Here is a 144,179-nt window from a genome sequence, read left to right on the forward strand (position 1 = left end):
CACCTGCATCATTGCTGATATTGTGGCAAGTATCAAGATCAGAATTCATTTTTTCCCCTGGGGTGGCTTTTCGCATTGTATTGTCCACAGGGGAGGGGGCCTCCTCCATGTCACCGGAGGTGCTCACAGTTTCTTCAGCCATTCCAAACCGGAGACGTGGGCATGTCGGGCATGTCCCCATTATCTCGGAGGGCACTGGATAGTTGTAGGGTGTGGCCTGGTTGATCATGGTGGTGTATTTGGTGAAGGGGCTGAGGGTGGGCAGAATTGTAGTGTGGCCTCCAATGGTGAAGGACAAGATCAGCACTGGCTCCTTAGCCCAAGCATTCTTGAGGAAGGCTGAGTCTCCTGGCCGTCTTGGTTGCAGTGGCAGCGGCACCAGCTCATTCTTTTAAAAGATTTTATTTTTAAGTAATCTCTAAACCCAATGTGGGGCTCAAACAACCCCAATATCAGGAGTTGCACACTCCACCAACTGAGCCAGCCAGGCACCCCAAGAACAGAATACATTTATGAAAGGAAGATATAGGAAGAGCCTGAAAGATCAACTCAGGAAGCCAAGTGAGATATGGAATGCCCAAAACCCTGAATATAAACGGTGACTTTGTGAGCTAAGCCTAGGGAACAAACATTCCCTGAATAAGGTCAGTTAACTGTAAAAGAGAGAGCAGTTTCAAAAACTTCAGTGTTGGAAATGGAACCTAGAAATTGGAGGATGCCACTTCTCTAGGGACTTAGCGAGATGAGATCTTTATATGAACTGAAAGTACAAACAGGAAAATTTTGAATGAGTTAAAAAGAATGATGAACAGTGGGGTCTGGAAGAGACTCCACAAACTTTAAACCTTTAAAATTTCTTAAAATGAGGTGCCTGGGTGGCTCAGTTGGTTGGGCATGTGACTCTTGATTTTGGTTCAGGTTGTGATCTTGGTGTCATGGGATTGAGCCCCACATCGGGCTCTGCACTGCTCACTTGGGCGTGGAAGCTGCTTGAGATTCTCTCTCTCCCTCTCCCTCTACTCCTCCAACCCCCCAACCCGCTCTCTCTCAAAATTAAAATCTTTTGAAATATTTACCACAATGTGTTTCTAAAATTTCCCTGAACTTTATTTGCATGCTTCCTGACAGTATACTAAGTTGAATGGCCTCTGAGTGGCTTTAGGACATTTCTTCCTAAAGGCTTTTATTTTTTTTTTCCCAAGTCTTTTTTTTTTATCCCTAATGATTAATAGGCATTGCCTTTTATGTCTCACTTATCACACACAACTTATAAACTTTATTGCCAAGAATATTGATGAAAGTATATTTTATGCTAGACCGTAATTACTAGTGGAAAAAGAATGAAAAAAGAGGCAAAATTCCAGTGTAGTAGAGTGGAAAAGACTTAAGCTTTAACTCAGATTTGAATCCTGAGTCTTCTGACAGTGAGACCTTGGGCAAGCTCTTCAAGCTTCCTTTTCTTTCATTATAGAATAGATCCATACTCTCCACGGTATGGCTTTAAGTATTAAATAACATGCAAATTGTTTACACTGTGTGGCACATTCATATTAGGCATTCATGTGTTCTCTTCCTCCTCCCAGGGTCCAAGTTTAAAACACATATCTCACCAACTATACTTCCACAATAAAAATTTTAGAAAGGACATCTTTCTCATAATGATCCATGATGGAGTAGCACGGGCTGATTCCAATGCATATATAATTTTAGGAATTGAAAAAGAATTCCTACTGTGATGAAAAGCTGTCTTCCCATCTAGACTGACACTGTATTCCTAGGTCTTGTAGACCGTATGGAGTGTCAAATACCGAAATTTCAACAGTGACCACCTCTGTAAAGTGATAGCTCAAAGGATGAACAGAGAAAGGGACTTTCATATTGACTTTACATCATTAAATAGTGTGAAAAAATCTGATAATGGACATGTATTGCATGAATCTTTTAAGTTTGAAAAAGAATCACTGCTTCATTCACAAAACTAATTAGCGAAGGGTGGGAATCCTTAGAATGAGGACTTGAAAGAGAAATGTTTTCCTTTCCTTCATTCTGGGAATGACAAAGACCTGGTGGGGGAAAATGGCAGGGGGGAATCTTTTTTTTTTTTAAGATTTTTATTTGAGAGAGAGCAGGAGTGTGGGGGTGGGGTGGGCAAGTAGGAGAGGAAGAGGGAGAAGCAGGCTCCCCGCTGAGCAGGGTGCCTGACATGGGGCTTGATCCCAGGACCCTGGGATCGCGACCTGTGAAGGCAGATGCTTAACCGACTGAGCCACCCAGGGGCCCCAAAAAGGAGTCTTCTTTTGGATGCCTTCTATTCAGTCCCATTTCATCACTTACTCTCATCTGATAAGAAAATTTCCAAAGACTTTCTGCAAGTTGTTTGTGACCTGGAGTTTTTTAATTTTTTCTTAAAGATTTATCTATCTTGTGGGGCACCTGGATGGCTCAGTCGGTTAAGCGTCTACCTTCAGCTCGGGTAATGATACCGCAGTATCCCTCTCCCTCTATCCCTCCCCTCCTGCACACACACACACACACACACACACACACACACACACTTTCTCTCTCAAATAAAATCTTACAAAAAAAATTAAATACCCAGAAACATGGAAAGCCATGTACTAGAAATAATTCTAGAAAGGTTACAGTGAGGTATCCACATAAAAAGATACCTGCATACAACATACATCACTAATTTTTGGATTACTGGAGAGGTCAAAGAAACAACATTTAATTTTAAAAAAGGCATTTTGAGGGGCGCCTGGTTGGCTCATTTGTTAAGCATCTGCCTTCGGCTCGGGTCATGATCCCAGGGTCCTGGGTTCGAGCCCTGTATCGGGCTCCCTGCTCAGTGGGAAGCCTGCTTCTCCCTCTCCCACTCCCCCTGCTTGTTTCTCTCTCTCTCTCGCTGTGTCTCTCTCTGTCAAATAAATAAATAAAATCTTAAAAAAAAAAAAAAAGATACACATATTGGGATACTTATTCCAAGGATCAGATGACAGAATTTAAGCAGGCATATTATCAATACTCTCACCCCATTTTCTCAATCACACAGACCCCAGAAAGTTTAGAGAATTCCTGGAGTCAGTCCTATCAGATACTATTAGAGCTAGGACTACAATCGCAATGTTCTGGGTCCTAATGGAATTAGGACTGAAAATTCCATGGCCTGAAAATTAAGAATAAATCTTCATAAATTTGTTCCATTGACAACTTTTTTTTTTTAAGCTTTATGGAATATGAAGAGCCTTTTCTCTCTTAGCTGGTATTTTAAAGATTTGAGAGAGAGCAAACACATGTGTACAAGTGGGGGGAGGAGCAGAGGGAGAGAATCCTCAAGCTGAGCACGGAGCCTGATGAGGGGCTCAATTTCACCACCCATGAGATCCTGACCTGAGCCACATGAAATCATGAACTGAGCCAAAACCAAGAGTCAGATGCTTAACCAACTGAACCACCCAGGTGCCCCATTCATATTTTAAAAGAAATTTATAAGAGTCTTCTTGTTGGCCACCCCACAACCACATACTCATCACTCATCTGATTTCCCTTGAATAGTCATCCATTAGTTGGGTTCCAAAATAAAGACTTTCCAGTCTCCCAAATTCCAGAGCACTCACCTGGTCCTTGACTCCCAGGTCTCCTGGTGTGGCCTACTTGAGTGGTACGTATTCTCTAACCTGCACCTGCAAATTTGTACCAGCATGCCCAGTATCTGTGCCTTATTATCTGATCTGCTGTTGTCCACTGTCCCCGCACAAACATCTAAAACCACTCTTCTAAGGGGGATGGATGGAGGGCTTTTGATGCATTCAGTCAAGTTCCCTTCCTTAAGGGCTTTCCTACCTGGCAAATGCCTTCCTTCCATTGTGATCCTGAGCAAGAAAGTGATAAATTTTTGGGCACCTGGGTGGCTCAGCTGGTTAAGTGTCTGCCTTTGGCTCAGGTCATGATCTCTGGGTCCTGGGACCGAGCATTGGGCTCTTTGCTCAGCAGGGAGTCTGCCTCTCTCTCTCCCTCTCACCCTCCTCCCTGCTTGTTCTCTCCCTCCCAAATAAATAAATAAATAATCTTAAAAAAAAATGATAAATTTCTTTGGGGAAGAGGCTCAAGACATCTTCCCTCTCTTCTTGTCTGCTGTAAAGCTAGAATGGAAACTGTCTGATGGCTACCAGAAATCAATCACATGAATGTCTCATCTAAAAATAAAAGCCAAATACACATTTCTTTGTTTTTTTGCATATATTTACAATATAAATACTAATTTGTTTTCAAAGTACATATTCTTTTTAACAATTTGCAAAAGTTATGTAGCTTGGGACAGCAATTTAATGTAAAGCCTCTGTAGTAGTAATTAAGGAAAAATAGAACTGTTTTGGGGATAAGGAGTTCTAAAAGGAGTATGAATGGGCATAATGATATGAACTTGCAAAGGGAATGTGAAGCAGCTTAGTCCACATTGCACTGCCAAAACAGCATGTTAAAGGACTAGTATGTGAAACAGCAACCTGGATGGGGTAAAAACTAGAGCTGGGAGATATAAAAAGTACACATGCTTGCATAGTGCGTTAATCTTAAAGAAGCTCCACATTTCATTCTCATTTTCAATAAATTAAATGAATAGTACTTAAAACACATCACACAAAATTAAAGACTTGTGCATATATTTTGGATTTCAACATTAATGTCAAAAATACATAGTATGATTTTACATAGGATTTGTGCTACATTAGAACACTAGAGACAAACATCACTTGAGTATTAAGGAAAACATTAAATATTAAATAACTGAGAAATAAAATGTGTAAACACTAATCTAACTGGGGGGGGAGGGAGGGAGGGGATTTGCTATTGCAACACGTCCAATGAAGTGGTTTCAACAGTACAAAAAGGATTATTAGGACATGAGTGTTTCCAGTCTACTTGGAATATGTGGATCTCATTTCAGGAATCCTTTAATAAAAACTGGTCCAGGATAACAGGAGAGGATCCACTCTCCTGGTTTTTAATTGGTACACTCCATTCTACGCTAATTTTTACTTTCAAACTTGGGTACTGAGCAAATACTTTAAATAGTCACTCCTTATCAACATCTTGGTGAAAACTGAGGGTTTGTTGGCGATTCAGTGTAAGATTTGAGTTCATATGCAGCACCGCTATCAACTTCCATTGACTTTCTTGAGAACAGGAGCCGTACATCTCTATGGAGGTAGATCTTTCCAGATTTAGAGCTCTGGAACCTATACAAACAAGCAAACAGAAAGATGCAACATTTCAGGGACTGAGTCTTTAAAACAAACAAACTTGAATAATTTAATTTTGAAAGCAGGAAGAATTAGTCTTTTTTCTTTTCTTTTTTTTAAAGATTTTAATTATTTATGTGACACAGAGAGACACAGCGAGAGAGGGAACACAAGCAGGGGGAGTGGGAGAGGGAGAAGCAGGCTTCCTGCCGAGCAGGGAGCCCGATGCGGGGCTTGATCCCAGGACCCTGAGATCATGACCTGAGCCGAAGGCAGTCGCTTAACCAACTGAGCCACCCAGGCACCCCAGGAAGAATTAGTCTTGCTACAATATTAAGAGTGACTCATCAACAAGATATTTATTTAGTTTTCTATTGCCAAAGTATGTGCTGCTAGTTAAGTGCTTCTCCCTTACTATTCCCTAAACAATCCATACTCCCTTTCCTTCTTCTAATTATCAGAGGTGTTTCTTTCTATAAAGCTTGTTTCACATACCATCCTACTTTTCATCCCTGACACCATAACACATGCACCTTCCTCACCTACAGTGTCAAGTTTCAGTTCACATCAGTCAATCATACTGCATTTGGGCTTTGCAGTCCTAGCATCTTCTAGTTCACATACCTTGCCCTCTCCCAACTTTTTTTTTTTTAAAGATTTTATTTATTTATTTGATAGAGAGAGACACAGCGAGAGAGGGAACACAAGCCGGGGGAGCGGGAGAGGGAGAAGCAGGCTTCCCGCTGAGCAGGGAGCCTGATGTGGGACTTGATTCCAGGACACTGGGATCATGACCTGAGCTGAAGGCAGATGCCTAATGACTGAGCCACCCAGGCCCCTTGCCCTCTCCCAATTTTGAGTACATTAAAATGGATTCCAAACTTGAAAAGTAACCCCAGAAAATAATACAGTACTGAGGAATTACTGCTATCATCAGCAATGGCTAGCTAAGTAAAGCCTAACCATCATTAAAAGACCAAAGTTTGCAGTGAAATGAAAATGGTTATCAAAACTGTGTGTGGAGGGCGCCTGGGTGGCTCAGTTGTTAAGTGTCTGTCTTCAGCTCAGGTCACGATCCCAGCGTCCTGGGATCGAGCCCAGCCATCAGGCTCCCTGCTCCGCGGGAAGCCTGCTTCTCCCTCTCCCACTCCCCCTGCTTGTGATCCCTCTCTCGCTGTGTTTCTCTCTGTCAAATAAATAAATAAAATCTTTAAAAAAAACAAACAAACAACTGTGTGTGGAACTGTGTTTATCTGGAGTCTTTTGTCATACAAATTATCTGGAAGATAATCAAACATACAAACATACTCTTTAGTGCTCTCTCTCTGGTTTTCCCTATGCATAGCAGAAATACTCTTTGGGTTTATGAATTTTACTCCTAAATAAGCTGAAAAATCTGGTGGTTGGATGTATGTGAGCTGACTGTCAGCTCACTGTTTCATTCTGTCTGAAGTTTTTTCACTTCTTAATCTGAAGGAGAAAACTGAGACCTTTAACAAGTATAATATACTCATACATATATGGTATACTTCCCAAAGAAGTTTCTTTACAGCATTTAAAGTATCTAATCACTATGTGGGGATTATAAAGGCTGGGGTAGTTGATGTTTACTTTAGTGAATGTTGGTTATGTATGGCTATGGTGGTGAAACTTCAAGAGGAATGGTATCAAATGGAAGTTTAGAGAGAGTTGAATCTTATCCCAAATTGGGCTGGGAGCTATCTTATAGTCGCTATTTCATTCCATTTCTCTTTTTAAAAGTCTTCCAAGTCTGTTTTCAGATTTTCATTCCACAATCTGCATAACATTTCCCATTAGGCTCATGACAGGTAGTGTAGAGTTGGGTTTAAAAACATTGAGCCAGTTCAACATGTCCTTAGGATTCAGAACACTAGGCAGAAAACCCCAAGGTAAGAATACCAATTAAGCAGTACTAGACTTTTTCTTTTTTTTTAAAGAAGAGGGTTGGATTTTTTTTTTTAAGATTTTATTTATTTATTTGATAGAGAGAGAGCACAAGTAGGCAGAGTGGCAGGCAGAGGGAGAGGGAGAAGCAGGCTCCTTGCTGAGCAGAGAGTCTGACATGGGGCTGGATCCCAGGACCCTGGGATCAGGACCTGAGCCAAAGGCAGACGTTAACCAACTGAGCCACCCAGGCGCTCCTGTACTAGACTTTTTCAAGTATGGGACTTGAGTGGCCAGCTCACTCTTTATTCACTCCAGACCACCACAAGCAGATCTATTGAAAGATAGCTGGTGGTCACCATCAGTAGCAGATTAGAGGTCTTCTGCCTGAGCCCTGGATGAGAGGTGCCTCCTTCTCATGAATAGCTACTTTTGGAGCAAGGAGTTAGGCTAAAATGAATAACTCTCACTGATGCGACTGAGAATTTACTATGAACAGCATCAGAAAATTACTAAGAACAAAGTTATAAGCAAAAGGTTATTCAGGGGTGCCTGGGTGGCTCAGTTGGTTAAGTGTCTGCCTTTGGCTCAGGTCATGAGGCCAGGGTCCTGGGATCGAGCCCCATGTCGGGCTCTCTGCAAAGCAGAGAGCCTGTTTCTTCCTCTCCCTCTGCTTGCTGCTCCCCCTGCTTGTGCTCTCCCTCTCTCTGTCAAATAAATAAATAAAATCTTTATTAAAAAAAAAAAAAAGGCTATTCAGCTCTCTCTTAACCAACTGATTTGCTCATTGCCTGAGAGCTACTGTAGGATTTCAGGGCAGAAAACATAGCCCTAGAATACTGGCAACTTGGACCTCAAGGGCAAACACTTTCTCACAACCTAGTGCTGTGATCTGGGTAGCAAAAGTTATAGGAAAAGGTATTTCTGATGGAATTACTAGATTTAAATTCTTTGAGAACAGAGATTTTCACACTGCTGTTTCCAGAAGCATGCCCGACACATAAATATTTGTTAAATGAATGAATGAAAGTTAAAAACTTCCCTGCCCAATACAGTAGCTACTAGCCACATGTGGCTATTGAGCACTTGAAATGTGGCTAGTTCAGATTGAGTTGTGCTGTTCCTGTAAATCTACACTTAATTTCAAATATTTAATACAGTAAAAGAATGTAAAATACCTCATTCATAATTTTTGTTGGATATATATTCAAACATTTGGGTATGTTGGGTTAAATAAAATACATTAATCTTTCCTGTTTCTTATTACTTTTTTTAATGTGGCTACTAGAAAATACAAAACCACATATGTGGTTGATTTTATAATTCTGTTGGTTTCAAATATGTGTTTCACTGCCCCAGATATGTCAGCATGTGATATAAACTATTTTACATTACATCACTATAAATGAAAACTCTAATTCGGGGCGCCTGGGTGGGTCAGTCGGTTAAGCGTCTGCCTTCGGCTCAGGTCATGATCCCAGGGTCCTGGGATGGAGCCCCGCATCGGGCTCCCTGCTCAGTGGGGAGCCTGCTTCTCCCTCTCCCTCTGCTGCACCCCTGCTTGGGTTCTCTCTCTCTCTGTCAAATAAATAAATAAAATCTTAAAAAGAAAGAAAGAAAGAAAGCTCTAATTCAACAAGTAACAATGACCGCAGTAAGATATGTCATGTGTTTTCTGCATCTTGGCATATGAAAAGTTTCCAAATTAAGCAAATTCCAAAGGACACTGGTCTAGTTAGAGTGACAGGTGTTAAACTAAGATTTTGAAGTTGTTCTTCCAAAGTAACATTTTCATATTTATTTGAAACATTACCTCAGATGTATGAGGTAGCGTAATAACCGTTCTTCTGTATGTCGGATGTTCTCTTTATTAACACTTCTCTTCATTTCTTGTTTAACAGGTACAGAAAAAGTTCTTTGTCGTAGGAATGTCTGATGATTGGCTGGCATATCTCGTAAGTCATATATCACAACAAACATCTTCACCACAGTCTTATTAGGATTAAATAAGGTCTGAAGAAACAACATAAAAATTATTCTTTAAAAAGTGATTTGTTGATTTGATGCAAAATGATTGTGCCAAAAATAAAATAGGTTTTTTTTTTTTTTTAAATAATAAGTTAATCCCAGTGGATATAATTCGGTTTTGGGAACTAAAGTTAATAACATTTTAAAAGTTTATGAAGTGATATTCAATATTTTTTTTTAAAAGTGGTTCAATTTTTTATTTCCCAATAATATAAAATCCTGTAACAAATCAAAATTTTTAGTCACAAATTTCATATTAGACAATACATAGCTTTTACTCTTTGTTCAGATTTTAAGAAATGCTTCCACTAAAGTAAGCGAAATACACGCTTATTGGATTAAAACATTCCAGTTAACTTATTTCAAACATTAGCTTTATTAAAGTGTGTCAACTGCAAAATACTGAGAATATTAATTTTCCTTACATTTTAATAGTGAATAAATAGAAAATTTTAAAAATAAAATAGCTAGGTAAAACTAGACTTTTTGGTATATATAGTTACATAAAATTAAAAATATGTTCTCAAAAAAGAGAAATTTCCTTATTTGGAAATTTTTCCAAGTTTAGAAAATAAAGTTCATTATTATTAGTTACAAAGTAGGCTGAATAATACTTCATGTTCCCCCAGTTGGATTCATTGCAAAAACTGTAGTGACACGAAACTTTTAAAAAATCATCAATATCATAATAGACCAAAATACGTATCCTTAGTGAAGACTAAATTAAATTCAATTGATACTTGGCTATTAATAATTGGAGGAATATGATTTTTTAAAATACTAATTTTTAAACAAGATCCCAAGTTGCTGATCTGACTTTAACCAAATTACCAACACATCAATAGGTAACTTGGTGCCCATGCTTTCAGAAGCTCATCCGTGGCACTGGACATCACTCACTGAATCAAAATGAGAAATATATCAATATTATGATCCAACTTTTTAAATCTAGTGAGTCTTAAGATTAAGGCTAATATATTCAACAACCACAACAACTAGCAAGCCGGGAGTTCAAACCATGTTTATCCATAATTAAACTATATAAGGAATGAAAGACATACCTAAATTTCAGATTCAAAATTAATCATTTTTAAAGTTGGCAGTCCTCAAACAAGAGGTATGAATATGCTGCCCCTTGGTTTATGCCTCATTATTATGACAACTGATAGCTAGCTTTCCAGTGACCCACTCTGTCACCTGAACTACGTAGCCAGAGGCAAGAGAACGAGAAGATTATCACTCGTTTTAGTTCAAGAAATCCATTTAACATAAAAGTCTTACTTTAATATGCAGTAATTATTCCTTGGTAAAATTTATATACACGTATATACTGCACTATATGCACACATATGTATTGCATAGTACTATGTTTCATCCCTGTGTGATAGGAAGTAAATGTACAGACTCCTTGCTGTATTCGAACACTGGTAATGAGTAAAAGTGGTCTGGTGAAACACTGATCACTTTAAGGCCAAAAGTCATAAGAAGACTTATTGAATTAGACCAGATCCTGAGTGTAAGGAACTTAGCTAGACTTCTTTCTTTTTTTAAATTTCAGCTTTATTGAGATATAACCAACAAATTTCAATTAGATACTTTTTAGTCTGCAAGAGCCAGCTTTATAATAGACTTCTGGGCCTGCAGGATTATGCTGGGTCTGACTTGGAGATGAACTCAATCGCAAACTGGTCTTGATATCAAATTACTCTTCTGAGAACACAAGACCAATGATGAATGATTGCTCTGGGCTAGAATTCTCCTGAGCCAAAACTAGATCAATACCTAGACCAAAAGAAAAGGATGCCTTCTCTGCCCTCATATCTGTCAGACTACACTTCTACTTTGTGTAACCATCTTAGATTAACTTAGAAATTATTATACTAGGGATAATATAATTCTGTTTTATAAGTTTTCCTGCCAAAGCAATACTAATATTTGAGGTCTCCTTTTAAATAGGTCAATCTCAGTCTGGCTATTATATTAAATAGAAGGAACTAGTGGGCGCCTGGGTGGCTCAGTTGATTAAGCGACTGCCTTCGGCTCAGGTCATGATCCCGGAGTCCCAGGATCGAGTCCCGCATCGGGCTCCCTGCTCAGCGAGGAGCCTGCTTCTCCCTCTGACCCTCCTCCCTCTCATGCTCTCTGTCTCTCATTCTGTCTCAAATAAATAAATAAAATCTTTAAAAAAAAAAAAAAGAAGGAACTAGTAATGTTAAGTTCTAATTACACTGAAAATAGCTCTATTTAAGTTATGTAAACTGTCATATACTATTTTTCTAAAGCATTCACCTTCATTAGATTATTTATGCTTTCCTTTTATGAAGGTCCCCACATGGCCATTCCTGGGGCAGAGCAGGGAAACTCCAAAAAAGCTGCAGCCCCACTGTTACTTACCAAAGTTGTTGCAGCAGCAGTAGCAGGAGAAAGGGCTAAGTTCTATATGTATGTGAGAGAATGATTATTGCAATTGTAGGCTATAAAACACATACCACTTGTATTGTTCCTGAAGGAGGTACTCGATAACCCCTTTTACCAAGGGACTCTAAAGTAATCACACCCTTGAAATAAAAGAAGACAAATTGAGTACAAACTGATGCACATGTATATAAAAGACTAAAAATAATAAACCATGTAATTACTAACATTTTAGAATTTTACATGTATGCCAAAATATTCCCATCAACAGATACATTCTGAGTATGGAACAGTGATGGTCCCACCCAAAAGGAAACAATTTACTGTTCTTCCTAGAGATGTTGCAATAAATAATATGTAACATTACACTGCTTGAAATTTCTGTTAAGATATACAATATAGAAGTAAGAGGCTCCTTAACTGAAAAGGAAATAAAGGGAGAAGATAGGACTATTCCCTTGTATCACACGGGAGGAGAGAAATGAGGAAGCAACCAATTTATTGTTCTTTGGACATACAAAAAGTCAGGCATGCAGAAAGATCTAAGTCTTAGCCAACAGTGAAGTTAATTCTTCAGCCAGTGAGTTAAATTAATATACGGATTTCTGACTAGAGACAGACCAGCATCATCAGAATCACCTGTAAACAACTTAGAAATGCACAATTTATGGTTCTCCCTAGACCTACCAAATCAAAGCTGTATTTTAAGATCCCCCAGATGATATCATATGTACATTTAAGTTTGAAAGTACCACTCTACTATATAAAGTAATTTTCTGAGAAGGGTGTTCTAATCACTACAGAAGCCCAAACAACGGCAAATAAGCATAAATTAAAACAAGGAAAGCTAGAATTGAATATGTGAAAGTTTCTAGATAAGCAAGATGACCAAATGACTACAGGTGGTAATTGTGATATTTAATTCTTAGATAGCTTTAAGAAAGGAAGGCTGAGGGCGCCTGGGTGGCTCAGATGGTTAAGCGTCTGCCTTCGGCTCAGGTCATGATCTCAGGGTCCTGGGATCGAGTCCCGCATCGGGCTCCCTGCTCCTTGGGAGCCTGCTTCTCCCTCTGCCTCTGTCTCTCATGAATAAATAAATAAAATTAAAAAAAAAAAAAAAGAAAGGAAGGCTGATTCATTTTACTGGGGTAACAGTTTTAAGTAGTTAAGTAGAATACTTGCATGCTCTACATTTCATATCCCATCATTTTATATTGTACATGCCAAAACATGTCAACCTTCAGTAAAAGTAAATATAAAACAGGACTGTCCCATCAAACATCTCTGTTATTTTTAAGACAGATCAGGATTGGAGGGTAAAAAAAAAAAAAGTGCACAAACGTAAAAGGGAGGGCCAGACTCTGCTATGTGAGTCAAGTGCCATCCTCAGACTATTAAATTAACACATTAATATTAGGAAATATTCATGGAAATGGTCACTGAAAGGGCATAGGTTGTTCTTGTCTAATCTGATTTACCACACGGTCATTTAAAGCATGAAAAAAAGCATATCAATAAACTGCATTCCTAACCAATGCAGTAATGAAGCTTTAACAATTTCTCTCTTACAATCTGCTTTACGTGAAAAAAAGCTATGGTATATAATACCCCTCTTCTTCCTAGTTCCAGAAAGAGAAAGTAAAATATACCCAAATAATAGCTACCTTTATAATCACATTGCTATAGGCAATACATTACTATTTTCCTTGTTACCTTCTCCTAAATACATATAAGAAAACTGGTGGGGCAAAAACTAGTATGAAGCCTATACTTATTTCCTTTAATACATAGAATTTTAATAGTTTTCAGAACATGGTAACAGTAACTAAATCAATTTATAAAGACAGTGTGTATATTTTTAAAACCTTATAGTTTATGCCAACACTTTACAACCATTTCTAAGCAATGTAAGATCAGTAGGGGCATTAGCAAATTAGGAATTTTAGATACAAATTGGGAAGTTATGTGGAATTTCATTAATATTATTAAATTTATTATTTGTTATATTTTAATAATATCATTATTTTAGTTGGTCAGCATATTAATGTATCTACCTATAAAAAATTATTGTATTTAAAATAAAGAAGAAAAATACATTTTCTTCTGGCATTTGAGGATGGAATAGAAAGGTTAAGATACACTAAGTTGGGTCAAAATCTCACAAAAACTCTTCAAATCATTCTGCTATAGAGAATATGCAATAAATAAAATTAAAAGAAGTTTATCTTAATTTGGTGAATTACAAATACAAAAAATAATATATGGTCCTGTTAATATGATGATAATTGAAGTCATACCTTGAATTTACCACTGGCATACATTCTTTAGGCCATTTTACCTGGTTCCACCATTCAATAGTTTCTAAACAGTGAAATATTGTTATGTAGCAGTTGGAGAACATTTTTACCACTGATACCCAAATTGGAGAGAGAGATTATGTGGTTTTGGGTTAATCTTTAAGGAATTATTTAGTGAAAAGTCTTGTACCATTTCTACACCACAAAGACAGAATTTTCTGTGCAAAATTTTACCTTTAGGAGTCATTTGTGTTATTTGTGATGAGAGATCCCAAGGTAAAAAGTAGGAATTTGGTGTCTCAGTTCTGCTGGTCTATGATATATACTATCTTAACAAAATGTGATCAATCCTTTGAAAATACACTAAACTACCAAAATGTAAATAAGATTCCCTGAAGAAACAAGATTAATTTTATTATAGTAGGAAAGATTTGTGGTCTAAGATTTGAATTAGGTCATTTACAAAAGGAACCCATTTCTAACAAATAAACTAAACTAGAAAAAATTTAATTACATAATGGAAAGTTTACTGAAGAGGATTCTGAGAGAAAAGTTAAGTCAGGGATTCTTAAAGGACAGCCTGCGAACTCAACCTGATTCATACCCTTTCCAATATCAAAAGCTATAATCATTTGTGTGTACTTTCTGGAGACAAAGTGACAAAACCCTTTATCTCTTAATCCTATGTGTTTTAGATGTCAACCAAAGTCAAAGATTAATGCTGGTCTGCTTTTTAAAAGCGAAGTTCAAATTCTCTCTTGCTTGTAAGTTTCAATCAAATATATTTGCTTGACCTGATTTCCAGCCATTTGCTCTTTTATCTTGTTTCTAAGTCATCCTAACAGTCATTGGGGACTTTGTACATTATGAAAGATTACAATATTGCAGACCTTACATTTCCATTCTGTAATTACTAAGCGCCAATAGAGTATGTGAAACAGATGAGACTTGTTATGTCCTAGTAAAGCAAAATAGATACCTTTTATAGTTCTATCTTAATATTGTAAGCACTCCAGAATGGTACATTTATTCTGATATTGAACTTACATCAGTTGTACTTCCCATGTTACTAGTTAGCCAATACTAGCAGTTATTTTTTCAAAATTATACTGGAAAAGTAGATAAATCTTTCCATGGTAAATGAATAACAGGTGGCTTTGTGATAACTGGACAGGTTTGTGAAGGAGTGGGTCTTTGTTTTAGATAATAATGTTGTGTATCTTTATGACTATGATCCACAAGTGTAAATATTTTTGGGGAAAGAACACTTGAGTAAGTGAGCAGACTCCACTATGTGGTTTGTTTGTTTGTTTGTTTTTTTAATCAAAGTATGAAGCACTGATCAGGCTCTTAAATAAAATTTTCAGGGACACCTGGGTGGCTCAGTCAGTTGAGCATCTGCCTTCGGCTCAGGTCATGGTCCCAGGGTCCTGGGATGAGCCCAGCGTTGGGCTCCCTACTCAGTATGGAGACTGCTTCTCTCTCTTCCTCTGCCCCTCCCCCTGCTCAGGCTCTCTCTCTTTCACTTGCTCTCTCTCAAATAAATAAAATCTTAAAAAAAAGAAAAAAAGAATTTCACCCTTAGAATGGAGTAAGGCTAAAATAACGTTTCTTGAGCAATAATGAATAGGCTCTATTTAGGTCCCCCAAGATGTATAATTTCCTTTCCTCTGTTGTTTCTCAATTGCACAGAATTCCCTTTTCACAACTTCTAGTCCTTGAAAATCTGTAAGTTCGGGGAGAGGGATATTAGGAGAGGAATCAATGGGGCCATGTGGTAAGCTAGGAAATTCAAGTAGCAAGGCCAGAGCTGTATATTTCTATAACTATAGCAATTTGTACTTCTCAAAATAAGACCTAACGTGAAAACACAGATCTAACTCCGTATTTGATACCACCACTGTAAACTTCTTATAGACTTGCACTGTTAGCCTCTTCTCCATCTTTGTCTTTTGTAAAGGGCTGATACTAAACATACACTAGGACCCAGTATCATTTTTGCAGTTGAAGGCTTATTTTATCCTCAAGTGATCAAAATTTTAAAAACGGGAAAGATGAGTCATAGGATCATAAGGCTCAAAACTGCTCTAAATTACCCTTGGCTATCTTACTCTACCCATTAGAATTTACATATGGAAACAGAAATAGCTAGGATTAGAAAACAACTCCAGGATTAGAAAAAAAAATGGTCTCAAAACAAACAGGAGAAAGGGGCTGAAAGGGTCTCACAGAAGACTTAATTCACCAAATCTTTACCTAAATCTTCCTGAGATGAGGATCACATGTGAAGGCAACACTTGTGGGACCAGGGTGCACAGTAAGCACTTGAGAATTTGTGTGAACTCAGCAAGATATGAAATTACAGTGTCACTAATCAAAGTTTTATCATCTTTTCAAATGAAATAGAAACAAATAAATTTTCACCAGATCCTCAAATGCAAAAGAGGAAATTCGTTGTTAGAGCTAGCTGGAAAAGAAGTTGTGAGGTAACATGTTGTTATTTTAGTCTGTATTCATTCTTTAGTTTTCTCTTAGGAAATGCTTTGTTTTCAAGCATTGCCAGAAAGCAGTCTTAAATCTCTTTAAAGACATCTGTCATTAAATTGGTTGATTTTAGCAGACAAAGACAATTTTTAAAATACTTGCCATATAAGGAGAGGGAGCATTATCATCTGAAACACTGTAGAATGACACTTCAACCGGAAGAGTCAAATGTGTGGGGCAGAAAACACCGCTTGCCCCTACCTCGGCAGTAAAACCATCAACAATGCCAAGAGGATCTAACCGATAGTTTAAGACAGATTCCTGGAAGACAAAATAATTTTTAAGAAATAAATTTTAGAAGTTGACACACATTCATTTTTTTTTTTTCCATTTAAAGAAATACATTATTATGCTTTCTGGCACTAGAAAAATGGTTGCTACTCAAATGGAATCCAACAATACATTAAAAAAAAATCATTCACCACAATCAAGTGGATTTATTCCAGGGATGCAAGGGTGGTTCAATGTTTGCAAATCAATTAATGTGATACGTAACTTCAATAAGAGAAAAGATAAAAATCATATGATCATTTCCATAGACACAGAAAAACATCCATTCATGATAAAAGCCCTCAACAAAGCAGGATTAGAGGAACATACCTCAACATAATAAAGGCTATCTATGAAAACCCCACAGTGAACACCATACTTAATGGGAAAAACTGAGAGTTTTTTCCCCCAAGGTCAGGAGCAAGACCAGGATGTCCACTTTCACACTTTTATTCAACATAGTACTAGAAGTCCTAGCCACGACAATTAGAAAACAAAAGGCATCTAAATTGGTAAGAAGAAGGAAAACTCTCTTGGCAGATAACTTACTATATAAAGAAAACACTAAAGACTCTACCAAAAAACTACTAGAACTTACAAATGAATTCAGTGAAATCTCAGCATACAAAATAAGTGTGCAGAAATCTGTTGCATTTCTATACACTAATAATGAAGCAGTAAAAAGAGAAATTATGAATACAATCGCATTTACAATTACACCAAAAATAGTAAGATACCTAGGAATAAGCCTAACCAAAGAGGTAAAAAAGACCTATACACTGAAACCTATAAAATACTGATGAAACTGAAGATGATAAAAGAAAATGGAAAGACATTCCATGCTCATGGATTAGAAGAATATTGTTAAAATGTCTATACTACCCAAAGCAATCTACACATTTAATGCAATCCCTATCAAAATACTAACAGCATTTTTCACCAGAACTAGAAAAAAAAAAAACCCTAAAATTTATATGGAACCTCAGAAGACCCTGAATAACCAAAGCAATTTTGAAAAAGAAAAGCAAAGCTGGAGGTATCACAATTCCGGACTTCAAGTTATATTACAAAGCTATAGTAATCAAAACAGTATGGTACTGGTACAAAAATAGACACAATAGGGCGCCTGGGTGGCTCAGTTGGTTGGGCGACTGCCTTTGGCTCAGGTCGTGATCCTGGAGTCCCTGGATCGAGTCCCACATCAGGCTCCCTGCTCGGCGGAGAGTCTGCTTCTCCCTCTGACCCTCCCGACCCTCCCCCCTCTCATGCTCTCTCTCTCTCAGTCTCTCTCTCAAATAAATAAATAAAATCTTTAAAAAAAAAAAAAAAAGAAAAATAGACACAATAGATAAATGGAACAGAATAGAAAACCCAGAAATGAACCACAACTATATGGTCCATTAATCTTCAACAAAGCAGGAAAGACTATCCAATGGGAAAAAGACAGTCTCTTCAACAAATGGTGTTGGGAAAATAAGTCAACCACATGCAAAAGAATGAAACTGGACTGCTTTCTTACATCACATACAAAAATAAATTCAAAGTGGATTAAAGACTTAAATGTGAGGCCTGAAGCCATAAAAATTCTAGAAGAGAGCACAGGCAGTAATATCTCTGACATCAGCCATGACAATTTTTCTAGATATGTCTCCTGAGGCAAGGGTACTAAAAGGAAAAATAAACTATTGGGACTACCTCAAAATAGAAGTTTCTGCACAATAAAGAAAACAATCAACAAAACCAAAAGGCAACCTACGGAATGGGAGAAGATATTTGCAAATGACACATCAAATAAAGGGCTTGTATCCAAGATCTATAAAGAATTGATACAACCCAACACCCCCCCCAAAAAAAACAAATAATCCAATCAAGAAATGGGCAAAAGACATGAACAGACATTTCTCCAAAGAAGACATATAGATGGCCAACAGACACATGAAAAAATGCTCAACATCATTCATCATCAGGGAAATGCAAATCAAAATTACAATGAGAGATAACCTCACACCTGTCAGAATGGCTAAAATCAAAAACATAAGCAACAACAAGTGTTGGCAAAAATGTGGAGAAAAAGGAACCCTCATGCACTAATGGTGAGAATGCAAACTGGTGAAGCCACTGGGGAAAACAGTATGGAGGTTCCTCAAAAACTTAAAAATAGAACTACCCTATGATCCAGTAATCACACTACTGGGTATTTACACAAAAAATAAAAAAAACACTAATTCAAAGGAATACATACACCCCTATGATTACAGCAGCATTATTTACAATAGCTAAATTATGGAAACAGCCCAAGTGTCCATCAATAGATGAATGGATAAAGATGGTGGGTGTGAGGGGTACCTGGGTGGCTCAGTCATTTAAGCATCTGCCTTAGGCTCAGGTCATGATCCAGGGGTCCTGGGATCGAGCCCCACATTGGGCTCCCTGCTCAGTGGGGAGCCTGCTTCTCCCTCTTCCTCTCTTGTATCCCACTTGTGTGCTCACTCTCTAATAAATAAATCTTGAAAATGAAATGTCGGGGTGTGTGTATACAATGGAATATTATTCAGCCAAATAAATGAAATTTTGCCATTTGCAACAACATGGAGCTAAAGAATATAATGCCAAGCAAAATCAGAGAAAGAGAAATACCATATGATTTCACTCAAATGTGGAATTCAAGAAAGAAACCAAGCAAAGGAAAGAGAGAGAGAGACAAACTAAGAAACAGACTCTCAACTATAGAGAACAAACTGATGGTTACCAGAGAGGTGGTGGGTTCGGGGATGGGTGAAATAGGTGATAGGAATTAAGGAGTAGGAGTGCACTTGTCGTTAATGAGCACAGGAAGATGTATGGAATTGTTTAATCATTATATTATATACCTGAAACTAATATAATGCTGTATGCCTCCTACACTGGAATTAAAATCAAATTAAATAGGGGCTCCTGGGGGGCTCAGTCTGTTAAACATCTGACTCTTGAGCTCAGCTCAGGTCTTGATCTCAGGGTCATGAGTTCAAGCCCTGCATTGGGCTCCATGCTGGGTATGAAACTTACTTTATTTTTTTATTTATTTTTATTTATTTGAGAGAGAGACAGAGAGAGAGCACATGAGCAGGGGGAGGGGCAGAGAGAGAAGCAGACTCCCCGCTGAGCAGAGAGCCCAACGCAGGGCTCTATCCCAGGACCCTGAGATCATGACCTAAACCGAAGGCAGCTGCTTAACCGACTGAGCCACCCAGTTGCCCCTGAAACCTAATAATGACAGGTAAAACCTAAAAAAAAAAAAAAAAAAAAAAAAAAGGTTGCTACCATTTCCATGTCCTTATTTCAGATATTTATCTGACCTGCCATCAACCTGTCCCCCATCAATCTTCTACCATTGTTATGAAGTTTGGCCTACTCTCACTATTCCAACTCACACTTAACTATCCTTAAATTTCACTGTTAGTTAAACCTAATTGTTTAATATGTTATTCTCATCTCTGTAAATAAAAATATGTTCTACCAGAGAAAGTATAATATCAGAAATTTTCTTACTCTTCACAGAGCCTATCTAGAAGTACAAGCCACAGAGAAGCACTTTAAATCCTATTAACAGGTCATAAGCAAAGAGAAAGCCAAGCACCTTTAACTTCAAATGAAAAATAATTCCTTCTTTAAAAAATAATGTTATATGTGACATATGTTTTATAGTTTAATTTTTAACAATGGAGAAAAACTTAAATGGGTGTCTTGGTGGTGCACTTAGTTAAGCTTCCATCTCTTAGTTCCAGCTCAGGTTATGGTCTCATGGTTGTGAGATTGAGCCCCACGTTAAATCTGCTTGAGATTTCCTATCCCTCCGTTCATGTACTCTGTCTCAAATAAATAAATAAATCTTTTTTTTTTTTTAAAGCACAGAAATACAAATAGTAGAGAAGTTCCTTATTCACTTCTTTCAAGCTCACTTGCTGAAAATCATTTTTAACAATTTAGTGCTATCTTGCTAGGTATGAAAAACATTTTAAACTTTTCACAGCTCTCTTTTATATACACATATCATATGTATATACATCTAGCATGAAATGTGAGTACCACTTCTTTGATTCAGTAGTTGTCTGAAAAGGAACACTGGAAGCCATAACGAGCCTAATAGTCTATATACTGTACAGTTCAAACTCTGACATTAGCAATTCTGAAATTCCCAATTAAAAAGCCAAGAACAAAAGACCTATGTTATAACCAACCTTCTAATCTCCCTCCTGCCCTGCAATCAATCCAATGCATATTCTGTTGATTTGACCACTCAGTCTCATGGTCCCAACACTCTCCCCCACCACCATTAACCTAGCTCAGACCCTCAGACTTCTCCTCTGAACAAGTACATCTTCTAATTAAGTCCTTCCAGCTCTAGTGTATCCTCTATATTACCGGCAGAGTTGTTTTTCTTAAACAAACAAACAAACAAACAAACAAAAAACTTATTATATCATCCACCAGACAAGAAACTTTATGCTTCCTGCTGTCTATTAGATAAAGTCAAATCTTCCTAACATGGCAGATAAGTCCCACCCTAAGTTTCTTGACTCATCTCTCCCCACTTGCACAGAGTCTCATGCCCCAAGTGTAGCTGATGCTTTCCAACACCATGATGTTCTTTTACTACTTTCAGAAATGTAGTTCCCTGTCTAGAATCCCTTCCCACTCCTCATGCAAATTTACTTGACAAATTCCTACTTATCTTTTGTAACTAAGCTCAAGTGACAGTTCCTCAGTAAAGCTTTCCTCAGTTCCTTTAACACAGAATGGATATAGGAGGACTGAGGTCATTTCTTTTACAATGATAATTACTTGAGTTTATACATTACTTACATATTCAGTTGACTGTAATACCTGTAAGGCAGGAACCTTATCATCTAGCTTTATATTCCTAGCATACAGCATAACACATGGTAGGTACTCAAAAATGTTTCCTAAATAAAATAAATCTAGGGGCGCCTGGGCGGCTCAGTCGGTTAAGCGTCTGCCTTCGGCTCAGGTCATGATCCCAGGGTCCTGGGATCGAGCCCTGCATCGGGTGCCCTGCTTGGCAGGGAGCCTGCTTCTCCCTCTCCCTCTGCCTGCCAATCTGCCTACTTGCGCTCTCTATCTCTCTGTCAAATAAATAAATAAAATCTTTAAAAAAATAAAATAAATAAAAAAATAAAATAAATCTAAAGATGGATAACATTTTCAGAGGAAGACACATAAAAAATTCTTATGGATAAGGCCAATGACCTATATTAGTTTCTGACTTTATTCAGCTCTTTATGACTTTAATATATTAGCATGCATTCTAGGCCCTCCTCAGTACAAAACAAGAAAAGGAACTAAAGGTATGGATTATAAAGTAAGAAATAAAACAAGAAATAAAAAAACAAGAAATAAAAAAATCCATAATAAGGAAACTGAGCAAGGTCATAGGCAATTACACACACACACACATAATCATTTGTATTTTAATATACAGCAATGAAGGACTGAAAACTAAAAACCTTTTTTCAAATTTTTTTTTAAAGATTTTACTTATTTATTTATTTGACAGGGAGAGAGAGAGAGAGAGAGACAGTGAAAGCGGGAACACAAGCAGGGAAGTGGGAGAGGGAGAAGCAGGCTTCCCGCGGAGCAGGGAGCCGGAAGCAGTACTCGATCCCAGGACCCTGGGATTGTGACCTGAGCTGAAGGCAGACACTTAAAGACTGAGCCACCCAGGCACCCCTAAAAACATTAAAAAAAATTTTTTTTTTTTTTTAGAGAGTGGGAAAGAGAGCATGCACCAGGGAGAGGGAGGTGGCAGAGGGAGAAGAGAATCTTAAGCAGGCTACGTGCTGAGTGTGGAGCCCCACACGGGTCTCAATCCCACAACCCTCGAGACCACCACCCGAGCCGAAATCAAGAGTTAGACAATCAACTGACTACACCACCCAGGAACCCTGAAAATTATAAACCTTTTAAGTATAATTTATAATATCACCTAAAAACATGGATTAGATATAAATCTACAAAAATATGCTTAAGATTTGCATGCTGAAAACTACAAAACATCGATGAAAAAAATAAAATAGCTAAATGAATGCAGAGATATACTATATTCGGATATCAAAAGATTAATGTTCTGGGGCACCTGGCTGGCTTAGCTGGTAGAACATGTGACTCAACCTCAGCATTGTAAGTTTGAGTCCACTTGGATGTAGAGATTACTTAAAAATAAAATCTTAAAAAAAAATTTAATATTCTTAAGATACCAATTTTCCACATATTGATCTATATCAATGCAATCCAAACAAAATCTCAGTATTCTGTTTTGTAGAAATAGATAAGCTAACTCTAATAGGATATTCATGTTCATAAAAATGAAACACTTGACTATAAACTTCATACCATATATAAATATTAACTCAAAATGGATCACAGAACTAAATGCAAGCTCTAAAACAATAAAATGCCTAGAAAAAAAGTTTCATGACTTTGGATCAGGCAAGTAGTTCTCAACCAGGGACATGTATCAATGTTTAGAGAAATTTTTTACTGCTACAACTAGAGGGAGGGACAGACAGTAGTATGGGACTCTAATGGTTAGAGGCCAAAGATTTTGCTAAATATCCTACAATGCATGAAACAGATCCCATAACAAAGAATTATCTGGTTCACATATCAATAGTGCCAAGGTTGAGAAGCCTTGGGTTAGGAAAAGATTTTTCAGATACAACATCAAAATCAAGATCCATAAAATAAAATAATAAATTGGACATAATCGGGGAGCCTGGGTGGCTCAGTCAGTTAAGCGTCTGCCTTTGGCCCAGGTCATGATATCCACAGCAGCTTTATTTTTTAATCTTTATTTTATTTTATTTTATTTTTTTAGAGAAAGAGTGCACCAGTGGGTGGCGGGGGAGGGGGAGGAGGCGGAGGGGCAGAGGAAAAGGGCGAGAGAGAATCTTAAGCAGGATCCACACGGGGCTCAATCTCATGACTCTGAGATCATGATCTGAGCTGAAATCAAGAATCAGATGCTTAGGGGTGCCTGGGTGGTTCAGTCACTAAGCGTCTGCCTTTGGCTCAGGTCATGATCCCAGGGTCCTGGGATCGAGCCCCGCATCACGCTCCCTGCTTGGTGGAGAGCCTGCTTCTCCCTCTCCCGCTCCCCCTGCTTGTGTTTCCTCCCTCACTGTGTCTCTCTCTGTCAAATACATAAATAAAATCTTAAAAAAAAAAAAAAAGAATCAGATGCTTAACCAACTGAGCCACCCAGGCACCCCTCACAGCAGCTTTATTTGTAATAGCCCCAAACTGGAAACAACCCAAAGGTCTAGAATCAGGTGAGTGAATAAACAAATTGTGCTATATCCATATCATGGCAATAAAAAGGAATAAACTCTTGATACCCAGGACAGCTATAAATTAAAAAGGACCTAGAAGAACTTCTCTGTATTTTTCAAACTGAAGTCAAGTGAAAGTGTATGCATATCTGCACAAATACATTCCAGTGCACTGATCATTTAACCATCTTCCCTTTCCTAAGATTTTCACATATCATATGCTTTTTTCCCCCTCACAAATTTTCTTGTAATACAAAGGTTGCAGAACATCTGACACTCACAGTGGCCTTATGCAATTTTAAAATAATGACAGAGAATAGAGTTCAACATCTCTGAAGTGATACCTTGAAAGTGACATAGAAATCAATTTACCATAAGTCTTTTCATTTTAAAACTTTGAAAGATAGCCTAAAAATTAAAATTTAGTTTTAAAGACAGCATACTGTTAACATATTAAACCACCACAATTCCAATGAAGCTATTTAAATTAAAACTACAAATTTTAAATTATTTTCCCATAAAAAAACTCACCAATTAAATCACTTTTAAAACCCATTTACAGGTTTCATGTTTAAGGTTGTTTTTCTTTTTTTATTGATGTGTAGTTGGCGTACAGTATTATATTAGTTTCAGGTGCACAGCGATTTAATGTTCAAGGTTGTTTTCTAATTAAGGATAACCAATCCCATAATACATTTGATCCCAAGTAGAAATATTCTTATTAAATAAAATAGCACATTTTTGGAGACCTTTACCCATTCAATTTTTTAAAAATAATCTTATAATAGATTTAGATTTATAACAAAGTTGCAAATAGAGTTCAAAGAACCATTTGATTTTGAAAATCAACCTCCTTGATCATGAAGGGGCTGCTATCAGCCCACCTCCTCCTTCCTGGGTCTCAGAGCCAGTACTACCATGTAAGGTGTGGTTAAGTCTCTTTTTTGGCTAGATTAATGGACTCCTCACTGCACTTTATCTAACTCCTCCATCTTCCCTACAAAGTACCCAGTTCTAGGATGTCACTACCAACAACTCTAACTTCACTTCTTACAAAAAGGAAGAGGAAAAGGAAAAAAGATGGAATACTACATCAAAAACTAATGATGTAATGTATGGTGATTAACATAACAATAATAAAAAAGAAAAAAAAAGGAAAGGAAAAAAGAAAAGGAAAGAAGATGATTTCAAGGATTTGAAAAATACAATCCATTTCTTTATTTCCCTTTCACAAACAAATGACATAAATAACACATCTCCTAGATCTAGGTTAAGAAATGTCGGCTCTGAAAATAATTTTTTCTAAGATTTTATTTATTTGACAGAGAGAGACACAGCGAGAGAGGGAATACAAGCAGGGGGAGTGGAAGAGGAAGAAGCAGGCCTAAGCAGGCCTCCCCCCAAGCAGGGAGCCCGGTGCGGGGCTCAATCCCAGGATCCTGGGATCATGACCTGAGCTGAAGGCAGATGCTTAACGACTGAGCCACCCAGGCACCCCTTAAAATAATTTTTAAAAACATTACCTCAAAATTTCCTAAGAGACTAAGACTTGTTATAGGTGGAGCACTAGAACTCAGAAATGGTTTTTCATGAATATCTGGATCATCTTCAATGTTTAAACACGGTCGAGGACTATTAAAAAGAAAATCAGCAAATGAACACATTAAGCACAATATTTTCTAATTTACTTTTTGTACAAAATTAAATCAGGAGAATTTGATCAATTTTAATTTTACTTAAACTATAAGATAAAAAATTAATCCTAACAAATTTTAAGATATGGAATATCTAGTTTAAAATCCTGATTCGATTTTATGGTCTTTGCTATAATATTTGACAAAAAATAAAAGTAATATCCTAGAAAGTTTCAAGATAGAACCTAATATATCACATAGTGGCATCTATGAGAAATATATAATGCAGCCTTCTCTATCAGTCTTAATCGTCAGTTAAAAATGCAAATACAAAGGCAAAATTATGTGACTAAAGAAAATAATGAGAGTATTATTTGTCAACATGGAACACATTTCCAAGGCTTTTTTGCAAAGAAGTGTAAGGTGAAGGAGGAGATGAATGACCAGAAATATTCAAACTTACTTAAGTGTTTAAAACCAATGTGTTTATTATGATGACCCATATATAGTAGCTACTCAAGCTACTCATTGTCTTTCTCCTTTCTTCATAATAACTGTGTGTGAAATATTTAAAATAAACAACTAGAAAATAATACTCCTGTTAAAGTTGTAATTTTTAGAGTAAACATTTATTGCACAAGACTAGAAATTAATGTAATATTATTTCACATACACAAACAAATTTTAAAATAAATACCTTCTAGATGATAAGCTTTTCAGATGCAGTAATGAAGAATCCAAATCAAAGCAACCTGATTGTGTCTTTCTTTGAGGAACCTAAGATCAAAATAATCATTTGTGATATTTAAAAACACTAATTTTTTCTTGAATTGATAGAACACTTTTCAAATGAAAGCTAAGCATATACAGCAAATAATAAAACTTCTCCCAAAACAGCTTACTTACAATAATGCTCTTTATTACATACTGTTCTTATGTTCTCATTTTATTAACTGGTAGGAAAAAACAGATAATTAATAAAAGCACTTTTACTAGGTTTTGACTTTTTAAGAAGCAGTATTTGTTTTCTAAAACCAAATCTTACATGGAATCCTAATATATAAAAAGACTTTTACCTTTTAACTTTATTATATATAGTTGACCCTTGAACAACACAGGGATTATGGGGCACTGACCACCCCCAACCCTCTGCAGTTGAAAATTCACATATAAGTTTTGGTTCCCCCAAAACTTAACTACGAATTGCCTACTATTGACTGGAAGCCTTACCATTAATATAAATAGCTGATTAACACATATTTTGTATGTTATATGTGTTATATACTGTATTATATTCTTAAAGTAAAGCTAAAGAACATGTTACTAAGAAAATCACAAGGAAGAGAAAATATATTTACAGTAAAAAAAAAAAAAAAAAAGAAAGAAACCCACATGTAAGTGAACCCAGGCAGTTCAAACCAGTGTTGTTCAAGGGTCAACTGTACTTCAGTATTTTGTGGGGGTAATAAAAGATTGATAGCTTTAAAATAAAAAGAAACAAAAAAGAAATAGTGATGGGAGCCTGGGGTCCTGCCAGGTCTACTGCTCCTTAGTCCATCCCCACCCCACTGTACGATTCCAAGAACCCTGGAGCTTCACAGAGAACAGGATTGAAAAATACTGCTCTGCATGTTCCATCACCATTGTATACCACATTATATTTAAGACACCAATCAAGCCAGCTAGATAAAAATATCCTAAAAATGAAAGAGCCAGGTGTAAAATAAAGGTAAAATCACATATAACATGCAAATTAGAAAGACTTGTTTCTAGAATATTAAATATCTATACCTATTAAATATATTTTTTAAAGATTTTGTTTATTTGACAGAGAGAGAGATAGTGAGAAAGGGAACACAAACAGGGGGAGTGGGAGAGGGAGAAGCAGGCCTCCCGCCAAGCAGGGAGCCCAACTGGGGGGTGGCGGGGCTCGATCCCAGGACCCCGGGATCATGACCTGAGCCGAAGGAGACGCCTAATGACTGAGCCACCCAGGTGCCCCATACCTATTAAATATGATACTGAAAGTCTAAATAGTCTCAATAGTTTTGAGAGTTTACAAGTGTACCATGCTATTTTTTGTAGTCAGAACTTAATGTGAAGTTTTCTATCTAAACTCTGCCTTTAATTCTGAAAAGTTCTTTATTTCTTCTGATACTGCATTTTCCTGGTTCCATCTAGTCCTACTTTTCAGAATTTGTACTAGGCTTACACTGAACATCTCATTTTATCCTCTGTGGCTCTTTCACATTTTACCATCTCTCTTCCTTTCTGTACTTCATTCGAAGTGCTTTCTTAATATCTGTCTCTCCATTCACTCAATTGCTATTCAACTGATTCTAGTCCACTGTTAATCCATCTGTATTTTTATGAACATGTGTGTGTGTGCACAGCAGTTAAAATATTTTTCATACTTAAAATTTTAATTTATTTTTGAAGTACACATGTTCTTGCATCTCGACCCTTTGTTCCTGTCCCACCAGAGGCATTAAACCCTAGCATTATATTAGGTTCAGATATCCTAGAGGGCCATAATTTGCCCCAAATTTGGAGATATATCTTTCTTTCTCTTACATTATATTATGTATTTAAGAGTTATACTCTGTATTATTTTGTATTAAAGGTTATATTCTATCAGGATTCCTGTGTTTGAGGAGGAAGGGTCTGCCTTTATCAACTCAGTCCACCATACTAAACAGAAGTCTACAGTGCCTTTTATATTGGTATGATGCTGACCTATTTTTTTTTTCTGATCACTTGGGTCTTTTATTTTATTTTTTATTTACTTATTTTTAAAATATTTTATTTATTTATTTGACAAAGAGAGAGAGTGAGAGAGGAAACACAAGCAGGGGGAGTGGGAGAGGGAGAAGCAGGCTTCCCGCTGAGCAGGGAGCTCGATGCGGGGCTTGATCCCAGGACCCCAGGATCATGACCCGACCCGAAGGCAGATGCTTAATGACTGAGCTACCCAGGCGCCCCTCACTTGGGCCTCTTAAAAGTACCCCATAGGTAGGTCATATATTTGGGGTTATTTTAAATTGTTTGGAATTTAACTTCTCTAAAATAAACATTTATGGTCCAAATTATAAATTTAAATTCTAGATTTCTTATTCAATAATTATTTTTTGAACATAGGCCAGATATTGTATCCTTTCAGTTTGCTTAACACAGACAAAAATTATCTTATGTCAGTAGCAAAAACATACATGTTTTTATTCTGCTATGATACTGATCACTTGCCTCAGGTTTAACTGAAATGGCAGGTATAGCAACTAACTACTGATTGCTTACTATGTGTTAGGAATGATACTAATCATCCTCACAACACTAACAGAGACAGTATCACCTCCTTTTTAATGATGAAGAAACTGAGGCTCAGATTACTGAACTAATGTCACAAATGTCATACAGCTAGGGTGAAGTCAGTGTGACTCCAAAGCAACACTCTTAACCATTGCACTCAGATCTACAAATCTATCTGTAAATGTAGAGTGGGGAAGTTTATATGTCTCAAAATAAGATATGGCATGGCTTCCAGGTTAAAGACAACCACAAATTTGATTCCCAAATGACCAAGCTGGTGGTGTCAACCAGCTTTGGGGCTAAAATACAAATTTATACAAACCCACTTGACACTAAATATTTTCTTTATATTAATAACAATTAAAATAGTAGACAAAAGAATTTCAGAGAAATTTTATAATCCTAATATTTTTATTCATGCTTTTAGCCTTTCCCCATATTAACACATAACTATTAAATAAAAAATAAAATGTTTCCTAACTGGAAATTTCTGTTAAAGGTATTTAAATTCTTTTCAATTACAATTTGGATAAAATGATTTGTAAACATTTTAGACGTTTCCAACTTTAAATATGAAATAAGAGGAAAAAAACCTTACAGGACTTGAAAGAAGAGGCAATCCAGTTCGAGGATGAAAGGCTCTGGTTGAAGTTCCATCTAAGGAATGAAAATTATGTTTCCGCCAGACACTTGAATGTTTCAGTGGTATAGTCTTCTGCTAAGAAAATAATTAGATTTTATGGTAATATATAAGTAATTTGTGATTTTATTCTTATTCCTAATATGTACTGAGGTATTACATCCTTGGTGGTGAAGTTGATGATCTATAGATCTATATCTACACACCACACACACACACACACACACACACACACACACACACACCCATTCTTACTTTAATCAGAAAACAATGTCTAAGTTTTTTCCAGGATACTGAATAAACTCAAATATTCTAAAGAAACTATGTCCAAATATAATTGCCTAATCAACATATGGTCATATTTATAAATACTCAGAGTCTAAAATCTGGTAAACTAACATTTGATATTTTTAATTTGTAAAAAAAAAAACAAAAAAAAAGAACTACTCACAGGTAGAAAAAATAGAATATTCTAAAATATAAAACTATGTTACTATTTTTTTTTTTTTTTTAAGATTTTATTTGACAGACACAGCGAGAGAGGGAACACAAGCAGAGGGAGCGGGAGAGGGAGAAGCAGGCTTCCCACTGAGCAGGGAGCCCGATGCGGGGCTTGATCCCAGGACCCAGGGATCATGACCTGAGTCGAAGGCAGACGCTTAACAACTGAGCCACCCAGGTGCCCCTAAAACTATGTTACTATTAAGAGACATTCTCAGAGCATATAATTTGGTAGAACATGATACAGAAATACAATAAATGTGAATTAAAAATATATATATAATGCAGTTACAGTACCATGTTTTTGAAGTGATACAGGAAACAGGCTAATTCTTCAGAATTAGGCAAGTTTAAACCTGAACACCAGAAATTCATAGTAACACATGAAAATCAGAAAAGACTAATTTGGGTCCTGGCTCTGCCATTTGCTAGCTTTGTGACCCTGGGCAAGATTCTTAAACTCTCTAAGCTGAGGATCCTCATTTATAAACTAGAGTCAGTAGTAACACCTAACTTCATAGTTTAGTGGAAGGATTAAGTATGTCAACATGGGGCGCCTGGGTGGCTCAGTTGGTTAAGCGACTGCCTTCGGCTCAGGTCATGATCCTGGAGTCCCTGGATCGAGTCCCGTATCGGGCTCCCTGCTCGGCAGGGAGCCTGCTTCTGCCTCTGACCCTCCCCCCTCTCATGTGCTCTCTCTGTCTCAAATAAATAAATAAAATCTTTAAAAAAAAAAAAAAAGTATGTCAACATGTGTAAAATATTCAGAAAAAGGCCTGGGCACTTAGGAAATGCTGTATGATTATATTTAAAACAAGAACATGAAAAAATAAATCTTAGTACCTTGAAAAATACTATAGCCAAATTAAGCCACCCTATTAGGTACCAGAAAGGATCATGAAAAGCTAATTGTTCTGTGACAATTATAATTTTAGGAAATTAGAAACTACCATTTGATTAAGTCCATATGTTAGAGAACTAATTTTAGTGATAAAGATGAACTAAGGTCATTCAGATTTGGATCAAGGTTGTTAAGAAGTAGTTTTCCATAACTGAGATTTAAATTTGTGATAATACTTGAGAATTAAGGGAAATTAAAGTATAATAATAATTTTCTAAACTTAAAAAATGGTTTTGTATAAAGTCAAATAAAATGGAAATAATCGAAGTATCTTCTTGACATAGTGCATGGAAGGTTTACAAAATATTTCAAAATCTGTTATTTGATTGCTGTTATTTGGTTGTCACAAGTGGGATAGGCACAAGAGATTGATCATTCTCTGAGGAGACTGAGACTGAGGGTTTTAAAAGTTACATGACTTACCCAGTGTGACTTAAGGACCAAATTGTGAAGTCAGGACTGGAACCCAGGTATTCTGACCAAAACCTAGTAATTTCACTATAGATATTCCTAAAATCCTTAGCTGAGTGGTAGCATAACACAATGGGCACACTGTATTAGGTCAGAGCTGCTAACAAACAATATGTTAAGCGAATGAGTTTCATTTCTGACTATTTACTCTCCAGCACTTGTCCATAGTATTGAAATAACTAAAAAAAACGGGGGGGGGGCATGAAGAATTTATTTAACATTTGCTCTTAAGTGGGTTATTTAGAAAGGATGTTAATACTACTTTTACTGCAGGTTTATTGTAACAGATTGTGTACTATAATTAATGGGTACCTTGGGCCTTTATAACTAGAGTTCCTGTAAACAAAATTCAAACTATATGACTTTTTGAGAAATATATTTGAAATATTAGATGTTACCTACCAACACCTCTGTACTTTTCAGTCGTTCACATGTAGACAAACAGTTTTTGATATTCTTTCTCTGAGAACAGTTTTGCGATTTTTCATCAATTGTCTCTTCTTTCTTATCTTGTTCATTTTTCAATTGGTCTGGCTTTTTGCATTTGAAAACTTCATTATCGTTGAGATAATTTTCTATACTATTAAGTTGAGTATTTTGCTCACATGTCTTGGGCCTTTTCGAGTCTTTATTTGAGCACTTGTTTTCATGTTTGTTCAAATATCCAGACATTTCCAACACAGTTTTTATTTTTGAGTCATTTTTCTTGGAATTCTCAAATTGATGATTGTTAAAAGACACTGGATTACAATTTTCATTTTTTATTATTTTTTCCTTATACTTATTTGTGCAAATCTGTTTGTCGGTACTGTTGGAATTTGAATACTGTTTATCGATTTCATTGCTAATTTCTTGCTCCTTAAATTGACACTCAGAAAGTGTACTTTCCAATCTAACTGTCAAATCTAAGTTATTTTTTTTGCAGTGAGGCGTATTTGAGGGAGTCAAAAAACCAGTAGCTTTGTTCTGTGTCTCTTGAAATGTATTTTGGATGATTTCACTAGGATTGTCCTGATAAAAATTTCTTATTTGAGGTTTCAAAGAGGACTTGACTTTACTATTGCATTTAAAAGAACTCAATGAATTACTGAGTATTAAGTTTTCCCTTTCACTGCTGTCTTCTAGTAAGGAAAATTTTTTATTAGAAATGGAAACGGAGGTGTCATCCTTGTTTTTCTTCAACAAATTTTTGTCTTCATACAAACTCCTAAACACTTTAGAAGGAACAGAATTGGAGTCATGCACGTTGAATGACTGCCGGGATATATGTGATGCTGTTGGATCAATATGCTCCAAGTGTTGTGCAATCCTTGCGATAACATCTTGCCGCTCCTGGAGTAAAGAGCCTATCAAAGGATTAGTCTCACCAACAGACTGACGAGAATAAAGACCATCGGAAATGCCAGTTGCACTTCGAGGAGTTTCTGGTTTTACTTGAATTTTTCCCTCACTGGTGTCTTCTGAGGAGGTAAGCTCTGGACTACCAAAAGAAATGGAGAATGTTTCTTTACATTTTCTCACATTTTCATTTTCTTGTGAAACTCGGAAAAGTTTTGAATTAAGCGAACTAGACTGCTGCATATTAAATGGATGTCCAGAAACATGTGAAGTGCTCGGATCACAATGAATCAAATGCTGAGCAATTCTTGCAATAACTTCTTGTCGCTCCTGAATTAAAGAGCCTATTAAAGGATTAGTCTCACCAACTGATTGCCAGGGACTCTGGCGGCTAGAGACATTGGAATCAATCATTGAAAATGATTTTAAAGTTCTGACTGGTGTTTCATGTGACTTTTTATCTCCTCTACCACTGTAACCCAGAATATTGGCTTGACATGTTCCACAGTCAGATTTACTGCCAGTGCCTGGATACAGTTTGACATTTTTGACAGCTGCAGTATATTCTGGAGTTGTGCCATTTTTTGGATGCAGTACGCTTTCAGGTGCCATGGTCCAAGATTGTTTGCTACACAGACGCTGTGAACTATTTGTACTACATTGTTCTGCTTCATTAGAATTGCGGTGCTGATGGGCTTTCAGTTCGTGTTCTTGAATTCTTTTCTCATAAAGGCCAATATTAGTGTGAATACTACAGGTCAACACTGGGTAATTAGACTGTCTGGGCAAGGACTGAACGCTGACTTTCAAGGCCACATTGTGAGAAACATTGGGAACAGGAAACACATGTTCAATTGGAGTCTGTGAAAAATTCCACTGCAGGTCTACATCAGCAGCACTGATTCTAGAATCATACAGAAAAATAGGGACTCAACAGATTATAAAACTTATAACATTATTGTATATTATGAAAAATTTCAAATCGTCATATACTTATCTTTGTTTACATTAATTACTGTTAAAGGGAAGTAAAAAGGCTTTACTTTCAGCTACTTTACCATGCATGTCATTCTTATAAAACCAATATAAGAAGTACAATAGTTTATGCTTAGAATAGGGATGATTTTTTTTTTTTTAAAGATTTTATTTATTTGAGAGAGAGAATGAGAGACAGCACAAGAGGGAAGAGGGTCAGAGGGAGAAGCAGACCCCCCGCTCAGCAGGGAGCCCGATGCGGGACTCGATCCAGGGACTCCAGGATCATGACCTGAGCCGAAGGCAGTCGCTTAACCAACTGAGCCACCCAGGCGCCCTAGGGATGATCTTTTTAAGAACACTAGACTACTTAAGCATTAAAGATCAAGAATATTATAAGTTAGAGTTATTTGTCAAAACAGAAAAAAATGGGCTTTGTATTTACTACTAAATAAATGGATTCAGCTAATTCTGTTGTACAAGGTGATTATGAGATACTAGCTATCTCATGGCCACCTGCCTGCAGAGACAATTAGATAGCTGTTCAGCATCCTGTAAATTTATAGTTTTCAAGATACAAAATTAAGTAAGTCTACCATTATGGAAATTCAGCAGCCCAGAAAGTTTTTCTACTGTATTTATAATGGTAGCATTAAATCCATTGTTGGTTCTCGAAAGATAAAAAAATGCTCTGAAAACTATTCTATGCCAAATTTAATTAAAAAAGCAAAGTTCATACTGATTCCCATTTAAATTTCGCTAACTTGTTTTGAGAAAAACTTCAGTAAATTTTATCTACTTACATTTAGAAATGAAGGAAATTAACTGTTTAAAAGGTAAAATATGATTCAGCAGCTAACCCATATAATTGAATGCACACTATTCTTATTTTGCCCTAGACATACCTGTAAAGAATATTTCGTGGAATAGCACCATGAGAAACACTCAGCCAAGCACTTAATTGAGAAAAAAACACAAATGAGCGGACAGCCAATAGAAGAGTCTTCTCTTCAATAAATCGATCTCCACTCCTAAGGTAAGTAAAAAGTATCATTTAAATGTCAGCAAGTATGAAATGACTGAATTGTAGAAAGATAGAAGCTAAAATAAACATTCAGGATGTGTGCTTTCAAGAGCATAGAAGTGCATTTACTAGAGTCACTTCAAATCACATAAGTACTAAATGTCTAAATTTTACTGCGTAAAAGTAAATAGTAAATAGAAGTAAATAGAAGAATTCAAAGACATGACATATTACTAAAATAATTTATAGAAAGCAATGGAAAACCTGATTTACCAATAACTTCAAACAGTACAACAACTCACTGTCGAGGAACTGGCTCCAATACCCATCTTTCTAATAATAATGCATCTTGCTTAATTGCAGGATCATGGAGATCAATTCCTTCTGTGGTGGGCCCATCATCACTGTAGCAGCAGTCTGGTAGTAGCATCACTTCCACCATGATTGGAAGGCTATTCTTCCACAACAGCGAGACCTCAGACCTAGTTCTTCTGGCTTGGCGACACTTAAGGGAAAACGAATATAAGCAAAATGTCTCAATAGTCCATGGAATTTTATATTTAAATTTTAAAATTATAATTGAAAAACAGACTTCTATATGAGAAATGAGTCATCAATGGGAGACCTTTGCTTAGGCTTGTCTATTTAGATTTCATCATTAAGTAATGGATTAACATTACTGAGTTCTACAGTGCAAGGATTAGTACTAAACATGTATGGTGCAAATTTCCTTGGGGGTTATTTTTGTTCTATTTTGTGGAAAAATAACTGCCATAACACAGTATCTGACAGGTCTTGAGGTGGCCAAGCCTAGTTTGTTAATTATATCATCATTACAAAAGAAAGATTCATTCCAAGTGAAACCAAAGTATTAAAAATTCATTTTCATTAAATGCTCAAAAAAGACAAGATTTTAAAAGTGTAAATTTAGACTAAGAAAGGAACTGTTGAGAAAATCCTTGTATACTACCTACCAAACTAAGTATTTTTAAACATTAATATGATAGCAAAAAGGATCCTCCCATGGTGGGGGAGGGAAGGAATATCAGAGGGACACTGACTAATGCGAGGAAAATAATCATGAAGATAACGCTACTAAATAAACACAAAGTCAATAGTAATAATAATCTTAAATCTGGCATGTGAGAAGGCAGGTACGAAATTGGCTGTCAACCTGTATGTTGATTTGCAAAGGTACTTACTGTGCTTTCACGAGCATTTAGAGTCAAGGTTATTAGCTATGGTCCAGGATTAGGATTGTTTCCATTATAGTTTTAACCGATTTTATATTTAAACGTGAACACTGTAATTATCATTTAACACAAATGATGACAGAATTTAAACTAGTTTATATAAATATAAATAAAAAATACTCAACACACAATTCTCACCTGAGCCAGCTTGTCACTGCACTCATGTTTGGTAGTTACTGGGTAACAGGACTGTGCTGGAGGGCAATGGAAACTTTCTGTGCGACCTTTTACAGAACATTCAGGTGTTCGACCTTCTGTTATTAACAAGGCCAAAGAGACCAAGAACTCCTCTGCATCATATTCAAAATACTCATCTAGTGTATCTGGTATTAAAAAAAGAAAGAAAGAAGAGTCTCCAAATTAATGTATTCTTGATAAGAACTCACCTTTTACACCTAAAATACCTAATGTCACAATCCACATTCAAGCATATTCACTAGCAAAGAGTGAAAGGGGAATAAAAATGAGGCAATTAAAATACAGTAAACTCTTGATTCAAAGTTATACAGGGTAAGGAGAGGATCGATAATTCCAAATTCCAGTTAAGACAAAGATGGTTAAAATTATGGCATAAAATTATTTTTATGTAAACTTCAATTAAAACATCTAAGATTCAGGTATACATTTGTAATTCTATGGATATTTAGATTTTTGGATGTCAAGTGCAACAGTTTTCACACACAAAATTTCACCAATAACCAAAGGGTTGAAAAGTCTTGTGTCATACATTTTTAGGTAAATGCTTTATTATTATTAAATATTAGAGAGAAGATGCAAATTCAAATGCATGTTTCTCCCCTTTCCCTTGCTCGTTTCTTATCTAGTTCCTTGTTCTCACAACCCCAATTCTGTGCTGTGGACAGTCAGAGCTATGGAGCCCTTCTCTGCCAATGCTATACAGCAGTATTAGTTTCAAGGGAGAAATGCTGGGGGCGCCTGGGTGGCTCAGTCGTTAAGCGTCTGCCTTCGGCTCAGGTCATGGTCCCAGGGTCCTGGGATCGAGCCCTACAACGGGCTCCCTGCTCCGCGGGAAGCCTGCTTCTCCCTCTCTCACTCCCCCTGCTTGTATTCCCTCTCTCGCTGTGTCTCTCTCTGTCAAATAAATAAAAATCTTTAAAAAAACAAAAAACAAAGGAGAAATGCTGTAATTATCCAGTAGGCAATGTAGGCCCAAATTGCTACATATAAAGTGTGTTACTTTTTGGTTACTACTCAGTTCCAAAAAAATCTAATCTGCAGGTGTTTTCACTTATTTGTAATTATTTTTAAATTTCTCATAAGTGCTCCAAGTTTGTGAAACACAGTTAAATTTCAAAAGTGTTAACCTACTACACAGGTTGAACATGTGTGCAAATATACACACACAAAATTCAATTTGTTGTGCAATCCAATTAAACAACACATACTTTAAGTACTTACTACACTGTATTAGGTGACAGGGATACAGAGTTCTACTGCACATAGCTCCTGGTCGCAAAGGGTTTATGATTCAGAAATGACTTTAAAAGCAAATAGAACACTACAGCATTTGATAAATGGGTAACAGTGGTAAAATTTTGCAAAAGAGGTAGGCACTGAAATAAAAAAGCAGAATCAGACCTATAAATACAGAGAACAAATTGATGGTTGTCAGAGGGAAAGGGGTTAGGGATTGGGCAAAGTGGGTGAAGGGGAGTGGGAGATACAAGGTCCCAGACATGGAGTAAGTCACAGGAATAAAAGGCTCAACACAGGGAACACAGTCAATGATACTGTAATAGCATTGTACGGTGACAGATGGTAGCTACACTTGCGGTGAGCCTTGTGGTGAGCGTAGCATAGAGAAACTGAATCTCTATGTTGTACACATGAAAGTAATGTAACATTGTGTGTCAACTATACTGAAATAAACTTAAAAAAAAAAAAGGTAGGCATTGAGCAGAACCAAGAGAGAAAAAACATAACTTGAGTAGAGAATTTGTATAGAGAAAGCGTGGAAACGAAAGAACTGGAGTCAGATCATGAATAGTCTTGAAGCGTATGATGAAGAATGCCTATTTTTAGCCTTAGGAAGGCTTATCAGGAAAAGAAGCAGCCTTAAAAGCCAAACTTTATTGAGTTGGTATTTTAAGACCATTCAGAAAAATTTCCCTAAAATGACCATGTGCAACACATAAAATAACAGCCAACACTTAGTAACACTGTCAGGCATTGCCAATTCTCAGTACTTTTTACACATTAACTCATTTAATCCTCAGAACAGCTCTAAAAGGTGAGAACTGTTTGTATTTTACAAATACAAAAACTGTTTCATAGCTAGACAAATATGGACTGTTAGGCTTACCTAATAATTACATATTTTAGAAGAAATAATTTATTTGATATAAAGCATAACATTAAGAAAACAGAAAGGATGTCACAAATTTTCACAGGTTATGAAGGACAGATCTCTGGAGACTGGGGATTAATGAATCAAAACATAGCTCTAGGGTCCCTCTACCTTCAAGACCGTAATGAGGATCCTGTTGCTGCTTCTGTAATGCCCTGCACTTTAGGCTCTGGAGTTCCCCATCTGTTCTGTTTAACAAAAGAGGTGAACAATTTGGCCCCTAGGAAAACTCTGATCAGAGTGATCCATAAATAAAATGGACTAACTCTCAAGAGAAGTAAATTCTTTATCACCAGGGGTATTAAAGGACAGACTGACAGACACATGCCAGGGGTGTGGTTGGAAGGATTTAGATATCAAGTGGTAGCTCAGATTTGCAAGAGTTCTTTCAACGCTGACAGTCTGTGAATCTCTGTTCTTCAGAAGTAGCTCAGAAAAACACCCAGGAGAGAGGCCAGAACCATTACGTCTTTCTCAAGAGACACTAACTAGACGCCCCTCTGAACTACTACTCATCATGTAGTCATTTAGGACAAAAACCCAGGATAGCTCAGAGCTCCTTCAAAGCTCTGTCTAGACGGAAAAGAAGAAGAATATCTTACCCATCACTGGGCTGCTGTATATGCTGTTCAGTTTACTTCTTTTTTTTTTTAAAGATTTTATTTATTTATTCATGAGAGACAGAGAGAAACAGAGGGAGAAGCAGGCTCCCAAGGAGCGGGAAGCCCGATGCGGGACTCGATCCCAGGACCCTGGGATCATGACCTGAGCCGAAGGCAGACGCTTAACCATCTGAGCCACCCAGGCGCCCCTGCTGTTCAGTTTACTTCTAAAGCCTGGCAAAGTAGTAGAAAGATTCCATGCTTGTCATGACATGGAATACAATGACAAGAGAAGCAGAACAACCTGGGGGTTGCTAATAAAGTTTCTTTAAAAATAATGTTCTTATTTTTACTTCATGGAGGATAATCTGGTAACAACAATCAAAATTCTCCTTCCACAAATTTATCAAGGAAATAACACATACACCAAGCTGAATATTAAAGGATATTTATTAACATGTTTATACCAGTTTTTTAAAATGGAATAAACCAGTGTTTTGGCTCAGTTGGTTAAACGTCTGCCCTCTGTTCAGGTCATAATCCCAGGGTTCTGGGATCCTTCCCTGCTCAGCGGAGAGTCTGCTTCTCCCTCTCCTTCTGCTTCTCCAACTGCTCACTCTCTCTCTCCCGCCCCGCCCTCTCTCTCTCTCTCAAATAAATAAATAAAAATGTTTTTTTTTTTTTTTTAAAGATTTTATTTATTTATTTGAGACAGAGAGAATGAGATACAGAGAGCATGAGAGGGAGGAGGGTCAGAGGGAGAAGCAGACTCCCCGCCGAGCAGGGAGTCCGATGCGGGACTCGATCCCGGGACTCCAGGATCATGACCTGAGCCAAAGGCAGTCGCCCAACCAACTGAGCCACCCAGGCGCCCCAAATAAAAATGTTTAAAAAAAAATGGAATAAACCTAAATGTCCAACAATATAGGACTGGTTAATATACTGTGGTACAGTTATATATCTACAAAATATCTTCAAGGTGAAAACACAATGTTTCGAAAGAAAGAATGTTATGATCATGTGTTTGTGGGATCACATGTGCCACATGCATAGAAAGGCACATACAACAAAATTTTATCAGGCCTGTAAAGTGAACATAAAAACACATAAGCTAAATTTTAAATAAACTATATTCTCGGGTTGGTATTAGATAAATGGTAAGTCCTATTAACTGAAAAGTAACAAGTAAATAAAAGCATTACCTAGTGTCACATTTTATTTAGTTGTTGCATTGCAGAATTCCTACTTAGTAGGTCATAGTTTAGTTACTTAATGCAGGAATTTGTGAAGACAAACCTAGGTTAACAGCATACTGGTTGAAATACTGGAACTGAGCAGTTTAAAATGCCTTTTCTTTTTGCTATTTAAAAAATTAAGATCTGGAGTCTCATACTGGTAATATGAGAAACATATATGGAGGGAATTGAGAATGGGTGTTAAGAATTAGTGGAAGAGGTTATGCTCAAAGCATTGGATTCTTTTTTTTTTTTTTTTTAAAGATTTTATTTATTTATTCATGAGAGACAGAGAGAGAGAGAGGCAGAGGGAGAAGCAGGCTCCCAAGGAGCAGGGAGCCCGATGCGGGACTCGATCCCAGGACGCTGGGATCATGACCTGAGCCGAAGGCAGAGGCTTAACCATCTGAGCCACCCAGGCGCCCCAAAGCATTGGATTCTATTGACAAAACCAGTATGTAGGTATTAAGACTTCATATATTCAACAATTATTTATTATATACCTGCTGTGTGCCAGGCACTTTCCTAAACACTGGGACTTGGAGCTTGTGGTGGCAAAGAAAAACAAGAACAGATTAATAAGAAAAATATCAGATGGTGCTAAGTGCTATGCTTTAAGTGTAAAAAGAATGATGTGCGAGTGATTATGTGAATGTTTTTATATTGCATGTTCAGGGAAGGCTTTTCTGAGCAGGCAACATTTAAGCTGAGACCCGGACAAGGAGCTAGCTATTCAAAAATGAGGGGAAAGAGCATTTTTTAAAGGATTTATTTATGAGAGAGAGAGAGAGAGAGAAAAAAAAACAACAAGCATTAGAGGGAGAAGGAGAGAGAACCCCAAGCAGACTTCGCTGAGTGCGGAGCCCAATGCTGGGCTAAATCTCACGATCCTGAGAGCAAGACCTGAGCCAAAACCAAGAGTAAGAGTCTGACCCTCAACCAACTGCGCCACCCAGGTGCCCTGGGGAAAGAGCATTCTAACCAGAGGGTCCAAGGTGAGAATGAATGGGTATGTGCTGGAGGAGTGAGGCTGGAATGGCAGCAGGAGGGAGAGAAATTGGTACAAGACGAAGTTTAGAATGGTGGTCAGGGACCAGATTATACAGGATTCTGAAGCTAGAGCAAGGAGTTTAAATTTTGTCATAAATTCAATGTGAAGTCATTGGGTGGCTTTAAGGAAATGACATGATCTGATTTACATTTTAAAATGATCACCCTGGCTGCTATGTTGCTAATAGGAAAAAGAACCAAAGTGGGTATACTAGTTAGGAGGTTACTATAGCTGTCCCGGCTTGGGGATATAGTTTAGGGAATCATTGGCATTTGGAGAATATTTAGAATCAAGAGTTACCTAGAAGAATACGTTGGGAACTCATGACAGAGCTCTGGGGCATTCCACCAAGTAGTGATCTAAGAGAGGATGATGAACCAACAAAAGGAGCTGTCAAGTATGGTATCATGGAAGCATAAGAAAAAAAAAAAATCAAGGAGGGCATGGCCAACGGTTTCAAACACTGGTGAGGTTTAATAAAATGTAAACAAAGAAGTGACCACTGGATTTGACAATAAGGAAGTCACTGGTGACCTTGATAACAGTGATCTCAGTAGACAGTGATGATGAAAGATTGGGCAGTTGTGACATACATTGTCAATTATTCTCAAGAGTATAGATGATAAATACAAAAGCCTACTTTCCTAGTCCTCCTTGAGCACAATGGCCATTCATGTATCACAACAGCCCTTTTTATAAAAACGAGTATTAAATAGTATTAAATAGGCAATATCATCACTCAAACAAAATTGTCCCCAAATCTCAAATAAAGAGAATAAAAGAAGTTCCCTTCTAAGTCTATAGGACAAGGGTAGGAAATTCTCCCTCTTTATGATCCTGAAAATCAGCCACTAATCTTAGTAATTTGTTCTTTTCAATTTCTCTTGGATTTGGGGCACCTGGGTGGCACAGTTGGTTAAGCATGTGACTTCAGCTCAGGTCATAATCTCAGGGTCCTGGGATTGAGCTCTGCGTCATTGGGCTTACTGCTCATCAGGGAGTCAGCTTCTCCCTCTCCCTCTGCCCCTCAACCTGCTCTCTCTCTCTCTCTCTCAGATAAGTAAATAAATAATAATAAATTTTTCTTGGATTTAAACTCTTCCTTTTTAACCTCAAGACAGTTACCTAAGTTAGGCTCTTTTTTTTTTTTTTTTAAAGATTTTATTTATTTATTTGACAGAGAGAGAGAGACAGTGAGAGAGGGAACACAAGCAGGGGGAGTGGGAGAGGGAGAAAGCAGGCTTCCCGCGGAGCAGGGAGCCCAATGTGGGGTTCGATCCCGGGATTCCAGGATCACAACCTGAGCCGAAGGCAGACGCCCAACCGACTGAGCCACCCAGGCACCCCAGGCTCTTATTTTATACCTGAATTACTACAACAGTCTCCTAGCTATGGTTTAGGACTCTAAGGCCCTTCTTACTCACTTTGCACTGTAGTGCAATTAATCTTCCTGAAAAGCCATTCTATCACATTCCTTTCAGCTCAAAGTTTTCTGTTTGTTTTACTGGCTCCCTAACTGCTGTTGATTCCCATGTAAACTCTTAAGCCTGACCTTAGAGCCAGGACCACCATACCAGGCTGCGCCCTGCCAGATTCTGCTGTGAATGCTGACTCTTGGATATACACACTTGACGACCCTGCTTCAGACTCCACCCATAGAGTCTTAACCGTCTCCACCATTGCTTCTTCGTCTCTTTCACTGCTCCCTACATAGTCTCTCTGTGCCAGCCAAACTGTTCCCTATACCATGCTCTACTTGTTTCCTTCCTTATACCACTGTTTGTTCTTTTCTACCTACTAAAGATGGCTTCTTCTTCTTTCTAACAATTCTGAGATTTCGGAAGTTTCCTGAGTCCCTATTTTTTTTTTCCACAAAAGAGCCCTTTCCTAACTCACTTCCACACTGATCTTTCACTGACTTTATACTCTTCCCCAGAACTTATGTAATCCAGCTAGGCTATGAATGGTTACTTCATAGTGCTGGCGCACAGTCCTAGGGTCATGAATTTCACCTCCACATGGGTAAGTTTCACTGTGTTCCATGAACAGACTGTACTGCTAACTTCAGCCAACCTTTGCCCAGACATGAGCCACTTACCACAAATGAGGCCATGAAAAGGGAAAGGATAGATCAGTGCAAATCAACCATCACTTCAGGAAAAACTCAGTATTATATTCACAGTTCCATAGGTAACCCAACCCATCCATTTCTTTATAATATTTTAAATATTTCATGGATGGAAATAATGGATTAAATTCTACATACACTGAAAAGGTTTTGGTTTCTCATCTATATCTCAAAGGTATGCGTTGTACGGTTCTGTTTTAAGTGAGAATTGTAAAGGTTCTTAGAAATCATGTAGCCTAATCTACCTTACTTCCAGATGAAGAAAATAAGGCACAAAGACTCCAGCTTTCTTGTTCAGAGTTGTACACTATTGGAAAGTAGAATCCACTTTTCTTCATTTCAAGTACAACTTGATTTACATACCATGAGAAGTCTTTAAGCAGAGAATAAAAGGCAAAGTAGTTTAGTGACAAGTGCAAAAAATAGTGGCTGTGGCTGTGAACAAGAGCCATTTCACATGTGGACTATTGTTTTATTAATATTAGTGACACAAATATTTTCACTTATAGAACAAATTCTTCATATACAAAAATATTCTTTTGTTGTTGTTGAGCAACAACAAAACATAAACTGAATTTTTTAAAAATCCTCAGTACTCTATTATGAAAAAGGCAAGTGATCTATAAACAAACTTATCATGGATTACTTTTTTTTTTTAAGATTTGTTTTTTTGGTTTTGGGTTTTTTTTTTTTAAGATTTTATTCATTTGAGAGAGAGAGAGAGCAGGGGTGACAGGAAGAAGCAGGCTCCCTGCTGAGCTGGAAGCCCAACGCGGTGCTCAATCCCAGGGTCCTGAGATCATGACCTGAGCTGAAGGCAGATGCTTAACCGACTGAGCCACCCGGGCGTCCCCATGGACTTACTTTTAAAAGCAACTTTCTGGACTTGCGTGTGGTTTGAATTCAACCAAATATCTTTGCTGTACATCTACATAATACAATAACCACCAAAGTGCAAAATTAATGAAAGCATTGCAATATTCTGAGGTGTCATCTGGAACACTAAGTCACATGTATGTTTTTATAATAACCTACCTTATCAAAAATTGGCCATAAATTTTAATTGTCACATAATCCAAACATCCAATTAAACAAAGTTGATCATGCTCATCTTGAGCTGTGAAGTATTTTATCAAGTGCTTCTTCTTTTTAATTCTTATGATGTAGCACTGACTAATAGTTTAGAGCATGAACTCTGAAGTCAGGCAACCAGTTCTACTACTTGCTAGTTGTTTGGCTTTGACAAGTTATACAACCTCTCTTTGCCTCAGTTTTTATATCTATTAAATGGGGATAATAATAGTATCAACCTTCAGAGAGTAGTTAGAAGAATTAAATGATTATATAAATTTTTAGAATATTATATGACACATAGTGATCACAATGGAAGTGTTTGTTAAATTTAAGACAAATATAAATACAATGACACAGGTCTTCCTCTTGTTTTAAAGATGTGAAAACTAATTCTGTAAAATCATTTGCCCAAAATCACATACATATTATCAGTAAGTAGAGAATTAGCTCTAAAAACCTGCTTACCACTACCAATAGTTCTTAATTCTCAACTACAGAAGCTCATACTTATTTTTCATTTCACACAAAAATGACTCAGACCTAACCTACCAACTCCAACTATCTTCAGGGATTCCTGGTACTAAATGAATTTGGACAACTAATCCTTCCTTGCCTTATGTCTTCCCTGTTTAAAGTTCTTTCAATTTAGATATTATGGAAAGGTCTAGATTATGCACTTCCAGAAAGAGCAAGAGGATGTCCCATCTAGAAACATTATTCTTATAATGCTTGGCAAAACTGTACAATTACATCTGTTTATAAATAAAGTGTTTCAATGTTCTATTTTGTGCATTTAAAAACACCTAAGAGTTCATTAAAACCAAGCATGGTCCCTTTATCATCAAAGAAAAATAAGCAGCTTCTGTGGGCAAAATGACAAGGGATAAGTTGTTTTTTTTAATAAAATAAAATTTAAAAAGCCAAGTTTTGGCTTTTGTATAAAAGTCACAAATTAAGGATGGCTTAATGGGTGGCTCAGTCAGTTAAGTGTCTGCATTTGGCTCAGGTTACAATCTTGGGGTCCTGGGATTGCGGCTGGCTGGCATTAGGCTTCTCCCTTTCCTTTTCTCCTCCCCCTGCTCATTCTCTCTCTCTCTCTCTCTCTGTCTCTAATAAATAAAATCTAAAAAAAAAAAAAAGTCACAAATTGAAGAACTCAAAAGAACCATCAAGAGCATGAATTTTCATTCATTTGTACATTAGAAAATTGGGCTTCAGAGAGTTAAAGGAACTGCTCAGACACACATGGCAATATAATGGCAAAGTGAGGATTAAACCAACATCTCCTGTGTATATATGTTACAAATTTGAGGATTTAGAAAGAAGTCTCATCCAGTGTGCCTATCTATCTATATTCTACTACCCTATTAGTCCAATTCCAATTCTGGGTCACGGAAGAATCATGGATGGAAACTCAGCCTTAGGTATTTGTTGGCTTAGTACCCAGGTCATTTTTGTTGTTCATACTATACCAGCTATCCAACTTCTGAATATTGATTCTTTTTTTTTTTTTAAAGATTTTTTATTTATTTATTTGACAGAGAGACACACAGCGGGAAAGGGAACACAAGTAGGGGGAGTGGGAGTGGGAGAGGGAGAAGCAGGCTTCCTGCCGAGCAGGGAGCCTGACGTGGGGCTTGATCCCAGGACCCTGGGATCATGACCTGAGCCGAAGGCAGACGCTTAATGACTGAGCCACCCAGGCACCCCTCTGAATATTGATCCTGATCCTTTACTATAAAACATCTTGGCGTCTAATCCCCAATCCCTGTTTTCCTGTGAATTCTAACTGGACTTTCCAGTTTACATGGCTACTATTCTGCATTCTTCCAAAAATGGTCTGTTTCTCTGCCCATGTGAACACTCTGAATCCTACTTTTTACCACTGAGACATAAGGCACTTCAACCCAGGTGTGTTTCCTCAACATCTATTATATGATATGAATTGCTGTATGCCATGGCCACCCAAACTAAACCTGACCCTTTGAAAGTTGCAAAACAAGAGTTCTGAATGAGTTAGAAAACACCAAAGAGGGAAGAGAAGCAGGAATTAAAAGTCTTAACAAAAGAACATACTGTTACAAACAGCATATTCTCCAATGGAGAAGTTGAAAACCTGCCAACTTCTTCTAGTCCCTGATTTCAGTTAAATTTCAAGTGGAAGCAGATGCAGAAAAAAACCCTCTCATAAGCTTCATGCATTCCCACTGCAATTCTCACACTACTGTAAAGGCCGTATGTCTCTAATTAGACCATAAGCTCTATGCAAGTAGGAACCAGGTATAAAATAGTCATCATTCTATTATCAGTGCTTAGGACAATGCCTGGCATATAGGAGGTGCTCAATGAATTCATAAGCAAAATAAAAAAAGTATTTAAGTGTAGTTATTTAGCTAAATAAAAGGCTTAAGCATTTGTAGATCAACTTAAGATCTATGTTGAAGTATGACCAGCTCTGACAAATTCAGTTATTATAGGGCAGGTAAACTCAAATGATGAGCCCTACAACAAATGGTCAGGATATCAAGCAAGTTCTTTAACTTCTATTTTACATTCTATTTATGTTCTTCAAAAAACTAACTTATTCACACTAAAATTCTAAAAAAAGTTAACTGCCCCTCCACCACTAAAATTATTATACTCATGTATGTTCCTGGGCCTTAGTAATCAGTTTTTCAAGAGAATTCTCAATTCCAACTTGATAGCCATTTCTACCATCTGATAGTGTCTTCTCTAAAATACTGAGAATAGGTAATTATGAGGGACAGGTCTCACAGACTTCATCACACTAAATCTCACAGAAATCAAAGGAAAGGCCTTGGCTAATTCTCTAATTACTAACTCTCTATAGTTAATAATTACCACAACCAGTATAACCAATGGAAATGAACAAAAGGCAGGCTTAGTGATTTGACATGTGGAAATCAGGGTATTTTAATTATTTTCAGGGCTATAAAATATTTCTCAAATTTTTCTAATGCTGCTGTTCATGTTTGTAGACATTCTAACTTACAGGAACTATTATTTTACAAATTTTATGTACATACAAAAGCTTAAGATAATAGTGAACAAAACCAACATAAGATATTCACTCAACCATTCTTAGATATTTTATGCTTTTTTTTTAAAGATATTTTTTATTTATTTGACAGAGAGAGACACAGCGAGAGAGGGAACACAAGCAGAGGGAGTGGGAGAGGGAGAAGCAGGCTTCCCACTGAGCAGAGAGCCCAATGCGATGCGGGGCTCGGTCCCAGGACCCCGGGATCATGACCTGAGCCGAAGGCAGACGCTTAACAACTGAGCCACCCAGGTGCCCCTATTTTACGCTTAATAGTATTTTATAAAGCACTCTGAACTTCTTGAAACAGGATCTAAGTATGTTAAAAGCTGAGTATTTCTAGTTTTAAGACTAAAAATTACCTTTAAAAATTCTGAAAGCATAAAAGGTGTGATGTGAGATATGACAGGCCTTGTGTACTCAGTATTCAGGCCACACTGAGTTTCTATGTTCTTTAAGTTACTTAGAGCCAAGTAACAAAATAAACAGTAACTCGTTTTCCACCTTTGCAAATGTTGCATAATATAAAGAAGCAATTACTTACCAATTTGAATTTACCATAAAATCATTTCCATTAAAATAATTTTACCTAAAAATGCTACAAAGGCAAAACACAAAATAAACATCTTTTTATAGTAGTAAAACAATCAGTGAGTTCATAAAAAAATTTCAGTCTCATTTGTGCAACTTATTTATTGTTGGATTTGTTCCCCCAATTGTTAATAATTTTCTAGGCCACAAAAGAATAAGGAAGGTAAAACTTGTACACCACACAACTCTGAAAGGCAATTCTCTTCCCAGAGGACTATGCGTGGCAGTCCTAACAGACATGTCCTTTTCCTCTTCAATTCAAATTTCCAATTACGCAAAGCCTCTAGCCTTTAAGTGCCACCCATATTCCCCTCCTGGCTCCTTACCAACTTAACTATAGTCATTTGTGTGGGGATAAGGGTATTTTTTTAAAGAAAACAACCAGAAAAGAACAAAATAATTAAGATTTGGAATAAAAATACAGAGAAAAAAATGTGAGGAAGAAGAGAAACAAAATGAATGAAGAGGAAACAACAAACAGCAGGAAAATAAGAAGGGAGAAAATATAAAAATATAAGGAAAACAGAGTACAAGTAGAGCTAGAGGAAATGGAACAAATAAAGAGGGAAAAAATTTCTAAGGAAAGCCAATACTTTGTTTCCTAACTGTTCCTCAGACTTTTTCCCAAACTCCCATCTTTCAAACATTCCAAAGTAGGCCTTCTTGTTTCCTCACACATGCTCTACTAGCAAGTTTATAAAAGGAGCCCCAACTTCTAAAAGAATTGTTTTATACTATCTTTTCCAAGCGGTTGCTGAGCAGAAGAGTTGTCTGTATTAATGGTAGGCTATAAAAACTTCTTGTGGAAAGAGAGCAAAGTGCTACACCAAAGGCACCAGAGACTGAAAAGAAGGCCAACAGGAAGTTAAAATCTGCAACCGAAATAACCAACAAAAGATGAACATCCAGAATAGTTTACCTAAGAATCCTGAGAAGCTAATGAACATATGATGCTGAACATCCCAAATTATCATAAAATACAAACTAAATCCACAATGACAAACCATTTCAAAATCACCAGATCGGGGCGCGTGGGTGGCTCAGTCGTTAAGCATCTGCCTTCAGCTCGGGTCATGATCCCAGGGTCCTGGGTCGAGCCCCATATCGGGCTCCCTGCTCTGCGGGAAGCCTGCTTCTCCCTCTCCCTCTCCCCCTGCTTGTGTTCCCTCTCTCGCTGTGTCTCTCTCTGTCAAATAAAGAAAATCTTTAAAAAAAAAAATCACCAGATCTAGGGGGAAAAATTAGTCTGACCAAGTAAGTGTCAGTAAATGTGTAGGGCAACTGAAATACTCAAATACTGCTAGTAAAAGTAAACACAGGTATGATCACTTTGAAAAATAACCTGGCATTATCTAGCAAAGAGTGCATGCCCTACAACTCAGTAATTACTCTGCTCAGTAAATTGAAGAAAATTTTGTACCCATTCACTAGGAGACAAATATAGGAATATTCAAAGAAGGAACATCTGTAATAACAAAAATCCTGGAAACTAGAACAAATTCTATCATCTATAAAGTGGATAAATTGTGGGATATTCATATAACAGGACATAATATAACAGTGGATATAAATACAAGAACAAGTGATAGCTATGCACAGGTTATAGAAGACTGTAACTAGGATGATTCTATTTACATAAAAGCTTAAAACACAAGCAAAATTAAACAAGATACTTGATGACCACAGACATATGTGGTAAAAGTATAAAGAAGTACAAGGGAATAATTAATATAAAATTCAAAAGAGTGGATATTTCAAGTATGACTGGTAGACCTCTAATTGAGGCAAGGCACACAGGAATCATTACACAAGAGACTGATAATGTTCTTGGGTAGTCACTGTATGAGAAATTATAATGTACATACTCTTTGTGTGTATGATGTGCTTCATAACTTAAAAAAAACCAATTTAATATATTCTCTTATTTATGTGACAAAAATAAACTTTTAAAAATTTCATCACACAGAAGGAAAACTGACATCTGCTCAGTGGGGAGCCTGCTTCTCCCTCTCCCTTTGCCTGCTGCTCCCCCTGCTTGTGTTCTTTCTCTCTCTCTGTCAAATAAATAAATAAATAAAAATCTTTTTAAAAAAGGAAAAGAAAAAAACTGTCAACCTAGAATTCTTTAAAAAACCAAGCAGAATGCTTCTTTAGACACAAAAAAAGGTGAAAAAATTAACAACAGACCTACACTGCCAAAAATGTTTCCCTCTATCAGAGGGAAAATAATACCATTTAAAAATGTGGGTCTACACAAACAGCACTGGAAATCATAAATGTGTAAATGTAAAATATAAAATGGTTTTCAAACCATTTTAAAATAGAATTCACTATTTAAAGGAAAATTAGTAGCAATATACTGTATGACTCATAACAATGTAAAATGCATCATAACAATAGTATAAAGGCCAGAAGAGGGTGAAATGGAATTATATCATTATAAGGCTCTTATACTATACACAAAGTTGTATACTGTGCTTGAAGGTAAGCTGTGACAAATTAAAGATGATTATCACATACATTAAAGTAACCAGTAAAAAAAACAAAAGAACAAAAAAAGAATCAAAATCAAAACCAAAGAATACCACAAACCTAATTATAATTAATAAGTTAACAAAGAGATAAACTGGACTTTAAAAAAAATCCAAAAAAAGGACAAAAAAAACAATGAAAACAGGAACAAAGACCACATGGGACAAATAGAAGTAAACAGTAAGATGGTAGATTTAATCCCATTCATATCAACAATAATCTTAAATGCAAATGGTCTAATTAAAAAGCACAGATTGTCAGATCGGATAAAAAAGCAAGACACAACTACATATTACCTATAAGAAACCCAGTTTGAATATAAAGACACAAATAAACTAAAAGTTAAAGATTAGAAAAAGATACACCATGCTAACATTATTCAAAAGAAAGCTGGAGGGCGCCTGGGTGGCTCAGTTGGTTAAGCGACTGCCTTTGGCTCAGGTCATGATCCTGGAGTCCCTGGATCTAGTCCTGCATCGGGCTCCCTGCTCGGCGGGGAGTCTGCTTCTCCCTCTGACCCTCCCCCCTCTCATGTGCTCTCTCTCACTCTCTCAAATAAATAAATAAAATCTTAAAAAAAAAAAAAAGAAAGAAAGCTGGAGTGGCTATATTAATATCAGATAAAATAGATTCCAGAACAAATGACATTGCAAGTGATAATGATGACTATTTCATAATGATTATGAGGCCAATCCATCAAGAGAGCATAACAGCCCTAAACATTTCTGTACCTACTAAAATAGCTTCAAAATGTGTAAAGTAAAAACTGATAGAACTACATAAGGAGAAACAGACAATTATATTTGGAGATTTCAACACCCCCCCTTTACAATAATCAATAGGATAAATAACAGAAAATCAGTAAGAATATAAAAAACTTGAATAATACCATCGACTTGACCTAATTGGCATTTACAGAACACTCCACTCAACAGAAGCAGAATACACATTCGTACTAGGTACTCAAAATATTTACCAAAATAAACTGACCACATTCTGGGCCATAAAACAAATCTCAATAAATTTAAAAGGATTTAATCACCCAGAGTGTATTCTCCAACCACAGTGGAATTAAATTAGAAACCAGTAAGAGAAAGTTTTCTGGAAAATCTCTAAATATTTGAAAACCAAATGACTGGTGTGATTTTAATAGTCAATGGACCACCCCTGAAGTGAGGTTACCAAGTGCTATGGGCTGAACTGTGTCCCCTTAAAACTCATATGTTGAAGCCCTAACCCCCAATGTGACTGTATTTGGAGACAACACTTTGAGGAGATGATTAAGGTTAAATGAAGTCATTAGGGTAAGATCCTAATCCAATAGGAATGGGGGCCTTAATAGAAAGAATAAGAGTTATCTCTCTTTCTCCAGGCACATGCAACCAGGAAAGACCATGTGGGCACACAATGAGAAGACATCTGTCTGAAAGTCAGGAAACGCTTACCAAAAACCAAATCAGCCAGCACCTTGATCTTGGACTCCTCAACCTCCATAACAGTGAGAAAATGGATTTCCTGTTGAGTAAGCTACCTAGTCTATGGCATTTTGTTTCAGCAGCCAAAGCTAATGCACAAAAACTAAAAGCCAGGAATTTGGATCCATATTTTTTGTCCCTTTCTGAAACTCAGAGAAGGTAGTGTTGCCCTTAGCTCTAGATTCCTGGATAAGGCATGCTAAAGCCTGTCCCCTAGAGCCTATATGTTCCCTATTAATAAAAGAGGGAGTGAAATTACCAGGCATAAGTGGGTTTCCAGAAGCCTTGCACTTGGGGTATTATAGGGTGCATGCCCAGTATAATAAATTGATACTTTCTTGTTCTACTATCATGTGCACATACTCCTAGTTGGGACTCAGAGGGAGAAAGGTGGGTATTACCATAACTCCCTAGCAATTATAGTAACTATCCTACCACCTTACACAATTGTTGTGATGAACAGAAGTGGTATGTCAAAGACTAAATCATTAAATTACTCTCACTCAAAAGGAAAAAAAAATCCTTCTGTTCTATGGCATAACTATTTAAAGAAGTCAAGGTGGGGGCAAGTGGAGAAAATTGAGACAAAAGAGTGATGAATAAAGAGGAAATGAAATAAAAATAATGAGGGCGCCTGGGTGGCTCAGTCGTTAAGCATCTGCCTTCGGCTCAGGTCATGATCCCAGGGTCCTGGGATTAAGCCCCGCTTCGGGCTCCCTGCTCGGAGGGAAGCCTGCTTCTCCTTCTCCCACTCTCCCTGCTTGTATTCCCTCTCTCACTGTGTCTCTCTCTGTCAAATAAATAAATAAAATCTTTAAAAAAAAAAAAAAAAGAAAAGGGCGCCTGGGTGGCTCAGTCGTTAAGCATCTGCCTTCAGCTCAGGTCATGATCCCAGAGTCCTGGGATCGACTCCCACATTGGGCTCCCTGCTCGGCAGGAAGCCTGCTTCTCCCTCTCCCACTCCCTCTGCTTGTGTTCCTGCTCTCGCTATCTCTCTCTGTCAAATAAATAAATAAAAATCTTTAAAAATAAAAAAAAAAGAAAAAACCTTTTAAAAAAAAAAAAAAGAAAAATAATGATACATTTGGAATTCACTACATCCAATATTATATCCTACTCTTCCCTAACACCCATGCTCCTCCAATGCCAAATCTGCTCTTCCCTCTTGAGTTCTCCATATAATCTAACATTATCCATGCTCAATTGCCCAAGCAAAAAACTTGGTAATTGAGTCCTATAAATAGCTCTAGCCACTTTCTTCCTCTCTCTATGACCTTTGTCAAAACTACTAAGGCCATGATCTCTTGCATGGATAATTACAAAAGCTCCATGATTGATCTCCCTGCATCTAGTCTCTTACCCTTCCCATCCAACCCCATCTCCCTTGTTAGAATTCTATGTAAAATATAAATGTAATTATGTTGGCCTAAAACTCCATAATGGTTCCATTATTTACAATTTAAAGCCCAAACTCTTATTATGGAAAAACCAGTTTAAAAATCACATAACAAAGGGCACAGGTGAAACCTCCCTACTTCCTCAGGCAGGTATTTCTCCTGATACGTATTGGTATTAAAGCTACTAACCAGTGAGATTCTTGAAGATAGAGCCTAGGTCATTCATTTCTATATCCTTTATATTAGGATTTTCTCTATAAACAATTATGTCACTGCAAATAGAATTTTGCTTATTTCTTTCCAGTCTTTATGTTAATTTCTTTTTCTTACCTTATGGCAACGGCTAGGTATACAATGTGGCGTAGAAGTGAGGGGCTCCCAGGTGGCTCACTCAGTTGAGCATCTGATTCTTGATTTTGGCTCAGGTCATGATCTCAGGGTCGTGAGATGGAGCCACACTTTGGGCTCTGTGCTCAGTGGGGACTCTGCTTGAAATTCTCTCTCTCCCTCTCCCTGTGACCCTCCCATCCCATGTGTGCTCTCTCTCAAATAAATAAACCTTTTTTTTAAATAAAAGAAGTAGCAGGGCGCCTGGTGGCTCAGTCATTAAGTGTCTGCCTTTGGCTCAAGTCATGGTCCCAGGGTCCTGGGATCGAGCCCCACATCGGGCTCCTGGCTCCACGGAAAGCCTGCTTCTCCCTCTCTCACTCCCCCTGCTTGTGTTCCCTCTCTCGCTAGGTCTCTGTCAAATAAATAAATTCTTTAAAAAATAAATAAATAGGGCGCCTGGGTGGCTCAGTTGGTTGGGCGACTGCCTTTGGCTCAGGATATGATCCTGGAGTCCCGGGATCAAGTCCCACATCGGGCTCCCTGCTCAGCGAGGAGGTCTGCTTCTCCCTCTGACTCTCCCCCCTCTCATGCTCTCTATCTCATTCTCTCAAATAAATAAATAAAATTAAAAAAAATAATAATAAATAATAAATAAATAAAAGAAGTAGCTAGATTGCATACCTTCTTTCTGATCTTAACAAAAAAGTATTCAATTATTTTGGCACTAAGTGGATTATTAGGTGTAGATTTTTCATAGATGTCCTTTATCAGGTTGAGAAGGGTTATAATAAAGTCTTTTTTTAAAAAATATTTTATTTATTTGACAGAGAGAGACACAGAGAGAGAGCGAACACAAGCAGGGGGAGTGGAAGAGGGAGAAGCAGGCTTCCCGCAGAGCAGGGAGCCCGATGCGGGACTCGATCCCAGGACCCTGGGATCATGACCTACGCCAAAGGCAGACGCTTAATAACTGAGCCACCCAGGCGCCCCAATAAAGTCATTTTTACTTGATAAATAAGCATGTAAAATAAATCCCTCAAAGAAATGCCATCTTTTTACTTAATTTAGAATGCCCCATGAGTGCAAAGGAAAATTTTTAAAAAAGCTAAAAAACTGTCTGTACAAGAATTGCCAAAAAACATACCATTTTTCAATGTATATTACTTAAAGTCCAAAAAAAATATAACCATATGTCCTATAAAATGCCACAAAAAATACATATTCTTATTCACCAAGAGTGAACTCTAACGTAAACTATGGACTTCGGGTGATGATGATATGTCAACATAGGTTCATCAATTATAATAAATGTACCACTAGGGCATGGGTATGGATAGTGGGGGAGCTTGTTCATCTGTGGGGACAGGGCATACATGGGAATTCTATACTTTGTGCTCTACTGTGAAACTAAAACTGTTCTAAAGAAATAAAGTTTAGGGGCACCTGGGTGGCTCAGTCGGTTGGGCGTCTGCCTTCAGCTCAGGTCATGATCCCAGGGTCCTGGGATCGAGCCCTGCATCGGGCTCCCTGCTTGGTGGGGAGCCTGCTTCTCCCTCTCCCTCTACCTGCCGCTCTGCCTGCTTGTACACTCTCTGTGTCAAATAAATAAATAAAATCTTAAAAAAAAAAAAAAGAAAGTTTATTTAAAAAAATGTACCTATTATAAAATGCTAGAAAGATATACTTATTTTTTACTTTTTGCATTAAAAAATAAAAATCAGGGGCATCTGGATGGCTCAGTCGGTTAGGCGCCTGCCTTCGGCTCAGGTCATGATCTTTGGCTCAGGTCATGATCCCAGGGTCCTGGGATCGAGCCCCACATCGGGCTCCCTGCTCAGCAGGAAGCCTGCTTCTCCCTCTCCCACTCCCCCTGCTTGTGTTCCCTCTCTCGCTGTGTCTCTCTGTCAAATTAAAAAAAAAAAAAAAAATCAATAACGAAAATATTCACTTATCCTAAAATTATACTTAAGATGTCTCACTCAGGAAGCATGAATTATGAAGAAATAAACAAAAATTATAGGGGGCAACTACACAAGCAAAAAAGAAAAATATCAAAGCTCAGATGAGTCTTTACTGTCCTAGGACTACAACAACATCAACAAAATAGCCTTCTACACAAACTAAAATTAATAGTTTATTTTTGCATTAAGCATTTGAATGCCTGATAAGTATGAGAATACTCAGAAGTCTTCAGGGCCTGGAAAAAACAGGTTACTGGAAGAAGGGAGAAATGTTGTCTCTGTAACATTATTTGTTATTGGATTTGCATCACAAGTAAAAAATTGTTATGTGACTGAAGGAAGCACAGTTTTATAATAACTGACATTCTCAAAGTCTACTGACAACAACCTTGTTTCTCATGTAACTTCTGGCGCTATGTTTCTTGGACAAAATTTCCCTGCATTAGGCTATTTAGTATCTGTATTAAATTCTGTATTTTGAGAATATGCTGGAATAAGAGTCCCTAAGGAGCAGTACAATATGTTGTACAATGATGACTTTCAGCATTCTGTAAATATAGCAGTCTGGGAAATACGAATTTAATGCCAGTTGGATTTCTGTTTATAAAAGGACTTATCTATAGAAAATAGATGGAAAACAGATTATTTCATTTATACTGAAGTAAAGACTGCTGGACACTGCTCTCTGGTCTGTGGTTGTGGATCATTATGCAGTTTTTAAGATTTTATTTATTTATTTGACAGAGAGACACAGCGAGAGAGGGAACACAAGCAGGGGGAGTGGGAGAGGGAGAAGCAGGCTTCCCGCGGAGCAGGGAGCCTGATGCGGGGCTTGGCCCCAGGACTCTGGGATCATGACCTGAGCCGAAGGCAGACGCTTAACGACTGAGCCACCCAGGCGCCCCTTATTATGCAGTTTTAACATTAATAGTTATAATTACAGCTGATACTTCTTAAGCTCTGCGCTCAGTGAGGAGCCTGACACGAGGCTTGATCCCACGACCCTGAGATCATGACCTGACCCCAAATCAAGAGGCAGATGCTTAACCGACTGAGCCACTCAGGGACCACAATGCTTATATATTTTTAATCAAAGTAAATACTTCCATCAAAGTATGTGCTTAATAATGATTGGCTAAGATAAATCTATAGTGTAATAATGGGGTGAAAAGACTGGATATTTATAGTTTTTTTTTAAGATTTTATTTATTTGACAGAGAGAGACACAGCGAGAGAGGGAACACAAGGGGGGCGGTGGGAGAGGGAGAAACAGGCTTTGCCTGATTCGGGGCTCAATCCCAGGACTTGGGATCATGACCTGAGCAGAAGGCAGACGCTTAATGACTGAGCCACCCAGGCGCCCCTACAGTTTTATGGTTAATAGACAATTTGAGTCCTGGTTCTGCTGCTAATAACTATGTGGCCACAGAAACCTATTTAGTCTCTCTAAACTTCACTTTCCTGAAAAATGGAGGTAATATCTATCTCATAGTATCACCAATTTCCTGAGGTAACAGTATGTTGTATTGAATACGGTGTCTGGCATACACTAAACACCATTATGCAATACATAATTCTACTGATCCTTAATAAGCCAAAGTGCCTTAGAAATTTTCAGCAGCCTAGAATCTTGTGGTTTTGAATCCTAGCTGCACACTGAACAAACTGGAGAACTTTAAAAACAAACAACAACAGGGGTGCCTGGGTGGCTCAGTCGTTAAGCGTCTGCTTTCAGCTCGAGTCATGGTCCCAGTGTCCTGGGATTGAGCCCCGCATCGGGCGCCCTGCTCGGCGGGAAGCCTGCTTCTCCCTCTCCTACTCCCCCTGCTTGTGTTCCCTCTCTTGCTATCTCTCTCTCTGTCAAATAAATAAAATCTTTAAAAAACAAACAAACAAACAACAGCAACAATAATAAAATAGAAACAAAACTCATGTACCCATCCAATACTAGGTATTAAAACATTCTTTTAAAAGCTCCCTAGGCAGTTCTAATGTGCAACCAGGATTGAGAACTACTGTTCTAGTTGGAAGCTTAATACCACACGAAGGGAGAAAATGAAGATATTAGGCAAGGGGGCCCATATAAAGAAAGCAGTGGTGATATTAGCAAAGCAGAGACACACTTTAACATATGTACACTGGAGTTGTGTTTTCAGTTATAACCATGAATTTGCATATATCCATTTGTAATATGTAACTGAGGTAGAGGTGGTTCTCATATGGGGGTCTGTGGACACTCTGGGGACCTGACAGCTCCCTAATTTAACAAGTGATTTATTTTCAATGAAAATCTCCAAAAATGAGCACAAACCTACTCTGAATCACCGGGGCGGCTAATAATAATCAAGGATTGCTTTATAATTTCAGTTTCATATTCATATTTACAATTATAGTTTACATTTACAGTTTTGCTAGTCTTTAAATATCATGACTGTACTAGCTCTGGGCTCATTTATAATAGTGAAAACAGATGACACTCTTCTGTTGTGTGCACGGTACCAACAAAAGCTGACAGACGGTTATACAACAAGCAAATACCAAGAGGCATGCTCAACTCAAAAAGATTTGGCGTATAATACCAACTACTATATTCACATTTTGACTTAACTTTATAACATACCATAATCATTTAAAATTTACTGGTTCTACAGTTTTATTTGCATTTAGTTTTTAAAACTATTTTGGTTTTATAGTTGTATTAGAGCTATAAGAATAAGGAAATTGCACCAAGTTCATTTTCTACATTGTAATAAAAAATGACATGTTAGCTGATTTAAAAAAGTTTTTTTCCTTAAACATTTGTGGGGAGTCTGGAAGAGAAACCATATGTATGCAAATCTCAACTCCATCATGTAATGGGGAGGCTTTAAACTTTTTATAATAAATCTTTAACATCTCTCTCTCCGATACTATCTTCAAGTTAGCAAAAAGTCATACTTGATCTTTCTAAACAGATGACAGAGATCCTAAAATTGAGACAAGTTCCATCATTAAAGTGATTTTTTCTTTCACCTGCATCTTAAAATCCATCTCAATGTCAAGTTTATGCAGATTTTAATATTAGAAGTCTAGTTTTTTTTAGAACCAATCATTTTAATTGCACTGAAGTCAATACAGCACATTTTGTTTATATTGTAATTTTTCTGAGTCATAAATGCTTTCATGTAGCTCACCTCAATTATTTTCACAACTGATGAAACATTAAAGAATTATCAGAAAAATTCTACACAGATTATGTGACAGTAGCAAAAATATACAGAAAATTTCCAGAAATAACATATCTTAGTCCTACTTCAGTACTTACATCTCTAGTGCTCACGCACTGCCTCTATTGAGTGAAATGCAGATATTACCAATTTTTCTTCAACTCTTTTTGGTTAACAACTGAAACAAAGTTGTCCCAGTTAAGGTCCCTGTGATGCCTTAAAGATCTAGAAATGGGTTAATCCTAAATGTCATTATTATATTTGATTATAATTTGAAATCATTAAAAATACTGTAGTATATTTTTAAAAAGTCTACTTTTCCACAATTTTACTACTTTTTAATAAAAAATTTTAAGTGATTGGGGCGCCTGGGTGGCTCAGTCGTTAAGTGTCTGCCTTCTGCTCAGGTCATGACCCCAGGTCCTGGGATCAAGCCCTGCTTCGGGCTCCCTGAATAGCGGGAAGCCTGCTTCTCCCTCTCCCACTCCCCCTACTTGTGTTCCCTCTCTGGCTGTGTCTCTCTGTCAAATAAGTAAAATCTTAAAAAAAAAAAAAAATTTAAGTGATTATATTACTAAATGTGGTAGTTAAACTTTTAAATATTGCTGATATGAACATGAGAAGCTATCAAGTAAAAAAAAAAAGAAGTTGTAGAATACTGCTATATAAAAATGCATAACACTGGTACAGTTATACAGCTGATCTTAATTATCTACAGAAAAAAACCCCAAACACATACCAAACTGCTCTTTATAGTTAACTTCAGGGCTGTGAGACAGAATTATGGGGAGTCATTTACTTGCTATGATTATGGTTGTTCAATTTAGCAAATAAAAATACAGGATGCTGGTTAAATTTGAATTTCAGTATAGAACATACTTACACTAAACAATTACTCATTTATCTGAAATTCAAATTTAACTGGGCATCCTATATTTTGTTAGAAACGCAGCTGAATAAACCTATGTAATAGATGTCTACCATCTGAATTTAGATGTTTATAATGCTGCAGGAGGTCAGAAAGGAGAGATCTACACTGCTAGCTCTGAAGATGGAGGAAGGGACCATGAGCCAAGGAATATGGGAGGCCTCTAGAACTTGAAAAGTCAGGGAGACAGATTTTCCCCTAGGGAACACAGCCCTTTGGACCAATTTTAAACTTCTGAACTACAGAACTGTGAGACTAGAAATTTGTGTTGTTTTAAGCCATAAGGGTGTGGTAATTTCCTCTAGCAGCAATATGATCCTAATACAAGTATAATCTCATATGTGTATTTCCAGGTCCTATTCCCAGAGATTCTGACTCAGGTACCTTGCATATTTAACAAGAAAGCTCTATATGCCTCCGACGCAAGTGATCTCAGAAACACACTTTGAGAAACAGCACATTAGATCATAGATCAAAATAAATACCTTGTAAAAAGAGTCACATGTAAAATATCCAGGCATACCTCAGAGATATCGCAGGTTCACTTCCAGACTACCACAATAAAGCAAATACCGCAATAAAGTAAGTCAGATAAACTTTTGGGCTTCTCAGAGGTTATGTTTACACCATACTGTAGTCTGTTAAGTATGCAACAGTTTTATGTCTAAAAAAAGCAATGTATACACTTTAATTTAAAAAATACTTTAGGGCGCCTGGGTGGCTCAGTTGGTTAAGCGACTGCCTTCGGCTCAAGTCCTGATCCTGGAGTCCCGGGATTGAGTCCCGCATCGGGCTCTCTGCTCGGCAGGGAGTCTGCTTCTCCTTCTGACCCTCCCCCCTCTCATGTGCTCTCTCTCTCTCTCATTCTCTCTCTCAAATAAATAAATAAAATCTTTAAAAAAATAAAAATAAAAAATACTTTATTGCTAAAAAAATGCTAACCATCACCTGAGCTTTTAGGGAGTTAATCTTTTTGATGCTGGAGGGTCTTGCCTTGATGTTGGTGACTACTGACTGACTGGGGTGGTGGTTGAAGTTGCAGTGCTGTGGCAATTTGTTAAAAAATAAGACAAAGAACTTTGCCACATCAATTGACTCTTTCCTTCATGAAAGATTCCTCTGTAGCACATGATTCTGTCTGATAACATTTTACCCACAGTAGTACTTCCTTCTAAATGGGAGTCAATCCTTTCTAACCCTGCTGCTGCTTTATTGACTAAGTTAATGTTGTAGTCCAAATCCTCTTTTGTCATTTCAACAATCTTCACCAAGAACAGATTCCATCTCAAGAAACTACTTTCTGGGCGCCTGGGTGGCTCAGTTGGTTAAGCGACTGCCTTCGGCTCAGGTCACGATCCTGGAATCCCAGGATCGAGTCCCGCATCGGGCTCCCTGCTCAGCGGGGAGTCTGCCTCTCCCTCTGACCCTCCCCTTCTCATGTGCTCTCTCTCTCTCTCTCAAATAAATAAATAAAATCTTTAAAAAAAAAAAAAGAAAGAAACTACTTTCTTGGGGCGCCTGGGTGGCTCAGTCGTTAGGCGTTCTGCCTTTGGCTTGGGTCATGATCCCAGGGTCCTGGGATTGAGCCCCGTCGGGCCCCCTGCTCGGCGGAGAGCCTGCTTCTCCCTCTCCACTCCCCCTGCTTGTGTTCCTGCTCTCGCTCTCTCTCTGTCAAATAAATAAATAAAATCTTTAAGAAAAAAAAAAGAAACTACTTTGTTTGCTCATCCATAAGAAGCAACTCCTCGTGAAAGTTTTATCTTGAGACTGCGGCAATTCAAACGATAATAATGAAAAAGTCTGAAATACTGCAAGAATCACCAAAATGTGATGTAGAGATGAAGTGAGTAAATGCTGTTGGAAAAATGGTACCAAGAGACTTGCTCACGGCAAGGTTGCCACAAACCTTCAATTTGTAAAAATTAAAAAAAAAAAAAAAAAAAAAAACCCACAGTATCTGAAAAGCTAATTAAAGTGAAGCACAGTAAAATGAGGTATGCCTGTAATTTTAATATGGAAATGAGCAGAATATTCAGTATGTATTTATTTGACCTATGGAATAATGAGAACTTTCTCAGCTTGGAAATAGAAAAATACACACAAAGGAAAAGAGTGCCAGATTAAACTGTATAAAAACTAAATATTTCTGAAAAAATAAAAAAATAGAAGTGGAAATGTTTCTATAATATATGGTTGACAAAGAATTACTTATTTCTATTGCATTATTCTATATGGCATTTTAATTAAACTATTGTTATTTCAAAAGGTAAATGAAAAGAGAAAAAGAATTCACATAATGTTGAAAAAAAAAAAAGAAACACAGAGAAGAATGCTTAATCTCGCTAGAGTAGATTTAATCAAAGGAATAAAAATCATATTGAAAATCCAAATTATAGGGGTGCCTGGGTGGCTCAGATGGTTAAGCATCTGCCTTCGGCTCAGGTCATGATCCTTAGGTCCTGGGATCAAGCCCCATGTCGGGCTTCCAGCTCAGCGGGGAGTCTGCTTCTTCCTTTTCCTCTGCCTCTCCCCCTGCTTGTGCTTTCTCTGTCCCTCAAATGAATAAATAAAATCTTAAAAAAAAAAAAAGAAAGAAAGAAAGAAAAGAAAATCCATGTTATAGATACTGTAATAGGAAAGTTTAGAGATGCCTGGGTGGCTCAGTCAATTGAGCGTCTGACTGCAGCTCAGGTCGTGATCTTGGGTTCCTGGGATGGAGCCTGGTATGGGGCTCCCCACTAAGCAGGCAGTCTGCTTGTCCCTCTGCCCCTCCCCCTGCTCCTGCTCTCTCTTTCAGGTAAATAAATAAAATCTTTTTTTAAAAAAATAGCAAACTTTAAAACATTTTTTTAATTTACCTATGGAAAATGGTTTGAGCAATGTCAACATGGTAAAATATCCTACAGCCATTAAAATAATTGTATGATATAGGAAAATGTATGCTACAGTCCATTAAATTAAATAGCAACACATATAATTTTATATTTATAATTTATAATGTATAAACTTATATAAAGATGACCTGTATCAATGACAATATGAACAATTTTAAAAACTTTATTAAATGCTACCTAGAGCAATCTACACATTCAATGCAATCCCTATCAAAATACCATCAACCTTTTTCAAAGAAATGGAACAAATAATCCTAAAATATGTTTGGAACCAGAAAAGACCCTGAATAGCCAGAGGAATGTTGACAAAGAAAAGCAAAGCCGGTGGCATCACAATTCCGGACGTCAAGCTCTATTACAAAGCTGTCATCATCAAGACAGTATGGTACTGGCACAAAAACAGACACACAGATCAATGGAACAGAAGAGAGAGCCCAGAAATGGACCCTCAACTCTATGGTCAACTCATCTTCAACAAAGCAGGAAAGAATGTCCAATGGAAAAAAGACAGTCTCTTCAACAAATGGTGTTGGGAAAATTGGACAGCCACATGCAAAAGAATGAAACTGGACCATTTTCTTACACCACACACAAAAATAGATTCAAAATTGATGAAAGACCTAAATGTGAGACAGGAATCCATCAAAATCCTAGAAGAGAACACAGGCAGCAACCTCTTCAACTTCAGCCACAGCAACTTCTTCCTAGAAACATCGCCAACAGCAAGGGAAGCAAGGGCAAAATTGAACTACTGGAACTTCATCAAGATAAAAAGCTTTTGCACAGCAAAGGAAACAGTAAACAAAACCAAAAGACAACCGACAAAATGGGAGAAGATATTTGCAAATGACATATCAGATCAAGGGCTAGTATCCAAAATCTATAAAGAACTTCTTAAACTCAACACCCAAAGAATAAATGATCCAATCAAGAAATGGGCAGAAGACATGAACAGACATTTTTCCAAAGAAGACATCCAAATGGCCAACAGACACATGAAAAAGTGTTCAACATAGGGATGCATGGGTGGCTCAGTCGGTTAAGCGTCTGCCTTCAGCTCAGGTCATATCCCAGGGTCCTGGGATCGAGTCCTGCATCAGGCTCCTCGTTCAGTGGGGAGTCTGCTTTTCCCTCTGCCTGAGGCTCCCCCTGCTTGTGCTCTCTCTCTCTCTCTCTGACAAATAAATGAGTAGAATCTTAAAAAAAAAAAAAAAGTGTTCAGCATCACTCGGCATCAGGGAAATCTAAATCAAAACCTCAATGAGATACCACCTCACATCAGTCAGAATGGCTAAAATTAACAAGTCAGGAAACGACAGATGTTGGCGAGGATGTGGAGAAAGGGGAATCTTCCTACAAGCTGGTGCAGCCACTCTGGAAATCAGTATGGAGATTCCTAAAAGTTGAAAATAGAGCTACCCTATGATCCAGCAATTGCACTAAATGTATTTACCCCAAAGATACAAATGTAGTGTTCCGAAGGGGTACGCCCTGATGTTTATAGCAGCAATGTCCACAATAGCCAAACTATGGAAAGCGCCAAGATGTCCAACAACAGATGAATGAATAAAGAAGATGTGGCATATATATATACAATGGAATAGTATGCAGCCATCAAAAAAACCAAAATCTTGTTAGTTGCAATGATGTGGATAGAACTAGAGGGTATTGGGCGCCTGGGTGGCTCAGTTGGTTGAGCTGCTGCCTTCGGCTCAGGTCATGATTCTGGAGTCCCGGGATCGAGTCCCGCATCGGGCTCCCTGCTCGGCAGGGAGTCTGCTTCTCCCTCTGACCTTCCTCCCTCTCATGCTCTCTCTCTCTCATTCTTTCTCAAATAAATAAATAAAAAATCTTAAAAAAAAAAAAAAGAACTAGAGGGTATTATGCTAAGCGAAATAAGTCAATCAGAGAAAGACAAGTATCATATGATCTCACTGATATGAGAAATTCTTTTTTTTTTTTTTAAGATTTTATTTATTTATTTGAGAGAGAGAATGAGAGACAGAGAGCACGAGAGGGAAGAGGGTCAGAGGGAGAAGCAGACCCCCCGCCGAGCAGGGAGCCCGATGCGGGACTCGATCCCGGGACTCCAGGATCATGACCTGAGCTGAAGGCAGTCGCTTAACCAACTGAGTCACCCAGGCGCCCTGATATGAGAAATTCTTAATCTCAGGAAACAAATTGAGGGGTGGTGGGGGGTGGGAGGGATGGGATGGCTGGGTGATGGACATTGAGGAGGGTATGTGCTATGGTGAGTGCTGTGAATTATGTAAGACTGATGAATCACAGACCTGTACCTCTGAAACAAATAATACATTATATGTTAAAAAAGGGGGGGGGCACCTGGGTGGCTCAGATGGTTAAGCGTCTGCCTTCAATTCAGGTCATGATCCCAGGGTCCTGGGATCGAGTCATACATCAGGCTCCTTCTCCCTCTGCCTCTCTCTCTCTCATGAATAAATAAATAAAAATCCTTAAAAAAAAAAAAAAAAAGGGAGATAGTAGGAAGGGAAAAATGAAGGGGGGGAAATCGGAGGGGGAGACGAACCATGAGAGACTATGGACTCTGAGAAACAAACTGAGGGTTTTAGAGAGGAGCAGGGTGGGGGGATGGGTTAGCCTGGTGATGGGTATTAAGGAGGGCACATATTGAATGGAAGGAACACTGGGTGTTATATGCAAACAATGAATCATGGAACACTACATCAAAAACTAATGATGTAGGGGTGCCTGGGTGGCTCAGTCGTTAAGCGTCTGCCTGCGGCTCAGGTCATGATCCTGGGGCGCTGGGATCAAGCCCCGCATCAGGCTCCCTGCTCTACGGGAAGCCTGCTTCTCCCTCTCCTGCTCCCCCTGCTTGTGTTCCCTCTCTCCCTGTGTCTCTGTCAAATAAATAAATAAAATCTTAAAAAAAAAACAAAAACAAAAACCTAATGATGTAATGTATGGTGACTAACATAAAAAAAAAAAAAACCTTTGTTAAAACTCCTTATTACTACTAAAAATCTTTTTTAATATTTCACTTCTTAAATAAGAGCAATTTAGAAAAAGTATTACTTATCTTTTACTTTCACCATCATTTCAGAAAAGGAAAAGCATTTAATAACAAAAAATTGGAAAACATGATCCCAGAAAAAGACAGTCCCTCTTGAGAAAGGCTGCCATCTTTGCCACGGACAAATGAAAAGCTAATGTTAGCCTAACATGGGTCTGAGGACAGCCTTTGGGAACCACCACCATAAGGTACTAAGCTGAAAGCTATGACTTCAGTGTCTGTGTGAATAGTAACCAAGAGCCTAACTAACAGGGTCCTTCCCCTCCCTTTCCACTGCTCTTACCTCAATCAGTCTGAGAAGCTTATCTATCATTTGAGGGAGCAATGATGGGAAGGGGAGAGATCATGTTTCACAAAAGTGGGAAAAGGCCAATTCTTAAAAAGGGGGCAAAGGACCAGAAGTCTATGAGAACGATAGTTTGCCAGAAAATAACACCAAGAAAGAATACCCATTAGTTCTTCTAGTGATTCAACCAGTCGAAGCAGGCAAATTCATTCATTAACTTCTGCGCAAATGTGGGGAGATCAATTATTTAGGATGGAAACTTACGGTTTAATTGTAGATGGCTATTGTAAGGATATCACCTCGCTATAAGGGTGGTGAGAACAGAACAATAATCTCTTCTAGTTTTTTCCTCAAAGGCAGTTTCATATTGCTCTATTTCCCCTTTAAAATGGTTAACTCTGCCAAAGGCACTATTCTTTGATAAAGATAATGATCAAGCTGTAGGATTTAATGCTAATGTAATGCTTTTAATTAATGTTTTATTGGATGACTCTGTGGTCATTATCATCAACTTCAGTCAGGCAAGTATAGAATATTTCCTAGAACCAGATTAAACTGGTTTTAGTTCAGCCAATTCACACACAATTAGAACTATAGTCAACTGAACATAGCTATTATGATCAATTATTTGTTGTTGTATTTTTCCAAAATCATCTGTTTAGAAAATAAACTTACTAATCTGCTTTCACTCCACATTTACCTCAGATCTTTTCCCTAAATTTTGATATCTAAATAACAGACCTTAGTAACATTTATACTTGTAAAAGATCTTGAAATTCACAGATCTCTCAATAAAACAAAAATCTAATGAAAAAAATGTTACAGCAACTTGAAAAAAGTATGAAAAATCCATGTACTAGAAGCCAGAAGACCTGGATTCTAATTTCAGCTTTGTAATAAACTAGCCCCAAGACCTTGGGGAAGGTCAATTAAACTCCGTGACTTTCAGCAAACTGACTTGTAAAATGAAGGTATGTGAAACTAGATGTCCCCTTCCAATTTAAACAGTACCTGACTCTACTTGTGCCAATTTTTGGAGTTACGAAATACTATCCCATTTACTGTTAGTCCTACTTTGGCCACAAGCACTGATCCTGGTACATCTACTACTCAATCACAAACTAAAAACAGTCATGGGGTTGCTAGTGAGAATACAAAACTTGTCCCAAGCTCAGCTATTTTTGCATTTTGTGACTTGAAATCTTAGAATCATTTATGCCTCCCCCCTTTTCCCTTGCTCCCAATAAGGCATCAGTGATAAGGTTTGGCTTCTATTAACAACCTCCTATACCTGATCCCTCACCATTCCTAGTTTAGCTGGTACATAGGATGCATAGAAGAGAATAACGAGAGATGAGGTGAAAAAGAACCCTATCTACCTTTGTTCACTTCTCTCATTTCTGCCTTTATGCATCCAATGCTCTGACCCCACATAAAAAAAAAGTTGTACAGATAAAAATTTAGGCCACAGGGTGGGGGGTGTGTGTGAAACAGGTGAAGGGCTTATTGTGATGAGCACTGAGTAATGTACAGAGTTGTTGAATCACCATATTGGACACTTGAAACCTGTAACATTGTATGTTAATTATATTGCAATAATAAAGAAAGAAAGAAAAAAAAAGGGGCGACTGAGTGGCTCAGTTGGTTAAGAATCCGATTCTTGATTTCAGCTCAGGTCATGATCTCAGGGCCCTGGGATCAAGCCACAGGTCAGGCTCAGCGCTCAGCAAGGAGTCGGCTTGAAGATTCTCTCCTCCTCCCTCTGCCCCTCCCACCCCCCTAAAATAAATAAATAAATAAATAAATAAATCTTTAAATAAATAAATAAGGCATAAAATAATGAGATTATCTCTGTTTCAGTTTAAACACATAATTCATCATTGGGGCTTATCCATCTCATTTGATCCCATTACACCCCTCCAGGGCTTTTTATTTTTTTTTTGTAAGAGTTCATTGCACCTTATGCTTTCCCTTCCTAAAACTTAACACAAATAAAATTAAATCATTATTTGCATCTCTCCTCTAACCCATTAAGCTCCACAAGAACAAGTTGGTCCTGTTGTCCAGCCTAACTGCTTGGCATGAACAAGCACTAGAACACTTGCTGAAATAATGAATGGTCAGTGTTCTATTATATCTTGTTTTCTTCTTATTTCAGCTTATTTCTGATTAAAGTGATAAAAGCTTGCTATTACCCTTTTCAGGTAATTACTTTATTCTTCTCTTGGGTTTAATATTTTAACTGCCAACTGGTTTTCTATTTTTTCTAAATTTGAAAAGTCGAAGTTGGAAATAAAATTCTACAAATCTATCACCTGAAACACTACCCTAAACCTAATTAGCATCTCCTTAACTTTCTTTGCTTCCTAAAGCAAGTCTTAATTTAGTCAACAGGGACCTAGTCTCTGCCCCCTCTTTTGTACTGAAAAAGTTTTGTTGTTTTTAATGCCCTTTATCAATATAATTCCTTTTAAACTTTTTAAAATAAAATTTTTAAAGTAAACTCTAGGCCCAACATGGGGCTCGAACTCATGACGCTGAGATCAAGAGTTACTCTACCTACTGAGTTAGCCAGGTGCCCCAATATAATTCTCTTAAATGAACAAGGAAACATTTGTTTTTAAATAATGAAAGTGGGTTAGGTAATCACCAAATCTCTAGCCTATGGCAAAAACATTTAAACTGTCAAAAATAAGAGACAGAGAGCATTTTGAGTTCTAATTTCCCTATTGATTACTGGAAATCTGCCTTTTTTCAGGGATTTACGGAGCAAATTCATCATAACAAACTACTGGCTGCTTATATGATAGGTTGGGGGCAGCTTAAACTCTAGAAAAGAGAGCTAAATTTCAAGTAATTTTGAAGACTGGCTAGAAGGTAAGAATTGAAAAAGAGAAGTATCTACCTTTCAAAAATCTCAGTGAAATCTCCTTCTTCTCCCAAAGGCAATGGGAGCTCAAGCTGCAGTGCTGCCTTCAAGTGGAGGACAGTCTGATGGAGATGCTACAGACAGATCTAATTCACGGTGACGTGATAAGTGGTAACAGGGGTAGATTAGGGTATGCTTATGAGGAAACTCAATCTTGGAAATCAGAGAAAGCGCCCAGAGGACTTGATATTTAAAATGTAAGAACTGAAACTAGTCAATGTTATTGAGGAAATTTCCATCTGTCATGCTTCCTTCAAGTCCAGGCTGCCAGAAATGTGCTTTAAACCATACCATCAAGGATGCATGGGCACAGACTTAGAGCTACACAGATTTTATGCATTTGTTCTTACCTGCACTAACCCTAGAGAATTTAAATTTTCTGTGTTCTGCATAAACCATTAGACCTAATTCATCACTGTTTTAGGGCCTGAAAAATCCTCAAGTAGGAAATATTGTCCTCTTCATTGTCCTTTGTGGGAATATTCCTGGCCCTATGGTATTATCACCCCATACCTCAGAAAGAACCACGGGGGAAAAAAACTGAGAAAACGGTGTCAGAGAAGGAAACAAAGTACTGTCTCTCAAAACCACAAATTCTTCTGTACATTCAGAAGATGACCCTGTGCTAAAAACAAAACAAAACAAAATAAACAATTTTTAAAAATTAATGCTTTTATTCGATGTCTAAAACCAAGATACAGTCAATAAATTTCTTAACCTAAGAGAATTTATGAACCTCTGGATATTTTCCACAAAATCAAGTGTGTATATGCATAGATGCGGGGTTTTTCTCCTAGCAGGGACTGACAGTTTTCAGCAGACTCTCAAAAGGGTCAGTACCACAAATTGAGAAATACTGGCATAGAGCAATCTCTCTCTTGTTCTTTTTCTGTGTGGATTTTTTTTGAGAGATGTGATTTAAGGTAAGTATGTTTTTCCCCCTTCCATCCACCCCCTACCCCAAGGACACAATGCAATGCAATGAGGTTAAACCAGGATACTTATTTCTAAAATGGTTCTCCGATCCTTTTTGTCAGTTGCAAAATAAGTCTCTGGACCCAAAGCAGAAGCTAGCTAGTTGGGTAGTACTACTGAAAATATTAACAGTGATAAAATGGAATACACTTGGAAAAGATGATCTTTCCTTTACACTTGTTTATTCTCTAATTCTCAATAAGCTAAACTGTATTGTCAGCAAGTTGGAGAGCTAAATAATATTAGTTTATGTAGGAATCATAAAATCTTAGCACTTGATGAAAATATGGAAACCAGGATGGGAACTCAGATTATACCTCTCTCCTAAAACAATGTTCAGTTATGACCACTCAAAGCAATGAAAAGTCTACAGTCCGTTGAAATTTTGTGTACATATTAAAATGATTAAAGAGCATTTTCTGAACATTTTGGCTTGGAAATTTGTGTTTTCAAAATTTAGTCCTACACCAACAGCTTTTTCTTTGGAAGTTTTTATATTTTAACACAGTTACATTCATCATGTATGTGATGGTATTTAATTTTTGGCTCTCAGGTAGCTGACTTGTCCCTTGTCATTAATGTGGGTGTCAAATACAAGGTCACCCTTACACTAATCCTAGCTGAGGGATTCAAAAGAAAAATCAGAAACAAGTTACTTCCCAGGAAACAAATACCTAGTGGATTTAGCAACTCTAATCAGTCAGCTCAGCATTTGTGGATACTTGTGTGTACATGCATATGCATGCATACATACACACCCCCCCAAGATAACACTACATCAAACAGAGTATTTTTTTCTGCCTTCCCTTCTTTATTTACCTTTCTACTTTACCCATTATTTCCTGACTATTATCTTTCTCCAGAAACTTACTCATGTACTTCTCTATGAACTCTGTGTCCTTTCTTCTGCCCAAATCTCATTATTTCCATGACTCTCTAGATCATGAAGTATTAGAAAACTGAGAAAACTAAAATTATATCAACATATGTGAAGCTCAGGGGGAAAGTCTAAAAAACTACACTTAAAATCCTCAGAAATCAAAAATAATTTTAAAGAGTTTATTATAAAATCTCACATTTTATTGAGTGTTAACTCAGTGCCAATAACCTGAGTAGTTTTCTTAAACTGTTCCATTTAAATTCCACAATTACCCTAAGATCTCCTTATATTGACTGGGAAACTACTGCTCAAAGAGGTGAAACTGTGCCCAGTACTGCTAAATAATAAAAAATCAGGGGTGCCTGGGTGGCTCAGTTGGTTAAGTGTCTGACTTGATTTTTTTTTTTTTTTTAAAGATTTTATTTATTTATTCATAAGAGACAGAGAGAGAGAGAGAGAGAGGCAGAGGGAGAAGCAGGCTCCCCGCTGAGCAGGAAGCCCGATGCAGGACTCGATCCCAGGACCCTGGGATCATGACCTGAGCCGAAGGCAGACGCTTAACCATCTGAGCCACCCAGGCACCCGTCTGACTTGATTTTGGCTCAGGTCATGATCTCGGGGTTGTGGGAGAGAGCCCTGCATCGGGCTCTGCACTCAGTGTGGTCTCCTTGTCCTTCTCCCTCTGCTCCTTCCCCTGTGCTCTCGCCCTCAAATAAATAAATAAAATCTTAAAAAAAAAATCATACAGAATATTAAGCAAAAAAAAAAAAAAAAATCATACAGAATAGATTACCCCAAATTTGACCATCCCCCAAAAATCTCAAAATTCTAAGGAAACAGAAATCAACTTAGATTTTTAATGGCCAATATTTAGCAATAACATGTTAAATAACAGGGCTATATACAACTGACTGGCAGTTTCCCTTTCATATTCAGGATGACAAGAAGCTTAGAGCACAATCTGAGGCCCAACTATGTATGAGCCTGTATTTCCTACTCCATCTTGACTATTTCCTATAATTTATGATGTCCCTGTGTTTATCATAAAGCTTCTAATTCAAATCCTTTGATGTTCAGAAATCTTTGAATGAATAAAATTGAGAAGACCAGCAAAGAAACAAGAAGATATTTTTAGTTTCTCAATTAATGGCCATCATGCTACCACTTTTAACTTAGCCCCATCACAAAGGATTATATAATCAGATTCAAGCAATACTGCATTGACTACATTTTTAAAACCTGGGTCTTTGATTTTAGATATAGCAACATCTGAAGATTAAAAAAAATAAGATTCACTATAGTCTTCCAAAGCAATACAGTATATGCAATAGCATGTTGCTAACTGAAAATGCCTGACAGAAAGTTGTCAAGACTAAACTTCCCTGCTCAGCTATGACAATCAAATCTTTTTGGAATTCAGAATATGAACAAGTAATGGAATTTCTTCAAGGGGGGGGGGGGGAAAAAAAAAAAAAAAAAGGGGAAAAAAAACAAACAGAACTGTATCATATAGCACTTATGCACACATATAGGAAACAAATATTTGGAATAATACTTGAAGTAGGAATGATAAAAAAAAAAATTTCATAGGAGACCTGGAAAAAAAAGAAAAACTCAGATTGTCACCCGTTCCTGAGGTTTTAAGTTACAGAATTTTTTGAACTGTATATAAAACACTACATATTATCGCCTGGTGATTTCAAAATAAAGAGAAACAACTTTATTTAAAATAAAAACATATCAATCATTGCATCTGATAAATATTAGTAAGTGGTCAAGGCAAAAAAAAAAGAAACCACTATTTTCGAGAACTGAACTATTTTTCTACAAGTACATAAAAGTATAGTCAATTTAAAGATTTGACATAGAATAAGACAATAAAAATTGTATTGTTAGGGGCACCTAGGTGGCTCAGTTGGTTAGGTGACTGCCTTCGGCTCAGATCATGATCCCAGAGTCCCGGGATCAAGTCCCACATCAGGCTCCCTGTTCAGCGGGGAGTCTGCTTCTCCCTCTGACTCTACCCCCCTCTTGTGCTCTCTCTCTCACTCTCTCTCTCAAATAAATAAATAAAATCTTTAAAAAAAATTGTATTGTCAAATAACAGATGAATTCAAAAAGTTGAACTATGCTAGCAATGTTACTACATTTGACCAGACTATAAACATCAATTATTTTCCTGACGTTTTGATACTGGACAAACACTTTCAGATGTTCCAGTATAAAAAACATCTTTGGGTACTGAGCCCAAGAATAAAATCCGAGATTCTGCCAAGACTATTCCTCCTGCCTCACAAAGTCAAAGCTTTTGTGTAACACAGCAGTAGACACCACTTTCTTGCCAATATCACGTTCCTTTATCTTTTGCAGCATATGAATGAAACCAGCCTGCTCCTGGGAAGTCAATTAATTCTCAAGAAATGAAACAAGAGGAAAAAGTAGCAAATCAATTCAAGTAAAACTCGGTTTTTGTGGTTCTATGTTAAAAAATAAAATTAGTGATTGATGAGAATGATAGCTCGAGAAAATGGAAATGACTAGAATAGCTTCTATGTGGTTAGAGTTATATTTAATGAACTTGGGTCCTCCTATCATCCTCTGCCTCCTGGCACCTCACAGATCTTCTTTTGCATATGAGTGCTTTACATTGGATGATATCAAGTCCAAAGAATATAATAGCTTTCTTTATTTTGCTATAATTCTTCTTAAGTTTTAATTTAAGTAATCTCTACACCCAATGTGGGGCTCAAACTCATGACTCTGAGATCAAGAGTCTCATGCTCTTCCAACTGAGGCAGCCAGGTGCCCCTATTATGCTATAATTTTTATGATACCTCCTACCAAGTTCAAGTTTTGGGGTACACCCAACAAACTGAAAAAAACTAAGAAATGTAACATGCAGGTTCATGTTAAACATTTTAATGTTTATGGACAATTTGTTTTATAAATTTGCATTTTTTGAAGTCTTTAACTTAACACAAACATATGTACCATTAAAAATGATCAGTGATGGGCACCAAAGCATGAGATATATTTTGAGTTCTTTCCAAAGAAAAGAAATATTTCTCCTCACTTATCAAATTATGCTAACATTGACTGCTAAATCTACTTAATGACAGGTATGTCTTGCAAAGAACAACAACAAAACAAATCCCTATAGAGATGAGAAACAAAGCTCTAATATCAACTTTAAATTTATATTATACTCATTTTATTCATCAGACATAAATCACTGAGTTAATTAAAAAGGAGCCAGTTACACAACCAGGTGAAAATGAATAAGCCAAAGAAAATTGTTCATAAATGGGCAATATGCTGTTAGTCTTCTGTTCTGCTTTAATTAATTTTTTTTTTAAGATTTTATTTATTTATTTGACAGCGAGAGACACAGCGAGAGAGGGAACACAAGCAGGGTGAGTGGGAGAGAGAGAAGCAAGCTTCCCGCAGGGCAGGGGGCCCGATGTGGGGCTCGATCCCAGGACCCTGAGATCATGACCTGAGCCGAAGGCAGACGCTTAACAACTGAGCCACCCAGGCGCCCCTGCTTTAATTAATTTAAAAGAATCATTAGTTAAACCAACTATGTCAACTCTATATGAGAATCTGTAAAAAACTTTTGTTTAAGATATTTTAAAACTTTCGCATAATCAATCAGTTAAATAAACTGGTTTTTCCAGGTCCCGTAAAACAAAATTGTAATCCATATTCTGTTCAATTATTACAAATATTTAATTAGTGAGGTTTAATTTAATGAGATTTTACTATATTTGCAGGATTAAGTAAGACAGATACAGAATTATTACATTTTAGAGGCTTACTCTAATTTTACAATACTATCTTAACCATTTGTGGTATGTTGTCTTTAACATCCTTTATTTTTCCAGTTTCCATTTGGACATTTAACAGAACAGAACACGACACTGACTTTGCGGTTGGATTATACTACCATCCTTTATCTGAACTGCACAGAACTAGTCAATGGGTCAAATTAATTACAAGATTGTACAATTTGTGGTAGTATCTTCAGAAATCCTTTATAAAAAGATGGCACATCAATTTCCTAAACGATGCCAAAATTCTCACTAAGCTAAATTCTGACAATCTGTCAAATACAGAAACAATGAATTCAGTTAAAAATATGTAACTTCTTTTAAATACATTCTCCTTAACAGCTTTTATTTTCAAAAAACACCTCCTGCTCCCAAATACAGTTCATGCTTCTGGCTAACCCCAATTCTCTTCCTTGTGTTCTCATTTTTATCACATTTTCCCCCTATTAAAGTGAGCACATTGTATTTTGGTTTCTTTTCTTCCTACTCATTGTTCAGATCAGCATTTTAATAATCTTTTAAGCAAGGCCGTTCAAAGAAAATATGAAGCTAAAGAAAAATTCCCCAAGTTCAAGGTTTTTCAAAGTGAGATCATTTTTCTAGACCTATTTATTAAAAATCTAGGCAAAGCAAACACCACAACTGGTAAACAGCTACAGAAGATTGGAAGTTCAAAAATAAAGCCGTTAAAAACACTTCATTACACACCTTCTCTGTGAAGCCCTTTGTTTCCACTGAAAACCATACTGGAATCCTTGTGTAAAAGAAGGGGCCTTCTGGCTGTCAACAGCTACACGGTCAGTGACTGAGGGACCCAGATGTCTGCAGTGGTTAAAACAAATGTTCGGCAGTGGGTGCTGATTCCGCTTCCCTCTGTGTAAGGTTTTCCACAAAGGCAGCAGAGTACGAGCACACATAGCAACAGCACTCACAGCTGATTGGATGGAGGGTGTGCTCAGCCGCCCCTGCTTGCTAGGTCCACTACAGCTTCCTGTCGACTTGGCAGCACTATCATGTTGTCTTTGCTCTTCTTACCAACTCAGCTGTGTTTAGGCAACTTGAAAGAACAGTAGAAGGATAACGACAAAAGTATTCTAGCATGAGCCCCTAAAAAGTATGCCTCTGGATGTTTTTCGAAGAGAGAAATTCATAAGGCAAACATTTATTTCAGTATTTCACAGGAAACAGGACAAAGGGAGTGGTGGAGGGAATCAGCTTATTATTTCACATTTCAAGTAAATCAGGTTCTACCAAGAGAAACCCTCTGAAAACACAGAAAGCACTAAGAACTGAAAGCAATTAGAATAAAACATCAACCTCCATCTACCTAGAACAAAGAATTACTTTACAACAGACTTCACAAATTCCAAGAAAAGCACAACCTGTTCGTTAAAATGGGATAGGGCATAAAACAGCCCTCCTCAAATTTATGCAGTGCCTTTTAAGGGGTAAGAAAAATTGATGTTAATGGATTAGAAAAAGACCAAAAAGGGGAAAATAGTTTCTTAGCAAACTCTTACAACAATGAAGATTTAGCTAGGCATTTGCATTAAAATGTCTCTTTTTACATAAAACAACATTTAGCCTGAATTCATCTATTTTCTTTATCATAATTTTTCATAATATCATAATTTTCTTTATCATAATTTTAATTATCTGCAGCTATTGAAGGCATAGGAGATTTTCTTCAGGTTTCAAGTACTGGGCTTCAATGTACCAGTCTACACTATCTCCTAAGCCTTAGAAAAACAAAAATCCTTCCCCAACTTACAAAGATGTTTTGGCGGAGTTAATGCTGGCAGTGAGATACACAGATATGAAGGTTCAGAAAAATTCCCTTTTAGGAAATATTTCCCCTGAACATCACATAAACTAGGATAGTGTTTTTTAAACTTTTAAGGCAATTAAGCTCTTTTTATTTACATTTTTTCCAATAAAATGCATGATTAGTGGTGGCTTTAGGATTTCTATACAACTGAGGTTTGTGGGAGTAGGCAGAGGCTAGAGAAACAGCACACTGTTTATTACTCAGATATTTGTTTATGTGGAGTGTCTTGGGGGTAGGGAGCAGAGGCTGATGGAAATGTTGGCTCCATTAAGGCACCCCATGAGCAACATGAGGCTATTTTTAAATGAGAGGCCACAAACAACACTGCAGTTTCAAATCAGCCCCAGAGTGCACAAGATTCCTGTCCCTGAAAAAGCTTCTAGGATCCCTGGAGTTTTACAGTATACAAGTAAGAGTACAAAGCACACAACCTGTAAGAGTTAAATGTCATTATTACATTAGTGTAAAGAAAGAATCTGATCATTGGCCCCACAATTAACCAGAGGGAGAGCTGCTAAGCCCTCTGAGAAATAACAATAGGGAAGATGTATTTGGGAGCACAAGAAGCCTTTGGGGTAAGTGACTCAGAGAAAGAAGGGCATAGTAGAGAGAACATTTAGTTTGGAGTCAGGCCAACCAACCTGGGTTCAAAACCTGAAATTGCCATTTACAAACAATGAGACCCTATACAATTTACTAAACTACTCTGAGCTTCTGTTTTCTGATCTGTAAAATGGAGTCAACTCACAGGGCTACTGTGAAGGCTATAAGGTGCTGTCTGTCAGCCAGACTGGACTTTTGGTTACTAAGGATCCTAAGCTTCTTCAAACTGTGGAATTTTGCAAATACTATTTATACCTCTTCTAGTAAGAGTGGTCTCCCACAACGCCTTCAGTTGATAAATCTCAGCTTAAACTTCTCTTCCCCAAGGCAGCTTTCCCTGATCCAAGACTAGTCTTACGCTCCCTATACCTCCTGCTTAGTACTTAGTTCATAGAAGGTTAAATAATTATTTGCAAAATGGCTGGTTGAATGACATTCTCCTCCACCACCTCTAAGTGCTTTAAAGAGAAGTACTATGTTTGTCTACGTTATTGCTAACCTAGCACCATGCCTGATTTATGTCCTAAATAATAGTTGATTTGATTTCACATTCATGGGAGGTAAACAGAACAAGTATCATTATCTGCACTGTTCAAATAAGAAAATCAGTTCTAAAAGTTTATTTACTCAAGTCGTACAACTAGAAGTCAAAGGAAATAAAATTTTAAAAATTTTTTGATGAATAAGTTTATAATTCAAAATTAATCTCTTCCACTCTCAAAAAAGGAAAAATAATATACAATCCCTAAATTATTTTGGAATATTTCCTTTCAGTTATAATCCTCAAACTTTTAAATTAAAAGCTAATGATAGTCTCTATCTATAATCTGATTAACATACAAAGAGAACTTACAAAAATTAAATTTAGTCAGGTGCGCCTGGGTGGTTCAGCCAGGAAGCGACCGAATATTGATTTCAGCTCAGGTCATGATCTCAGGGTCATGAGATTGAGCCCCTCATCAGGCTCTGTGTTGAGCGTGAAACGTGCTTAAGATTCTTCCCCTCTGCCTCTGTCCCCCCTTAAAAAAATTTAGTCAGAAACATGTAATTATAAATGAATAAAACGTACATGAGACATGCCACCTTAAAAAGTAAAATCCAACAAAGAGATTTAGTGAAATGTTTCTTCTGTGCTGCCAGTTTTCCAAAAATTTCATAATGGCACTTTACTTAATTCTGAAGAATGCTTGCTTTTCCCTGCTTTTGTTTATCTTAGTACGCAAAGCTATAAATGGGTATGCTATAAAAGAATGGCATGTTATCTACTTTGTAGGTCTCAACAGTCTACAAGTTAAAAATCTGAATAATATGAAATTCTATACTAAATGTTAGTCCCAGGTTCTCAATTCTCAACCCCCAACCATGAAATACCCCCCTTTTCCCCCTGCAACTCACACAGCATGGTCAAAATTGTGCTCTCCAAATGGACAGCTGAAGAAATATAAATTACTTATATTATCCTCATATAAGGAAATAAATTAAAGGTCTTCCATGAGTTTTTTTAAACTACATATTCGAAATATAAAATGGAAAAGTCTCAAATATCAACTGTTTCAGATCATCTGTGCCCTCCATTAGCAGAAATAATTGGGAACTATCTACTTTTAACATACTTTAGAGATAATCATGCTAGCTTGGATACTTTCTAAACAAAAAGATACACTGCTAGGGCGCCTGGGTGGCTCAGTTGGTTAAGCGACTGCCTTCGGCTCAGGTCATGATCCTGGAGTCCCGGGATCGAGTCCCGCATCGGGCTCCCTGCTCGGCAGGGAGTCTGCTTCTCCCTCTGACCCTCCCCACTCTCATGTGCTCTCTCTCATTCTCTCTCTATCAAATAAATAAATAAAATCTTTAAAAAAAAAAAACAAAGGGCGCCTGGGTAGCTCAGTTGGTTGAGCGACTGCCTTCGGCTCAGGTCATGATCCTGGAGTCCCAGGATCGAGTCCCGCATCGGGCTCCCTGCTCGGCAGGGAGTCTGCTTCTCCCTCTGACCCTCCTCCCTCTCATGCTCTCTGTCTCTCATTCTCTCTCTCTCAAATAAATAAAATCTTTAAAAAAAAAAGATACACTGCTACTAGAAAAGAAAAGAAAAAAAAGAACCCTTTACAGGTAATGATTTAATAGCTTCTATGTAGGTAGGCCCATGGCCCAGGCCCAGTGTTAGTCTCTTTATATACCTATCTCCTCTGACCCTGTAGCAGTTACTATCCCTGAAGATGAGGAAACTGGCTTATTACTTGACCAAGAACAGTAGAATCAAATGGGAAAAGCCAGGATTCAAGTTTTGGTCTTCCTAAATCTAACATGCATGCTCTTAACCAATGCTATCCTTCCCTTAACAACTCCTTTTTTATATACATTTCCGTAAGGCAAATATGGCATCATATAAGAATAAAGTTTAATTACAGAAATCTCAGCATTTTCCACTTATTACTCATTCAATAAGCACTATTACAGCCCCATTACACCTCAATTCTGTCACTGATACACTAATCATAGTACAGGAAAACAGGATTTGACTGCTAAACAGGGAGCCAGGCCATAGTTATAAAGTGTGATCACTGCATGAAGACACAAAAGATTCAATCTGTAAAACTTCACTACTTCATATTCATAGATCACATACATAATCCGGAGAAAGTAAAAGAAGTAGAAAAGAACAATGACCAGGAACCACAGATCTGGGTTCTAGTTTAAACTCCACCTTTAATTAGCTTTACAATCTTAAGTACTTCTCTGAAATTGCTCATTTATAAGTCAGGAATCCTTTCTTCTTTTCTTTTTTGCCTGCAATGTTGGTTTGTTGTTAGGATCAAATAGGACAGGGTAAAATTATTTTGAAAACAGCAGTGTTCTACACAAACAGAAGATCATTGTCTCCAGTGGTCTTCTAGGGGATAGCAGTGTAAACGTGTTTGCACAAAACTCAACCTCATTACTGGAATGATCCTTTAAAGCAGCAAGACAAAACGGAGGAGAGCCAGAGTCTAGGAGTTCAAGATCTTTCTACTTAACAAGCTGTGCTATCAAATTATTTAACCTGAGTCTATTTCTTTACCTGTAAAGTGGGAGTAATAATTCCTCTAAGAGTTATAAATCACCTAGCCCAGGACTCGGCTCTCAAGCAATTGAAGGCTCCTCTTTTCCTTTGCAAACATCAGGTCTATAGGATGTTAGTAAAGGGCAAATGTGCACACACACACACACACACAAGGGGCAATTACTATTAATGAATAGTATACTATATTAATAACAAAGATAAAATTTGAATCTTCACTTCTAAAGATTTACGACACTGATATTTTTAAAGTTTCTTAAATAATGTCACATTTAACGACACATTTCACAGTTCAGTAACAAATTTGCAATAAAGACTAAATAATAGCTAAAACTTAACACTGTTAACAGTTTTGGAAATTAGGAAATTTATGGTTTTTCTCATTAGATCACTTTTTATTAAAAAACAAAATGTTATACTGTTGGGTTAGTACTAGGATAAATTAAGCCATAATAAGTTACATTAATTTCCACACACACAGAGATTTCTAGCCATCATTGTTGCTGAAATGATTACCCAGTGATTTGTATTCATTATGAAATGGTACAAATAAGCTAAGTGGCCAAACAGCAATCCAAAAATACTGTGTTTTTAAGAGCTAAAACATTTCTTAAATTAAAATATTAAAAAGTACCTAAGAGACTTAATTGGGTTTCTCATCCTTCAAAAGATTTTGGGTTATGATGACCTAGATTAGCTCCAGGAGCAGAGCCTTGTTTACAAAATCTCAGATCTTGGAGAGAAGAAAATGTTCTAGCCTGTTTTTGGCATCATTCATACTACATTGTTTAAAATGAGCTAGAACAGGGGTTATTTATAATCTAAGCTACTGGACAAACACTTTGTCTAATAATATCTTGTGCACACACTAGTCAGACTTACTAAGTATCAAGATCAGGTATATAAGAATTCATTTTAATATCCTATAGTACTCTTTATAAATTAATATCATCATTATTACATAAAACATGTGCCAAGATGCACTGGGTTGCTCTTTACCTATACCCATACTTCTTTAAAGACAAGTTCTAGGATGTTGTTAATCTCCTATCGTATTATAAAGAACGGTATGTTTGATCCAGTCTTAAAATCTAGAGCCATCATGAATTTTTTTATTCTGCTAAAAAACGACGTTTTACTAAAAGTATTTCCATGGAAATTAATGTATCTTTCTTACACTTATTTGTCCCTTTGACAATCTAACTTTGTGAAATAAGAATATTTTGTAGATAAAGACACTGAACCATAAAGATTAAGGTAGGTGGTGGATTACCTAGCTGAATCACCTAACCCAGGTTTAATTCCAAATCCTATGTTCTTCTTTTTCTACAACTACCTATCATCGGTACATGTCTTTACCTCTACTAATTATGCCAATAGTCATACAAATGACAGATTCTGCATTTTAAATTTTGGAGAATGTTAGCAGAAAGCTGGTAAAGTGAAACAGCTATAACAGAATTAAATAAACCTCATGTACCTTTAGGAAAAACTCAATTGTTAAGTCCCCAAAGCTCTAATACTCTATTTGCTTGGATTTTTAAAAATTCACTAACTTCAGACTATTTCATATAGTCTTGTTTCCAAAAAATATGTCTAAACTCTCTGGCTACCTGTAACACCTCAAATGCTAACATATCTGAAACTGAACTAATTGTCCTCTGAATGGGATTCACCATTATTATTGCTCCCAATTCCCTAAGCTTACAAAATTTGGAGACAACCAAAATAGCCATTACTTATGTGCTTTTTAAGTGCCTGGCACAACCACTTCATTCAGGTGGTTGTGCCATCATAACAAAATCAGATTATGTCATTATAACAAACCTATGAAATGAGTATTTTTATTGCCTCAATCTCAACCAATGAGGAAAATGAAGCTCAGAGAAGTTAGGTAATTTAGTCAAGGTTACTCAGAGCAGGTGACAAAACCAGAACCTGAACCCAGGCCCTTCTAATTCTTCCAGATGCTAAAACAATCTCTAGGATTAAATGTGCTGTCAAGTTAATTTAAGGGGTTGGAACTATCACTTTAGTTTTAAATAAAATAGGAAAAAAGAAAAGATCAGCTACCACTGCAGAGCAAGACTAAGTAATGACTTGTTTGGGAGGACAGTGTTGGGATGGAGCAATGTCAATTGTCTTTGTAATTGTGGGCTGACAAAAAAATTTTAAAGCCATTGCTCCACGTGATACTGTCTCTCAATTACCACCATTCCCTGCCATGTCCCCAAATAGATATTTGGTTCAACCTTATCACATTCAACCAACATGGACTTTGAAAGCACAGATTAAAGACTGATATTAAGTTTTATTTTACTAAATAGTTTAAAAAAGCAGCAGCTGCTAGAGATTTACAACCAAAATTCACACAACCTCACATGCTGCCACAACTCAGTTCCATAAACCCTTCTTTACCAGGGGTGACACTACACTACTAGAGACACAAATGTTTAGTGATCTTTAAAGATACAGAATGTATAAATTCTGTAACTTACTGCATATACCTTTTTGTAGAGAGGGAGACAGTTGTTTTCTTTATCCTCATTTAAATGCTACAATCGGTCAAAACTGTTCATTTTCTTTTTTAAGATTATTTATTTATTTATTTATTTGAGAGAGAGAATGAGATAGAGAGAGCATGAGAGGGGGGAGGGTCAGAGTGAGAAGCAGACCCCCCGCTGAGCAGGGAGCCCGATGCGGGACTCATCCAGGGACTCCAGGATCATGACCTGAGCCGAAGGCAGTTGCTTAACCAACTGAGCCACCCAGGCGCCCCAAAACTGTTCATTTTCAACATTATTTTAGTTTATACAATGATGCCACCCAGAAAGCTTGTGGAAAATACTTATCATTGACTACCCTCAATAGTTTCTAACCTTTTAGACCAGGAAGGTTTTAGCTGCATTGCCTAGAGGGCAAAATCAGTAAGGCCTCACGAACTGAGCACCTCAACTGAAACTTGCAATTACTGAGAAATAAATTTCCATTCCTCATTCTCCAAAACAGAATATCCAATATACATACACACACACATACACACACACACACACCTTATATTCAAACCAAAAATATTTGAGATTACTACAAATAGAAGAGGGTAGTGGAATGCAGGAATTCTACAGATCTGTGCAGGCCATCTGATATGCTTTCATCTGGGCCACTTCCCCTACTCCCCACCTGAGCCTCTTTCAACACAGCACAGGGTAACCCTCCAGTCTTGATCTGTCTGTCTGTTGACTCAGGAAAAAAGTCAGAAAAGACCACAAGTTCCAGAGGCCATGTTAGTTCTTGTTCGTCATTGCATTTCCAGCACAGCACATTATGAAGATTTGTTTCAGAGAAGAGAGGGAAAGGGATCCAAATGTCTCAACTTTTACTATATTTAACAGTAAATTCTAAAAGTGGTTATTTTACCAATATATTATGTAATCACTAATATAATATTTATCGCAGAAGGCATTGTTCGTAAGATTTCAGATGACTTTGAACAAAAAGAACATTTTGTCAAAATAGGTGCATTTTGGTAAAAACATCTTAGAATCAAGCATTTCTGAAACAAATTCCAAGTGTTTTGTACTAAATCAAAGCAAGTATTCCATGTTGTCAATCCCTTGATTTATACAAGAGTCCACATAAATTATAAAATATTATATGCAATATCCTACAGAACACAGCTGGGGCAAATTGTCTACCTGAAGCTATACTTAAGCTATTTTAATACAGAATGAAATATGAATTATGGAGTGTGCTAGTAGGACAGCAAAACGGCTAATTATTAGGGTGACCATAAAATTCTTTGTCTAAACAATGAAACAGAGTGAAAGAAGACAACCGTGAAATAGGATTGGACAGAGGTAACAGACGTAAACCAGGACCATCCCAGGTAGCATTTCCATCCCATCCCCAGAAAATCTGAACTTCTGGCACAGTTAAATAGAGATATAAAATGGTTAACTCAAATTACTTTAATTTTTAAATTTTTTTAAAGATTTTATTTATTTATTTGAGAGAGAGAGACACAGCGAGAGAGGGAACACAAGGGGGGGGAGTAGGAGATGGAGAAGCAAGCTTCCCGCGGAGCAGGGAGCCTGATGCTGGGCTCGATCCCAGGACCCTGGGATCACGACCCGAGCTGAAGGCAGACGCTTAATGACTGAGCCACTCAGGCGCCCTGCTTTCATTTTTTAAAATGAGAATTTTCTTATTCCGTGAAACTCACTGATATAAGTCAAAATATAAAATTTATATATTTGAAATAATTTAAATTGTGTATCAGCTTTTCAAATGCTCTTTAAAAAAAGTTAACCATGTACAATTCACTACATCCTAGGATACTTTTGTCTGAAAGGAGAAAGATCAAGTCTTCATCCACAAGGCACTGATGGTGATTAAGCATGCATAGGCAGTTAAATGTTTTTTCAAGTGTCTAATAAATGCCAACTCCATACCAACCACTGTCACAGGACTGAGAGAAAGAGTCAGATGTGTCCCAGCCCTTGGAGAACAAATATTCTAGGGAATGAGACAATCTAATGTGAGCAAATGAAGGAAACACAAATTATGCTACATGTTCTTTCAGATCCTAAAGCATGCCAGGTTCTTTCTAAATTCAAGACCCTTGCACACACTACTCCCTTGGCCTGGAATGTTCTTCCCCTCAATACTTACATAGTTGGCTCCTTCACATCCTTGGCTCACTTTCTCAGAGACGCCTTACCTAATCATCCTAACCAAAGGGGCTTTTCCCTGCCCTCGGTTAGTCACTCTCTTAGCCTTTGTAGTTTCTCTTCAGAACACTTACAAGATGTACCTATTGGGGTGCTTGGGTGGCTCAGTGGGTTAGCCAACCAACTTGGTTTTGACTCAGGTCATGATCTTAGGGTCATGAGATGGAGCCCCGTGTTGAGCTCTGCACTCAGTGTGGAGTCTGCTTGATGATTATCTCTCCCTCTGCCCCTACCCACCACCAACTCCTCTCTCAAATAAATATATTGTTTAAAAAAGAAAATGAGGGTGCCTGGGTGGCTCAGTCGTTGAGCGTCTGCCTTTAGCTCAGGTCATGATCCCAGGGTCCTGGGATCGAGTCCCACATCGGGCTCCCTCCTCGAGGGGAAGCCTGCTTCTCCCTCTCCCGCTCCCGCTGCTTGTGTTCCTGCTCTCGCTATCTCTGTCTCTGTCAAATAAATAAATAAAATCTTAAAAAAAAAAAAAGTGCTTTTAAAAAAAAAATAACAAAGAAAATGAATGGGGCGACTGGGTGGCTCAGTTGTTAAGCATCTGCCTTCGGCTCAGGTCATGATCCCAGGATCCTGGGATCGAGCCCCGCATCGGGCTCCCTGCTCAGCAGGAAGCCTGCTTCTCCCTCTCCCACTCCCCCTGCTTGTGTTCCCTCTCTCGCTGTGTGTCTCTGTCAAAATAAATAAAAAATCTTTAAAAAAAAAAAATGAATATGTACATATCCTACTTGAACAAATGTTAATATATTAATAGATAACATTTTATTATTTCTTCAGAATCAAATAACTATTCTAAGCACTTTACATGGATTACCTCATTTAATCACTATGATAACCCTTTTAGTACTACAGTTAGCCCTGTTTTTCATATGACAAAATTAAAGACAGATTTTTCTCTGTATTTCTATATAATAAGCTTACACTGCTAACTGATTTTTAATTTCACGTTATCTCTAATTTCATTTATTTTTTTTTCTTTTTAGCATCCTGTTTCAAGGATGAAATAATGCCTTTCACTTCGAGTCTATTACCATTTGACTTTCTTCTGAAAGTAGGTATATTTTATTTGGAGAATAATGTTAAAATAAAATCACCTAGTCTATGTTTCTTCCAAGTTCCTTGAGGGAGGCTGATTGATCATTAGGTCATTTCTGGTGCAGAAACTAGAGGCAGCTGTGCTCTTGCTAGAGGTAGAAGTATAGACACACTAGACTGGCTAGCAGGAAATTTGAGTTTTACTTTCATCATTGGACAGATTACTTCTTTTTCTCTGGGTCTTGTTTTCCTAACTGTAAATATAAAAGACTCACTATTTCTAATGACCTTTCCAACTCTGATTTCTAGCAATAGCATGATTTTCAAAGTAACTTCAGAATAACAAAAGGATTTTAGTGTCCTGAGCTCTTGGTGATGGAATTTAATCTGTACCACTAAGTAACCTGAGGATTTTTTTTTTCACTGTTAGCTATTCAGAGTTCCCTGGCAGATACCTGAACCCTGCAACAGAAGCTACAAGAAGAAGCACAGGTCAGGGCTGTTATATGCTGGACTGTAGAAATCTGCCTCCAGGACCAGCATTTAATCGACACAATTACTAAGATTTGAACACACTTCCTCAAAAGCATAGGTATATTCCTTATCCCAACTTCTGAATGAGTATTCCAACTTAACACACATTTCAGACAATTTTCAAGGAGTTATGAATGATGGGATCTAAGATTTCCTGCTTTGTGCTCTTTCTACCACAATACACTGAACAAATCCCTCCTAGGGACAAAAAAAAAAATTTTTTTTTGAAGCTTTGGTGTGAAAATGTTTATTTGGTTGGGTGGCAGGGAGGAGACACGTCCATTCCCTCCTTAACACAGGTAGGAAAGCTTATTCGGTATTGGGGGCGGGGGGGGGGTCTCCTTACTCCCATAGTTCACATGTGGTTGGAAGATACAAAGGCCTCTAATCCCAGAGTTTATGATGTTTCTGCCAGCAAATGTCTGAAATGAGAGAAAAATTTCCAATTTTATCCTATTTTTCTATTTGTTATAACACACAGCTGCTTTAACAGTGCAGTTTAACTATTCTGACAAAAGAGTATCTAGCCAATAGCTATGGCATTGTCAGTATTATATACATGTTAATATTCCCAAGAATTTTCATAGAAGGGAACAAGAATCCCTCATACAATTACAAAGAATGGTGGCAAAGGGGAAAAAATGGAGAAGAAAAAAGATTAGCCAACAGTAGAGATGTCAGGTAATTTTTATAATATCAGGTCATAATGTAATATTGAGAGCTAAAAAATGATTTTAGGGGCGCCTGGGTGGCTCAGCCATTAAGCGTCTGCCTTCGGCTCAGGTCGTGATCCCAGGGTCCTGGGATCGAGCCCCACATCGGGCTCCCTGCTCCGCGGGAAGCCTGCTTCTCCCTCTCCCACTCCCCCTGCTTGTGTTCCCTCTCTCCCTCTGTCGCTCTCTGTCAAATAAATAAATAAAATCTTAAAAAAAAAAAAGATTTTAAGACTGCCAGGTATTCAATAATAATTCTCTGCTGGTTTATAATGAAATTAAATAATAGAAATATACTGTCAAGGGTGCCTGGCTGGCTCAGAGCAGCGTGTGACTCTTGATCTCAGGGTTGTGATTTCAAGCCCCACATGGGGTGTAGAGATTAAATAAATAAAACTAAAAAAAAAAAAAAAAAGAATTATAATGCCAAATTATTCTTCCAAAAAGTTCTCTTTAATCAGACCAAACTACTTAATGATACCCACTATCAAGTGAATGAAGCTCAAACCCCTTAGTGTGATGACATTCAAAACCCTAATTTTCCTCATTCGTAACTCCTACAATTTGTTAGTCTACCTGCTATCCCTTGAACATCTTAATTGCTCAGATTGTCCTCTCTTTCAGTCCTCCCTGTCTCAAACTCTGTAAACTTCTACCTATCCCAAACATACCTGTCTTTTAAGTCTCAATTCAGCTGTTGTCTTGGACAAAGAGTCTTTGCCATGAAATTAATCACTCCAGCTGAAATTATTTCCTACAAACTCTGAAGGTAGACATTTTTACCATTTATTCCATTATCAAATGCCTTATGTTTGTGTAGTTATTTCATCTGATCCTCTAATAACTTTGAGAAGTGGGCATAAATATTCCCATTTAGAAACAAAAACTGATACTGGAGAGTTAATTCTTAGGGTTATAAAACTAATAAATCACAGGAAAAAAAATGTATAAAATTTTCCAGTAATAATGAGTTTTATGGTACATCACAAAGATAACTAAAATTCATGCAAACATTCATTTAATAATAAATTATTTATTGAGCAGCTACTAAACGTCAGGTATCAGTCCACACATCGGGAAACATAGCAGTGAACAAACATCACTAAGTCCCTGCCCTCATGAAGCTTACATTCCTATTGGGGAGAAAAACAAAAAAGTAAATAAATAAATATAGAACATCAGATCAAGCAGTGATAAGGACTACAAAGAGGAGTAATGCAGTGTAAAGAGAAAAGAGCTGTACTTTTCCTAGGATGGTCAAGAAGGCTTCTTTGAGGTGACAACTGAGCACAAAGTCAAATGAAGGACAGGGTCATGAGATATGTATTCCAGAAGGGGACAGAAAATGCTAAGGCCCCATGATGTCAACGTGCTTGTCACTGAAGAACAACAAGATCAATGTGCCAAGAGTGCAGGGATCTTAGAATACTAAAAAAATGAGGTAGAGAGGTAGCCTGAGGCTTTAGGATTAAAAGCATAATTCCTCCCAATTCAAATATAATTCTTTTCAATCAAAAAAAAATCTTGTAATTTCATCAATACTCATTATTCTCTTAAATCTATTTTGTCCAAGTATTTTTTAAGCTAAATAAGGAAAAATCTGCAAATATCTTAATTGTCCTATATACATGACCTAATTTTTTTCCCCAAACACCAATACTTTTACTCACTTCTACTTTTACATATGCTTACAGAATAATCTAAAACCTTTCTAAATGTTGTTCAGTATCAGGGTCTAACTCCTTTTCTGTAACAGGAAGCAATTTACTTCCTTAAAAGGCAACATGACTAAAGACAATATTGGGACAACTTAGGAAATGTGAATATAAACTATACGTTAGATATTAGCATTGTGCCAGTGTTTGATTCCTTGAGTATGATAAGTGCATTGCAGGTATATAGGAGAATGTTCTTACTTTTAGGAGGTACATGCAGTGATGTGATAGTAAATGTCTGGCTCTGGAGAGGGGGAAAAACCTGGTTTTTGACATTGCCAATTTCTATGTTGTAAATGGCCACTATAGAGGATTATAAGCAACTGACTTGAAACAGAAATGGGAAGAAATGTACACAATCAGCTTTCATGAACTGATACCAGTCGGTTCCAAGTTGAAGTACTCAGGGTTGAAGTATCATGTCTACAACTTACTCTCAAATTATGAAAACAAAAAACAAAAATGAAAACCCCCGTGTCTATTTAATTTACCCACCTGCCTATTGAGAGATAAAATGAAAGTGGTAAGATGTTCACAATTAACCAATGAAAAGGCATTTGATTAATGGTATGATTCAACTTTTCTGTGGGTTTAAATTTTTTAAAAATTAGATATAAATTACAGAGCAAGCAACGTAGGAAGTTTAAAGAACTCCTATAGCCAATTCTTTTGTAAAATGATTAAATCAGAATTTTGTGCATTAGTATCCTTTGATCAAGTACACCAAATATGACAGTTTTAACCTAAAGTTATTTTTTAAGACCACCATCTCTTAAGGAGGGCACTAGTCATGATGAGCAATGGGTGTTATACTGTAAGTGATGAATCACTAAATTCTATTCCTGAAACCACTGTTATACTATGTTAACTAGAATTTAAATAAAAATTTGGGTGGAAAAAAGCAATTTTCCAATATTAAGTGATAAAATTACATATTCTTTCACTATTATAAATTTATATAGAAATAACCCACTAGAGGGCGCCTGGGTGGCTCAGATGGCTGGGCGTCTGCCTTCGGCTCAGGTCATGATCTCAGGGTCCTGGGATCCAGCCCCGCATTGGGCTCCCTGCTCCTTGGGAGCCTGCTTCTCCCTCTGCCTCTCTCTCTCTCTCTCTCTCTCTCTCTCTGTCTCTCATGAATAAATAAATAAAATCTTAAAAAAAAAAAAGAAATAACCCACTAGAGGTGCACCTGGGTGGCTCAGTTGGTTAAGTGTCTGATTCTTAATTTCGGCTCAGGTCATAATCTCTCTCTCCCTCTGCCCTCCACCTCCGCTCATGCTGTCTCTCTCTCTCAAAAAAAAAGAAAAAAAGAAATATGAGGGGTGCCTAGGTGGCTCAGCCCTTAAGCGTCTGCCTTCGGCTCAGGTCATGATCCCAGGGTCCTGGGATCAAGCCCCGCATTGGGCTCCCTGCTCTGCGGGAAGCCTGCTTCTCCCTCTCCCACTCCCCCTGCTTGTGTTCCCTCTCTCCCTCTGTCTCTCTCTGTCAAATAAATAAAATCTTCAAAAAAAAAAAAAAAAAAGAAAGAAATATGATACCACTTCACAAAAGAAAATTGTTAATTTGGTTAAAAAATGTAAAAGAATTTTCTAGATGTGAAGATAAGCTTTATAAATGGCCTGATTTCAGATACTGATAACAAATTTTAATTCCATTCAAGAACATATAAGTTTGGTAAACAGGAGAATAAAAAATGGAAAATTCGTATTAATTTAAAACATTAATCCCAATGAAAAATCAGTTGTGCTCCCAAAGGATAAGTTGTTTTTTAAGATTTATTTATCTAGGGGCGACTGGGTGGCTCAGTCATTAAGCCTCTGCCTTCGGCTCAGGTCATGATCCCAGGGTCCTGCTCAGTGGGGAGCCTGCTTCTCCCTCTCCCACTCCCCCTGCTTGTGTTCCTGCTCTCGCTCTCTCTCTGTCAAATAAATAAATAAAAACTTTTTAAAAAATTTATTTATTTATTTTTTTAAATTTTTTTTAAAGATTTTTAAAATTTATTTATTTGACAGAGAGAGACACAGCAAGAGAGCGAACACAAGCAGGAGGAGCGGGAGAGGGACAGGCAGGCTTCCCGTGGAGCAGGGAGCCTGATGCAGGGCTTGATTCCAGGACCCTGGGATCATGACCTGAGCCGAAGGCAGATGCTTAACAACTGAGCCACCCAGGCGCCCCTATTTATCTATTTTAGAGAGAGACAGAGCACACGAGGGGGGCGAGGGTTAGAAAGAGAGGAAGACAAGCAGACTCCCTACTAAGCGGGGAGCCCAATGTGGGGCTCAATCCCAGGACCCTGAGATCATGACTTGGGCCGAAATCAAGAGTTGGACGCCTAACTGACTGAGTCACCCAAGTGTCCCTCAAAAGGATAACTTTAAGTCCAAATAATGGTCATACTTGGAATAAATATTATTACTTATTAATAGTGTGAATTATGACTAGATTCCCAGGCTAGCCTACCAAAGGTTTTTTAACCTACAATGACCATTACTTGCAGCATCATGGAAGAAGTCTGAATTCAAAGTAGAAGGGCCATGCTCCAAGCACTAAAATCAATCCTGGGTAATATTCTGAAATGAAGAAAAAAGCAATTTGGGGCACCATCTCACCACTTAAATATTTTCAACCTCCCTCCAGTGTCCACCTCTGCTTCAATCTCTCTACCCTAACGCTGCTCTAAATGTTCACTGTGGTGTATTATCACCCAGAAATAGTTGGTGTGTTCCAATTACCTACTTTTCCTCTCACTGCATGCACATTACAGATGTGTAGTTCAATGCTAGTTTTGAGTTCCTCTAGTAGTATATTGCAGAATACAAGATTCAGAGTAACAATAAGGATCTGCTGATCTCTTATGCCTGTAATGACTAGTCTTCAAAACAGAGCATGAAAACACTCATTTCCTCAGTGCAGCTCATTCAAGCTGTGTATCCCTGGAAGTAAAACACTTAGCAATCCCTATCCTGTGCCAGGCATACACTAGGTGCTGAACCATAGATTCTCAGTTCATCTCTCCCACAGTCCTTAAGGTTGATGGTGTTAGAACAAAAAGACCTTAAGTTGAGACAGGCTATGCAATTTGCTCAAGCTCATTTGGTTGGTTAAGTGCTGAAGTTAGAATTTCTATCTGTCTGACCCTAAAGCCTCAGGATTTTAACTCTTCCTGCTTTATAGCACGCTGCTAAAAAGGACTCAGTGAGCCAATTTTATACCAAAATATGGCCATCATTTTAATATTCGTTAAAAATGTTTAATTAAATATACATTTATTAATCTAAGTGAATCTCTAGTTGGTATAATTTTAGTCAGGAGACAGATAACTTTGAAAATAGTAAAAATCAGGCACAATGTGAATGGATGTTTAGTTGAGTGTCCCCAACTAAGATGCAGTTAGCTGTGCTTAGCAGCAGCTGGCCCTTTGCTCATCTACACAAATAATTATTCCCACTGGGTAAACTAGTCAACATACATAGCACTTCATAGCTTATAAAGTTCTTTGACACATCTCACCTGAACCTCAGATGCAACACTTTGAGTCCCGGAACATTTACAGAAGAGAAAACAGGTCTGGGACTTGACCCCAGTCATAGAACTAAGTGATAGAATGGATCCTGAATTTAAACTCTAAATCCTTTGAATCTTTTTCCTATTAACCTAAGCCTACCTCTTGTACTCATAAACCTGAAGTTCTTCAACCAATTTAACCTCTCTCCCTAGAGAAATAGCCAACAGGAACAAATTCTGCATGGTGGATGGATGGCCAAGAGCTTCCAGCGAATGTTTGTGGATGGATCATTTGTTAATCAGATGTGTACAAACAGGGACCACCTACACCAAATAGCTTTTGCCTACTCCTTTGTTATTTTACAACACAGTATTTTAATTCAAAGAGATTTAATCCATTTAAAAATATAACCTTCCTTTAAGTTATAGGCAAGTGTATTTAAAATCTATTTTTTAATTGTGCATAAAGTTGTGATAATAGCCTAAGAGTCAATAATTCAAACAAATCCCTAAACTGGCAGAATTTCAGTAGGTGTGAGTACAACAGTGATTGCTGACCTCTGCTTCTACTATTTGCTCCACAAACATTGAGAAACACTAGTAATTCATTCGTTCAACGAATATATATTAAGCACCTCCCAAGCACCTACACTGAATCTACCATATATAAGGGTATCTGCTAGGAGATGGGAATACAGCTGAATAAAAGACAAGGTTCTTGGCCTTAGGGAACTTAAAATCTAGTTGTGGAGACAAACAATTAACAAAAAATGACAAAATGTGGTCAATTCTACAAAAGAAACAAGACTGCTGACATAGAACAACAAAGGGCATCTAATTTAATCAGCTAACATTAATTGCACACTTAAGACAGGGTAGTCAGAGAAAGCCTCTAAGAAAAATGACATTTAAGCCAAGATCAAAAGGAGCCATCCATTTCATATCTGGAGAGAAAGGCTTTTTAGGCAGAGGGAATAGGCCATACAAGGCCCTGAATGATTGTCAAAAACCCACAAGGTAGCTAGCAGGGATGGGCAGGGTAAACAAGGAGAAAAAAAATGCAAAAGGCCTTCTTACTGGATGAATATCTTTCATATAAAAAGGAAAATATGAGAAAACTCAACTCAGATTATTGCTAAGCATCATGAGTATTACACATCGATTACTGTCCAATATTTTGACTTTGGTACTGGCGTTGTTACCCAGTTTATCCTGTTTCAGCTTAATACAAATGTCTGATATAATGAAGGAACTATTCTGATTTTTCATCCATTTGAGCAAAGACAGAACTACTGACAAACTGACTTTGGTTTACATACTGAAAAAGAAGTACTGTTTCCAGGTACTACAATTTGTTTTTTTCACTACAAAAAAAAAAAAAAAAAAGATCAATATTAAGTTAAAATTCTAAGTCTGACATTACGTCAGTTTTTTTTATATTATCTCAGTTTTTTAATATCCTCAGCCTCAAATGGGAGGAAAACATTCCCATAACTAGATACAAAGTTGAGAAGACAAAAAAGTAAATAAAATTTTCTTCATTTAATTTTTTTCTATACTTGCTCACAATGTAGAATGCTCAGGTTCCATGGGTTTGTTCACTTTTTGAAAAGGAAATCACCTTTGAAATCATGCTCCCTATATACACATTAGCCTCTGAAGTCTGCCTTCCAATTATCTTTTTTCTCATGCTTCAAAGAAATGACAGTGTTCCATCCACGGAATCATTTCCTTCTTACTAGATGACTGGCAAAAACATGTAGACAGGGAACGTCTATGTCAATCCCATTAGTGTCTAATTTCAGAATTTATATCAAGTTATTTAACAGCTACTGATATGTCAAGACCCATCAGTGTCAATGGATGATAGACCAACAGTAACTTTTGACTTGAGATCACAGTGCGTATGCAAAATATGTACAGTTGAATTAGCCCTTTTGTCTTCCCCATCTTTCTCTAAATAACTGACTTCTTAGAGTATGTCTCATAATAACAAAAGCAGTTCAGATTTGAATGTTTACTATGTGCCAGCCATAGTTCTCAGCAACTTAAATACATATATTTAATCCTGAAAATAACCCAAAGCAAGGTACTATTACTCCCCCCATTGTAAAGATAAAGATGAGGCAGAGAAAAGTTTTCCAAGATCACAATACCTACCAGATCTATTTTGTGTTTTCTGCAAGCTAGTTTGGTCCCAGTATCTTGTGATATTTTAACATAACTCATTCCTATCCATCAGAGGATTAAGAATATATACCTGAGCCTGCTTCACATCAGGGCAAGCCCTCTTGTTAGCTGTGCGACCTTGGGTAACTTGCCAAATATCTCTGTGACTCAGTTTCATTGATCTATAAAATGGAGCTGACAAAAGCATCTACTTCCTCGGGCAACTGTGAAGACTACATGAATTATCCATGTAAACTACTGGGAATAGTGCCTGGCACATAGTATGCACAAGAGTTAGCTGTTATTATTAATATTACCACGATCACCTCCACCTGGGAATTTAATAAAAGGCTGCTCTACTTAATCTAGTCAACATTTTTCTTTTCCTCAGACATCTGTCATTTCTATTGTTTGATTTGCATTGGCATTATAACAATGAACTATTTTAAGTAAATAAGCAAGGCAACTAATTCCCTTGCTATTCTTTTTTTCTAGGTCTTACCAGTTCTTTCCTTTTTCATTTGCCTAGGAAGGAATTGCTTGAGGCTAACAGGGTTGCAGTATACCCGAGGTAAGTTCTTAAACTGCTGTAATACTAAGGCTAGGGGCGCCTGGGTGGCTCAGTCGTTGGGCGTCTGCCTTCAGCTCAGGTCATGATCCTGGAGTCCTGGGATGGAGCCCTGCATCGGGTTCCCTGCTCAGCGGGAAGCCTGCTTCTCCCTCTCCCACTCCCCCTGCTTGTGTTCCCTCTCTGTCTCTCTCGCTGTCAAATAAAATCTTTTTTTTAAATTTTATTTTATTTTTATTATTTATTTGACGAGATAAATAAATAAATCAATAAATCTTTAAAAAAATAAATAAATAAAATCTTAAAAAAAAAAAAATACTGGGCGCCTGGGTGGCTCAGTGGTTAACCGTCTGCCTTTGGCTCAGGTCATGATCCCAGGGTCCTGGGATCGAGCCCTGCATCGGGCTCTCTGCTCAGTGGGAAGCCTGCTTCTCCCTCTCCCACTCACCCTGCTTGTGTTCCCTCTTTCGCTGTGTGTGTCTCCCTCTGTCAAATAAAGAAATAAAATCCTTAAAACAAAAAACAAAAAACTAAGGCTAAAGCCTAAACTTGTATTATAATAAAAAGGATGAGGGGGGAGTCTTAGTTCACTAGGCTGCTGTAACAAAATACCATAAACAAAGTGGCTTATAAACAACAGAAACTTATTTCTCACAGTTCAGAGGCTGGGAGATCCACAATCAAGGCACCAGTAGATTCAGTCTGGTGAGAGCTGGCTTCCTCATAGATGACCATCTTTTCACCATAACTTGAGATGATAGAAGGGCTTTCTTGGGCCACTTTTATAAGGGCACTAATGCCATTCATGAGGTCTCCATCCTCATGACCTAATCACCTCTCAAAGGCTCCACCTCCTATCACCATCACTTTGTGGGGTTAGGATTTCAACACATGAATTTGGTAGGAAAGGGGGAGGAGACACAAACATTCAATCTATGACGGGGAAAAATTAAGACTACTCCTCTCAGTTTTAACTTCAGAAAACATCTAATTGTTTGGTATTTTGTTTGTGGAACAGGTTTTACACTAATAGTGTTTATTTAAGAATGATAAATGGCCTATAATATGCATTTAAATATGAATTGAAACAGTATATTTAAATTATTAATTTATTGATGATTTACTAGATTTTATAGGTCTTAGTCTTTTGTAATTGTTGATAAGCTCAGATAACCTTAGAATTGTCTAGTGAAAAAACTGTTTCTAACCAAAGCATAAAGCATAGCAAGCGAACATTTTTTAATTAAAAAGATTTTTTATTCTACTAAGATTTTCATACAATACGAAAAATTTAGGACTTCAGAAATACCACACATATATAACACAAGTAATTATTAAACATTAAAACATAAAATATTTTAACTGTTTCTATGTAAAAGCCATGCTTTAGACTTCTAATACTGGGCATTCAATATCTATCTAGGACTAGGTCCAAACTTTGCATCCTTGGGTATAAGGTAGAGTAGTAACATTGTTGACCTCCCAGCTGCCCAGCTCTGGTCAGCAGTTAATGCATTTAATATATTTAAAAATCTATTCCCAGGAAGCTTAGTCCACCCATTCCACCCCCTACATTTTAAGCTATAATTATAATAACAAATGAAGTATAAAGAAATTATACATATATGTGAAGCATCCTTTCATAGCTTTTATGTTTTCTCAGATGACTACATATTAAAAGCCGATTAAATCTGCTTGAGCCTTAGCAGATTGAACACTATGAATACTAAACAGAACAAAATATGAGGTTATTGCACATCTGATTATTTTTCCTCTGTTGAACATTATTTTGTAACTGGCCAACCATTAAGCATCTAAAATGTCTTAACATGATAAAAGGTACCATTTATTTGAAACCTACTATGTCCTAACCATGGTCATATTTCATTCTAACGACTATAAGTTAGGCTTATTCCCACTGTACACAGAACCTGAGACTCTCAGGGATTAAATAAATAGATGAAGATTACCTAGCTAGCAAGTAATGGAACGAGGAACAAACGTAGGTCTGATGTGTTAATGATATCATCAAAGACTCATCTTTGGCTGCACTGCCCAAGTAATGTTATGTAACTACTTAAAAATTTAAAAAAAATTTTTTTAGGGGAGCCTAGGTGGCTCAGTCGGTTAAACATCCGACTCTTGATTTTGGCTCTGGTCATGATCTCAGGGTTGTGAGATCCAGCCCCTACTGGGGCTTGGTGCTGTGCGTGGAGCCTGTTTCTGTTTAAGATTCTCTCTCCCTCTCTCTCTTCCCCTCCCTCCCCATTTTTTTTTTTTTTTACCTCAGACTATGGTAAAATACTATAACTACTGTGAAATGTAGCTATTATCCTATACAGTAATGTCTTAGTTATCTGAAAGTACAGTAGCTCTCCTAAGGGAAAGCTCTCACTTTCCCTTAATCAGTTAGCAAGATCCACCAATGCTTTCCCTAGCCTCCATAAAGCAAACTGGCAGACCATAGCAGCGAATAGGGCACTTTCCAGTTGTCTGCACATTTCTATTTCTTCTAGTTGAGTTGTATGCTTAACTAGAATTTGGTGTTTGTTCTCAAAAGTTGTTTATGCCACCCTATTTATAATAACTAATTTATTTAAATATTATACAAACCAATGAAATGAGTGCAAAAAAGTTATTTCTGTGAAAACTGCTGAATGCTTTGGAAAGAACATATTTGATGAATATATATTCCTTCTTCCTCCAAAACAATTTCCTGTTGACTTCTGTGTACACAAGACACATGTAAGAGTCTGTGAAACATTAATAAATTTTAAAATGTTTTTAAGTGTAAAAGATACATCCTCAGATTGCTCTGCAAAGTCTTATTCTACTTTTAAGAAATCAAAACTAGAAATCTCAGGGGAAGGTGGGGGGGAGACTAGAAATCTTAGGTGTATATTATTGGTGTGATTTATACAAGAAAGATCATATGTAACTTTGAGAAACAGACCCCATTTTACCCCCCAAAAGAACCTTGAGCATAGATAAAAAGATGGGTGAAATAATTAAAGCTGTTATTTTTATGGTTCCTCACTTAAACCGACCTTTTAAACTAGTCAACCAACTACTTATTTAGAAACTCTCTGAAGCTCAGCTGTATCCCGCTAAGCAAATATCTCAGTCTCTCTCTACATTAGAATTCATACACTTTACTCAGATTCTGAAAGAAATCTGAAGGGTTCTCCTATTTACTCTTATTTTATAGAGAATTCAGTGTTAAGTATGGTTACTGAGTTTTCTAGCCCAGAGACTAAAAGCAGTGAAATTAAGAGGCAAGAATAAACATTTTAACAACAAAGACTGTTGATAGCATGAGAATTTAAAAATCAGATCTTACAAAAAAAAAAAAAAAAACAACAGGCTGAAGTGATTTAAGCTAGAGGCAAAAACAACAACAACAACAAAAAAACCCCCCTCAAATTTAAATAGCTCTATTGGGCATTTCTAGCCCTATTTTAGAGGTCTGTCCACATATCATGATTACAATGGAAAATATATTTTTGGCATTTAAAGAGTAAAGTTTTAATTATACAGAAAACTCACAGTTTCTTAGACACCAATGTAGAAAAAAGTGAAATATTACTGTCATCTAGCTAAGTATTGCCCATCATTATGCCTTTCTAACTGCAGGTCAAGAAATCAATTCAGTGGGTTGTGACAGCAAATTTTAAAAATAGAAAGTAGAACAGAAAATACAAGACCACACTCACATAGTGTGAAAAGCTTATTTCTGCTTATCTGTACTATTTTGCAAAATAAAAGATACTACTTTAAGGCCATGGGCCTGAAGACCCATATTATTATTATGAAATATAGTCTCAATACTAAAGTTGCAAATCTTTACATCATAATGCTAAGGAAAACTACAATTTTCAAGAGAAAAAAGTCACTTCTTTGAGTCTTAATAAATGTATATTTTTCCTAGTAATCAGTATGTACGTGTATATATACTACATAGTATATACCACAGTGTGTGTGTGTGTGTATACACACAGATATATACAGATATGTTATATATGTTATATATATATATATATATATATATATATTATTGTGTTTGGTACTAGTTTGGGCTAAAATAGAGATGTATGCAAATATTATTTTTTAAGCTGTTTACAACCTTAAAGCAAATTTTAACAACAACAACAAAATCCAAAACAAATAGCAACTTTGATTTTATTTGCTTGTTTATTCTGACATGCAATTACTGATCTTGGGGCCATTTTTCCAAAGTCACAACTTTCCAAAAGTCTCAACTTGGCATTCTACACAAGCAACCTCCTTAGTAACAATACACTTGATAGTATTTCATGCATACATAGCTGATTTTAAGAAACAGCCAAACACTTAAAACTAATTTAAACCACTAATGTAAGTATGGCTTTCTCCACTTCTTTCTAGTGTGTTTTATTTTTTATTTTTTAATTTTTTTCCCTAGTGTGTTTTAAAAGACACTATTACCAAAGACATATTTTAACCAGAAAAGAAAATTTGTCTTTTAATACACTTTGAAAAAAATATGGACATAACAACCAGTTTATTACATATCTTTTTAAAAATGAGCATTTAATTCATAGGAGGCTAAATTAACATTTCTAATCTTAAAGGCTTAACTCTTGTCATTTAGTCCAGCTCCCTACCAAATACAATAATCCTCTTCCAACAGTGTTGCTTAGTATCAAACCCCCATCTGACCAAAAAGCCTTCACTCCTAACTACTACTATATTAATAACCTTCTCAACTTGGTCCTTGCCATTAATCAAACGAAGATTGATAGTTTTTAATTCCTTTGAAGTCCTTGAAAAACACAGAGTATACGTCATTCTCATAAATCCAGAAAATACAGGTTTAGAAAGGAAATGACCCATTTACTTATACTGATATTTAAATAAGCCCCTGGAGTACTTTGCAAACTTTTAGAGTTTGCCTAAAGCACAAAAATCAGCTAGTAAAAGCAATAATCATAATAAAATACTTGTCAACTCAACCTTAAATTTTCTCAATTTATCAGGTTCAAATTCTCAAGGGTGAAAACGTTTTTAAACTTTAAAGCTGAAGTTAGACTGACTTTACCTAAAAATGAGTATTGTAAATCTAAAATGATGCCAACTACTGTGGCAACAGATACAAATGCCCTTCCTGATAATCTCATTTTGAGTTACACTAGAGTATCTCTTGAAACTACTACTTTACACTTCTGAAGAATATATCCTCCCATCTAGATCCTAACTTTCCTTCCACATGCCCTTCTCTATCTCACCAGCTGGAACCTGTAACAGAAACAAGCAGTCATATGTAATGGACAAATAATTGATCCTGCTACAAAATTAGGTTAACACTTATAAAATGGGGCACAGGGAAAAAAAAAAAAATCCTACTTAAGTCATTTACCTCGGTCTGGCTTCATTTTCACATCCAGTTTCCACCCAGCGTGCTGTAAAGTACACTTGGGGGCTCCTTCAACCGGCTTGCCGCTGATTCTGCGGGTACTGCTCCGTTTTCAAAATGCTAAAAAGGACCAAAATAAAATTAATCTAGTCCTGCTCCGACACCCGGATCTTGCAAGAAACCTCCTGTTAACAGGCCTCTTCCCGGCACTAACTACGATGACAGCACCATCGGCAGCTCTGAAAAAAGCAAAACTCTGTGCACCGCCTCCCCCATCTCCTCGGGCCCCAGCACCCCTCTTCCCCGCCCGTGTGCTCTCCAGGCCAAAGTGTCCTTCCTTGACACAGCGTCTCTGAACCAAAGAAAGATCTATTTATAACCTGGACGTACAGGCAAGGAAGAAAAAAAAAAAAAGGTTCAAGCAACACAAGCTAACTAACCCCTTCGTAAAAAAACGCCGCTGGGAACAGTGGCACCTCCGCAGGGGCTGGTATAGAAATTCTCCGTCCTGCCGCCTGGGCGCAGGAAACTCCTCAAGACCCCAGCGCCGCGCCAGGAGCTCCGCCCGCCCCGCAGGGCCTCACCTGTGTAATTACCCTCTGGCTAGCCTTCCTGTGGCAACCGCGGCCAAGTTTACACAATAAAAGGGTCGAGAGAAACGCGAGTCCTCTCCTCGAGCCCAGCCCCCCAGCCCCAAACGAACTCTACTGGGCTGTCCTGGGTCGCCCCCCGGCCAAGCCCCCAGCCCTGCGCGGCCAGGCCTGAGGTCGGCCCCGGGCGCGGTGTTTACAGCTGGGCGCTCGCCCCTGCCCGGCGCAGCCTGCCCTCCGCCGGCCCCTTCCGTCCCTCCACGGCCCCGGATTTCCTTCAGCCCCGGCGCACCGAGCGCAGCGCCTGCCCCTCTCCCCGCCGGAGAGTTGTTTTCATGGCTCCCCCCACCGACCTCTGCTGACTAACTCGCTCTCCTCTCCCGTCCCAAACCCTCCTCCTGTCGGCACTTCTCTCCGCCGCTCGCCCAGCAGCTCACATCACACTCCCACCTCAGACCCGAGGCTCCGGGAGGCGCAGGGCCGGCAAGAGCGGAGGGTGGCGCGCAGCGGCCCCCGGGGCTGCGTCAGAGGACCATGGGGGCCCGAGACCGCAAGCCCGACGCGGCGCCCCGGCGCCCCTGTGGCCATGCACCCCCGCCTCAGCCGCCGCCTCGCTCCGCTCCCAGCGCTCAGCCCGTCCCCCTGCCCGACTCGCACCCGAGCCCCGCGGCCCCCGGGCTTCGCCCGCCCGTCGCCCCGGCCGGCCCGCTTGCCCCACGCCTCTGCCAGCTCCTCGCCCGCCCGCTGTCTCTAGCTCCGGCGCCCCAGCTCCCGATCCCCCTCGCTCGCCCAGTTCTTTCTCTGCTGTTTGCCCTGTCAAAACACTGCCCGGGTCACGTGTCCCAACAACAGCCAACCCAGCGCTCGTCACTTCCGCCCCGGCGGCCTCGGCGGCGGGCGCCCGGTTGTTATGGTAACGCTCCTCACGCCCCGGGGCCCTAGCCCCGGGGCCTGGGTTTCGGTGCAGGTGCCGGGCCGCTGCAAGAGCGGGGGCGCGGAAATGGCAGCTGCGAGGGGCCGGCGGAGGCCGGGAGGCTGGAGAGGCTGCGCGGCCCTGCCCGCGCTGAGAGCCGGCTGCTGGGCGCCTGGGACCGGGGCTCGGAGCTGCGCTATTAGAGCACAGGGTAACTGGGGAGATGTCATCCAGGGCCTGCCCCAGACGTGAAGGATAATTATAGTCTCCTCCTCCTCCACTTGGGATGTTGGCTCTGGGTTGTGGCCGAGCCCGAGTGGATTGCAGCACATGGTGGAACCCGGGTCTAAGGTGGTAGGGACAGAAGAGTGGGCAGCCGTGCGCGTCAAGGAGTGAGGAGTTCAGGAACGAGAAGCCCCCCTCACCCTAGATTTCCCCAAATCACTAGAGATCTTAGTAGGATTCAGAACCCAAGCTCCTGAGATACTCCTTTAGCTGTGCTAAAAATAACTTTTACAACATCTAAAACACTGACTCATGGCGGAGGACACTTTTGACACCGTGTTATTGTTGAGGAGCTGTAATTTTGTTGTCCTGTAACAATGTGACATGATGACATTTCGTGTTGTGATGTCGTGTCATCACTTAAGCACAAACAGATGACAAGGATCTGCTGTAATTAAAAAAAAAAACAGTCCTAACAAGGCTGAAGCTATTAGCTACTCAGTTTATAGACAGAGTACGTATGGGGTTGTGAGCTTAAAACAGAGACAAAGAGAAGTACAAAATTTGCAATGCTCTTTGGTTTCATCTGAAAAAGTTTTGTTTTTTTTTTTAGAAATAATTTTGCATACGAGAATCAAAACAGGAAAGTATTAGGGTAAGTCTGAAGGTGATTTGCGTTAGTCTTTGTACTCTTCTGTGGTTTCCAAAGCCCTACAGTATGACTTTTACATCAGAAAAGTTTTTTCTAAAGTACAAGATTGGAAATTGCATTTTTTTTGCCATCTATCAGATACAAGAAATTTTAATTATGAAAAATACTAATTTTCTAGAGGTTTTGATATGTACAGTAAAATTACATTGGCAACTGCAGTGATTAAATTTAAGACTGTATCTAACCCAAACAGGGCAGAACATTCAGGAGGGTAACATTTCATTTTCAGGGAAATGTCCTGGTATCATGAAGATGAAACTTCTGACAAATGGCAACAGTTCCATAATCTATGTAATTGCTACAAATGTTAACTTCCCATGGATCTGACTTTGATATTATTGAATACTGTATTATGTAGTTTCCTTTATGAAATTTTACTTGTTGTACAATCACTTCTCAATTAACCTTGGTAATGGGAGACAGAAAGAACACTTCCAGATAATCCAAAATCCTAAATTTAGCACAACAGCTGGGACCAGATAACAGCTATTGTAAAAGGCTTAGTGGGTGAACAGATCTGGGAGCTAGATCTGTCATTTAGCTCCTCTTCCTCTGCCTAAATGGCAAAAAGTATAAAGACCAGAAAAATGTTGAGAGCAGAAGCCGAGAATATTGGATAATATGGAACACAAAGAAGAGTCACTTTAAATAATTAAGTTTTAATAACACATGGATAAATGATGATGCCTGAACATTTGTTAGACTAGCTTTTTATTAGGAATCTTAAATCTGTTTAATAATTGGAGATCATTATGGCAAAGGAAAGAGTACTTAAAAGAGGTATTTTTTACCCATTCATTATTCCAGTTGTTTCATTCACTTAGCACACACTTACTGAGCACTCACTATTTGGTAGGCATACGCTAGTCTCAGAATACAAGGTGATGAGAAACAGGGTCACTTCTCTTACAGAGCTCGAAGTCCTGACTACTATAGTTGCATAGCTTTGGTCAAGTCACATTCTCTAGCCTTCTTTCACCTATACAAATGAAGTGTTTTGACTCTCACAAAAGCTAATTCCTTTCCTTTCTAATTCTAAAACGATTCTATAACTGCATAAAACATATCCAGAGTGGGCTGGAAATAAGGACCTTCCCACAATGGCAACTCTAAGTGTTGGTGATAAATGTGTTTGCACTTTGGGGCACCCAAGCAAAACAAACATCACTGGTTCCTACTTGGTGAGGGGTTAAGGGTTGGTGAGGCAAGGAAGTCAAAATAGCTGACAGGAACCTTATCCTTTTTCCATCTGATTTGCTCTCCATTTTGCTTTCCCCTAGTGTTCCAAAGACTTATAATTAACTTCAAAAAAGTTAATTCATCTTCATCAAGGACGTAATCCCCTCACCTTTTACAGGTTTTGCTGAAATAGGCAGTATATAACAAAATTGTGTTATTTAATGGAGGTCTCTCTAAGTTCTTTTACTGGCTGAGGTGTTGAGGATAACTGGTTTGCTCACTTTATTAACACAAGGCTGTTACTGTTACCAAGGTCATGGAACCAGTCCTGGCTACCAGACTTAGCTCCACCAAAGTAGAGATGGGTACCCTTTTCTTCTTCTATCTCTAGCACCAAGCACAGAGTAGGAGTTCAATACATGTCAAACTTTATATTGACCAATAAAGTTTTCTTGTACATATCCATAAACTGTACCCCTAATACTGATTGGCATTTTATCCCTAGTGGCTTAAAGCTAGAGAGTTGGGAAATCAGTGGGTGGCAAAAACTTCATATGTGAAGGATACGTTTTCATTGTCCTTGTGGTATTGTCTCATAATAGTAGGAACATGTTGTGGGTTGAACTGCGCCCCCCAAAATATTATGTTGAATTCCTAATCCCTGTACTTGTGAATGCGACCTTATTTGGAAATAGGATCTTTGCAGATGTAATCAAGTTAAGATGAAGCCATATTGGATTGAGGTGGGCCCCTAAATCCAACTAGTTTCCTTGTAAAGTGAGAGCGATTTGAAGACAGAGGAGACACAGGGAAGACGGTCATGTGACAAACAGGGACTGGAACGATGCAGCTGCAAGCCAAAAGAATGCAAAAGATTGCCAGGAGCCACCAGAATCTAGTAAGAGGCAAGGAAGGATTTTTCCCAGAGACTTCATGGGGAGCATGGCCTTGCCAATACCTTGATTTCACCCTTTTCACTTTCAGAACTGTGAGAGAATAAATTTCATTTGTTTTAAGCCACTCAAGTTTGTTGTATTTTGTTACTGTAGCCTTAGGAAACTAATATAGTACTCTAGCAAAGAATATTGCCATAATTTTTTCTTGGCCTCTAAGTTGTATTGCTGATATTGCAAATGTTCTGAAGTTCCAGGCTCTGAATGATCACCTAAACATGGAGATCTTTAATTCTGTAAAAACTACAGTAAATCAATTGCAAATGTGAAGGAAATTGCTCAAGTATCCCAAAAGAACAACTTTGTGACCTACAGCTAAAGGATGGTTATGAATATGTGGTTGAGAATCATCACATGAAATACACTATTTTAAATATGGTGCTTGGTAAATCTGTTTCATCATATTTTCATCAAGTTGATTTTCATCAAGTTTTTCATCAAGTTTTGTGGAAATAAAGAACAGTAGAATTAACTTAAATGTGTCAATAAAGCTAGTCTTGCATAGGGAGTAAAAATAAATAAATAAGAATATGTGTACTTTTAGTTCTTGAAGCAACAAGAAGAAAGGCAAGCTATCTTTTCCAAGGCTAACTTGCTTCCAGTGATTCATTAAATTCACTGCAGTTCATTTGTTTCTAAGGGAGAAAGATTGGGGAGTTGTTGCTAAGGTACTGTTTACTAGAAACAATCCTTTACCTTCCCTTAACTCGGTTGGCTGGTCTTTTTTTTTTTTTTTTTTCCTTTTTTCCTGAGGCTCCTGTTTGTCTACCTTCTATAACCACAGGTATAAGAAAATGAAAAGTGATTCTTTCTGGTTCCTATCTTCAGAAGTGACTACAGTACTTACAAATACAAAAGCTAAACGTCAAGTCATGGAAACCCTTATCAGATTTGCTGAGTTGCTAGAGGTCTCTGAGTCATCAAGATTTAAGATCTTTTCAAAAGTTAATAATTGTTCATGTTTGTGACAGTAACTGTGCTCAGCACTTCACATATACATTTGATCCTGATGCCACCTTCTTATCTTGTGGATTAGGAAATTGAGGCTTAGAGGGATAACTTTCCCAAGGCTATAGTTAATAAGTGGAAGGAGTCTGCTTCCTTGATGGCCTCATCTAATGTCTGTAATATTATGAATAGGTTAAATTATTCCAAAATTTTCAAGTGGGGAAAACTAAGGCTCAGAAACATTGAAAATGGTTGCACATTTTATTTTTTTGGTTGCACATTTTAGACTGTAAATTGGTTTATATAGACTTGGGCTTATTGCTTTGAGATACAAGTTCCACATAGAATGGTTCTGGTTGTTTTATTATATATAAACTCCAGGGACACCTGGGTGGCTCAGTTGGTTAAGGGTCTGCCCTTGACTCAGGTCAGGATCCCAGGACCCTGGGATCAAGTCCCACACCAGGCTCCTTGCTCAGCAGGGAGCCTGCTTCTCCCTCTGCCTCTGCTGCTCCCCCTGCTTACGTGTGGTTGCATGTGCGCACTCTGACAAATAATAAAATCTTAAAAAATTTTTTTTAATGAATAAACAAACAAACTCCAAAGAGCAAATAGCCACACAGTTAATAACAGTAGCTAACATTTCTTGAACACTTAGGTGGTAAGTACTATTCTGAATGCTTTATTGGGATTAGTTTGTTTAATCCTCACAACATCTCTGTGAAATATTACTATACCTATTTTATAATTAAACAGGAAAAGGGAAGTTAAATAACATGCCCAAGGTCAAGCAATTAGGTCAAGGTCAAAAATGTCAGACCAGGATTCACACTCAAGAAGCATGACTTTGGAGCATAAGTTCTTAATCACTACCTCCTATTGGTCCCGTTTAGTTTGGTTTTCCACCCAAACCCTGTCCTTTCCTGCCTCTGGGCTTTTGCCATGTCCCCCAGCAAGGATCCCTCCCCAATCCTATACCTTTCTGGATGTTCAGGGCCCAAAGTCTTACCATGTGTTCTAGAGCCACACTCCAATCTTTTCCCTGAGCACATATTTATGACCTTAAAACTGCCTATTCATTTTATCTTTTTAAAAAATATATTTTATTTATTTACTTGTGAGAGAGAGAGAGATCATGAGCAGGGGGAAGGGGTAGAGGGAGAAACAGGCTCCTTGCTGAGCAGGGAGCCCAATGTGGGACTCGATCCCAGGACCCCAAAATCACGACAGCCAAAAGCAGACGCTTAACTGAGTGAGCCACCCAGGTGCCCCTCATTTTATCTTTTTAAAGGGCAGAGATGAACTGTGACCTCAAGTTCCTCTGTAGTTCTTGAGTGGCACCAGACTCAGCACAAAGATTTAAATATTGAAGAAGACCTAAAACTATCACTGTTCTCCAGAACTGTTCCAGCCAATCAGTAGCCACTAGTCATATGTGACCACTGAGCCCTTGAAATGTGCCTCATGAAAATGAAAAACTGAATGTTTAATTTTAATTAATTTAAATTCAATAATGGGCTCTTGGTTTCATTATTCGAAAATGAGGTATGTTTGGAACAACTTGGAACAACAATGTTGGTATGTGAATCTACTTTTTCCAACTGCAAATTTTAGGAAATCTAAATATAGACCAATTATTTCTAACAAAAACGCAGCACCTAAACTGAAATGTGCTGTAAGTGTAACACATACACCAGATTTCAAAGACAGTAAAAAAAAAATATAAACCATCTCTATTAATACTTTTAAGGTATTGATTTCATATTGAAATGATCATGTTTTAGATATGATCATATTTAGATATTTTTAATTTTTTTTTAATTTTTATTTATTTGACAGAGAGAGACACACACACACACACACAGTGAGAGAGGGAACACAAGCAGGGGGAGTAGGAGAGGGAGAAGCAGACTTCCCGCTGAGCAGAGAGCCCGATGTGGGGCTTGATCCCAGGATCCCGGAACCATGACCCGAGCCGAAGGCAGACGCCCAATGACTGAGCCACCCAGGCGCCCCTAGATATTTTTAAATTTTAAAAAATATACTGGACAATGTAAAGTTACATATGTAGCTTACATAATATTTCTTTTTCTTCTTTTTTTTGGTTTGTGTTTTAGATTTATTTTATTTTATTTTTTATTATTTTTTTATTATTATATTAATCACCATACATCATTAGTTTTTGATGAAGTGTTCCATGATTCATTGTTGCGTATGACACCCAGTGCTCCATTCAGTACATGCCCTCTTTAATACTCATCACCAGGCTAACCCATCCCCCCACCCCCATAATATTTCTATTAGACAGGATTGCTTTAGGATTTGGTGGCTTGGCAACAACAACACAAAAGACATTGGAAAATCAGTTGTTCTCCTCAACCAAGAGAGGCCTTTGAGCAATGCAAATTTTGAGATAAGGGAACTTGCCCCTTGTTCTTGTCCTATCAAAAGTTCCATGCATCCTAATGGGACTGGAGTCCACCACAACATGGTGAGAGTGCACCTTAAATTTGGTGAGCATAGCAGTGTAGGACTCTTCAAAACACACGTTTGACTCAGTAGTTTTCACAGCAGTTACTTTCCTTCATGCCTGTTAGAGGATCACACAGAGAACTACCTTATCCCCAACAGTGTAAGCTATTTTGAGAAGTAGTGATGGGTAAACTTCACTAAACAGTAAAACTTTCCATGAGCTGGTAGAGCCATTAGGTCTGTTATAAATCAAATGACTGGTCCTTTACATCTTCTCATCAGAATATATTAGTTCATTGCAGTATTTTTAGATTTGAGAGAGAGAGTGTGGCAGCAGGGACAGAGGGAGAGAATCTTCAAGAAGACTCCCTGCTGAGTGCAGAACCAGACACAGGGCTCCATCCCACCCCCCTGAGATCATGCCCCCAGCCAAAACCAAGAGTCAACCACTCAACTGACTGAGTCACCCAGGCGCCCCCTCAGTTCATTGCATTCTAAGGAGAATTGTACCATATTGCTTTTCATGGGAAAAAAAGGGGGGGGGGGGGGAGGACACCTGGGTGGCTCAGTCGGTTAAGTGTCTGCCTTTGGCTTGGGTCACAATCCCAGGGTTCTGGGATGGAGCCCCGCATTGGGCTCCCTGCTCAGTGGGGAGTCTAGTCTGCTTCTCCCTCTACCCCTTCCCCCCACTCATAATCTCTCTCTCTCTCAAATAAGTAAATAAAATCTAAAAAAAGAAAGGCCCCATACTATTTGACTTGAAAAGTAGATGTAAACAACAACAGTAATCTCCATTTCAAAATGTGCATGGTAAATTAAATGATCAGATATTTCAGGAAAAAAATTTGGAAGCAGAGTTTTATCCTTCAAAAAAGTTTGTAAGAAAAATCTTTTCTTAGTTTGTATCATCATCTTCGGTTTTTAAAAAACAAAAGGTTTGTAAGACTGCACAAAAATGATGCAGAAAATCCCAGCTTTTTACAAATGAGAAAACACATAATTGAAACTAAATTCTTCACATAAACTGGATAGAGCATGATAGAGTAATCTGTTATGTATTTTTAATAAATCAAACTTTTGCTGCTTCTATCAGAACCCAAAAGCTCAGTTCAGCATAAAGAGAATTCTACTAGTTTTCCTTTCCTTTTACAAGCATAAAGAGAATTCTAGAAGTAGTTCCTTTATTTGCCTGTTGTGTATATTTCAATAATTCCATACTGCCATGCTTCAGAGAGAAAGGAACATTAGCTGCCTCTTTATTCTAAATTGCACAGGCAAAATTCTGTACTTGCAACTCAATGTAATTGGTCTTTATTTCCAAAATGTCATTTCTGTCTAACATAAGTTTAATTCAATTTAGCATTCATTCATCTTTGTATGCCAAGTACTTTGCTGAGCCCTAGAGAGACAAAGGCCAGAAAAACTAGTACTAACCCTCAAAAAAATTTATTAATTTAAAAAGGAGATAGCCGGGCGCCTGGGTGGCTCAGTTGTTAAGCATCTGCCTTCGGCTCAGGTCATGATCCCAGGGTCCTGGGATCGAGCCCCGCATCGGGCTCCCTGCTCAGCGGGAAGCCTGCTTCTCCCTCTCCCACTCCCCCTGCTTGTGTCCCCTCTCTCGCTGTGTCTCTCTCTGTCAAATAAATAAATAAAAAATCTTAAAAAAAAAAGGAGATAGCCATATAAATAAATAACAACTTAGTTTTATTACAGGAAAAAAAGAATTCATGCAGAAGGAAAACAGCCCAGAAAGGGAAAAAAGAAATCACTTCTCTCTAGGAGAAGGGGTTGCTAAAGAAGGAAAGGTGAACATATTAGCTATGTTTTGGAGGTTGAAGAGGAGCTCATTGGACAGGCAAAATGGGGTGGGATGGAGAAGTTGTTCCTAACATATGAAACAGCTTGTCACTGAAGTATGATAGAATATACTTTGTTCAAGATGCTATATTAGAAAGTCAGATTAAAGGAAGTTAAATGCAAATGCTAAGTACAGCATCAGACAAAGGCACTTCCCTACCCCCATTGGCCCCAGTTCTTTGTCCCCCACTGCAACCCCATATCCCTGCCTTTCCTCAGTAATAGGTCAGAATAAATTTTCCCTGATTCAGTCATGTGACTTGCTTTGAGGAACAGAATGAGGCTAAAGTGATAGTTTTGAGCTAGACCTTAAGAGGTTTGCTCTCCTGGGGTGCCTGGGTGGCTCAGATGGTTAAGTGCCTTCCTTCAGCTCAGGTCATGATCCCAGGGTCCTGGGATCGAGCCCCATGTCGGGCTCCCTGCTTGGCGGGGAACCTGCTTCTCCCTCTCCCTCAACTGTTCCCCCTGCTTGTGCTCTCTTGCTCTCTCTGTCAAATAAATAAATAAAATCTTAAAAAAAAAAAAGAGGTTTGCTCTCCTGTATTAACATGAAAAACACTTGCAGGGCTAACATGCTGGCCCCTAGAAGATGAGAAACAAGTGGAATGAACTCTAACCACCTTTCCTGACCCACAGATCAACCCAGCTGATTAGCAGAATCACCACAGACAACCCCATACATCCATGGGTATTAACTATGATTTTAAGTCATCAGGTTTTGGAGTCATTTGTTATGTTGCATTATTGTGACAATAGCAAACCAAAACAGCCATAGCACTGAATTTGGATTTATCAGGTGGATGACAGAAAACTATAAAGAATTTTAATAAATAATTTGCTTTAGAAACAATTGGCTTTAGCAACAAAGTGGAGGATGGAGATGGAAAGAGGATGGTTGGAGAGGAGGTGGAAAAAAAGCTATTTCAATGGGCCAACCCCAAGAGTATGCAGACCTGAACTAAGGCAATGACAGTGGGGATGGAGTAGAGAAGATAGACTGAAGAGAGGTTTAGGAGGCAGAACTGATAGAATTTGGGTGATGATTGGCTATAGGCAAAAAGAGAAGGCAACATTCTTGTCTCCACCACTCCACCCCAACCTGGCTTGGAAGAGTTGGGAGGCCACCATGTACTAGTAGGAAATACAAGAGAAGGATCAGATTGGCCAGAGAGCAGGGGTAAGGGTAGGGAATAGGAGTATTTAGTTTTAAACACATTAAGTTTGAAAAACATTTATCTAGACAAGAATTCTTGTGAAGAAGGTGAAGAAAGATTCTGCTCTGGAGTTTGGGGATGAGGTCTTATCTAGATATAGATTACTCTGAAACCATTAGCATACAAATGGTGACTACTCCATGGGAGTAGATGAAGATGTCATGGGATACAAGACAGAATGGTACTCAGCAATGGTACTCAGCAATGTTGGCTGTTGCAGAGAAGTCAAAAAAGGACTGAGAGGGCGCCTGGGTGGCTCAGATGGTTAAGTGTCTGCCTTTGGCTCAGGTCATGATCCCAAGGTCCTGGGATCGAGCCCCGCGTTGGGCTCCCTGCTCCTTGGGAGCCTGCTTCTCCCTCTGCCTCTCTCTCTCTATCTCTCATGAATAAATAAAAATTAAAAAAAAAAAAAAGTAAGGACTGAGAAATAGTCTTTTGATTTTGCAATCATGTCACATAAGAGAAGAAACAATTTCAAAAGTCTTTACAAATGGACAGAGGTAGCCTGGGCCCAGTTGAACTCACTGTGTATTGAGAAAATACCCCACAATTGGGAAATTCACAGTGCGGTTGCTTTGAATCTGATCACTACCTTGCACCAGGTCAGTGTAGCATAATTCTGAGAATAGCTGATAGATTTACCCTGGACACAGATTTGGGGAATTCAACACCATTTGTACTATATCCCAGAAAGGCCATTATCCACCATCTCATGAAGTGTACCAGCAAAATCCAACATGTAGAGATCTGACCAAAATTGCTTTTTTGAGAGTAATGTACTTCAGAAATGTTTTTTTTATTTATAGGAATGTCACATATGAAAAACCAAAAACAAAAAAACCAACCAAACCCCCCCAAAAAAACCCTCCCCGACTCTTATTTGTAAGTGCCCATGTATTGAATTTCTCTTCAGTGTGCTCTATACATGACATTTTCCTCTCAATAAATTATGGCTTATTTCTGTCTCTTCATCAGGATACATGGATGATTCTAGGAAACATGACTGGTACTGACAGCCTGTCTAGCAAATGAAATCCACACAGCAAAAATGCGGCCACATGAATATAAAATAAAACCAGTATGGCTATTTGGATAGTTAGATATTGATACAAGACAGACCCTGTTGGTTTTTTTTTTTTTAAAGATTTTATTTATTTATTTGACAGAGAGACACAGCCAGAGAGGGGACACAAGCAGGGGGAGTGGGAGAGGGAGAGGCAGGCTTCCCGCCGAGCAGGGAGCCCGATGCGGGGCTCGATCCCAGGACCCCGGGATCATGCCCTGAGCCAAAGGCAGATGCTTAACGACTGAGCCACCCAGGCACCCCAGACCCCGGTTTTTGCTTTTAATAGTAAGGCAGTATTAGGCCATGCAAGATGACTCAGGGTACCTGTCTCTTTTGTGACCCTCTTTTTTTTTTTTTTCCACGTATCCCTACTCCCCTGGCCACAGGTGATTGAATCAAGGATCAACATCTGACCTGAAGGCAACCCTCTCTAGGCTGGCAAGTGGCCTTGTGAAGTTGCTCAGCACTAGAGAACTCAGCCCAGAAGGAATACACCGTATTGGTTAGTGACAAGCTAATCATACTCTGGTGGTAGAAGGGTAGTGAGCGATGTGCTTCACACATACAGAGTCGCAGATGGAGAAGACACAGAGGCCTCCCTATCAGTGAGCAATGGAAAAATGAGTAACAGACACCCAATTCTGAATGAGCATTAAGTGCTCTTAACCCAAGAACGTCAAGTAGGCTGCTACAGGTGTTGCCAGTCCCCAATCATGGGAATGATGGTCCATTTTTCTGTGAAGACTTTTTTTTTTAAAGATTTTATTTATTTATTTGAGACAGAGAGAATGAGATACAGAGAGCATGAGAGGGAGGAGGGTCAGAGGGAGAAGCAGACTCCCCGCCGAGCAGGGAGCCCGATGCGGGACTCGATCCCGGGACTCCAGGATCATGACCTGAGCCGAAGGCAGTCACTTAACCAACTGAGCCACCCAGGCGCCCCTGTGAAGACTTTTTTGAGGCTTTTCTGAGATTCTTTGTTGTTATTTTTCATGGTTCCATGAATCCTTCCAATAAACCTCTATAACAAAGGTACCCTAAACATCTCTGATAGTTGAAACTTGAAAGCATCTAACGCAATTTTATATTACTTTCAAATCATGAGTGAAAATGTCGAGATGCATTAATGAATTAGATTCCCTACAGATGTCAATTCATTATTCAATCAACAATGTGTACTGATTACCTGCTATGTGCCAGACATGTACTAGCATTAAGAATTTAGGAGTTGGGGTGCCTGGGTGGCTCAGTCGTTAAGCGTCTGCCTTCGGCTCAGGTCATGATCCCAGGGTCCTGGGATCGAGCCCCGCATCAGGGTCCCTGCTCTGCGGGAAGCCTGCTTCTCCCTCTCCCACTCCCTCTGCTTGTGTTCCCTCTCTCGCTGTGTTTCTCTCTGTCAAATAAATAAATAAAATCTTTGAAAAAAAGGGAAAAAAAAAGAATTTAGGAGTTAAGGGGCGCCTGGGTGGCTCAGTTGGTTAAGCATCTGCCTTCAGCTCAGGTCATGATCCCAGGGTCCTGGGATCGAGTCCCGCATTGGGCTCCCTGCTCAGCGAGGAGGCTGCTTCTCCCTCTCCCTCTGCTGCTCCCCTGCTTGTGCTTGCTCTCTCTCTGTCAAATAAATAAATAAAATCTTAAAAAAAAAAAAAGAATTTAAGAGTTAGTAAGAGTGACATGACTCCTGCTTGGAGGTGCTTTGGTCTAGCCTGGAATACTTAGACCACTTGGGTCTTAATATGTACTATAGGGACAAACCTTAACTTAGTATGTCTCAGAAGCTTGTGATCTACAGTTTGTTTTAAATATTCATGGATTTCCAAATATATTGCATTGATAAGGGTATGGCATGTGTTAACACTCTGATCTAGGGATACCTACATTTATATTAGAATAAAGTTTAGTTCAGAGCTTTCTAAGATTTACTATATCTGGAAACAAAGCAAATGAGAGAAAACAGGGTTAACAGAACTATAAACTATTAAGTAGAACATGGTCGCTGAGTAGAGCCAGAAGCGTAGTAACAAGATGAGGCTTGCAGAAGTCAACAGAAAAGAATAAAGTGATGACATTTATATGCCAGCATTTTGCAATAGTGGTAATGTGCCACCTATGAATGAAAGTGAGGCCTGACGTAAAAAAGGCCATTTTTCTTTGTCCTCAGTAAAAGATAACCTGAATATTAATGGCATGGATTGCCCAAGATAACAAGGCTGAAAATAAAGATATAAGTGATTTGTTAAGCCAGATTGAAGAAAAATGGAGAAGATGGACTCTGGTGCTTGGTAAAATTGAAATGTCAAGGAATTCATTGATGCATCCTGCTGGTAACTCAGTAGTCAAGCAAAAATTTTTAATGCTATATTTCTAAGATCGACTAAAATGAAGAGTGAATGTATTTCCAGTGAAGATAAAATGGTCCAGTGAGAAGAGAGAGTTTCGGGAACACTGTTAAACTCTTCAAAGTTTCTCAGACTCTCTAGCTATTGTTTTACTTGGAGCATCAAGGGACTAATGCTCTTGTTTATATTCTACCATTCAAATTTTTTTCAGGCTTTCCTTCCAAGATTTCCAAATCCCTAAGCACCTGAACTTCTAATTGCTGTATGAGATAGTCTGATTGCTATAGAAATTCTCTCTTGTCGGGCGCCTGGGTGGTTCAGTTGGTTGAGCGACTGCCTTCGGCTCAGGTCATGATCCTGGAGTCCCGGGATCGAGTCCCGCATCGGGCTCCCTGCTCGGCGAGGAGCCTGCGTCTCCCTCTGGCCCTCCCCACTCTCATGTACTCTCTCTCTCTCTCATTCTCGCTCTCTCAAATAAATAAATAAATCTTTAAAAAAAAAAATTCTCCTTGTCTTCAGCTCAATATGTTGCAGTTTAAATGTCTGCAGATCTTTAAGCAACATTAGAAATTAGAAAGACGACCTAACTATAGCTATAGGAGATAATTACCACAAAATTTTATTTATGTGATTTTATACAAATTTGAAAATATGAAATGGATAATCTTACGGAAAATATAAACCATAAAATGGAGTCAAGAACAGATAGCCAGACTAAATTAATCATCTAAGAAATAGAATAGCCAAAGATCTACTCCCAAAGAGATACCAGGCCCAGAAGACTTGACAAGTTTACATGAGAATTCTACCAAACCATCAAAGAACAGAGCATTTCTTTGTTATACAAACTGCCCAGAGCAAAGCAAAACAAAACCCAAAAAGATAAAGATAAAAAGCTTCCCATTTCATTCTGAGACCAACATAATCCTGCTAACAAACTGAAATGGAAAATACTGCCCCCACCAAAGAACCCATAAGAAACAAATCACATATATGAACATAGAGGCAAAAATCCCCAGTACGTTCAGTATTAGTACGATTACGGTAGTAGAGTAAAGGAATATTACATCATCACTAAGGGAGTTTATTGTGGGATACAGAACTGCTTCAACAATTATGAAGTCTATGAATACAAATCACCATACTATCCAATTAAAGGAAATAGAAACCAAAGGATTATCTTAGGCTGAAAAGTACACTTGACAAAATCTAGTAACATTCCTATTAAAATGCCTTAAAAAGCTAAGAGAGGAAAACTTCCTTATAGAGGATTTAACACAACCTTACAGAAAGCATCATACCTAATGATGAAACATTCAAAGTAAGCATTCCCTTTAAAGTAAAAAAAAAAAAGAAAAAAGAATACTTATTTCCACCACTACTATTCACCATTTGAGGTTTTAGTCAACACACCAAAACAGGTAAAGAGACATAAAATACAAGTAAATAGAAGGATTGAGACAAAACTGTTTCGGAGGATGGGGCACCTGGGTGGCTTAGTTGGTTGAGCATCTGACCCTTGGTTTCAGCTCAGGTCATGATCTCAGGGTCAGGAGATAGAGCCTCAAGTCCATGCTCAGGGTGGAGTCTACTTGAGATTCTCTCCCCCCTTCCCTTTCTCTTTTCCTCCCCCTGCTCGCATGCATGCTCTCTCTCAAATAAATAAAATCTCTAAAAAACACAATTATTTCAGAGGTGATGGTTAAACTAGAACTAATGAGGACATTCAATATATGACTAATATTTGAAAAATTAATAGCTTCTAATACTTCAACAATAACCAGTTAGAAAATGTTAGGGGAGAAGGATCCATTCACAATAGCAATAAAACTATCATATTGTGGGTCACCTGGATGGCTCAGTCGTTAAGCATCGGCCTTCAGCTCAGGTCATGATCCCAGGGTCCTGGGATTGAGCCCCGCATCAGGCTCCCTGCTCAGCAGGAAGCTTGCTTCTCCCTCTCCCACTCCCCCTGCTTGTGTTCCCTCTCTCGCTCTGTCTCTCTGTCAAATAAATAAATAAAATCTTTAAAAAAAAAACAACCATCATATTGCTTACAGATAAATCTAATGAAAAATGTTAAAGACTTACATGAAAAAAAAAACAAGGACATAAAAGACGACAAATAGCTAGAGAGATAAACCATGTTCCTGGATAGGAAAACCCAATGTTTTGAAGAGAAGTTGTTTCAATCTACAAATTCGATGTATCCTCAATTGAAATTTCCAAAAAAATTTTAAATGGAATTTGACAAACTGATTACAAAAAAAATAAATAAATAAATTAAGTGCACTATATGATCTGACTATTTTGTACTTTGATACATTTCCTTTAAATACAGACTAGAATTTTACAACTTTTCCCATCAGTCTCTGCACTTCACACTTAGCCTTTCAATGGAGTACATTTTTTTTTTTTTTAATTTATTTGACAGACAGAGACACAGCGAGAGAGAGAGCACAAGCAGGGAGAGAGGCAGGCAGAGGGAGAAGCAGGCTCCCCGCAGAGCAGGGAGCCCGATGCGGGACTCGATCCCAGCACCCTGGGATCATGACCTGAGCCGAAGGCAGACGCTTAACGACTGAGCCACCCAGGCGCCCCCAGTGGAGTACATTTTAATATATGATTCCTTAGAATTAAAGCAGATAATTACCCTCTCTCCTTTGACACTCAAGAATTCATAGTTGACCTGGTGCCTTCGTGTCAGATCAGGTAGAAAATACAAAACACAAATAATGAAACAAAGCATTTATTTATTTATTTATTTATTTATTTATTTATTTATTTATTTAAAGATTTTATTTATTTATTTGACAGAGAGAGACACAGCGAGAGAGGGAACACATGCAGGGGGAGTAAGAGAGGGAGAAGCAGGCTTCCTGCTGAGCAGGGAGCCTGATGGGGGGCTCGATCCCAGGACCCTGGGATCATGACCTGAGCTGAAGACACTTAACAACTGAGCCACCCAGGCACCCCTGAAACAAAGCATTTATAACACTCACAAAACCCCACTGTTTTTCAAGAGCACAGTTGCCAAAATTAGAAAAATCCACTGCACATTTTTAAAATCTAATTTGAAAATATTTTTTGTCTTACCAATTTCCCTGAATACATATACTTTTCCACTTTTTTTTTTTAAAGATTTTATTTATTTATTTATTTGAGAGAGAGAGAGAGAGAAACAGCATGAGAGGGGAGAGGGTCAGAGGGAGAAGCAGGCTCCCCGCTGAGCCGGGAGCCCGATGTGGGACTCGATCCCAGGACTCTGGGACCATGACCTGAGCCGAAGGCAGTCGCTTAACCAACTGAGCCACCCAGGCGCCCTACTTTTCCACTTTTAAACTTAATAATTTCTGTGTATACTCTGATAGCAAAAGAAAGAATATTAGAAAAAGCTATCATTTCTTTTTTGGCTACTTTTTTAAATGTTAGTTTTCCCCCCAAATTTGTCAGTTTTCTTCTTTCATCAGTCTACAGGTACTCTCTGGATAGGCCCAGCTTCAAGCTAAACAGCTTCCAAATCTACAATTCTGTACTAATCACCCTATCTCCTGAACTCCAGACCACCTCAGGTATTTACATCTACCAGCACAACCCACAGGATGATTAAATCAATAACATTCCACTTCATTCCCCAAAAGCTTCTGCTCCTCTCCTGCCTCTCCTTTCTTGGAGACACACCATCATCACCTGTTCATTCATACAACATCTACTGAGCACCTGCTAGACCCCAATCACTGTTCTGGAGGTTTGACCCATGGGGACCAAAACAAAGATCCCTGTCTGCAAGGGGCTTCTGTGCTAGTGAGAGCAGAGAGATAATAAATTGAGTAAGTGATATGGTATATTAGAAGACAGGAAAAAATAGAACAGAGTAAGTGAGACTTGAAGGGAGGGGCTATTTTTAAATAGGGTTATCAGATAAATAGGGTTATCATATTTTAAATAGGGTTATCTCATTGGTGTAACTTGAAGGAGGTTAAGGAAGTTAGCATGCGGCTGTCTAAAGGAAGACTGTTTCAAGAGCCCCTGGCTCAATTGGTTAAGCGTCTGCCCTTGGCTCAGGTCATGATCCCAGGGTCCTGGAATTGAGTCCCGCATCAGGCTCCCTGCTCAGTGGAGAGTCTGCTTCTCCCTCTCCCTCTGCCCTTCCTGCCCACTCATGCTCTCTCTCTCTCTCAAATAAATAAAATCTTTAAAAGAGAAAGAAAGGAAGAGGAAAATGAAGAGGAAGAGGAAAGGGAAAAGGAAGAGGAAGAGGAAGAGAGAGAGGAAAAGGAAAAGAAAAGAAAAGAAAAAAGAAAAGGAAAAGACTGTTTCAGACTAAGGGAAGAGTCAGTGCAGAGGCCCAAGGCAAGAACATTCCCTTGTATGCTTGAGCAGAGCACCTGGCTGGAACCTAGTAAATAGGGGAGGCAGGGGATTAGGAGGGGTGAAGGTAGTAAGCAATGGGGAGAGAGAGGATGGAGGTCCAGATCACATAGAGCCTTAAGGACTACTGGAAGGACTTTGACCATTGCATGACTTTGAGCAGAGTTATTATGTAATCTCACTTATCTTTAAAAAGTTCACTGACTGCTCTGTTGAAATTAGACCTTAGTGAGGCAAGAACAGACCCTACTATCTAGTTAGTAGGCTACTATGACAATCCAGCTAAGAGCTAGTATAGCTTGGAATACCATCATGTCTCTTACCCAGCTGGAAACGTGAGGGAGTTCCTCCTAGGCTTTCCCCTTTCCTACTTCCCAAATCATCTCCCTACCTGCTCCTAACACACGCACCTGGATTCTATTTCCAAATACCAGCCATTGCCCTCCACCTGTTACCACAGTTTCCATTCAGGCTTATCTGGATCACTGAAATGGCATCATAACAGGCCGGCCTTTGGCTTACCCCTTCTTTTAGTCCATCAGCCAGGGTATCCTTCTAGTTACAGGGAATCTTAGTCTGGGATGCATACACAGACTTCACTGGGTCTGTGACACTGAGAAAAGCACATTTCTATTTTCACTAACATCTAACTGAAATTTAGCATTTCCTCTGATTATGAATGTAAGAAAAAAACCATAGTATTAGGAGAACCCATAACGGTCATCAATAGAAATTAGATATTTTCCTATCACATTACAGTTGAAACATGTATCTCATCATCTATAATCATTATTTTGAAACTATGATAATTATTAGATCTACCACTAGATTTTTTTTAAATATATGCTAATAAAACAAGTGTCATAATTAAGAAATATTAGTATTTCAACATGATTGGATTCCTTTTAATTCCTATGTATTTTAATTTATACACTTAAAATGATTATTTTTAGGAATTTATAGGTTTTTTTCTTTAAAGATTTTATTTATTTATTTGACAGAGACACAGCAAGAGAGGGAACACAAGCAGGGGGAGGTGCCGAGGGAGAAGCAGACTTCCCACTGAGCAGGGAGCCCAATGCGGGGCTCAATCCCAGGACCCTGGAATCACGACCTGAGCTGAAGGCAGACGCTCAACGACTGAGCCATCCAGGGGCCCCATAGGTTTTTTTATTTATAGACTTCCAAAGGGGTTCAAAGCCAGAAAATATTAAAATTGCTGTTCTAATTATATCTAATCTATTTAGACCTGATCTTACTACTTCCATACTTTCAAAATCCTCAGGTGGCTTGCCAGCACACAGGATAAAGTCTTAACAGTGCTACAAACTTCTCCACACACCCTCACTTTTCCTGCTGTCGGACAAGTCATTGCTCCTCTCCCACAGTCTGCATTCTGACCATCCGGACCCCTGCTGCTTCTGGCACTTGGCCCTTTCCCTCCTCTGGGCATTTGCTCCTTATGTCCCCTTTTCCCTTTTTTTTTTTTAAGTAGGCTCCATGTCCAAAATGGGGCTTGAACTCACAACCCTGAGATCAAGATTCACATGCTCTACCGACTGAGCCAGTGAGGTGCCCTTATTCCCTTTTCCTGCAAGGCCTACCCAACCATGGAAAACTCCCGCCCCATCTTCAAAACTCACCCTTTTCCAGTATTGCCTCCTCTCAGGCCATACTAGTTTTCCCTTCCTTCACACTTCCACTGCACATCATACATGTCTTTTCACATCCCATGGCACTCTTGGTTGACTTGCTTGCCTCTCTTGCTCAACAGTAATACCTAATGGAAGGAGACCATCTTAATTACCTTGGAATTTCTAGAAGGCTTTAACAGATGCTTCATAAACGGCTAGTTGAATTGAACTAAATACTTTTTAAGAAAATTGATCTGAGATTATGAGTGTTACTTCTTTAATTTATAAGAACATGATGAAATAAGCCTCAAGAATTTTTCCCTCAGTCTTCTAATCCTTAGGTTAAGAACATGAAATATTTTCTTATAGATAAATTTGCTTGCAAGTCACAGACTAGAAGATATTTGTAATACATATATCTGACAAAGGATTCAGAACAACCATTTTAAAAGACTCCTACAAATCAATAAGAAAAAGACAACTAGGGCACCTGGGTGATTCAGTTGGTTAAGCATCTGCCTTCAGCTCAGGTCATGATCCTGGGGTGTTGGGATGGAGCCCTGCGTCAGGCTCCCTGCTCAATGGGGAACCCACTTCTCCCTCTGCCACTCCCCCTACTTGTGCTCTCTGTCAAATAAATAAATAAAAAAGAAAAAAGACAACAATCCAGTAAAAAATTGGGCAAATGACTTGAACAGCAAGTTGGAAAAGGAGGATATCAACACAGGCAATAAACATAGGAGACAAACTTCAACAGGGCCTTATGAGACTCATCAGGGAAATGCAAATTAAGATCACAACGGGAAACTATTATTCTCACCCAAGAAAGACTAAGATTTAGAAGACTGAAAATATCAAGTGTTTTTGGTTGGTTTTTTTTTTTTTAAGATTTTATTTACTTATTTGAGAGAGAGAGAGCACAAGAGGGGGGAGGGTCAGAGGGAGAAGCAAACTCCCCACTGAGCAGGGAGCCCGATGTGGGGCCTCTGGGATCATGACCTAAGTGGACGGCAGATACTTGACTGACTGAGCCACCCAGGTGTCCCAATATCAAATGTTTTTAAGGACGTAGATCCCCTATATTGCTAATGGGGTGGGAGCGCAAAATGACATAATCTCTTTGGAAAATCATTTGTTAGTTTTTTACTAGGGTTAAATATGCATTTGCTTATGATATAGCAATTCTATTTTTTTATCTCTAACAGAAATGAATGCAAATATTGTACCATTTGTACATTCCATTCATAGCAGCTTTATTCATAATATCCACAAGATGAAACAACCCACGTGTTTATCAACAAATAAACTGTGACACATTTATATAATGGAATGCTACCCATCAATTAAAAAAAATAATTGGCTCCAGCAACAAGATGGAGAAATGTCAGATACTATGTTGCATGAAAGCCCGACACAAAAAAGTTGTAGTATATATTCCATTTATATAAGGTTTAAGAACAGCAAAAGTAAAAGATGTTTATGAAAATCAAAACAGCAATTAATGCTTCAGGGAATAGAATGAGAAGCACATAAGAGAATCTCATGGGGTATAGGAAAATAATCCTATAGTTTTATCTAGTTTGTTTTTTTAAGATTTTATTTATTTATTTGACAGAGAGAGACACAGCGAGAGAGGGAACACAAGCAGGGGGAGTGGGAGAGGGAGAAGCAGGCTTCCCGCCGAGCAGGGAGCCCGATGCGGGGCTCCATCCCAGGACCCTGGGATCACGACCTGAGCCGAAGGCAGACGCTTAACGACTGAGCCACCCAGGCGCCCCTAGGTTTATCTAGTTTTATCTAGTTTTATCTCAATGGCGGTTATCCATACATACACATACATAAAAATTCAAACTATATACTTAAGATTAGTGCATTTTATGCACTTTATGTAGTATTACTAAGTATAATAAAGAAACTTGGTCAGATCTGAGGAAGAGGTAGTATTTTGAAACTCAACCATGGCACAACCATTTAGAAAATGGTTTTAATATGGTCCAAAACAGTTGACCCAGTGGAAAGAATAAAGTTATTTTGGAGGAGTAAAAGGGAGAATGAAAATTGAAATATTTTGAAAGTAAAAGCACACTGCACAAACACTGTGCCCCATGTTAGCACAAGCATGTCCAGTCTTGGAACAATGAGCACCTGAGTTAAGCCAATGACTTCTTCAGGAATCAGCGAACACAGTCATAATGTTGGCCTAACCATCAGTATACTTTTTTTAAAGCCTATTTTTATTCAGATATTATAACACTGTGTAAGTTGAAGGTGTACAACATGTTGATTTGATATTTTTATATGTTGCAATATGATTACCACCTGAGCACTCGCTAACACCTCTATCATGTCTATTTCCTATGTTCTCTCCTCTTTTTTGCATGTGTCTTCACACTGGTAGCACTTGGGATAAACATTTTATTCCTTTCTGCAGGACATGGAAAAATACCTTTGAGAGAGATCATTTGGCAAAGGAGAAAGGGACTCCCAGGGTGCCATCCCCAACATCTGCCAGTCCCACAACCCTCTGAGTGTACCTCATCATCCCAGATGGGTCCTCCCAATGCAATCCCTAAATCCCCACCTCCACCTGCCACTGCCTTGCAAGGCCCTCAGTGTTGCTCTGATATAGTCTCCCAATTCGTCTCCTTGCTTTAGATACCTCCACGCTGATTCCACTCTCCAGCAGCCAGAATGGTCTACCCAAAAATCAGCTCCCACCAGGTCATTCCACTGAAGTGCTTCCCTTTGTCTCAGAATAAAATCCAAACTGGCAGTAAACAGTCTTATCTCCCCAGCAGGCATCCTGTACAAGTCCTCAGAATGTGGTAGCAAGTGGAAATGTCCCCAGGTTAGCCTTCACAGGATCAGCTGGCCCAGAATTCTAGGGGTGTCTTACTCTTGTCCCCTACTGTGGCATTGGAATTTCGTGTTTATGAGAAGCTGAAGGATACTAGTGATGTCAGCAGCAATTCTGTCATTTTCCTTCTTGTCTTTGTCTCCTTGAATTGTCAGCTCTGCAAACCTGAAGGACATTAAACATGGGGCTTCCCCAAACATAGCTCCCTCTTCTGTAATGTTCAGGATATGTATGGGTTTGGCATCAAGTACTTTATTCACAACGTAGAAATTCTTCAGAATCTAAAGTTTAGATCTTTAGCATGAAATTAGATTAACTACCAGGGGAAGAAGGTAGATACCTATTCTCTTTTCTCCAACTTTCATAGGTACACCACTAGGATCTTCTTGGAGGGGGTATGCATGCCAAATTAAAACTTGCTCAGAACCAAATTATGGGGTACCTAGGTGGCTCAGTTGGTTAAGGATCTGCCTTCAGCTCAGGATCCCAGGATCCTGGGATCAAGTCCCACACTGGGCTCCCTGTTTGGCAGGGAGTCTGCTTCTCCCTCTCCCTCTGCCCCTCCTCCCTGCTCGTGCACTCTCTCGCGCTCTCTCTCTCTCTCAAATAAATAAAATCTTTTAAAAAATTTATCAAAATAAAAATTTTTTTAAAAAAGGACCAAATTATGTTAAACTAAAAATCCCTCAGAAGAAATAGGGAAGCTTGAATAATATGTATTAAAGTCAGTGTGTAAAGTGCCCAAACTTGGATATTGCTTATGCAGCTTGAGGTTTGTAAGCCTATAATACATAATCCACAGTGTGGAGATTCAAAACTAACATTCAAGACTTGGCTTCATATGAAAAATACAAGTTCATGTATTTTGGGAGAAAGGGAGTCTATAGCTTCTAGATTCTCAAAGGGATCCAGGACCTCTTCAAAAACCAAAAAAAAAAAAAAAAGTCTTAGAGTGATTTAGGCTTATTATTTATACCCAGAAGCAACTACTCTTCATACTTACCCAGAGCACATGCAAAGAAGAGCTATCTAGCTGACTTGAGTGCTATAGACCAAGATGCTTACAAGTCCTGAACACAAAGATAATTGATAATATTATTGTTTTAGAATTGCTTCTTTCCTTTAGTAGAAAGAAAGCAAGACAAACTTTTTGCCCTTTTTTTTTTTACCTGTCTCATGGAAGTCATCTCTGGTTCAGTTTTTTAATACATTTACCTCAAATATGTATTTCTTTAACAAAAGGAGAGATTTTCCTTGCTTGTGGTTAGAATATCTAATTGTTATCAAAATATCAGTTCTTCCTAAGTTAACTTATAAATTTGATGTAATCCCAATAAAATTACTAACAAGCTTCCCCCTCCTGGAGGTAGACAAGTTACTACCAGAATTCATGTAGGGAAATAAACAGACAACAATAGCTAGAAGGCCTGAAGAAGAAGATCTGTGGTGGGAGAAGGGGAAGGGACTAGTCCTATTAGATGAGTAAAACATACAAAAAGCCTCTATTCTTAAAACCATGTGCCACTGGAACAGAAATTAGAGTGACCAATGAAATCCAGAATAGTCCCAAGTATGTAGGGAAATAGAGTCTACAATAAAGGTGATTTTTCAAATCACGAGGTTAAAAAAAATGATATCGCAATACAACTGGATAGCCATTTAGAAAAAGATAAATTAGATCCTTTCTTCACACAACACACAAGAATAAAGTTTAAATGGATCAGGACTCTAAATGTAAAAAAGTCAAGCCAGGGGCGCCTGGGTGGCTCAGTTGTTAAGTGTCTGCCTTCCGCTCAGGTCATGATCTCAGGGTCCTGGGATCGAGCCCTACATCGGGCTCCCTGCTCTGCAGGGAGCCTGCTTCTCCCTCTCCCACTCCCCCTGCTTGTGTTCCCTCTCTCGCTGTGTCTCTATCAAATAAATAAATAAAATCTTAAAAAAAAAAAAAGTCAAGCCATAGTAATACTAGAAGAAAACATGGCTAAATTTCTCTATAACATGGGTATAGGAAAAAGACTTCTAACTGTATTTCAAAATTGTGTTTCAAGATGCAATTAAAGAAAAGACAAATACATTTGACTAATAAACATTTTAAATTTTGCAGAAAAATACCTTAAAAATTAATATACAAATGACAAGTCAGAAGAGAATATTTGTAACATATATAAAAGAAATGTCTAATATTCATAATTTTTCAAAATAAAAGACCAAAAACTTGTAAAAAAAAATAGGCAAGAGACATGAATGGACAATCACAATATATAGAAAAATAGCATTGAAAAGAGACTCAATTTCACTCATAAGCCGTTTTTCTTCCAGGTGTTTACCCAACAGAAACAAAAATGTCTCTACAAAGGCTTATATGCAAATATTCATAGCAATTTTAACTGCACTAGTTCCAAACTGTAAAAACCCAAGTGTCCATTATCATGTGAATATATAAACAGTTTTCCTTTTGTTATTTATTTCTTACTTCTGAGATAGGATATCTTCTCTGATGATGTAGGATATCTACATTTTTCAATCTATTGAGACTTACGTTGTGGTCTATTATGTAGTCTGTCCTGGAAAATGTCCTGTGTGCACTTGAGAAGAATGTGTCTACCATTGTTTTGGGGTAGAATGTTCTGTATGTTTCTGTTAGATCTAGCTGGTGCATTGTCTTGAGTCCTCTATTTCCTTGAGGAGGAGAGGGGGTAGTAATGGATGAAGAATTGGAGATGCAGGAGAGACGGAAGGAATAGGACTAGAGGGGAGGACGGATAGGGGGAGCATGACTGGAGAGGTGGAGGATTTCAAGAAAAGCAAGCAATCTCATGACTTGCTGGGATTCATTTTTTATTTGGTGTTGTTACTACTGCTGATCACAATTATTAATAATAACAATGCAGTTAGCACAAGCCTGGTCCATAGTAGAAACCTGATATGCAATATTTAGTATTTTCTTTTAAACCAATGTGATGATTTCTCTACACAGTGAATGTGCTCATTCACTGGTTCATCCATTTGTCACACCATGCTGGGTGATGCTGAGGATACGGTAGTGACCTGGACAGCCCATGTCCCTTCTTCATGGGGTTTACCACCCAGTAAAGAGAACCTCCCTGACAGACCTGTCCCCAGATAGCCGATGACCCAGAGTTGACAGGGCTGGGATTGGGGACCATACATAGTAGGGTGGAACAGAAAAAAACAGAAACAAGAAACCATACATGAAAATAGAGAGAAAGGCACAGTGGACACTCATTTACCAATCAGCCCTAGATTCAGGACTTGCAAGATTTTGCTACCCATGCTTCATCCAACAGGGCAGTACTTATCATCTTTACCTAACATCACATACAAAAATTAACACAAAATGGATCAAGGACCTAAATGTAAGACTCGGTGTCATAAAACTCTTAGGAAAAAAATAGACAAAACTTCATGACCCTGGATTCGACAGTGATTTCCCGGATAGAACATTAAAGGCACAGGTAACAAAAGAAAAAAACAAATTGGGCTTCATGAAAATACAGATACTTTGTGCATCAAAAGACACTATTCACACAGTAAAAAGACAACCCGCAGAATGGGAGAAAATATTTGCAAATCATATATGTAGTAAGAGATTAATATCCAAAATATAGAGAGAACTCCTAAATTTCAACAAGAAGAAACCAAACAACCCAATTCAAAAATGGGCAAAGAACCTGAATGGACATTTCTCCAAAGATGTACACATGGCCAATAAGCAAATGAAAAGATGCTCAGCATCACTGATCATTAGGAAAATGCACATCAAAACCCATTTCACACCCATTAAGATGGCTACTATCAAAAAAAGAGAAAACAAGAAGTGTTGGTGAGGATGTGGAGAAACTGCAACCCTTGTGCCCTATTGGTGGGGAAGTAAAATAGCCTAGCTGCTGTGCAGAACAGTACAGCGGTTCCTCAAAACATTAAAAATAGAATTACCATATGATCCAGCAATTCCACATCAGGGTATATGGTCAAAGGAATTGAAAGCAGGGTCTTGGAGAGAGATTTGTACACACATGTTCTTAGCAGTATTCATAATAGCTGACATGTGCAAGCAACCCAAGTGTCCATCAATAGATGAATAAACAAAATGTGGTGTATCCATACAATGGAATATTATTTTGCCTTAAAAAGGAAGGAAATTCTGCAATATACTACAACATGGATGAACCTTGAGGACATCATGCTGAATGAAGGAAGCCAGTCACAAAAAGACAAATACTGTATGATTCCACTGAGGTACTTAAGAGTTGTCATCACCACAGAGACAGAGAGTATAGTGGGGGTTGCCAGGGGCTGGTTGCCCAGGGGGAAGGGGGATAAAGTGTTATTGTTTAATGGGTTTAGAGTCTCAGTTTTACAAGATGAAAGAGTTGTAAAAAATGGATGATGGTGATGTTTGCACAGTGTGAATATATCTAATACCACTTAACTGTATACTTAAAAATGGCTAAGATGGCAAACTTCATATTATGTGTATTTTACCATAATAAAAAGAGAAAAAACCCACCGAATTGTATATTTTGGAAGGGTGAATTATATGGTATGTGAATTGTAGCACTAAAGCTGTAAATACACATAAAATGGCCTAGAAGGGAAGAAGGGAGGCAGTGGTGGTAAAATTGGAAAAGGACCATTTTGCAGCCAACATGGAAAAGACTGGTTTGAACAATCTTATATACATATATATTTTTTAAAGATTTATTTATTTATTTGACAGAGAGAGAGAGAGACAGCGAGAGAGGGAACACAAGCAGGGGGAGTGGGAGAGGGAGAAGCAGGCTTCCTGCAGAACAGGGAGCCCGACGCAGGGCTCAATCCCAGGACCCCGGGATCACGACCCGAGCCAAAGGCAGACGCTTAACGACTGAGCCACCCAAGCGCCCCGGTTTGAACAATCTTAGATGATTGTTCACACCCTGCATGTGTGTGTGTGTGTTTGTGTTTGTGTCACGTGCGTGTGTGCATGATCTCTCTCTCTGAGATAAATAAAATCTAAAAAAAAAAAAAAAAAAGAACAAATGAAGGGTAGACTAATCCCTCTGAGTGAAGCTGGAGTCAATCCTGCTTTCCGCAGCTTGGGGGACTGTGACTCTGCTCCTTCCCAAACCTTCACCTTTCGCTGACAGGAGAGGGAATTCCAAGCCCCTCTTCCTCAACAGAAAAGGGGTGGGGAAAAGGGAGGAGAAGGACTTCCTGGGATGGAAGACATGCCTGAGATGTAAAGACAGGGAAGAAAGCGGAAAGGAGAGGTTCTTAACAACCTTTATCATTTGCTAGAAAGTTAAACCTCAGATTCCTGGTGAGTCAAAGCATTTGAGGGGATCTTGTTTTAACCAGCAGGACACGCCTACTTGCAATGCAGGATGTGTGATGTTAGATTACCATACTAATTACATAACAGAGCTCAGGGCTCGGAGGATTCTTCTGAATCAAGGTGTGGGTGTCAAAATTGCCTCCGTCTTTCAATCTGTAAAATGGGAATAGTTATATTTGTAAAATCTACCCCACAGAATTGTTGGGATTGAAGAGACAGTTTCTGTCAAACTCTTTTAGGAAAGAAATAATGTAGCATCAATTTAAAATGCTATGTTTTTTTCTATTCCAGTGGTCTGAGCAAATTCTGCTTGAGCCTTTCACTTTAAACCTTAGGTCACTCACCCCAGTATTATTCAGTTGTTTGCAGAAGGTAACTTTTTTTTATTAATATATCATAGAGGAGTTGTCTCCCTTTCTCCCTGGCAAAATAAGGTTTCTTAGTTCACCAGTGGTTACTCCCTTAAGTTCTCTGGGGCCCAACCACGTAACACAATTCCATGGAGCTGGCTGATGGGAGGCGAGCGTTAGGGAGTGGTGAGGACTAGGTCAGTGGAGATAGCATGTCCTGCCTGTTGGCCTTCATGATACAAAACGTGTCTAGGCAAGTGGGTCAGTTTTGTCTCCTCTAGATTAGAGGATGTCTAAATTCCCTTTGAGCTCCCAACCCCTGTGACTGATTATTTTGAAATTTCACATCTGGCATGGTAACTCACTTGGAGCTCCTTTTCCAGTATTTATTAACCTGCATGGCTCCTGCTGGTCATCTATCATTGCAAAATCATTGGACTTTACGTGGTAAAGTGGTTACTACTGAATTGAAAAGTTCACATAACATATTTCACGTATTTGCAGAACTTTGCCCCAAAGCTCGAATTCTGCCGTCTCTCTTAAAGCATCAAGCTACTGGTTACAAAATGACAAGTTATAGATTATTTTTCACAGTGACCTTTTTTTTTTTTTTTTTAGATTTTATTTATTTATTTCACAGAGAGACACAGCGAGAGAGGGAACACAAGCAGGGGGAGTGGGAGAGGGAGAAGCAGGCTTCGCGCGGAGCAGGGAGCCGGATGCGGGGCTCGATCCCAGAACCCTGGGATCATGACCTGAGCCGAAGGCAGATGCTTAACGACTGAGCCACCCAGGTGCCCCCACAGTGACCTTTTAACTTAACAATGTATATAGGCCTGGTTCACCTCTCCCAAGGTTGCACCCGATTTCTGCTTTATCTCCCTTGAATATTCCAGAGAACTCTCTTATCTCATCGATTACAAAGGTATTTGAGCCCTTCGTCCTGATCAATCTCTTCAACCTCTTCACCCCACCACGTGCCTCCATACACCCTCATCCCCCTTCCACTCCCCGTTTCCTCCAGACACATACCTACTAAGTCCGTTCCACAGGGGCCAGAAGCATACTCTGCCACAGAAGCTAAAACGAGGGTTTGGGTCTGGAGACAGCAGCGAGGCCTGCCCGGGTTGCTGCCTCTGGTGTAAATAGGCAGAGGGTGGAGTCTGTGGGAGGAGTAGCCCAGAGGGAAATCTTTAAAGGGGGAGGCCTGGGGCCTGGCTTGCTGGAGGAGGGGACCCTTGGACTGTCACAGCCTGGCCAACCCCAAATAGTTTTGTTGTTAAGGCCCGGTTCCTGATACTGCAGTCTGATTCATTAAACGTAACTTGAAGCAGTTGGGGCTGTGTTTTATTGTGATAATGATAATGATGTTGAATCAGGGTGATATCTAGTGAGTGGCCCACCAGTCCCTGGTGTCTATATTGCTGGTAGCTGACCCCAAAGAGAGGCAGCAGTGACGTCAGGTGTCCTCAAGTTCGGAGTCCTGGGCTGAGAATAGCACCTGTAAGACTGCAGCTGTAGGTAGTGAGGTTTCTGTTCCTGATGTCGGTGTATTTACATGTTCTTTTAGGTCTACAGACAGGCTCCTTTGGCTCTTTTTTTTTTTTTTTTTAAGATTTTATTCATTTATTTGAGAGAGAATGAGATAGAGCATGAGAGGGGGGAGGGTCAGCGGGAGAAGCAGACTCCCTGCCGAGCAGGGAGCCCGATGCGGGACTCGATCCCGGGACTCCAGGATCATGACCTGAGCCGAAGGCAGTCGCTTAACCAACTGAGCCACCCAGGCGCCCTCCTTTGGCTCTTGTTTCAGCTTGCTGCTCTGCACCCCCTGGAATCCCTCTCTGTCGTGGCTTCCAAGGCCTTCCCAGCTCGGCTCCTGCCAGCATCTCAACTTTATCCCTTACCGTGTCGCCCTCTTCCACTATGGTCCAGCTACGCTGTGTTCTCAATGTAGCATATCCTTTAAATAAGCCAAACAAGTTCTGCCCCAGGACTTTTGCACTGGTTATATCTGCTACTGGAGCACTCATCCCACTATTACTGCTCTTCCCTTACATAAATATCTGGCTCCCCATCATCCATGAGTCAGCTTACTGATAAGAGTCTTTCTAAGGGGGTTGCCAGGGTGGCTCAGTCCATTGGGTGTCTGTCTTCAGCTCAGGTCATGATCTCCAGGTCCTGGGATGGAGCCCCACATTGGGCTTCCTGCTCAGCGGGGAGTCTGCTTCTCTCTCTCTCATCCCCTGCCCTTCCCCACTGCTCATTCTCTCTCTCTCTTTCTCTCAAATAAATAAATAAATAATAAAGAAGTCTTCCTAAGGGATAGCCCTGACTTTACCCTCAATCACCAGACACTGTTTTATTTTCTTCATAGCTATTAGCACTACCTGAAATTATTGAGTTTATTTGTTTACTTGGGTATTTCTCCAGTCCCCTCCCCTCACTAAACTGTAATTGCCCCAAGGCAGAGTTGGGCCTGTATTGCTCATAACATTATCCCCACGACCAAAATTAATACCTGACACACAGTGGGTGTTTACTGTATGTGCATGGATTAAATGAATGGGATACAGTTCATTCAATGACTAAGTATTATTGTGTAGCTGATGTGTGCCAGGCACTGTGCTGAATGCAGGAAATATGACAAATAAGACAGGCAAAGCTTCCCCCAAGGAGGCTTCCGGTCTAGAAGGGAAGACAATCATTAAAAGAATAATCAATTGAATGAAAGTGCATCTTAAAAAAAAAAAAACAAATAAGCAATTGTTTTTTCACAGTTGGCTATGAATGTACATTTCAGAAGAGTTGGTGGGGGAGATAAACTGTCTGTCAGTCACAGAGCCCAGAATTCTCAGGAATCCAAGCCTTGTTTATAAACTGATAAAAGGATTTGTTCCTAGAAACTTGATGGGATCCCATGGAGCAAATGACCCATTTCTAGTTCTCAGACTAATTTTTTTTTGCTGAGGAGTCTAATCAAGACTGCCCCGCAGCACTAGCATATTTATCAGGCTCAATGAGTTTAATTTGAGAATGACCTTTGAATCCATGTTTCAACAAAAAAGAACTCAGATTCTGGGGATGTCCCAGGGCTCTAAGTGTCCTTTGGATCTTGTAAAAGAGATCTGAGCATAAGGCAAGGATTGCAATAGGCCAATAGGGCTTCCTCAAAAGTTTCTCAAGGGAAGTTGGGACCAGGTCTCTTTCCTGTAGAAATCACAAATTACATCACAGTAATTTGGTTGGAACCCTCCTGTTTTCCCCAGGCTAAGTCACTACTTGGCTCATTTCTTTTACCTATTAGGCCCCTGAAGGCATTTGATTTCATGAGCCCTGCTTCCAGACATTGGGTTGGCCATGTTGACAGTTTTAGGATTCTAACATCCCTGGACATTTTCAGTTAAACAAATAAATTATGATTTGGCAAAATTCAAATGCTAAAATGCTGGTGATTTGGGTACCAAATCCAAACATCTCTAATACAAAGAGGTCCAAGAGGCAAGGATGATAAATCTCAAATTCTAAAGATTCATGAAATAAAACTTTTTTGACACATTCTTTCGAATTTCCTCAGCAGGAACACATTTTACCCTTTGGTGGTTCTTTAGTTACTATGATGGCCTAACAAACCACCCTGAAACTTAAGGACATAAAATAACCATTTTATTATGCTCATGGATTCTGTGTTCATGGAATTCTGACTGGGCAGAGAGGAGGCAGGTTGTGTCTACTCTGTGATTCTAGGTTTGCTGCTGGGAAGAAGGGGGGAGTGATTCAACATTTGAAGGCTGGAATCCGATGGAGACATCTTCATTCATAGGTCTGGCCGATGATGTGGGTAATTGACTAGGCACACCTACACGTGATCTCTCAGTGTGGTCTCTCTGCACACGCTTGTCTGGACTCCCACACAGCAAGGTGGCTGGATTCCAAGAATGAGGGTCACGAGAGAGCAACACACAACAAGAGTGCGCGACATCTTTATAATCTGGCTCAAGATCTCACTGTAAGAAGAGTATGTGGGATGGAACTATTGCAGGCATCTTCAGAAAATACAATCTGCCACAGGGATACATTTGACTTTCAAAAATAGCTAATAGTCATTAGGAGTTAAGTTTGATGAAAAATGTAAATGACGAGCGCCTGGCTGGCTCAGTCAGTAAAGCGTAAGACTCTTGATTTCAGGGTTGTGAGTTCAAGCCCCATGTTTGGCGTGGAGCCTACTTTAAAAAAAAATGTAAATGAGGGCCCCCTGGGTGGCTCAGTTGGTTAAGCAGCCGCCTTCGGCCCAGGTTGTGATCCCAGGGCCCTGGGTTGGAGCCCTGCATCAGCTCCTTGCTCAGCGGGAGTCTGCTTCTCCCTCTCCCTCTGCCTGCTCTTCCCCCTGCTTGTTCTCTCTCTCTCTCTGTCAAATAAATAAATAAAATCTTTAAAAAAAATGTAAATGAGTGAAGCTGGTTTAGATTCAAAAGATGAGGAGCAAACATTAAATAATAAGAACGCTTCCTTCTGTGGATCACATCCAGTCCAGAATTCGATTTCAACAGACCTCTTGTGGAACTTTTAAAACAACTAGCATCATTCCCCCCAATTACCATGACAGATCTGATTAGGCATTGCATTAAGTATATCATCTCCTAGGGGGGTATTTAAAGAACTGACATGTATGCAAGTAAATTCTTGCATTTGGGTTTATTAGGGAACAAACAAATAACCTCATCATCTTATATCTCATTTAGCCATCACCAAAAGCTACATTTTGGTATGTATAAATTCTGAGGTGCTAGCAACAATCAGCAGATCCCAAATATGTTCCCCCAGATGTCTTCTAAAGCTAGGTTCTAAGCATTAGTTTTTGGAGGTGAGAAATCTTCCTCCTGGAGATTAATAATTAATAATCCCTGTGAATATTAATGGGTCTCTACAAAGTAAACCTGTTTGATATCATTTAGCCAAGCGAAAAAAAATTCCCTTTTCAAGGAGATCCTATTAATATCCCTTGGACCAGGCATCCTGTGGAAAATATTGCCTGTGGTCTTGCCCCTAAAGATGTTTGGGAATAGCAACAAAAAAGGTTACTATTGATTTGCCATTTTGTCCCCAGTATTCATGTTTAACTTCCGATTAAACTAGTGCCACTGGATCTGATGAACCTGGGAGGAGGGAGGACACCTGGGGCTATTTGATAAAGACTCATTAACATAACACAGTGGTACTGCCCAGGTCCAAGCGCTGCTTTCACAAACGTGGAATGCAGTCTGGGGTACAGATGGTAAAAGAACCACGGAGCTGAAATAAGCCCTAGAGATCATCTACTTTAACACTTTTATCTTAAAAGATGGAAACTGAGGCCTATCTATATTGGGCGGCTTCCCCAAGAAACACTCGTCAGTGCCAAACTAGAGCTGGAAGCCAAATGCACTTTCCTAGAGTCGTTTTTGCAAGTATAAAAAGCACATCTATATGTCTTAGAGTAAGTCTGGATTCTGTACCCTCTAGAAGCAAAAATGTGGAGTCAGGCCTTGGGATACCCTGCCATTTATTAGCTGTCTAATTTTAGGAAATTTACTAACTCCCCTTCTCCAAGCCATGTTATCTTATCTATAAATATGAATGATATTGTACCTAGCTGCCTTACCAGGGGAGCTGTAAGGGTCAAATGAGGTCATGTACAGCGGGAGGCTTATGCAAATATCGGTGGCAGATTGGTTTGCTTGCTCTCTGCTAGGATGCAGTTCTCTGCGTTCCTAGAAATGTGACTCTGGACTCCTCAGTAATTTGATTGGTTTGAGATGTTGATAGACTCACCCATACAGTTAGTCATTTAAACTAGCTGCTCTCTTTTTTACCTCTTTGCAAATGACACAAAATGAATAATTGAGGGCAGAACCTGGAAGCACATTTCCAAAGAGTCTGAGAGATAAAGCCCAAGATACCACAGATATCTCCCCACTCTGCTTTAGGAGCTCTCATGTTCATCTTGAAAAACTCTGGGCAGAGGGAAGCCAGTTAGACAGGCCTTTTGCTAATGCTAATAGGGCTCAGGAAAGAGTAAAAACACAGGCCCATACACCCTCTGTCCCTCAGCTCTACAGCATCCTCGCTTTGTGGAGAAGGGCGCAGCCAGAAGGGGGCCAGGGCAGGCCCCCCTCTTGCCTGGGTCTAACAAAACTGCGGTTAGAAGTCTCTTACAAAAATCCCAGTGAAGGATGACAAGGTTGTGACCAAAGGAATGAAAAGGAGACAGCAACTGGGAAGGTCACCTAGGGAAGATTTTGTGGTACTTAGAAACTACCGAGATAGGGAAGAACAAAAAAGAAAGGAGGCAACAGAAGATGCCAAATTTTTCAGTCCTGGGTTATTGGTGGGGCCAGGAGGGAACCTTCTGATATGGTTAATATTAGATTTCTGTTAGCATGTATGATTTTTCATGACTGAGCAACACTTTCTCAAATATTTTCAGAAAGTATTGTCACCCATTCGTATGTATTCAGAATAGTGCAGGTACTTAAGCATTTGCTCTAAGCATCAGATATAAGAATATATTTGCTTAGAAATGTTAACAGTAATATCTTATAGCAACATAGCTTAGAAAAATGGGTAATTTCTATTTGAATATTATGTTACCTCAAGTTGGCAAATAAATGTCATTCTGTAGCCTTTATGGTGGAGAATTTGTTCAGCTGCAAAATAGGGCTATTAAGATTGTTTTATCATTAATTTTTATTTATTTATTTGTTTTTAAAGATTTTATTTATTTATTTGACAGAGAGAGATAGCGAAACCAGGAACACAAGCAAGGGGGGTGGGAGAGGGAGAAGCAGACTCCCCACTGAGCAGGGAGCCCGATGTGGGGCTCGATCTCAGGACCCTGGGATCATGACCCGAGCTGAAGGCAGACGCTTAACGACTGAGCCACCCAGGTGCCCCTATCATTAAGTTTTAAAATACACTTCTGGAGTAGAATGGGGTGGGATTTTGCTAAGTCTGAGACCTCAAAAGTCTGAGACATGACTTTTCCTATTACAGATCAGTCCAGCTGAATCATAGGTAGAACTATATAGATGGAATATAATTATTCTAATTGGATTATGGCCATGACACCAGCCAGCCAATATTCCAGTCATAAAAACAATGGCTATTTTTTCATCTCATTGTTTTTTTTTTTTAAGATTTTATTTATTTACTTGAGAGAGAGCATGAGATAGAGAGAGCATGAGAGGGGGAAGGGTCAGAGGGAGAAGCAGACTCCCCGCTGAGCAGGGAGCCCGATGTGGGACTTGATCCCGGGACTCCAGGATCATGGCCTGAGCCGAAGGCAGTTGCTTAGCCAACTGAGCCGCCCAGGCGCCCTCGTCTCATTGCTTTTTATGAGACATTGCAATAATGGTTTGTGTCAGATAACTCTGATAATGTAATTGAATTCTAGAGTTACTGTTCTAAATTTGTAACATAAGAAACACTTGTAATAGAAGAATGTGTCTTTCTTCAAAGGTAATCCATCAAATGTTTGCTTGAAAGATAAAAATATTAACTCTTATGAAAGGTCCTATTGATAAATAATAAATTATAGCATTCTCACAGTGGTTTTTTCCTACAGAAGAGTGAATAGTAAATGGTAAATTTTTAAAATGGCCCACTCTTTCTTAATATTGATACCTATGCAGAGAAACCACGTAGACTTAAGTGTATCTTGGGTTGAGCGCCCTTTAGAGCATAGCAAATACCCTGGTAATCCACAGTGCACTCCAAATCAGAGCCTGAGGAACAGGGAGCAGAACAGGATGTAATTGGAGGGTGACTGGATCCTCATCACCAACACCAAATGTGTTCTCCAGCCCACCGAACACATTTGACAAACCCCAGGTCTCAAATGGGGATGGGGGTAGGTGAAGACTAGGATAGAGGTAAAGTTGGGGGCTAGGTCTCTAAGAAGATATATCAGGGGCTCCTGGGTGGCTCAGTCGGTTAAGCATCTTTCTTTGGCTCAGGTCATGATCGCAGAGTCCTGGGATTGAGTCCCGCATCAGGCTCCCTGCTCAGCGGAGAGCCTGCTTCTCCCTCTCCCTCTGCAGCTCTGCCTACTTGTGCTCTCTCTCTCTCTGTCAAATAAATAAAATCTTAAAAAAAAAAAAAGATATATCAGAATAGGTTCTTGCTCTTCAGAGAGCACTGAGAAGCAAGGGGGTAGAAGGCTTTGCTAAGCAATTCTCCCTAAAACACCACTGAAATCTTAGGGGCCCGATCAATCACGTGCTTCCTCCCCCTCTCGTTTTGAATCAGTTGAGAAATAGGCATGCCAAACTAGTGGGAATAAAATCACATTTTTATTTTTATTTTTTAAAGATTTTTATTTATTTATTTCAGAGAGAGAGAGAGCACAAGCGGGGGAAGCAGGAGAAGGAGAAGCAGGCTCCCCGCTGAGCAGGGAGCCCGATATGGGACTCAATCCCAGGACCCTGGGATCATGACCTGAGCCGAAGGCAGATGCTTAACCGACTGAGCCACCCAGGGGCCCCTAAAACCACGTTTTGAAATTAATGGTAAAGCTGGATTAGAGAACCCCACTTATACCCAGGCCCAGGTAGGCCTTCAGCTCTACCTGTGGGTAGGGAAAGCTGTTCTGTAGAGCGTATTTGACCTGCCTCCACAGGAAAGGGAGTTTCCACCCTCACACCCTATCAGACTCAGAGAGGAGGTCTAGAGAGACATCAGCCTCCAGAAAGTAGGCCTACGCTCCCATCCAGATCCACTTGCTTCATAGGAATAAAATCAGAGAGGAGAAGGTGCAGGCAGGTCTGAGCCAGAGAGAGTGAGTGAGCAGGGTGACCTTTACCCTTCTCCCCGGTCATATCAGTCACTCCTCCCCAAATGGCAGAGCTGGGAACTGCTTTTTCACTTTCCTGGAGAGGACTAAGTGTGGGCAGAAGTTACTATTTTAGGGGTCAATGATGGAACGTGAGAAGAAGGAGAGAAGTGTTCTCTCAGCTGTCATGTGATTCAGTCTTATCCTAGCAGAAGAACATTCTAGAACAGGTGGGTCCTGGAAGTTAGATTTTTACATGAACCCAAGTTTTAATCAGGGCAGAGCTAGGTAACATTCAGTCCCTGTGGCTCCTGGGTGGGTGATTCGGGGGAGGCAGATGTAATTTGCAGTTAAGCATTTGCAACTGAAACTCTGAGATCAGTCCTGAAAAGGAGCCAAGGATTGCCTTCTGAGAATCCTGCGGACTTGTTTGGAGGAAAGGAAATAATGTATATTTATTCTTATTTGAAGCTGCTCTGGGGAATGAAAGGGGTCTCCCTTTTGGGGCTGTCAGTCAGGGGAAGAAAAGTCTGGGGTGGGTGTGAGGGGCGGGAGGGGGACCCTAGATATGTCTACATGGGTAAGGTTGAGTTTTGGGAAAAGTCTGAAAATTAGGTTCATCTCTGGTATCCTCATCCTGCTTTTCATTTGACCAAAGCCCTCCTGCATGATTCCCTCATCTTCCAGATGACCTTTCCTTCCACCTAAACTCGTCAAGCAAGCATTTCTTCATTCCTTCAGTGCAGCTCGAAGGTAGATGGTGGGAGAAAAATTAATTAATTAAAATCATTAACAATGAAGTGTGAGTTTCAGCCCTCCTTAGCCGCCTTGGATGTATCTGTATTTTAAAAGAAAAGACTGGGGGCACCTGGGTGGCTCAGTCATTAAGCGTCTGCCTTTGGCTCAGGTCATGATCCCAGGGTCCTGGGATCGAACCCCGCATCGGGCTCCCTGCTCGGCGGGAAGCCTGCTTCTCCCTCTCCCACTCCCCCTGCTTGTGTTCCATCTCTCGCTGTGTCTCTCTCTGTCAAATAAATAAATAAAATCTTAAAAAAAAAAAAAAGAAAGAAAGAAAAGACTGGTTTACAGGTATAAATATCTCAGTGGTTGAAATGTCAGGCAGAATTCTGAAGCGATTTGTCTGGGAATCAGGGATGGAATTGTTCCCAGCACCGGGTGGACAATACAGCCTTCTGTGAAAACATGGCATGAGTAAGGACCAGGCACAGATTCAGTGGAGGGCAAGAAGGATGAAGACAAATGACCATTGGTTGGCATAGAATGAGGTCATTGGTAGCAGAAAGAGATTGGGGAGCAGTGGTAGCAGTGATGATGGACAATGATACAGGTAGGATGGATTCAATTCAGCCAGTAGTGTCTAGAAAAAAACATTTAATTCTCTGGACACCTGCCCTGGTAAGTAGACTTTGCTTTTTCTAAGCAAACCACGAGTCTTTCTTTTCCAAACCACTAGTCTTGAACAAAGGAAATGCCAATGTATCCCTTTTCCAGCTGTGGGACTCATGCTTGATGGTGAGGTCTGCCTTGGATCAGCCCCCTCATCCACCCAAGTATGTGTTCTATTCGTACCCTAAGCAGTCCTATGCTCAGCCAAACAGGCACCTGATTGATGCCTCATATCCTTCACACTTCTCTCCTTGCCTCAGTGACACTGTATGCCCCCCTCCGCCACCCCTCCAAGCCTGTTTGCACCCCTTCTGAATTCTTCTCATCCTTCAGAGCTGGCTCCGGTTTTCAGACACTTTCTTCTCTGGGAAGGTTTCCCCGAGTACCGGGATCCCTTCCCCTTTCTGAACTTCAAGTTTTCTGTGAATAATCATAATGGCAATAATTACAGTAATAATAATGATGTCCTACATTTGAATACTAGGAATTTTTTAAGTGCTGACACATTCTTTGTTACATGTGTGCATCACAGAATCATTCAACAGATAGTAAGGGATTAATATTACTCCTAATTATTTCTACCTAAAAACAAAATAAAACAAAAATCAATAAAGAAATTGATGTCAGAGAGAGTAACTGCTTCTTCCAAGGCCACATATCCCAGGATGCATTGTATTTGCCATTTTGGTCTCTCTAAGTTACAATTTCTGATTAAATGTTACCTTGCATGGTTTTCAAATTGTTTCCTGTTGCTAGTCTTGGCTCTGTAATAAGATTATACTTTTCTTCAGGGCAGGAAAAATCTCTTATGCATTTTAGTAATTCCTCAGCACCCAGAATTATATTGAGTACACAACTTTGGCTTAGAAAATGCTGCATTGGGGCGCCTGGGTGGCTCAGTGGTTAAGCTCCCGCCTTCGGCTCAGGTCATGATCACAGGGTCCTGGGATCGAGCCCCACATCGGGCTCCCTGCTCGGCAGGAAGCCTGCTTCTCCTGCTCCCACTCCCCCTGCTTGTGTTCCCTCTCTCGCTGTGTCTCTCTCTGTCAAATAAATAAATAAAATCTTAAAAAAAAAAAAAAAAGAAATGCTTTGATGACGTGGAGGGTCACATGTTTGTATTTCTGCACATTGTGTGACTGTGGATATTTGAGTTTGCTGGAAGGTATCATGGCCCTGTGATTCCATTTGACCTTATTTCAGATGTTGGAGATCCTGGGGCACACATACTGAGAAGGAGCATTCTACTATTATTAGTATTGGTGGCTACCATTATTGATCTAAAAGATTTCAGAGTTGGTATCAAGATGGGAAGGAATGAAATATCTCTGTTTAATGTGTCACCTCCATAGCCCCTACAATATTAATTTGGAAACATGTGTCCTGTCTTCACCTACTTTGAAATTCCTTGCCTCCCTCTTTCCCATCAATAGTGACTTCTGACCTGTGCCAGCTTCGTGGGAAGAGGGAAAGTACTTGACTCTCGGATTGACACAGTGATAATGCTGGTGAAGAGAAGGAGCTGAGAGGGTTAAGCAATTGTGCTGGCGACTTTGTCCATCTGAGAGGGAAACTGGGGAGGCATGAATGCTGTCTCTCTCTCCCAGGGCTTTGCAGAGGAAGGATGGTCTATAAGTTACTGCTCTGGCTCAGCGATTGACCAAGAGAGGAAAGAGAAGAGATCTCCACAAGCTCCAAACCAGATTCCTTGAAGGTGAAGCTACAGAAGATCATTGCATTGATAGGGTCAGGACAATTTAGGGGTTCAGTTCAAGGATGTCATGTCCCAGGAGTGATGAATCCATTGGTTAATGTATCCACTGGTTTGTTGCCATGTAGATTATGTCTCACAATTAGGGTGTGCAGTCTTAAAATACAATGACATGAAAATTTGCTTAAATGTACATCTGTAAATAGAGTTGGACATGGCAGTTTCAATACTTGAAGGAAATCCTACCAACTATTGATCATTGCATAAAAGATTCATTTGAGCCAGTATTTAAGTTCAAGTATGTACCCATGCCAGTAAGATTACTGAAGCGAAAAATATCAACATATGCCTCCAAGTTTCTGAGTCAATCTTGTGTATCACTTAATAAACATGTAACACCTACTTCATCTCTAAATGATGATATCAAATGTTCCAGGGAATTTGACCTTCTCCAGAGGGAAATCAATCAAACTATGACAATATGAGGGGCACCTGGCTGGCTCAGTCGGTTAAGTGTCTGCCTTCGGCTCAGGTCATTATCCCAGAGTCCTGGGATCGAGCCCCATGTTGGTCTCCCTGCTCAGCGGGGAGTCTGCTTCTCCCTCTCCCTCTGCCTGCCGCTCCCCCTACTTGTGCTCTCTCTTTTTCTTTCTCAAATAAATAAATAAAATCTTAAAAAAAAAAAAAAACTATGACAATATAATAAATATCTTGAAACAAAAATAAGAGCAAGGGAAATTTCAAAAAGTATTTACTATGCTAAGAATTACTTCCTTTCCCAGAATTTTGACCCTCTGACTTATCAGACAGAGAAGTCCTAGAATTGGCTGTGAAATATAAACAAAGAGTAGTTTTAAAATTCTGAGTAAGGAAACATTTATTTTACAGATATTAAAGTATAAAATTTTATTAGAGAGCCAAGACTAGCAACAGGAAATAATTAGAAAACAGTGCAAGGTCATATTTAATCAGAGGCCAAACTTAAAAATCAAGAGACCAAAGTGGCAGATACATTGCATGGATGGGGGTACGTAGCTGGAGTTTAACTCATGATTGAAAGTAAAATAGCAAGTATTCATGTAGTGATAATTATATGCCAGGCACTGTTTAAGTGATTTAATTATATTAACTGATTCAATTCTCATAACCTACCAATGGGATAAGGTTTCACTGAATTCATTTTACAGATGAGAAAACTGTGACACAGATCAGTTAGGTAATTTGCCCAAAGTCACACAGCCAGTAAGTGACAGTGCTGAGGATATGACCTCAGGCAGTCCAGTTCCAAGGTCTGTGATCTTAACCTCATAATAACTCATTACCTCTGCTCCTAGTAGTAATAATAATAGCAACTTTTAAATTCTTATTTTCTATATTATGCCTGAAGTAAAGCTTCAGGTGTTAAGCGAAATACATACATGCAGTCGCTGGTCTTAGTTTCATAATAAGCCACATCCAGAATATCCCATCTTCCTGTCTCCCACTATAATGGACAGACTATATCAGCAGTGGACTCATTACCCATCTCATGTATGCAATACCTCAGCTGGTTTGTAGGTCCACAGCCTATTTGTAGGTCCACTGGGGCTTCCTCAGAAACCTAGGTTGCATAAGTGCCTGTAATTTGTGCCATGGAGACATGAACCCACCACCCCAGGCAAACACCTGCTCGAAGGCAGCCATCTGAAGGCTGGCCAGTGACCTGTGATCGGCCTCACCTGAGACCTTTGGCAAACACTGTGGTGACTGGAACCAGTCAGACTCTCTCCCATTGAGACTTGAACTGTGAGGCAGAGAGGGGATGCTGAATGAGTGAATTTTGAATGAGAGAGAGAAATGGAGAAAATAGCAAAGAGGAGTCATGAGGCAGTAAAAAGTACGAGGAAGCATGAGCTGTGAGGTGGACAGGGAAAGTAGGGGGGTCAGTCCACTGTGGGTGGGAGGGAAAGACCAAGAGACAGCAGGCTCTGGGGAACTGAGTCACAAACTTGGCCACTTAGGAGGACTGCAGTGGAGCCCTGAGATGGTCCTGGATTACCAGAGCCACGTTTGAAATGTCATGAGTGACATTTTCATGAGGCCAGCAATGCAGTTACAGAGCTGGTTCCTAGTCCCCATTAGGTTTCCATGTATCTTTATAATCTAATCCCATTCATGGAGATATTTTGATTATTTTCTTGCATTTTGCAACTGAAAGAATCTCACTAATCCAGGGATTTATAATCTCAGACTTCTTCTCTTTGTTCCCTCTCCTTCAATATGCCATTACCAAAGCCTGTCAAATTTGTTCTCAGACCCGTCTTCCCATACCTACCTCTTGACTGGAGGACCTTAAGTCTCCTACCCTCATGGCTGCAGGGGCCTCCTGGCACAACCTTCTTAAAAACTCAGAAACATAATTTTCTAACTTGTTTAAATATTGTTCTGATGAAGAATTTCAATGGGGTTTGCATTCATTTGTTAAAAAAAGCAAAACCCAACAACAACAACCCTATAAATCAGCCCCTTCTGATTAGTA

The 144,179-nt window shown here is 38.7% G+C and overlaps 1 protein-coding gene across 6 annotated transcripts; it reads right to left on the reverse strand.

The window, feature by feature from the left end:
* Nucleotides 1-4,229: 4,229 nt before the first annotated feature.
* FAM214A (family with sequence similarity 214 member A) lies at nt 4,230-102,088 on the reverse strand. 6 transcript variants are annotated; one of them, XM_034993771.1, is made up of 13 exons: nt 101,967-102,088; nt 100,723-100,839; nt 36,209-36,393; nt 35,120-35,322; nt 34,699-34,824; nt 31,883-33,722; nt 29,566-29,685; nt 26,359-26,438; nt 25,551-25,659; nt 16,532-16,690; nt 11,663-11,731; nt 8,959-9,158; nt 4,230-5,237 (listed from the first exon to the last, which is right to left on the reverse strand). In XM_034993771.1, exons 2-13 carry the CDS (start codon nt 100,736-100,738, stop codon nt 5,084-5,086), a joined length of 3,261 nt encoding a protein of 1,086 aa, XP_034849662.1. In that variant the 5' UTR covers nt 100,739-100,839; nt 101,967-102,088; the 3' UTR covers nt 4,230-5,083. The 6 variants fall into 6 exon arrangements, 5 of the variants coding, with proteins under 5 accessions (XP_034849662.1, XP_034849663.1, XP_034849661.1 ...); XM_034993772.1 differs by lacking the exon at nt 101,967-102,088 and adding an exon at nt 101,304-101,940; XM_034993770.1 differs by lacking the exon at nt 101,967-102,088 and adding an exon at nt 101,160-101,940.
* Between the last annotated feature and the right edge of the window lie 42,091 nt (nt 102,089-144,179).

This window comes from Mirounga leonina, unplaced genomic scaffold (genome assembly GCF_011800145.1).
Source record: "Mirounga leonina isolate KUSES-001 unplaced genomic scaffold, KU_Mleo_1.0 Mir_91, whole genome shotgun sequence".
NCBI lineage: Eukaryota > Metazoa > Chordata > Mammalia > Carnivora > Phocidae > Mirounga > Mirounga leonina.

Excerpts from the sequence above, each read along its gene's own strand:
- FAM214A (XM_034993768.1), bottom strand. The coding sequence starts at position 75,603 with ATGGTTTTCAGTGGAAACAAAGGGCTTCACAGAGAAG. Across the intron at positions 36,394-75,566 it reads CAAAGGGCTTCACAGAGAAG|ATACACTAGATGAGTATTTT; the intron begins GTGTGTAATGAA and ends TTTTAATACCAG. Across the intron at positions 35,323-36,208 it reads GCAGTGACAAGCTGGCTCAG|TGTCGCCAAGCCAGAAGAAC; the intron begins GTGAGAATTGTG and ends TTTTCCCTTAAG.